The sequence below is a fragment of the Sturnus vulgaris genome, chromosome 6 (assembly GCF_052056855.1).
Source record: "Sturnus vulgaris isolate bStuVul1 chromosome 6, bStuVul1.hap1, whole genome shotgun sequence".
NCBI classification, from domain to species: Eukaryota; Metazoa; Chordata; class Aves; order Passeriformes; family Sturnidae; genus Sturnus; species Sturnus vulgaris.
Window position 1 is genome coordinate 17,627,960 of NC_142248.1, and position 144,179 is coordinate 17,772,138.

Sequence of the window (144,179 nt, forward strand, 5' to 3'; positions counted from 1 at the left end):
CCAGAAACAATAACCAGTGCTGATTTTTTTTATTTTCTTTTTATTTTTAGGTGTTTAATGAAATGACAGAATTGCTTTCATCTTACAGAAATTATGATAGCTACCGACGTGCCTATAATGAGTGCAGTAACTTTAAGATCCCAATCCTTGGGGTCCACCTGAAAGACTTGATATCCCTTTATGAGGGCATGCCAGACTACTTGGAGGACAAAAAAATTAATGTATACAAACTGTATTCTCTGTATAACCACATAGATGAGCTGATACGACTCCAGGAAATGCCACTTCCCCTGGAGGCTAATATGGACCTTGTTCACTTGCTTACAGTAAGTGTGTTAGATAAGATAAATACTATCCAATTAAAAATTTCATATACCTATCAAACAACTAAATAGAGAATTCTATTAATTAATTAATTATGAATGCATAAGATTGTAAGGGTTTTTTTTCCTCAAAAGGGGAAATGTACAGAAATAAAAGAGAAAAAAAATGGTGATGATTTATCTGGCAGCAAAGGTAGAGGTGCCAGTTCAGCAGTATGCTTCCAATTATTTCTATAAGGGAAGGAAATGTTTGTTTCTGGTTCACTATGGTAGTATGCACTCTCTGTACTTCCAGTAAGGAAGATTCCTTGTGTTGAAAACAAAATCACACAAAAGTTCAGTCCTTCAGGATACTGCATTTCTAGCCAAGTTTCTTCTGGTGCTTAAGAAACTGTCTGACATAAACATTAGTCAAATATAGTTGATGCATTTCACTCCCAGTCCTATGTAATCAGTGCCATGCTACTGAAAAATTAATGCTACCTAAGACGTTGTTAAAACAATAGTTTTGGCTTCTCCTAGTAAGTTCAAATACTACCTTCTATTAAAACAGAAAATCTTAATTTCTTGTTTCTCAGCTTTGTTTGGCATTAACAAGTATCTCATCTTGGAAAAACCAGATAGTCCACGTCCACATTCTGGTTACAAGCCCTGTTTCAGGAAAAAGCTAATAGATAAAAGTGCTTATGAGCCTTATTTGCTCTCTCAGAGAGCTCTCTTGTGTGAAATGAAGCACACCTGTCCAGGGCCTGAAATACAGCTGTGTGAAGTGGTGAACTTCTTATTCTTCCTGCTATTGTTTTAAATGTTTTGTTTGAAATTATTCCAAGTATATTTTTTTCTTCTAAATAATGTTTTTTAAAAATGGGTATTACAAATATGTAGAACTTTGGCCAAAATTTCATGCAGCTATATATGACAGGACATAAACGAGAAGAAATACTTCCTTTCAGTGCAGGTGCTTTCTGAAATCCCAATAGTCCGTGTTACAGATTTCCAGATAATAGCAATAACAGTCGGGAATGTAGAATTGGACACATATCAAATCACTGTGAACACCTGTGCAGCTCAAGATCATTTCTTTCTAGTTGTAATCAAAATTTAAAAATAATGCATAAAAATATGAATGCAGTCTAGCAACAAGTTTGTGAAGTAGTAGTGACTCTTCTGGGATTAAACTAATGTGTTTGTTTTCAGCTGTCCCTTGATCTTTACTACACCGAAGATGAAATCTATGAACTTTCATATGCACGAGAGCCACGAAGTCACCGAGCTGCTGTAAGGGCCTTTACAGATTCTTAAAAAAAAAGGAGGGCTTTTATGAATGATTTTCATTTAAAACCAGGATTTTTTTTAAAGAAAATGTTATCTCTTGCATTCAGTTTATTATATGATAAGCTGAAAACATTTTAGCCTTGTAGATTGAGTGAAATCTATAAAGTACAAATTCTTTGGTTGATGATGAAGCCTAAGAGAGACTTTATGACAGAGTTGACACTATATCAGGTTTCATAATATGAACACAAAGATAAATGAAGTTGCTATGTGGAGACATGGCATCAGTCTTAATCTTGGCCGTTGATACTATTTTTTTCAAATGGAAAATTCTTACATGATTCAAATGATGAAACTCACAAGTGTTATGTGGTAGTTTTGTTCCTGTTTTATAAATATGGAAAAGATGCTGATTTTACAGAACTGTCAGTGAGCTGTGACAATTTAAGGAATAATTTCTGTTTTGAACAAGGAAGAGCTTAAGCACCATGTAATTATCAAAAGAACATGCCAGGTCCAACAGGTCATTTCTGCAGTCCTGTGTCACACACTCCACTGTCACAAATGGAGGAACTGTAATACTGAAAATCTTTCCATGTGGTACTAATGAAGTTCCTTTCAATTTATTTCAGCCTATGACACCTTCCAAACCACCAGTAGTTGCAGACTGGGCCTCAGGAGTGGCCCCAAAACCTGATCCAAAAACCATCAGCAAACACGTTCAGAGGATGGTAGATGTAAGTAAGGTTGGCCAGTGTACTTCATATTATTGTCATCTTTGTAGTCCTAATCTCAAGGTGTGAGAAAATACAGGGATGGGACTTCTGTCCTCGCAAACAGATACTTTTGCCTACCTGTAAACAGCACCAGCAGCTGTGAGGCACAGATGGGAATTCCTTCAGTGGGTGAAGAGCCAGCAGGAGGTGTGAATTCTGGTACTAAAGAGCCACTCTCTCAGGGAGCCTGGGAGCTGTGTCTACCAGGGCTTCCAACATCATGTTACTGATGCAGTCTGACAGGAGGCCTCTCAGTGGCTTTGTTACAAGCAGTCATTGCTTTTTCTCTTTCTTTGGGTCCCCTGCTTTATGGGAAATTACTAAGTAAGGCAATTGATTCCAAAAGTGGTGGAGGTAGAGATGTAAAGGGTTTGTCTTTGCTCGCCTGCTTCACCTCTTTTCTTTCTAAGCACTTCTAATATTGTGAGGCATCCTTTGATACATGCTGTTTTGGAATATATTTCTAAATTTGGTCTAGGTGTACTCCTTGCCTTGTGGCCAGTAAGAAACAGTAATATATTCCACAAGTGGAAACAATTCTGTCATATAACTGATTATCTCATACCATGGACCTGATAAAATAAGCTAGGCAGCTACACTGATTTGGCTACAGAAACCACCATTGAGAGCACTAACTGAGAGCATTAGAACAAGTTGTATATGTGGGCCTGGACAGAATGGTTTTAAAGCAGAAGTAAAATACAGCTGTCATCATGTTGTGAAGCTTTTAGTCCAGCCTGTGTTGACTTACCTATGTTTTGCTGCAAATCAAGAAATCATAATGCTTTTCTAGTCTCAAGCAAAAAAAGCAATTAGACTCTTGCACTGTTCAATAGACACTGGGAGAAGATGGGAGAGGAAATCCATAAATAGTGTGGAGGCTTTCTAAAGTGGTAATTCAGACCATCCTCATTATAAACTATTATGCTATTACCTCATGCAGTCTGTCTTCAAAAATTATGACCATGATCAGGACGGATACATTTCCCAGGAAGAGTTTGAAAAGATTGCTGCCAGTTTCCCATTCTCATTTTGTGTAATGGCTAAGGACTGGTGAGTACCAGCTTATCAACTTTGTAATATTTGGGAGGGGTTTAGGGGGTTTTGTGTTTAAATCATATTTTATCATTAGGGTGGTAAAGCAACCTCTTCAGGCAAGTGAAAACATAACTGACAAAAACATCTTCTAAATGTTTTGTGAATGACATTTTCATTGGGCTTGCAGCAGTGGTATCCAAGCTGATTTAGAAGGAAAAACAATAGAAATAGACAATGGAAAAATAAACATTTTCCAAATTATATTCAGTATATACTACTAAAGAATTTTTCTGTAATAAAGCTGTCCCTTAAAAATAGAGAATTGGCAAATGTATATTTTGATAAAATCAGGGACATTTTTCTTAACATATTAGAGCATGGAATAATACAGTAGTGATTATTCAGAGATTTACTATGAAGTACTTTTGAGGTTGCATCACATATGCAGATACTCCATTTATCCTGTCAGGCTGCAGTTTAAATGTGTAGATAAGCTTCTGTGTATTTTGGAAGCAATTGGCAAGATTACTGAGATCACTCTAGTTTGTTGCACATTAAACTACTGCTATTATAAAATGTGAAGAAAAAGATGTTTAATTCTCCTTATGCATTTAACACAATATACGTCTCACAAACAACTTTTCTTCTTTATTTCCAGGGAAGGTCTGATTAGCAGGGATGAAATAACAGCTTACTTTATGAGGGCTAGCTCAATCTATTCCAAATTAGGACTTGGCTTTGCTCACAACTTCCAAGAGACCACTTACTTAAGGCCCACTTTCTGCGACAACTGTGCTGGATTTGTAAGTTTACTTTTAAGTAAATTATGTTAACATTCTTTGGAATGATGCCTTTTTTATCTCGTAATTGTCTTGTGTTATATACAGAAATGGATCTATATAAAAATCAGTGAAGTTGTATAGAACATCAGACTTTGCCTCTGTAGATATTTAAGGTATCCTTTACTCCCCTCTTGGCAATTCCAGTGTGTTTAAACATGGCTCATACTTGTGGGGTTTGGCTGTGTCACCAAGAACAGTCTCAGGCAAGACTTCCAAATGCAGAGCCTTCCATTCCATGGGGCTGCTAGAACTTATGTCCTGATACAGACATGACATGCCTCTGCCTGTGGCACAGAAGGTTTAATAAAACTGACTGTCCTACCAATCTGCCGTTCAGCTGAGATCAGACAAGGGTGCTGAGACAGAAGAATTCTCCATCTACTCCAGCTCCAGAGCTTCTCGAGGAACTGCAGATCTGCTGATGTATTCAGTACACTAGCTCAAGATATTTTGTTTGTTGTTGACACACACAAAATATTCTATTTACCTTATGCTAAAGGAGTAAATAGTTCTATTTTGACCTTATGATTAGAAGTGTAGAAAAAAAAGATATTCTGCAAGTGCTCAGATCTTAGAAAAGAATGGAACTTTTTGTGTATTTTTTATCTGGAGGTATCAAATATGCAGAGAAATATATTAATATGTAGGCTTTCTGTTTGTTTGAATTTCAGCTATGGGGAGTCATTAAACAAGGATACAGATGCAAAGGTAAAGTACTTTATACTTTGTTAATTTTAATCCATAATTGATCGTGAATGACAAAAACCAGTGATCATCCTGAGATCCATGACAATATCTATGGACCCATTTAATCTGATCTCTCAGGGAGGACAAGACTGAGTCAAAAATAGTATGACAGACAGAAGAAATGCAGAGATGATTGAACTTGTAACTGACAGCTCTAATGCTTTCCAAGACATGACTGAATTCAGAGGGTTTGGGAACAGACCCTTGGATGCAAACATCACCACTCTGTGAATATTGTGCAGCACATTCCCAACATCTGTTTTGCAGTTTTCTTCCCCACACAGGTATCAGCTTTCTCTGCAGCTCCTAGAGTCAGGGCACTTTTTGTGACTGAATGGTGCCATTTTGTACTTTGTACTTAATGAACAGGAATTTTAGACATATATGGCAAAGGGATGGTGTTTTACAGATGTATGTCAGTAGAGGTAATGCCTGTAGAGAACCAAAGAAGGTTCTTGTTTCCCAGGAAGGCAGTAGTGAGAGAGCTACCTTAGATGCTACAGCAGAGTCACTGAATCATGTAAACGTTGTTTTGTTTACAGACTGTGGAATGAACTGTCACAAGCAATGCAAAGACCTGGTTGTGATAGAGTGCAAGAGAAGACCCAAACCTTCTGTTGCAGACAGCAGCCCAACATCTGCTCTTGCTTCAAGCCTCTGCCCAGTAGGAGTCAAAGAACAATTCCATGGTGAGAAAAGATCACATTAAAAAGATCAAAATATGTAGATAATCTTTCCTCTGCTCCTTTTTCTTTTAAATCAGAGTTATTCAGAATCCTTTTAGGTTCTGTCAGTTAACTGCAGTGTTTTATCTATATAGACACTAGAACCAGGTATATATTGGCTTGTATCAAGTAACACCATTCCTGCTGTAGACTGAGTAAGGATGGACTCATTTTCCAGGAGATCTCTTGTCACGCGACACAATGTATGGTGCACAAATGCCACCAAAAATGAGAAAATCTTCTGCCAGACTCTCGTGAGAACTGGATGCCATGTGAAATGAAGAGCTGACAGGTTTCCTTAACTCTCTCACCTTATGACAAACAAGTCTTGCTTTTAACAACTCGTAACATTGACTACTGCACTGTTACAATTCTGACTCAAATTTTAATGTGGAGTTGATAAAGTCAGTTTTCCTACATATCTGTATGCTAGGAAAACCAACAGCTAATTGTCTTTTTTTTTTCCACTTCATTAGCTGAATCTATAACTCCTGTCCATCTGTTCATCTTCCACAGAATCAGGAATGAAAAATCTACACCTCTGTTCTTTTATCCTTATATCAAGCAAGCTGTATAAAATTTTCTTACTGTATACTTCTGTGCAGGCTGTCAAAAGAAGGAATGTTGTCCTTGAAAACCACCAGGCTAATTCTGTTTTTATTTTGATGTTCCAACTCTCTGCATATTCACTTTCTTTGAATTTCTTTCCCGCTCTTTGCTTGTATTTAAAGTTCTTAAAATCTGCTTCCTGCCACTTTCATTATCAATCTTTTGTGTTGTATTTAAGACTCATACTGCTGGATTCTACCTTTGGCTTCCCATTAGCACATAAGTAGCATATAAGTCCCCCTCTTCTCTTGATAGTGACTATGTGCATCTTTGTGATTGTGTCTGAAATGGCTGCAGCACTGCATAATAATCACCTCTTACCCATATCCAAGTTTTTCTCAAACTGACCTTGATGCCACATGTTTTCTCCTACTGATCCATATTTGTGTTACTGAGACAGGGGAAAGAGTTGTTTCAGGAGACACAACATTAAGAAACTTCTAATGACAGCTATTTTGGAGAGCAATGAATATAAAAGTCAGTAAGGAATAAATGGTTTATTTATTAAAATTATGTTTAATTACCAAGCTTCCTGTTTCTCCTTTTCTGAGAGAAGATCTTGCCCCAATTTACCATATGTATTTTAAAGGACAAGAAGAAGCATCATTCACCTTTCCTAATGGAGAAGTAGTGGAGCACAGTGAAGACAGCAAGGATCGAACCATTATGCTCATGGGTTCCTCAGCTCAGAAAATCTCAGTGAGACTGAAACCAGCTGTGATTCATAAAAGTACACAGACTGATCCTGTACTTATGGCTGGTGATGTATCTCGTAAGCGGAGAGAGAAGAAAGAACACAGGATGCCAGAAAATCCTTATCTCCAGGCAGCTCCAGCATCCACATTTCCAAGCCCAATTCTAGGCCGCAGAAAGGCATTTGTTAAATGGGAAAACAAGGACTCCAGCCAGAAAATGAAGGAGGAGCATCACAGCTGTAAACCCTCATACCAGGAACTTGAGCAGGTACATACATGATGGAACAAATTCTGTTTTACACAACAGGTCAAGTGGTTAATGTGTGGGGGAGTGGCTGGGTGGGAAGGTGTCACTTTACCTCAGTGTAATTAATTGCAAATTTAATTGCCATTAAACAATCCATGGCTGGCATCATAAAGCCTTAGCCACTTTAACTTCCAGCAATGTTTCACTTAAATGATAAATTTTAGTGCTAATACAGGGCTTTGAAGCCATAGTTATGATCACATTGATCCCTGCCAGTTCTATGTGAACATAATCCAATCACTCAGGACAGAATGTTACTCCATAAAATGAGGAACATAGTTCTGAATTTCCTCCTGATTTTGGTGGCCTCTGCTTTCTTAAGTGACAGAATATATGGGGCTGGGAAGGCAGGGTTGTTTTTGTTCAACTGACAAGTGTAAGCACCACCAAGAAATTTTGCTATGAACAGACATGATGCTTCTTGCTAAATTTCACCAACATCACCCCAGCTGTGTCTCAGCTTACTCTGAAGTGTTCTGACAAAATAGCTATTCATAAGACTGTGTCACCTCAAACATGGTACAAATTCAGATTTGTAGAAACACCTTTCCAGACAGATTAAAGAGACTAATACAATTCTAACAGTGCAACTAATAGATGGGTCCAGCTATAATTATGAGGAACTAAGACTTATTTTCATACTTTTTACTCAATATTTATCACTATTCTGTGATGAAGCAGCATGGGAACAGTCCAACAAAAGGACCACAGTTTAATCTTTGAATTATGACTACAACATTCAAAATATCCCTCGCTGCTGATAAAGTGAACTCGTGTTTTATCAAAGATGAATGGTTTATTAACCATTAACAGAGATTAAGACAATCTTCCAGTACAAACCACTTCCCTTTCAATCAACAGTATATTCAATACAAGGATGTGAAGCTTGGATGTAACCTCTAAAAATGCATTCTTTAAAATGTCCCATTCATATGAGTCCAATAATTTACACATGCCCTTGCTCCCTTCATCAGATTCCGACCTCGATTACTAAACAGCAGATGATGTTATGAAATAATGGCTTCGCTTCTGGTACATCAATTTCTGCAGCAGTAGAGTGGTAAAGTGTGACCTGTGCTGTCGTTTCCCCAGACTGCTGTTGTTATGAGGAGCAGTGGAGGGTGGATAAGTGCAGGTTGTGGAAATGACTCAGATACCAGCTGCTGGAAAGCTGTTAGAGGATACACAAAGAATAGAGCAGGGACTGCGAAAATATTCATATAAATTACTGGTTCTGATGAGAGCTACACCATTTTATGTTTATGGGAGTCAACCTAAGTATACAACCAGACAGTTCTCAAACAACTGCACTATAAAGTACAATTCTCTTTTTTTTTTTTTTTGTTTGTTTATTTAGGAAAGGAATATTCTAAAGGCAGACAATGAAGGTTTAAAGATCCAACTGGAACAGGCACATAAAACAATTGAATCTCTCACAATCCAGAAAAGAAATCATGTAGTTGACAGTCTACAACACAGAGACTGCTCCTAGCAGATAAGAGGAAAATCTCCTATGGGATGGAAGAATGTAAGACTGAAGGAGGGGCTGAGATAAAGCTGCTTACCAAGTGAACTGGAGAGAGAATGTGAAGGATGTTAAGCAGAAATGTTCTTTTTACTCAGCACATTTCCCTTTTAAACATGCACTCCCAAACTGTATAAAATCATTCCTTTGACCTTGTAAAGTAATTTAGCATTATTTGTGCAATGAAAATAGTATCTTCTGGGTTTTTGCTTTCAAAAGGAGTGAGAGTTTTGCAGAAGTCTCTGTTCATGTTGAAGACCATATTGATTTCCCAGTGACCTGGATGTCAGCAGCACACCTTACTGTAGAAATGTTCTGACAAAGTAGCTATTCATAAGACTGTGTCACCTCAAATTTGGCCCAAACTCAGTTTTATAGAAACAATGTTTGATAAAAGCCGAGTAAGTAAAACTTCCTACTTGGAGCTGAAAGCAATTAAAAACATGAAGTGAATGGTCACATTTTATTCCAGAAATTAACAACAACTTTAAAATAAGTAGCTAAGCTAATGATATTTGATTGATCCTTACACTTTAAGATAAACTGACAATTTTTAAAACATCTTTCAGAGCTTTAGAAGTTTTGCTGCTCAAACACTTGAAGTAACAGAAGTGAGACTATAGAGACTTGACATTAAATACTGCTTCCATTTTTGTGTTCCATGCTATGACCTGGAACACTTAATTCCACTTACTTGGTTTAAGGGATGACTTCTTGTCCCCATACAGTAGGTACAGGACAAGGCTGACTGTATTTCTGTCACATCAAAGTAGATGCCATTGTTGAGCAGAACCTTTAGAGCCATATCATGAGGGAAATTGTACAGCATTCTCTGTGCAATAGCTACTGCATTTCAGAGCTCCTAACAAGATTTCTCCATTTTCTCTCTCCTAGATTTCACATGCACTTTACATAAAGAGTCAAGATGAGTGTGCTCCTATGTCTGTAAATTTTGTATAGTAAAAGGTGTGAGGGAGGTAACTTAAATACAAAGTGTACATATTGTTAAGAGAAAATAAAACAGTCTTTCAAGTTACTGATAAATCTACTTGTCAAAATAGTCAATTTGAAAATTGCATTTGCATTTCAAGATAATCTGTACACTTATTGAGCTGTACAAAACTTTCTTGTATTTATCAGGTGTCATCACACATACAAACATCAGAAACCAAGTCCACTTAATGCTCAACACTTGTAAGATATATAACACTTCTAAGTCCATTATAGATTGAAATTTAGTCAATGACAATAGCATCTGTGCTGTGTTCAAAGTGGCAAGTGTATAAATATACATCTGCAATTTACAGTCATTATCAAGTATACGAACACTTTATAAAGCTAATTTGAAATTACTTGCCAGTTTAGTGATTCAAAATTCTGTTTTGAAATTGGATTGTGCTTGCAAACCTATATATAAGTAAAAATAAATGGAAGGAAAGAGTAGATTTTCTGTAACATTACTGTAAATAACTGAAATGCATTGGAAAAAAACAGCTCTGAAGACTGTGCAGCTTGTTAAACTCAGACACTAAACCTGAATTATTAACAAGTAACATGGAATTGCACTTTGATCAGTGAAGCAATCAGAATGACTGTCAGGTCATGTCTGCAAACTTGGTTCGCCTGTTTTCTGTGAGCTTCTTGATTTTGTCCTCTATTCAGGGAACTACACAAGGTATATTTCTAATAGGCATTTAGCAAATAAAAGTCTGTTTCTACAACTATTAAACAAGAAAAACGTTGAATATATTTTCACTTATTTAAAAAAATACCCAGAGGAGCAGCTAAGACTCATAAATCTCATTGTACAGCCAAGGTAACTGCTCACTGGTGGTCTAAACTCTGGATTTGAATAGAATTTGTGTATATACATATACTTTATCTATTATGGAATACGGCAATCATGAACAAAACCTCGTAGTTAAAAGGAAAATTCCCTAACATCAGTAGCTGGCTGAAAGGCTACTGTACAACTAGGTACTTCATACTCCAAACTGAGTTATGACCACAGATTTGTACAGTCCTAAATGCTAACCCAATGTTTCTCTGTGAAGTTTGCTCGTTCAATCTGAAAGACTTAAAAGGGATCTGTCTGCAGAAATGTCTTAGGGAACAAGTGTGCAGTGTTTCATTTGTGCTGAAAACTTCCTGCTTCAACGAAGACAGTTGATACCTGGATAACTTCAGAGCTAAGTACCATCAGGTTCTCTGTTTGCCCAAAGCAAATAGTTATTTCCTCCTTGCCCGCCCACCCCTTTTTTTTTTTTTTCCCTGAAGTGCTGTTAATCCCTTCTTTTCTTTTGGGACTTTCTTTTTCCTGCATGAAAGACAACAGCAGAACCTGACCACAGGGAAATGTTAGAACTGACAATGCTACCCAGAAAGAATCACTTGCCTCTGTGTTAATCTTCAAGCTGCTTTATGTTAGGAAAAAAAGACACAACTAAAAGTGCTGTTTAGAAGTCATGTTATCAAACAGAGATACTGAAATTTACCTTGTTATGGCTAAGTTAAATGGAAACACTTCTTCCTTCTCTAGGTTCAACTGTACTTACTAGAATGCAGAAAGAACAAGCACCATTCCCCATTTATTTTGTAAGCATGAATTCTGATTGTGTAAAGATAAATTGAGTAATATAATTAACAAGGCAGGGCTACTGTTCATATTCAGGTTAAATACAATTGCTCTTAGATTAGATTATATGTTTTGGAAATCTGTTTTTGTTCTCTCAGCATCTGTTATTTTGTTGTAACTGATCTCTATGGCAACTTGAAAAAGTTTAATGCTGTCTGAGAAGACTGAAAAAGTGTATAGATTGTAAAGATTTTATATAAATTGTATGATTTTGGTTTAATATTTATAATAGAAAAAATATTAAAATTGCATTTCATGCCTCTGATTTTGTATCTCAGAGAAATCTATACAACCTATATTCATCTTCCCTGACTGTCATGTGAGACCCTTTTGCAGCATTAATGTAGTACCAGTCTCTAAACCAGCTTCACCTTCCCTGAGCCTCGGAATGGGGCCTGGGAGAACTTAGGAAGCTAGGTATTTGCAGGTTACTTGTTTGGTATTTTAGTGGTTGACACAGTACAAACACTGTGCTGCTACTCACTATTCCAAGGATTACAAAGCACCCATTTTTATTATCATAGTCTCTCACTTGTGTTAGGAATGCTAATTTTCAAAAGATTTCACAGCACAGTACCCAAGTTTAAGCAAGGCTTCTGTTGTAAATCACTATCAGGAATTCTTTCTTACAAACAAAGGAGGAACATAGGATAGTAGATCCAAATCACAATACACACAGATGATGCAAATAATTTCAAATACAGTACTTTATTCCTCAGTGTTTACAGCTGTTGACAAAAATGTCTCTCTGGATTCCTGAAAAAAAAATCCCCAACCTTTTTTTTCAGTTCTTCAACAAACAAAACAATATTTAGGTATTCACTAAGTGCGAATTAACACAAAAATGTTCACAAACATATATATGAAAATCTTTTACTTACAACAGAATTTTTGAAAATACTTTTTTTCAAAACAAAACTTGAGATTTAAATCAATTACTTTCATGGTGTTATTGCATCATTAAAGAAATTAAAAGCATACCTTCTGACAAGAGGACAACAAAGGATACCTCCATGAAGTCTGGTGGTGCTTACTTTAGTTTTCAACTACTGGCTTCATATTTTGAAGTTACTTAAGAAAAACTGAAATGGCCAGATTAAAAAAGAATCTCCAGGCTATTTGTGTTTTCGTATTTTACAAGGTCTACATACAAATAACTGAAATATGATACTGAAATAATTTAACTATTAGAATTGAAGTGGGCATGTACCTGCTTCACTTGATGATTTACTTAATTCAGAACTGTCCTGCCTACTACAAACAGGATGGACTGCTGAATGTAAACACACCAAGGCACATCCACATCTGCAGTTACAACAATCCAACTAAACCACTGCAACCTTGCATCCTAAGACTAATGAAACCTTTAAGCATAGGTAACTTGTTCGTTTTTCTGAGTGTATTTCCTTGATGAAGCCACATGCTTGACTGCTGATGACTTGTAGCAAACAATTTAATCTTAAGGCTTTGGTGGTTATAAAACTGCTTTCTATTCCTTTGCTGACCAACACTTCGCTCCAAGGCCAGCAGTCTCATTTGGTATGTCATCAGTTTGGGAGCTTTTCCAGAGCATTAGGCAGAAACCAAACTCAGAATCAAGACAACCAGTACTGTTCTCCCATGTGACCCATAAGGGGTCTCTCCATAAAGACTATAGAGGCTGCAAAGGGCTTAGGCCAGTAAGAAGCATAGAAAAAATTCGGCAAAGGAACTACAGTCCTAGCAGTTGGGTACCATTAAGCCATTATTGCAAAAGTTCACATCTCAGCTAACATGTTCTAGCAAGCAAAATTTCTGCTTCTTTTTGTCAGGTACCTGCTGCAACCCTAAAGCCTGGGTAAAGCCGTATCTATCACATTAGAAGCAGCATTCTCAAGCAAACTGATGAGAGAGGAAATAACAGGAGAAAAACTTTTCAAAGACAGTAATTTCATTTGGAACAGAACTTTACATTCATGCATGAAGTTGCCAATGAAACGACGTGATACCTATGTTTATGAAGGTAAATAAACATCTTTAAAGCATACCAAGGGACACCGATAGGAAATTTGTGCAGAAAGAACTTGTAACTGAGGAATATAAATCCAAAACCAAATCCTGAAGTTCAACCTGCAGTTATGCCTACAATTACAAGTGCTTCAAGTCTGCTGTGCTATTTAATCATCAGACACACCAGGTTAATCAGATGCTTTCCTGAATCTCTCTGTAGTGACCTGATCCTGAAAAATGTTAGCATGAGAACACACTCAGGCATCATCCCCTTTCCACCTCTTTTCTCAGGAGTGGCCTCACAACATGGGAGATCTAAAAGACATTGGGCAGCAATAACTGATTTCTTTAAGTGACAGTTCTAAATTTAATTCCTGTCTGCATATATTTACAGCCATGATGGTATGACAGCTAACTCCTTTTAGACTAGCAGAGTATGTGAGGGAGAAGGCATCCATACCATGTCATGACAGGGCTTCTTTTAGGTTGGCAGAGATAGAAAAGGCACCTGCTGCATGAAATGTCTTGTTAACCTATTAACCAGGCAGCTGGTGACTCCCAAACAAAGAGGAGGCAGGGGAGAAGAAGATAATTTAAAAAAACAAGGGGAAAGAAAAAAAGGCGAGAAGAAACGTCACATTCTTTCTTAAAAAGCTCAGCTTATTCAAAGTTTTGTCTCAAAGCTGAAACATAAGGATATACACATTAATTCAATACCAGACATGATACCTGTAGGCTTTCTGCCCAATAGGATTTTAAAATTATTTTATGAAACACCAACAGTGGAAAACAGGTAAAATGAAAATAAGACACTATCAAAGCTCACTATTATGAGTGAGCTCATAATTATTATGCTCTGACCATTAAAGAGTGTCTGATGCATTATGAACACAAAAAACAACCTGATTAATTTGTGTAGAGTATTAATCCACAGTATTACTAAAATGTGAAGTTCTGCAAGAATAATCGAATATAATTGAATAATTTTCACCAAAGCCTTAAGGATTTTAACATTTGAAATTAAAATGTCATTTACATGTCCCACATGAAAACTGAATGAAGAACAATGAGATGAAGAGAACAAGCGTGAAAGCAGCATTCTTGAGTTTTTAAAAGTGGTTTCATACAGTTCTTAGGCCTACTTGGTTTTTTCTACATAACGTTTTGGAGCAGGAGTGTAAACATGCAACATGCAATAAATTAGAGAAGTCTGACCATTAATATATTTTTGTTTGTTTAGAAAGGGTTTTATTCAGTTTTCTGAGACTTATTTTAAATAAATTGACATCATAAAAAACACCATATAAGCAGTACGAAAAACAGGGACTTTAGTCATCAGATTTTAGTATAAAACTTCTGTTCAGTTAACTAAAAGAACTCAGGGAGAACATCAGTTGGTCTAATGAAATGACTCATATGGTCATACTTAATTCTAATCTAAACCCAAGTCAACAAACCTAAATTCCTAGTACCAGTAAACACCACCACTATATTCTGCCAGTTACTCTGTTAAGATTTATGGTAATTTAGTATCTTCGGTATCCTCCCCCTCCTCTTCCACCATACGGATCACCATAGCCTCCCCTGCCACCATAACCTCCTCTGCCACCCTGGAAGCCACCCCCACCCTGGAAGCCACCTCCACCCTGGAAGCCACCTCCACCCTGGAAGCCACCCCCACCTCTTCCACCACCTCTGAAACCTCCACCTCCTCCTCCTCTACCTCCTCCACCTCCCCAGTTACCCCGTCCACCACCACCACCACCCCCCCAGCCACCTCTTCCACCACCTTCTTGTCTTTTTTGCCATGGAGGCATTTCAGGAGGAGGTGGTTCAATCTCTGTTGGTCTGCCTCCACGATCAGGGACTCTGCCCATCAGAACCTGTACAGAAAAATGGGTCATTTTCAGAGTTAAAAAACAGTACTAATAACTTGATGAGACAGGTTTTTCTCCTGTGGATAGAGAAATGCTGCCTGCTGTTTTCAGGAAATTTGGCCCCTCAGTGCAGTGCTTGACTTAATCACTATCTCTTGTTCTCAGAACACCACAACAGAACTCTAGAAGTGTTCTCATTTTTCACATCTAAAGTGGAAATAACTGCAGATAGCTGGCTCATATTACTTTTGTGAAAATTTTATGAAGAACACTGCACACCTGAAGTATTAGTATTGCAATAAGCAATAGACATACTTCATATATAATATATACAAATACACATATATATTCATATAGAAAAGACTTCTTATGATGCGGCTCTTCTACTTAAAGTTCAAGTTCAAACCTAATCAGCCAACAAAAAAACCACTGGCAAATTGATGTGCAATTCTCAAAGGAACACCAGTTTGCCCAACACTAGAAACTACTGACACTCAGTAAAGAGCCAGAATGAACAAAATATGCAATAGGCTACAGTAACACTTCCAAGAAAAGGAAAAAAAAGGCATCTTGACTATGGCAGGTATTACTCGGCGTATGAAAAGAGAAACTGCACTGGACAAAGTTAAACAAAACAAACATCTTTGAAGAACAAGGATGTATCCAAGTAGGCCTTTTTGTTGTCGTTTTCATACTTCCTAAACTCTATGTGAGCTAAGTTAACATTCCCTGATCAGTCCCAAGCACTCCAACTAAAGTCCTCTCAATAAAAAAAAACCTATTGTAGGATGTCTGAGATTCTACAATAATTAAGAAATTTCAGAGCAGTAGGGACCAAAACATATTAAAGGGTATCTAAATGAGGCAAAAAACATTAGAAAAAATCTGTAAATAGAGGATCAATAAAAGTAGGCTTAATCACCATTTGAATGGCAAAACTCAAGTCACTACTCGCAAGCTTCAGCTTTTATCACACACAAGAAAGCAGCAATGTTGATTCATTACTGCAGCCAAACTAGATAATTTTACTTTGCAGCAAAATGACATTTCTACAGAAACTTTCATGATTTATAACACACTAATGAACTAGAGATGTGAGTTTACAAATCAAACAATAATATCCTGGCAAGGTAGCCCAGGAACTGATACCACAAACACTTATACGTATCACTGAGCTGTGCAGTTCCACTGAACTCAAGAGGTTGTTTACACACATGTACAGCACCCCACATTGCTCCCTCTCATCTACACTACTCTGTTTCATCCTGCTGCATGACTGACTGTCTAGGAAGATAAAAAAAGGACTTTCTGCAATGTTTACTGGAATACTGCACACCTTCCTTTCTTAAATGGAAAAAATAAAGTACCAAGCAAAACCAGTGTAATACTAGAACTCCTTTCCATAGGTCTGTAAATCCCCATGTCCATTTATCACATGCCAGAGAAGCATACCTTGTTGATAGCACAGGCAGTCTTCTCCCGTGTTGATCCACTACTTGTTCTTATGATCTTGGACAAATCCTCACGAGCAGCAAGAAGGTGAGCTAATGTAATGGTGGACTTTGGAGACAAGGCATAGCGCTTGGGCTGATAGATCCGTGCTATTTCATCTGTTTTTACCTAAAGGATAACATCAAACACAACTTACTTGCCAGGTATCAAACATGCCAACAGACTTCTATAAACTATGTGCTGGTCTCCGTAAGTTTCACTTTGAACACAAGGTCTAGCTTCTGAAAATACAAACTGTATTACAAAACATAGTGCCAGTTATCACCAGCTCTCTTCCTGTTGATGGAGCTATTACAGAGAAAGTGCTGCTGATTATGTTTAATTGATGCTGAAACTTAGCACCAGTACAAAAGAAACTCCTCTATCCACTGGCATCAAACAGATGCTTTAATGTCTTCCAACATGTCTACAGATTAAAACTTAAAGAGTCCATACAGCTCTCTCAAGAGCTTTACATAACCATACTCAACAGATCGCTTCTAAACATGACAAAAACAGAGCAGCTTCAAAGTAAGGTAAATTCGTGGAAAAAACCTGAAAATGTATCAATGCAGCAAAACATTCATGCAAGCCATGAAAAGGAGACAACATTAGATTTTTTTCCAAGCATGCTTTGATGTTTCATTTATTTAGCAGGAAAGAAAAAGAAATATGCTTTCTGGGAAAATCTAGAATGACTTTTGGAGTGAAATAAAACATTTGATATTGGCTAGACCAGACAATACATGCTGAACCTGTACAATACTGTTTTACTAGGTAATTACTCCATCATTTGTGAACCCATTTCAGTCTGCAAACTTACCCCTCTTGGATACCGAACAAGTTACAAAAATTAAAAAAAAAATCCCCAAAATGCCACGCCATCAAAAGCAGAGAAACGTATCATAACTTCAATGGTGGGGAAAAAAAGGCAAGCTAACAGATTTTAAAAAGACAACAATTTGTGTCTTGGCTTAAAAAAAAAAATCTCTAAATTACATCAATGCCAGAACATTTTCAAACCCCAAAACTTTTTCAAAGAAGTTATGGACATCCTTCAAGAGAAATAGGGGGGAAAAAAAGATTGAAAACAGTATGTAATTTTGAAGTAGTATATAACCTGGTTATTTCTGTATCTGCATATATTTCACATCAACAGTCTTTATAAGACAGGAAAATGAATCATCTGACTACTTTATCATCAAAAATCTCTTTAAACTTTTGTTCTATTTCAAAAGGGCATTCATTGTTTTTCACATTGAATGGAACAATAGCAAGTGACAAAGTTTTAGTCTGCTTAAGTTAGTCATCAGTCACATCAACTATAGTTTAGAAGTATACTTTAAATTTGAAGATACGTAGTTGTATTGGTACAGCTCTAAGGAACTTATACAAGTAGGGACATCTCCCGGCTCCTCTGAGCTAAATGGCCCCCTTTTCCTTTCTTCCAGCATAAAAGCATTCACAACCACTTCAGAACTTAAACAGAGCTATTCCAATACAGCACAGCAGCACCTAGAGTCATGTCTTCCAGTGATACTTAGTGAACTTCATAAACTTGATTCTGCATGTGTCAATGACAAATTGTGACGTCACAAAGACTTGTAACCATACTTTCAGTAAGCTTTCCAAGTTTTAAGATTTATCCATCTTAAGCTTTCTAAAGAAAACTTTGGAAGAACAGTGATCTTGCCACTCTTGAACAAAAACATCTGCCTCCAGCTTCTCACATGTCTTCATCAAATTACAAACTTTGTGTGTCTCATCTCCCTACTCTTTTGGATACAAACAAGATCTATTTCCAGCTCGGAAACATCATGACTATTTTTTAATATTCAGAGTTCTAGGAAATAGTACAAATGAAATTATCACAATTAAAGAATACCAGCAGAACAAATACAGTGGACTGCTTTGGAATTTTTAGTGACCTGAAGGATTACAAGCAATTATATGATTTTCTCACACAAGCTACTATTCAAATAACCTGTTCAACTGAACAGCTGTTCATCTAGTAGCACTGAATCCAAGATAGAGGGCAGTCCCTGTAACGTCTCAGACTTTATGAGTCACTTTTTATACCCAATCTATGTTAAGGCCCAGTGTTTGTCTTACTTCTGCACCTGAATGAGAAGTGCTGAGATTCCCACCTAGTTTACTTCATTGGAGGGTGTTAGATACAGAAAAGAAAACAGGGAGATGGAAACTTTAATTAAAATGAGAAATCCCAACAAAGGATGCTATAATTTCTAATTGTGAAGCTATAAACAGTCACCAAGGATGGACTGTGCCATGGACTGGTTAAATCCATCCTCTTCCTCAATACTTAAGATTTGGATATTACAGCTTGAGATGAGAAATAGGCTGGAAAAAAGGTAACAGTGATGGAAGTGTATTTGTGTATTTACATGATATGCATATTCTGTAGGAAGACTTGGGGAACAGTAGCAGACTCCCACCTACAGGAAGCAAGAAGTACATCAAGCTTACCTTTGCTCTGTCAGACCAGCCAAAAGACTGCACAGTCACATCGAGCCTCTTCATCAACATCCGCCGTCGACACTCGTACTCACTGCAAAGAGCATCATTGATTTTTTCCAATCTTTCCTGCAGTGTTACAATAAGAAATTCAAACTGTCAAATATATAGACAAGTCAATTCAAAGTTAACCCCATCCATCAATTAATATGTCTATCCTGAGGTGAATCACTTTCAACTACACAGCATTTATGTAATGCTACAGTAGTCTGTATATACAAAATGATTTGAAAGTGAACAATGGATAAATCAACACAAGGTCTGTTTTATAATGCCAATTCTGGAAGTATATGATTATCACCATTAGTATTTAGCAACCGAATTTCAGTATTAATATTCAGCAATAGAACAGTGACTATAAAAAGGCAAAGTTAAATGAAACCATATGCATTCATTTTGACCATCCTGTTAAATACTGTAAAGAAATGGAGAAACTTTTCTTTACCACTTGGTCAGAGTTCAGAGGTTTTGTTAGCAGTGACTTCCCCACATGGTTATTTTTAACTTTTGAGAGGATGTCCTTTATCTGAAAAAAAACACATACATCTCAGAACACAAATGATATTTGGATTTATTTCAGCAAAATTTGTTACAATCTCATTTTGCTACTCAGAAGATCAAACACAGCGTGCTTGTTTCAGCAGACTCGTCAAAACAGATACAAATCTGGTTATGACCCACTATAAAAAGATTTCCTTAATACTTTCATGAGATGACCAGCCTCCATACAAAAATATTTTATGGCACATCACTTCCCCATTAAGACAACAATAGTTATATAGCAAATTTATCAAGTGCATACAGAAAGTAAGACTAGCTAAATTACTCGTTTTAGATACTACTAAGTGTTGTAACTATAACAATTAGAAATTCGGAGTTCTGTTGCCAAATGTTACACTGGGCTACAAAACAATCTGGTGATGGGTGCTATTAAGAAAGGCAGGAGATATGATAGGTAAACACTCATTCTTTCTCATCAATTTTATTCTACTCCTATAACTGGTTTCAGCTAACATTATGTTTAACTTTTGCATTCACTCCAAATCAAATTTGCTTATACTTCTTCCACTAGTTCTTGCCCTCAAGAATCGGCCCTCTCTTACCTTCCAAACACCACTGCATTCTCTTCTCTCATTACAAGAAACCTCTACCTCCTCTTCTGGAGTGAACTTCCTTCGGCAAAGCTCTTCTAAAAATCATTACCATGAATGCCCACAAGACTTGTACATAACTTGAACATTTTCCAGCTGATTTTTCAGCTGGAGTTGACTGCATGCATATTATTGTTCCTGCAAGTTTTCTAACAGTCTGATGGAGAGAAGTACATCTTCATGGCTATTTACTAAAGCAAATGGGGAACCAAGCAAAATGAGTAAAACTAGAGTTAATTTTCTTTTATATGTCAAAGGAAGCATTAAGGTAGTGCATGACCTACAATAAAACCTGTAACTGGGGATAGCCATGAGATACACTTGCAAAGATTATAAGACTTCATATGGGCACACAGGCATTTACCCTACATTTGTCATAAAGGCATGGTTCAAAGTTCAGTTCTGACCTTCACATGTTACAGAAATATCATCTCTATTGACTGCTTTGAAAAAAAATTCCAGAAGTCAAAAATCGAATTCTAGAGCACCTAGTTAGTTGTTAAAAGAAATACTTAGAAAATCAACTCTCATATGTCATGATTTTTGTAATTACCTTTTTTTTTTGCATAGATGAAGAAAAAATCTGATCTCAAATTTTGTGTGAAAACCAAGGTGTATGTATTTTGTTCTTTCTTTTTACATTACTGCTGGGCAACACTCTGGCAGGTTAAAAACACAATATCCTAGAAAAAGTCTGAGGTAAATATACTGTGCAGTGATCAAATTAAGGGAAAACACTGTTTTGACTCTATCAGAAAAGACAGCCTAGTAGTATCTGAAAAGTGGCAATCTAATTATTCAATACTCCCTGTTATTATATCCATTCATATCAAAAGAGGTTACAATAAGGGGTGATGTTTTGTTCCATGTACTATACTGATCCCAACACTCCTCTTTCTCTTATAATTCTTGCTTCTCTATAATCTTTTTCTTCACAAAAAGCACTCCAAGTTTGTCTGTCTTCTGAATGTAGCCAGTTTTTTTTTTACTGAAGCAGGTACATGGTGCCATATTCCATTCCAAAATGCAAATGTACCTAGGCACAAACTATGTTATAATTTAAATAAATGTCTGAAGAATCAAAATCTAAAGTTAATAACCAGGAGTAGAAAAAGACCAGTATGACAGCAGGAGATGAATAGATCAGTAATTAAGAATAAGAAGAAGGAATGAACAGCAGACGAATTAAAAATTCTATAGAGCAAGAGGTGTCTGTTTATATAGCACTGAGGTCACAAATATTACCTCAAAGGTGGAAAGGACTAGTCTATCAAAATGAGACTACCTGATGAAACAAAAACCAATACAACAAAATGAAAAATCTTCAGTGTAATTTACAGTTAGAGCGTGAAAGAAGACCTGAAAATCAGTGATGCTGAATACTACCTAGAGATTAGAATTGTTTTAAGTTTGCTGCTGTAAACTTAGGACAACTAAGAGGTAAATGCAACGCTGGGCTCCACATACAAAAGCCACACGTTCTGCCATCACAAGTCAATCATCACTGATTTCCATGAAATGAAAAGTGAAAGGAAATTTAGAGAACAATTAAGGAAGATAACCAATGAAAATCAGAACTAGAAGGAACAAGAGCAGCTAAATGAAACAATCCTTTACTGACTTCCCCCAACTTTCTACGTTTTCTTTCCAAGTTAAAGAGAATACCTACGTAATTTTTGTCCAGCACAGGTTTACTAATCAGTAACAGTTAAGGAGGCATCTCTCTACTGATGAACTGGTCTATGTTTTTGATACACTGTAAAGACACACTCAGATTAGTGAATCTCCACTTAGTCCTCACGCCCACCAGCAGGGCGCAAGGGGAAATCCTACAGCTACAATGGTGAAATAAACTGAGCTGCCTTACAGCTGCAGAATACATTGTCCAGCCATGAATGATGACAGAGGTATGAGCACAGGAACTCTGACATACAGCAGTCTGCCAGAGGACAAGAATACAATGGATGTAAGAATCTATGCTATAGCTCATATTCCCCCACATGACAGTTGTCCTGGGTTTGAGAAGGATATGCAGGAGTTTAAAAAATCCCACCACAACCCAGAAAGAAGTCTGCACATGTAAGTGGGAACAAAATCAAATGCAGTGCCCAGATAAAAGAGCAGTGAAAACATACTCAAAGAAACATAAAACAAATTGTAATAGGCAAATCATCCTAATGTTTTTACACATTCAGGTGTAAAAAGCTGACCAAATAAGTAAAACTAGATGTAGACAACTATATTTGACTATTTGACATACTGTGTAATCAATGATCCTGGTGACACTAGAAATTTATGGGATTGGTTTGGGAGTTCACACACTCTCTAAATATAAAATGCAAACAAATCAGCTGTTGGATCTCCTTGAGACAAAAATACCAAATTCAAATCTGCTGCATAAAAATAAACAGTTATTCTACTGTTACCAAATAAAGTGTATCTTTATTGAACATGACATTTCTCATTTGTAATTTTGTATTACTGAAAAAAAAATTAGCTCACATTTCATTACCATATTCAATGTTTTTATTAAATACCCTCATCTTCTGTCAAAACAGAGCAGTTATTTTTATATTTAACACATTTTACACATCATATATGTATGCACCTCCAGGGTTTTTTGAGATTTTGAAAAAACCTGACCTGCAGAAAGGTGTTATGTTATTAATTTAAAATAGCAACACTTTGATGAAAGAAGGTTCCCTTAATTAGTCATAAGGGTACTGTACAGTTGCAGAGAGATCACCTAAAATCCAAAGCATAAAACATTTTTAAGCCTCTCTTTCATATACCTGCAGATAAATTCACTGTTTATCTAACTCTAAATACATTTTTGTTTGATCCTGATGTCTGATGAACAGGACAACTCTTCGGTCTTGTTCCCTGCAGTTACATCAATATTTACTGTCCAGGCACCATTACATCTGCAAAATTACTACAGATCAACAGTTAAACAAAACACATTAATTTAAATATTAATAAATTCTAGAATCTATACCCAAATATTTTAAAAGATATTCTTCTCACATTTCACTTAAATGTTATGTTAGCCTCATTTTGACTTAGTTTGCTCAGTAGCCCTTTGTAGTTTCTTTCCATTCTACTGATATGTGAAAAGTAGCAGAGTACTTTTAAAAATGTGGGCAGAAACAGTTCAGAAGTCTTTTGAATAATATCATATTACAAGTTTTTTCAAATAAACAGTATTAGAATATCACTTTGTAATTAGGTGTGAAATTCACACTATCTTGATTGGAAAACAGCCAGATGTAAGCACTAGTTACAAAGCTCAACACTGGCATGAACTTTTCTGAACCTTTCATCAATGTTCATTTAGAACTTATGGAGGTTTTGGCACTAAATTTCAGACTGACTCCTAGATTCCCCCTTTGTAAATATACTTTACAAGGGAACAGCATCTTAAACAATTGAAAAATTACTATCAGTTTTTCAGTTCTATATAATAAGATATACTTAGTTGTAGAAGGCTGTAATACTATTCATCTCTCCTTTTCTTAGGTGTATTGATAATCAGTACCCTAGGTAATTACAGGAGATGCAAAAGATACTTGCTATGATTGTACATTCAAAGTTTGAGCTACTATAAAACTCTTTTTGAATGAAGAAAGCAATTCTGATTTTATACTAGTCTCTTAAATAAACTGGAAAATCACTTAAAACAATAAATGTTCTAATATTCCATACCAAAATACAGTGTGTGATCTGGCCTTTGGTAGGTTGCTGCTGCACAGCCAAACTATTCTCAGAACTACTCCCACAGCTACTGACAATGCTGAAGATGCTAGACAGAGACAAAGAGTAGACATGTTGAAATGCCACAGACACATTTGCAGATACACTAAATAAAAACACTAGATCACTAATTACGTCTGTACTATGAATGATATAATCCTAAACATCAACAGTGCAATTTTATGCAGAATCTAATTAAATCAAAAGCCAAAAAATATTTGGAAAAATAAATGGATAATTTCAAGTTAATTTCTGTGAGCATATTAAAAAAAAGTAGCAAAATAGTGCTCTTAGAAAAAATGTTTACAAAGCCAATGAACTTTAATTAGTAGCAACACCTTTCTAAAGCAGCTATACCTGTAAGTGTAGGTCTCTAACTCTGTCACCTATCAAAATACCTCCAAGTTTGTCCTATACTAAAGTGATGGATGAAGGACAAGTAAACACACAGCAGGAATTCTACAAAATCTCCTGCGAGGTAAGAAAAAGTCCTTTGTTTATAAGGGATAAAACACACAGAGAACAAATTACACTATTAATTTGGAGTCACAGAAGATGAACTAACTAGTTTTGCCACCTTTCTACACTCTGAAGTGAGCACAAGTGGTATAACCGCTGTGGAACTGACAGACCTGAAAACTACTGGAAAATAGTCCAGGCACTATTTAAAAAAAAAAACCCAACTAAAACCAAAGATAAACGCTTTTAAGATTCTGCTCATTTTAGTATTTCTGAAAGTGTAACAGTTTATACAAACTGAGATGGCAACACTATGCACAATTCAAGCCTGTAATGCCGACAGGAAATGTTGGACTTTGCAAAAGGTGGCAAATACCAGGTGCCTAATAATTCAAAGCAAACATTCTAGTATCACTATGTGTGTATGAAGGAAGTGGTGCTCCAGGTCTGGTCTTGCTGTCCCACAGCTGCAGAACTGGAGCCCTCTCCCTATAATGGGATGAAACTAAAACTGTACCTGAGAAGTGAAGCAAGGAATTGAGCAAGGAAGGCCACTGGCCATGGCTGCAGCCTATAAACACACCACAGCTAACACCCTCAGAGGGAGACCAGCAGAATCAGGCCATTAGTTAGCAACTCTAACTCTGACATTTTCATTCCCAGAACAGTGCTAGAATTGTTTCTTCATCCCTTCAAAAATATTTACCGAATGCGAAGATTTCCTTGTAACTAAATAGATCAAGCATAGTTATAGTGTAGGAATAGGCAGTTCCATTTGCACCTGGGTGATGCCTTTTATAAATTAACCTATTAAAGGTTTTGTCTTGTCACACTGAAGATGTAAGAAAATCATGCAAGTAACAGGCCCTCTCCCCAAAATCTCTGAATGTTCAACTGTCCACTGGTTGATGAGGAAGGAAAAAAACAAGCACAATCATGTAAAATTATTAAATTCAAAGACTCAGAAGCAGAGAGAGTTTCTATTCTACCCTTAAGGGGGGGATCAGTCATTCTCTCCCCAAACACTAGAGACAGATGAAGAGCAAAACTTTTAGTTGTCTGACACAGAAGATAAATTCCACCTCAAGAGCCTACTTACATTTTGCAGTAAGGAAATCAGATCAAGGATGACATCAGTGAAATGAGTTAGAACTTGGAGGGACACAATGGGAAGAACTAACTTGCTGACTAAGGTTTAAGTTGGCTTATTCACTGAATACTGGGAATTCAGGCATTTTCATCGTCTTCTGCAGCTAAGGCAATACCACCAACAAATCCATACTTACAATCAAGAAATAATGAAACTAAAAAGAACTAATTTAAGTTTTGGATATTAAATTTAAATACATCCCAGAAATGACTACAGGTATATAAATGCACAGTCAGTTATTACCCGAAGTTTTCTGCTTGCACATTTGAAAGGGTGAGAGGAAAACTTTATACCTTAACCTTGCATGGTAAAGTATGTCTGATGAGGTACATTGCAACCTCAGGGAAATGCTGAAATACTTCACCTCGTAACTAAAACAGTTTAACTTAAAATACTATGCTGGCTTTCAGAATTAAAATTCTGTGGCACTTGTCAGATAGGGCTTTTACGGGTGAGATTGCTGGGCTCTTAACTCCACGATGAATGCTTACAAAGATAGTGCTTACAGTTTACAGGAAAGATGTAAAAGTCCATACCTTTTGTTCCACACTGGCTAACAAGGGAGGAATACCAGAAGATGAGGAGTTTGGCAGACCCAGTGCATCGCAAATAGCTTGCGCTTCCTGAATAATTTCATTGTGCTTTTCCGAACGAGAGCCTTTCATTTTCTTGCTCTGCAGTATCTTTAAAGCCTGAAGTTCTGTACTTAGAAATACTAGAGAGAAAAGCATCATAATGGCAAATTTAGAGACCCTTAAGTATTTCTGCATCCACATTCTCAGTACAGCTAAAATATATACATTTTTAAGAATAATCATTATAAAAGGGAGACTTTTTCAGCTCTCTCCAGAACAAGTCAGTATGAGTATTCTTTACCTCAATTGCCTCTCACCTGACTTCCTACCTTCAGTCTACACATTGCATTTAACTGTTAAACTCTCTTCTGCCACCAGACCCCAAACTCCTTGGCTAGTTTTATATTACCACACTGGTTCCTGCTGCCACTCCTTTGTCCAAGTCCAACTTAAACTTAGATGTTGTTTCTCTCAATTCTGCTTTCAGCACCTTCAAACTGTGCATTTCTGTTCAAGCTGCCCTGAAATCTCTCACAAACACAAGGAAGCAAGGTCTCAGTTTAGGTGAGCTGAAACAACTGGATCAAGAGAGGGATCAGAACGCCTCAGCAAGTTGCACTGTACTTTCAAAATAAATTTTAGTTACTGCTAAAACAGCTTTCTAATGCTGCTCTATTTTTCACTTTGCAAAGTGAGTTAATACATGCTGAGCCCGTATACAATGACTGTACACATCAACTAAAAACACATAAAGAACGCTTCAGCGTAAATTGTACAGTTGTGATAAAGTAGGCATGCACATAAAATACTATATCAAAAATGGGAAAAATTATTCTTACTCACACAGGAGTTTAAGACAATCTTCTTTCTCTCTTAATCTGTCTTTGATGTCTCCAGACACCAGTGAGGAATACGGACAAGACATTTCTCTCAGAAAGCCACTAATTTCAAGCTGGAAGCTCTCTATATCTTTCACACCTATGGAAATCAATGCACAATTAATGGCTTTTTACAGAAACACTGAACTGCAATCTCATTTTTTTAACGTACACTTACACTGCAGATTTCAACAGCCCAAAGATTAACCACCTACCACCCCAGTAACATTTTTCTTTAAAAAGTCCTACATACAAGCAGACACGCCTTCTAATAGTATCTCGTACTCATGCTTTGAATGAGGTAATGCTACAGCAGTCTATGAAGACATGAACATGAACACCAGAAGGAAGTGAAAAGTTTACGTCACTGAATAGCATGTCAATGTAATTAATTTTCTGATGAAGGAGTAACAAAAGTCATGAACCCATTATTTTCAGTGATTGGTTTTAGTTCCATTACTTCTTTGGTGAAAACATAAGTAATATAAAATCTCATCCAAAACTTCAGAACTAGGCAGGAATAATCAGGCAGTGCTACTGAGCACCTCACATATCCACAGACTGTGCTGACTGGAACATGGGACCAACTAGACCAACAGCCAGAAAACATCCAGCACTGCAATTTACACTATCAAAACATGATTACAGGCATGAATATACCTTTTACATTTATGTATATCTTAAACCACCCTAAATCACCTGCCTTCTCCATTTTCAAACAGTCTTCACAACACAAGACCTTAATCTAAGAGCACACAAATATCAGCCTGAATTTGGCTACCTTTCAGCTTTCTTGTAAACTTCAACACTGTAATTTTACTATTAGCTGAACAATAAGGGTCTAAACCCACTGAACAAATACTAAATTAACATTCATATACCATCTGTTGCAGTGATGCTTTCTTCCATATTACAAAGTGACTTTATCTGGGAACCTAACCAAATGCAAAGCTCAAAAAATTCTGGTGAAGACAATCCATTTTCTGCTGCTTTCTTCAGGGCATCCTCCTCCAACAGGGCACCCGTGTACCTGCACAGACAGATAAACATTAGGAATAAGAAGTAAGTGTAACATAAAATATACATATTTTCAAATTATCTTTCTCTAAGCTGGTTAGTAACTATACTTAAAGGAATTAATCTTTCTACATTACTTTTGTCAGTGAATAATTCAGATGTTTTTCTTCAACCACACCAAAAAATTTGGTCATTTATAAGCAAAACAGTTTGTCAGAAAATATGAGGCAAGTATTTTCACATGTGTACGTGAAAACAGACTTTGATCTCAGAACACGCCTGACAGAGAAGAACTCAAGTATTGTTTCGTGAAATTTCTTCCTAACAGTAACAACTGACTGACCTGGAGTACTGAGAATAACATAACTGAAAATTAAATTTCGCACAGATTTTGTCCCGTACCATGGGAAGCACATCGCGGGAGGTGGGCAGGCACCGAAGAACGCGGTGCTGCCCCGCCGGCGTACAGCGGCCGCCCCAGCGCCAACCACGGCTGCTGCACCCTCGGAGCGCCCGGCCTCCTCTGTCCGCCCCGCACTACAGCCGGGGAGCCCACTGCCCACGCCGTGACCCCGCTCCCGGCCCAGGCCCGGCCCCGCCGAGCCCCCGGCACCCGCCACAACGCGGGGCCCGCTCCTCTGCCGGTCCCGCGCTCCCCCTGGCTCCCGCCTCCGGCCCGGCCTCTCGCCCGCGGCCCCTCGCCCCTCGCAGGGGGAGCCGCCGCTGCTCTCCGGTTACCCCAAGGCCTCCAGCGCGTCCAAAATGTCGCTCTCCATCGCCGGGCCCGGCGGCAGCTCCCTCATGCCGGCGCCGCGCCGCGCGGTGCCCGCCTCAAACCGGCCCTCCGCAACGCGCGCCCGCCGCCGCGTTCCGCTGCCGCCGCAGCGCAGCCCCGGCCGGGGGCGGCCCCGGGCGGCCTCCGCCCCTCCCTCGGCGCCGTCTTCGCTCCGAGGGGCCGCGGAGCCGCGAGGGGCCAGCCCCCGGCTGTGGCCAGGGGTGATCCTTCCATGCGGGCCGGCTCTGCCTTTCTCCCGTGCTGGGGAGAGCCCGGGCTCCCTCACCCTTCCCCAGCGGGGCTCGTCTCCTGGCCCTACGGCTGCGCTCCCGACCTGGCCCCAAACCCCTGCCCCTACAGTCGCCTACTCCGCTCCGCTGGGTACCAGCCGCCCGGAGAAATACAGAACATATATATATATATCTGTGAGAGCAAAACGTGAATCAGTCACTATTTAAATTCCACAGGGTGTTCTTGAAAAATCGTAGCTTTTCTGTATACTAGAGATGTCCTGGACAGGGAGAACAAGTTTGAATTTCCCAAACTGTGTCTTGACACCCACAACTGAAAGATGATGTTATGTGTGTGATTATATACTTATGCTCCTCTCATAGTGTTACCCTTCATGCAGTCCACAGCTTTCCCCGTGTCCGTTCCGGAGTTTCCCATCTGTGGGGAAGGGAAAAAGAATCATGAAAACGCTGGCTAAAACACGATTTGTAAACATCTATGCTCATGAGCGTGAACTCTGCCTTTGCCCCACGCCCTTTGCAATTTACAAACACAAACACAAAACCACAAGCGCACAAGTGAAAGCACCGAAACAAGCGATCTCGGCACTCCACAGCCATTACTTTCCTACAGAAAGCCTATGTGACTTTAGCTGGACACCAGTGCCCTAGAGCTTTGCAGTTTTGGTCACAATTTCGTTTTCACTGGACTGCCAGTTTGGCATCTCCCTCAGCAGTCAGGTAAGTCTTGGTGCTAGCATAAGGAAGAAATGGAGGTGCACAGCTAAGATTAGGAAATGAAGACAGCAGTGGGTCAGCACTGACTTGAATCAACTTGAACTGATACAAAATGGCAGCTGCGTCTGTCTGCACTGCAAGGTGAAGATGGGAATTTTGGGGAAAGGTCTTCTGCCAATTCTGTATGAAATCTCTACAGTTACAAGCTGCATGTAATCTTGCTATTAAAAAAAAACCATAAAATACACGACTCAGTTTTCTATTGAGGTGGGTAAACCTCAAGCATTTACTTGTTTGAATGTGACAATTGTTAGGCTGATCAAAGCCGCTGGAGAAGCGTTCTTGCTGCCAGGCTTGCAGTGGGCATTCTCAGCCCGAATGGCGAGGATGGGCTGGTGCTGACTGCTGCAGCAGAGCCATCACCTCCTGCTCTGCCCTGCCAACAGCCATGGCTTTGGCTTTATGTGCTGGGCACAATCCGCCCGCTCCTAGAGGGGAAAAGAAAGCTGCCCACAGATGCACCAGCTGCACATTTCAAAAGATTCATTGCTTTGTCCTTCTCATATGCAGCATAGGAATAAAAAATGAGGTCTCTTGAATTCAAACAGAATGGAGCCAGACACCGTTTTAATGCAGGAGAGGTACAAGTAATTTGTAGTACTAAGAAACATTTAGCAGACAATTAATTGACCACTAGAGGGGATCATAGGAGTGGAGAAGGAGTTGAATGCACTGTATGATAAATGCTTTCTTCTAATCCAAGCTCGCCTACGTGCAATGTTGTACTGTATGTGCACAGTTTAAAAATGATTGAGAGAAAACAGCATTCTGTGCATACTTAAGTTGATATAAGAAGCTTATATTAAGTTTAAAATACATCAATAATGGGTTTACTTGTTACAATGAAATAGCTTTACACAGATATTTTTTCAGCTTAGCTTAGTCCAGAATGTCTGTTCAGCTTCCATGTGTAAAAGGGTGCTAATCATTATTTTAACCTATTTTTAAAAAATAGGTTCTGTTCTTCAGACTTGCTGTCATTCAAACAAGTGTAATGTTCAATTGCTTTTAATCCTTCCATAAGCTTGTTCTTACCTTTAAGGATGATTTAGAAGTAGCCACTCCAGGCACTATGAATCTCATTACATCACTGTGGAATCAGACTGCAAGTTGACATTGATCAATATATTTTAATTACATCAGTCTTGCAAATGAAGTATTTGCAATGTGAATGATGTGATATCAACATCACCGAACCTGAACAAATTCCCACTAGGTACAAGGATCTTGCCCATCCATTCACTGGCTATCTTGCTGAAATTGAAGTTGACATTACATCATAAATACTTGATTTAGAAATCATCCTTCTAGCATCTTCCAGACCAAATCAAGCCACCTGAAGCAGTGACATCAAAGTTTTTGGTCCAGAATGAATTCTCTCAAGAAACTATCTAGAGTAATAAATTCTGCAGAATACAAAGTTCAGTTCCTGGAAAATGGACTGCTCTGAAATTACTTTCTTGTAGCACATCTCTCTGCACAGGAGTGGGAGAGGGCAGAACCAGGCAGCCATTGACACCTTGCACAATGACTGCAATATACCCACTCGTACCCTTTTTCCAGTGCTTGTCTAAGAAGATGGTGGCTTTGCACCGTCCTTGAGGTGAAATAAAACGAATAAGGCAGTCTTGCTCTGTAAGGTTACAGACTTAATTGCACACAGCTGAAGATACTGAGTTTTGTCATTTACCTTTGAGATCGGTGTGGGGCCTAAATATTTCAGTGACATGTGCTTGCATCTTTCAGCATCACTAAATAAATATGAATAATTTGCTTCTCTTTTTTTCCTAGTGGTGCATTGCAAGAGAAGGATTATGACTATTAAAGAACCTAGATTTCTTTTTGCTTAAGTGGAGTCTCACATGGAATATATTAATACACAACAATACAGAAAGAAAGACATTGAACATAAGCAGCTTTACAAAAAGGAAAGCTGAGTGACATGTGGAATTGCCAGCAACTTTCACCTCTGTCAGGGGACTCAGATTAATTGTCTTCTTGCTACTGAGATAGTAATTATACTGTAAGGACTAATTACATCTGAAATTTCTGTTGTTAGTTTTTTGGGTTTTTTTAAAAAGGGAAGGTGATAAGATGATTTAGCCTTTAGGTGCCCAGTGAACATTTGTTTGCAGAAGAGGCTGTAGAGTGTTGGTAATAATTTTGTAGACATTATTCCATTATGAATGAGATTGAAGCCACAAACTAGTGCAACATATCAAGTGAGCAAAAAAAGACAGACCTGCAGTAAGCCTGGCCCCTGCTACAGCAAATGTTCAGCCTGGCAGGACAAAGCAATGAATATTCCAAGTTCATATTTCTAATTCTTTTAAAAATAAACTGTGCCCATTTTGCTCTTCAGACCATATGGCATGAATCATTTCAGTGAAGCATTCATCACATCATGATTTACACTGACATTATTTCTTGGAAGTTAAGTAGTGGGGCTTCACTGGGAGCAGCTTCATGTATTACAGCCATTCTTGTCTCTTTCACTTGTTTCACTGAAAGGTAACTTCATTAATCTCAGCTCAAAACTGGAGTTATGGGAGTGAAACCCAAGCACAAAGTGCCCTTTTAGGTTTTCTGGTTGAAAGTTAATTTGCTCATAAATGTACACAAGCTTTTTATTTTAAGCTTTTGTATTCATGTATGATGCAGTCATAGGTGCCTGAGTGCTACTTACTCTCTTTTCATTTTAAGAAAGTACAACAGAGGAAAGCCTTATGATAGTTATAGCTTATACAAATTTAATTAGAGAATGCTGAATATTTAAATGGCAAAGAAGGTATGTGATCAGGAGTGTGAGTTACCTGAGAGGGATTCCCTTAGGTCAGAAGCCTGCTACCTGTTACCTGTGTCAGTAATACCTTAAGGCTGCAGGGCTGGCCAGGAAAGCCTGTGAGCAAGGGCACCAGACACTGTGCTGCATCCATTGGGAAACTGAGTATGTAGATTTGCAGCAGCTCCCTCTTTCAGCTCTTAACTCTTTTTTCCCATATATTTCCCACAATTAAGTGAATTTTCTGTGGGTTTTTTCCCCTATTAACCCCCTGCTGAGACACCACAGAAAGGAACTCCTGCATATAGTATGACAACATTATTTCTCTGCTAGTCATGTACACAGTGTGACCTTGGGAAATGTCTTAAAACTCTCTACTTCAGGTATAAAAGAACAGTGTTATCTGGGTAGTAAAGATGGTAGACCAGAATTTAATAAATAGAAGAAATAATAATAATCATCATACTGTCCTTGACTGATAAAATGTAAAGTACCAGACTATCCTAAAATAAAATACATTATTTTATTAATATTATTAAATGATGGGAGTAGTTTACTTCTAAAAAAAAAATCCCTGAATCAAAACATAAAGTAGCAAATGTTGGGTCTTAAATATAAAGCTGAGACTTTCAAAGTATGAGGCATCCATTCCACTGGGGCTTGACTCACAAGTCATACTTCACAATTTATAGCAAAACTGGCTTCTTAACATATTGAATAAAGATTTTTTAACAAGCTTCCATCTGTTAAACCAGCGAATTGGCTTGGTCTGATCATGCTTGCTGTTTTAATAAATAGCCAGCATAATTTTTCAAACCACAGGTTTCAAATTATTTTGGAGCATTTCAACTCGCACTAGCTGTGGCCAGTGCTGAAAGATTGACATTGCTTGTACGTCTGGGGGAGCCTACACCACACAGAAAGCCCAGCCTCCCATCCTGGTGGCTTGGAAGAAAGGCATACCAGTGCCATTTAGGAAGGGTGGGCTGAGAAGTGACCTCAGGATAGCCACTTCCTTGACTAATGGTATTGCAAATGAGACATAATTGCTCTCAAACAGGAAGGGAGTGAACCACTAAAGTCCGAAAGCAACTCCCTGTCTGGAAGGTGTGTTTGCCACAGCAAAAAAAAGCTACTCTGTAAGCATGGGAAAATGAACTGAGGGCATGTTTGTCTTTTTGCTGGGTTTTTCTTTTTCAACAGCACAAACGAAAATGTCAACAAAGAAGTGTGCATGGAATTAAATTCTTGGTTTTCCCACTCTACAACAAGACATTTAAGGTGTATTTATATTTTTCAATCATTTTATATATTAGTATTAAAGGTTAAAGCAAAGCATGAGTAAAGTTAAAATGAGTGTTTATGGTCCAGAGTAAAGCAGTCAAAAAGCCATCAAAAAGAAGTCCTAATGATTAAAAAAAGGGAGGATTAAAAACTTGGCTATTAACAGCTAAAAAGACACACTAGCATGAAAGGCTGAACGTGCTTGTGTTATACAACATACTTCTCAAGTCCTGAGTGATAAGAGTATCCAAAACAGGAAGTGATGAAGATTTGGATGCTGACCACCAATCTGTACCATCAGTTTTTCTTATGAGACAACAGAAATAAATGAATTGTGCAGTTTGTTGTTTTATTTCCGTCTTCTCTGTTTCTACATCCATGCTCTTCAGTTTCTCATCCATGCTTTTGTGGGATGTATCCAAACTTTTTCTCCTCTCCATCTCAATCTTGTCCTTGTCCCAGTTCCCCTCATATACTTCAAAAGACTGCAAATCACAGGAAGTGGCAAAGGTTCAGAGAAATGGTTGCTTAAATAATCTAATCTATGTGAAGCAGTTGAGGTGACATAGCTGAAATAATTAAAAAATTAGTATATTAAAGGAGTGTGAAGCATCTGAGCCCAAAATATTGAAATCTGCCAGGATTAGAAGCAAGTTTTAAAAGTATGATGTGGCCTTTAATGAATGGAGTCTTCCTCTCATAGAAAATTCAATACAAACTCACATATGTGCCCACATCCATACATATACATATGTATGTATAAAAGCAACTCCTTAACTTATATTTCAGGTTGGGGGAGGTTTTGGTTCTTATTCTCTCTTTTTCAAATGATTCACCTAGGTACTGCTTTTGTGAAAAGTTCTTAGCATAATTCTATTGGATTCTCCTAGGAAAAGAAATAAGGTATTTCTGGAAAGCTTTTTTTCCTTACCCTGAACTATAGGCCTTTTTTCTTTTTAATAGTAACTCAGCCTTTTGGTTTTCTTTCAGCCCTTTCACCCTCTCTGTTGCTATTCCTTGAGAATTGTGGGTGGCCGATGAAGCAGTGAACATCACATGATGTCACTTAGCAACCTGATGTTCATAAATAGCAACAATCATTTTTCTAATGGCTATTTTTCTCCATAAGAAAAAAAAAATGTTTCGACCCATTCCATTCTGACAGTGCTGAATTCTTCATCTGGCTTCCAGTACATTTATTGCTTATGCTTTCCTTTCTGGGCATCCAATTTCACATGATTATATCATGGCTGATGCTATTAGGATGCTTCTAACTTTTTTCTGAGCTTACTGGTAACATGTAATGACAGTAATTGTTAGCATCATTGAGGCTGTTCAAGAATAGTCTCCTCTCTCTTTTTCTAAATGCCTGCATTGCATAAGTCTCAGATGCTCTCAACATACTGGTGGCTAGTGAGATGAAATCAGATGGGTCATCCACAAATGATTTTTTAATTTTTAAATGCCTTTGGGGAATGCTCAGGAAGCTCAGAGATTTATCAATTATTTCAAAAAGAATCTGGTAGATCTGTGTGTATCCTCTTAATATGAGTATAGTCATTTAAAATATTAGCTTTGCTGTGAATGACTGTCTCTGTTAAATGACAAACTTTTGCAAACAGCTTACCTTCACATGAGTATTAAGACAGAAACCAGAAGATAAGATTATAAGCTATGGAAAGTAGAATTGTGCAAGCCTTTGAAAAGGATCTTGCAAAAAATTGCTTAGGAAATACAGTGAAATTGTACAACCAACTAAGCCCAGCTTGTCCTCAAGGAGTTCTCTGAGAGCACAGAAGAAAAACCAGCCCCAAATCCTGTCTGAGCAGCATCAGTTCCCCACTCCCTAACCATATGGCTGCTCCTCAGAAATCTGGGGGCTCTGTAACAGAGAAGAGGGAGTAATGTGGGTGAAACCAAGACACTGTCATCGTGTGTGCGTGACCGCTTCCACAAATCCTCCAGCTACTCTGTAAATACTCCTCTCCCTCTCACTATTTGCATTGGTAATTCATACACCACATAAGTAATGGCTCAATGACACAGATAGGGAAAAATATGTGGTTTTCTTGCTCCCTTTATTTTTCTTCATTTGATATTAAAAAAAGTAAAAATTATACTACAAAACAGATAAATAAGGAAGGCTGTACTTCCTTTCTATTTCCAAGACATCTTTGTCATTCATACCATCTTTCTGTGGATCTGCATTTCAGTTCTATGAAATTGAGGGGAAAAACACTCAGCAAACTATTGTTACCCGAGCCTCTTTAGGCACAGCAACTCAGGAGGTTGACAGCAATGAAATCGCAACAAGCAGTCTTGAAATTTCAACTTCACTGTGTCTGGTGGAAGCCAGAAGAATAAAAACTGCAAAATAAACTGCTTCCTCTTGTTGAGGGAAGTGAGGACAGAGGTATCTAATCAACAGCTCTCAATCTGCTAAAACCTTTAAACTCAGTTTAACAGGAGAGGCAGCTAAGGTGATACATATGGTATATTACTTTCTGTGCTTTCTTCCTGTGAGCAAGCAAAATTAAGACTACTGTAATGAAAGATGAATTAATCCAAACTGGGATTTGATGTAAATCATGCAGCATGAGAAAATGAATGAAAGATTATGGCCTCTGCAAATATATTTTTTATTCTTTGCCAATACAAGGTTTATTTTTTTTTAATTCATATTTTTATTTCAATATACAGGATGGGATTATTCACAGAAATCATCATATTCAGGGTGTACTGGCTGGAGACATAGGAAGAGAAAGTCCTTAGCCTGATTACCTCCCAACATATTTTTATTTGCCTGATAATTCTTTTGCATTTTATAGTGTGAATGAAAGTTGGAAGACATATCTAAATCAAAGACAGGTTGTGAGGTGTAGTAAAACTAAAATTTCAAAAGAGTTATGAGCTGCAATGAAGATAATTTAGGAAGGAAGAGTATTTCATGCTCTTTGTATGTCAGTAGATGGTGCTCTCTATATATCTACACACACAATGTATATGCATAGAATGATTTTATAGATGGTAGCCTTCCCTTGGTGCAATGGAAAGAACTTCTGGGGAAAAAAACCTATATATTAAATTCAAGCTATTTGCAATTCTAGTTGCATTTACTTGAAAATATAGATTTTGCCCCTTATTTTCTAAATAATCTTTGAGTTCAGGTGTGTTCATAGAGGGGTTTTGCTTCAGTAGATCTGGATTCTGCAGCAAAATATCATGTAGCGAGTAAAAACAAATTAGTAGATAAGTTTGCTTCACAGTTTAACTGAATTTAATTGTAAGCCCCTTACACAGAGTTACAGGCTGCATTTAGATCCATTTAGGTACTTACCTAAGAATGATATTCCTTAAGTCTTTTAAAACCCCCATTTTAAAAATAAACTTTCAATACATTTTATGTTGTTCTTGATGCTGACCTTCCCAAATTATAATTCTCCTTACTTGTTCTGAACATTAGGGGACACCACTAATACATTGGTATTATGTAGGATTTCTTTTGTAGGAGCTTTTGCTCATCCTTTTTTTTTTTACAATATAGGCACCTATTCAGACATCAACCTGCCTAGAAGATTTCCAGTAATAAATAGGAATAAAAACTGACTAGTGCTGAGACCTGACCAAACTTTGAGGCATGCTGTTTCCTATTTCTCTTATAAATGAAGAGTTCAGCATCTTGCAAGACAGGAAGCTCTCTGTTTCAAATCACAGTACATACAAAGCATGTAAGTGGTCAGTGGCCCAGTTGTGGCAATGGAAAAGCTCCTTTAAGACAATTTGAGTACACCTTGTAGGCACCCAGGGATCTTTTCACCACTCCTTTCTAATACAGGGCTGGCGCTCCTTGCTCTCTATTAAAACATAAAGATAGTGGAAAAGTATTTTTAGATGGAAGAAGTTGGTTTAGTTGGTGATTCCACTGAGACACTGCTGTGTTTCAAGAAGAAGAATATGGTGGACAGAAGGGAGGAGTCAGGATAACATGCTGGAGCAGTGTCTAGGCCAATTTTAAGCTCTATCAGTTTTCTTGAAGACAAGTTAATGGAGGGGCCCAAGTCTTCTCCTAGGTTTTGCAAGCTGCAATGCTGTGATGTGAAAGCCCAACCTATCTTTCATAAAGCATGAAAAGTCTTAGATGTGGGAGGGTAAAGCTCATAAAACTGATTGATCTGAGTAACAGATAGCTTAGTTATCCACTGGGAAATACCAAGGGACAGGCAAGGGTCCAAGTGTTGCTGTTGTTCTAAGTTAACAGTCAAATTGTGTTTATCAATTACTAAGAAATGAGGGATGGAAGTTGTATATTTTAACTCACTATTTCTGCACTTTCTGTATTGTGGGAGATCCAAATGTGAACCTCTACTGTGCAGCCTTTGGTCACACCCGCCCAACACCCCCAGACCCGTCTGCCAACTCCCATCAGCCCATCATGTGTTGTCCTCCCCCTGCCTGCTGTCCCCGCTTCGTGTCCCCAGACACGGCCCCCATCACGTCCCTGTCCCCATCCCACCAGGCTGCAGGCTGAGGCTTTCTCAGGCAAGCCTTCTTCTTGAAGATTGTCAGTTATGAATAAATTATTTTCGCTGAGAAATTTCTAGAATTAAGTCCGCCCCTACCTAGCTGCATGCCTTGGAAATGTGCCTTTTTGACACAGCAAGTATATGTTCTATAGAAGGCACACTACACGGGTGGATGGAACAATCATCACCACTTAGGAGCACTGACCCAGCACTGATGGGGTCCAAGCCTGGCACTCTTAGCCCAAGGGGTTACTCAGACAGGCTGAACTATTGAGACTAATTCACATGCCCTCCTTACTGGAGAATTTTAGTTAGTAAATCATGAATCATAGATAAACTATGAGGAACCTTTGTTTTGTGAATCCTGGCAGATCCCTGGAGCTGCCCAGAAACTTGCTGTTTGATATGATTGCAGCATGATGCACCTGTATGTCCAGCCAATATATAATATAAATGCACACGTGAAATACTAGGCACTGAGTGATTTCAGGTGCTTTTTAGTGTGGAGTAGATAAAGCAACTGAATGTGTCTGGAAGTGCCTACAGAAACACCTGGGGTAAAAGATCCTTGCTTTGAATTGAGCTCACAATCCCTGTGAGAGGCAGTTGGCTGTCCATGAAAAGGGAACACCTCCTGGAAGTATTATAAAGGAAACCACTTGGTAAGTGTAGAGGCAGTACAGCTGTACACAGGAAGGGGGGCAGGTTAAGGTACTTGATAGAATAAGACACTCTCTTGAGATATAGATTTCAGCTGGAGAAAATACATTTTCAAACCAAAATGTTAGGTAAATTTCTTCCTAGATTCTACAACTGTTGTAAACATTTATGAAGAAATGACCAATTTGAGAATCAAAAGGATGATTAACAGCTTTAGTTTTATATGCTAGCAGCCAAATTCATTTCTCACTTTGTGGAATTCATCCAGGCTTCTACTCTCTAACTTTAGTGAGTTATTCCAGATTTAAACCAGTGTAAGCAAGGGCAAGTTAAAAATACTTGTGCCACAATTGGCCTTGAAAATACATTTCTCCATGATAGACATTAAACTGACTGCTGAGGCAGACAGCATGTCTTGCCCATAATAATTTTGTATTTACTTCTTTTCCTCAGTCCTTAAAATGAGTTCATGACTTCATGACTCTAAGAGTAAATGCATTATATAATGAATACACTTTTTATTCAATATTTGGGGGAAATTAAAGCAAATGTTGTACGTACTAATACTGCATGGAAAAAGCAGTGATAATAATCTAATGAGGGAGTCAATAAGAAGGCATTTAGTTAATCCTGTGGTCTGAGGTAAATGGCAGACAATCATGTAAACCTAATTAACATCATAAAACAAATACAAAAAACATTAGCCTGTCAATTCTTGACTAATCTCTTATTTTCTTCAGAATACCATTGCATGAAAAGGTTAGGGCTTATATACTCAATTAAATCTAATTCCAAAAATAATTTGTCATGCTGTAGCCAAAATTGACTCAATCTACACTGGTGCAAGCAGATCTTACACAGATGGACCTTTGGAAACAAGCTCTGCCTAATGGCATTTCCTCCCTATTATTCTGGTACCTGAGCATTGCACAGAGAGAGGGGGATTGGTGAGAAAAGAGAAAAACCACACAGCCGTTGCAATACTTATGATATCAAATTTCAGTGCAGACTGTTAAGTGAAAGGAACTTTGCTGAAGCATCAGCACCTGGGAAAAACTCCTGGGAATGAGTACATTTTCTTTGGATTATATTTTTGGTTTGTGAGAAGAATTTGTTACATTTTCTTTGGAGTTTCATAAAGCAAATATCCAGAATGTATCAGCAAATTTAATTCCTGATCATTCTGTTGTTTCCTTCTGCTCTTCATTAATCCTAGAGGATTCTTTTTAGGTAGTCTTTCCATAAATATGGCACTGTGGCTAAACATTATATGATGCACTTTGGATGTCTAAAAAGCCATTTCTTCATGCCTTTATGCATAAACTGGAATGGAATATCAGAGGATGGACAATATGAGACTTTAAAAACAACCACTTCTTTTTCACAACTTAACTTAGAATTGAGTAAATGGAAATCTCAGAAGTATTTTTGAAAAGTATTTCTTTATCTATCTGAGCTATCTGAGATAAACTAAATTTCAGCTCTCAGATGAGGACAATTACCACCTGTGTGATGAACTAGCATGTTTTACATAGGGAAAAGGGTAATACAGTATTTTTTATTGTTTTATTTTTCTGTTTATGTAGTACATATATGTTGCTTAAGAATAAACAGTTCAGTTATTTCATTATGTCAACTACTAAAGAGTAAAATGCTAAAATTGGGTGCAAGCCCTGAATCCTTGTTCCTATTCAGTCCTGACCTGGCAGTTGGCCATCCCCAGGAAGAGTCAGTGGGGATTTTCCCGGGTGTATTACCAGTGACAGGGAAGACACATAGAAGAGCAATTGTCCATCTGCTGCAAATCTCTATTGAGTTGTTCTGCTCAATTTTACTTGTGTATCTTCGTCTCCAAAAAGAAGAGGAGGAAAAAAGATTAGAGAACAGCTTTTCTACTTTAAACTCAGAATTTGTGCAAAATATTGGGTGCTTTGTCCAAGATTAATGAAATTCGATGAGCATTAGCTGTAAACAATATAATTTTTTGTTTTGCAAAGATGTCACTGATAGACTTTGAAGAACCTTTCTCTGCATTTTGTATTGTCACTTTTCTAACTGTATTGCCCTTTTCCTGTTGCCCTTCTTGTTGTATTTTTTCTCCTAATGACAAAGCAGAGTCTAATTAGGTTTGTGAAAAAAATTTACCCAACTATTAGTCTTTATTGAGAACTAATAGAGTAAAGAACTCACTGTTAAGAAATAAAACAGATTAAGAGGGATACGTGCATGTAGTAAAGAGGTGTCATGGAATGACAGGAAAAGGGCAGCACCTTTAAATTAAGAAAGGAAAATGATGTAATAATGATTAAACCACAAAACAGAACTCCAACACAGTGAATGAGCAATGAAAATAAGGTAATAAAAAGGAGTACTGAACTAGCTCATGAGACATGTTATTACAGTGAACATTATGCTAGGACTGTTTATTTTGCTTAGCATTATGGCCACCTTCAAGGTTGCTATGACAAATGTGTGAGCGTTTAACGGAAAATGAACACTTTTTTTTAAACTAAAAAGGCATCCACCAGCTCTCTGCCTACTCAATTTCCTAAATTACGTGCCACATAAATTTAACTTCATTGGCACTAAACAAATGTTAATGTTAACCGCTTATGGGTTAAAGTAATTCTTGAAATATTCAGTGACATTCTCTGTTGACATTCCTCATTCCATAAATTGTAATCTATGCAGTTTTGCTTTACTCAAAATATAAGGCACAATAACAGCACCCAAATAAGAAGTTCTACTAGCTAAAGGGCTGATCTAGTTTAAAAATTATTATATACAGCTTCTACTAGATTTAAGGGATATTAAAGTTATTTTTCATAACTGGCCTTTCAGTGACTTTTTTTTCCACGGCACTGAAAGAGTCTTATTCATGCATGACTAAGTGACACTAAAATTTATGCAAGGTTCTTACAGCAGAGGGAGTAAGGGAGGAAAAGCACAACAGTGTTTCTCCATGCAACTTACAAAAACATTATCAATGTGGTTCATTCATCGAGCAGTGACAAACTCAGAGGTCTGTTACCAGCTGGAATAGATGTACTGGACCAAACAAAGAAGGAAAGTGGAACTGGGACAACCACAGTCCAAAAGTGAGCTGAAAACAGAGCACAACAAGGTCACTGGAAGCCAATGCACAGGAGGGTTGCACATTTACAGGGCCGTTCTCCAGGCTGTAATCCAACTTCTAAAGATTAAGGTTAATTTCTAAAGATTAGGTGTTTGGGATATTTGGTGGCATAGAAAGCAGGTAAGGGGCTCCCATCTGGCCTCTCAGGATGTGTAAGGGGAGTGGTAGAAAATTAGATTAGCCTTGCAGAATTTGAAGCTGGGCAGGTAGTGTTTATTAACGTAATTAAATAATGAAAATACTAAATGGGGAGTGGGGTCACAATGGAAGCTCTGAGATAAGAAGAAAAGGTGGTGTAAAAAGAAGAATATAAGATCAGGAAGCCGAACGAGTCACATTTCAGCATTTCAAAAGGAATAGATAAATTTCCTCTGCTGGGACCTCAAACTGAAGGTATATTGTCCTCTAACCTGACAACTAAAGATATTGTGTGTGATATTATTGATGGAAACTTTCTTATATGCTTTTTCTTTCCTGAAACATTGTTTAGGAGTAGCATTTTTTGGCAATTTTTTTTTTCTGTTTGTTCCTAGGGGATTACTGGAAGAAAAGTGTCATGGTTTGTACATCGTAGCACAAGATTTGCAATTTCATTGTTGAGGTGAATGGTGATGAGATGAGACATAACTCTGTCACTTCCAGATTAACAAAAAGCATCAGGAGGCTTCAAGTCACAGCACAGGAACCTGTAACACTACAAGTGATACCGATCATGTTCTTGCCTGATGTTTGCTGTTGAAGATTCAGGCTCATAACAGATCTCCTAAAAGTGCTGTCCATAACACTGTCAAAAGAACTCTAGAGCAGCGTGCATAGAGATGAGGCACTTCTACAGATGTTCCCAAAGCTGATGCTCTTCTAATGGCAGGTATCATAAAAACCTAAACTTGCTGCTTAGGGAACAATATGTGTAAGCAAACAAGTGACTGAGAACAAGAGCAAAAAAACCACAGAACAACCCAAAACACTTTTCTAGGATATACTTGGTGGTGGGAGAGAAGCAGAATCTTCTGGCTGTCAAGATTTTCCTTGAGACACCACAATTTATTTACCTAGCTATGGAGATTTTGCTTAAGATACCACAACTTGCTTTAACATCGGGCTGGGTATATTTGCTATTCCTCAGGACATGCTGTGGTTCACTAAGCTCTTCTCAGTTGAAAAGAAACTTTTCATGCCATGCCTCTGCAGAGTGCTGCATGCAATATTTATGTTGGGAGAAGAGCTGAAATGACTGAGTTAAATAGAGGAGCAGAACTAATGCAGAGGTTGTGCAAGGCTGAATAGCAAGCTGCTAAGGTAAATCCCAGCTCAGCTTTCTCATTCTGGGCAGTTAATGGCTTGAAAACATTGAAACAAACTTATACAGATTATGTGTAGCATCAGCCCTTAATAACTCATCTGGAGCTATTTCACCTGAAGAAGACTCAATAAACCACTGAAAGACACAGTTTACATGTTATCTAGCTGACTGATTAACTGCTGCTTGCTCACTGAAATACATACTGGACACAAAAGTCTTCAGCAAGCATTGGATGAAACCAAGTCAGTGCACTCAGCAATCCTTGGCATTCACCACATTGTATGTGAGTCCAGTTAATATTTTAAGCAATTTTACATTTTGAATGCCTGAGATCTATGATCACTTTAAGTTCCTATATTCAAATACATAATTGACTTGGAGGATACTATGAAAAAAAACCATACTTGGGAAAGATCTTTGCTTCAGTCCTGATTTGACATCACAAATTACTGTTAGCTGTGATTTAACAGTATTAAAAGAAGTCAAAGGTAAGACACTAAGTTTTCAGGTATTGTGCTGATCTACATGATGACATGGTAGGCTTTTGAATAACTGTGCATAACATAGCTATATCTATCTATAGCTATATATAGATATATGAATAACATAGCTAGACTGTGCCTACTGACACTAAGCAGCACTTGATGATACCTACCTCTTTACTAGCTTTCTCCACTTTTGTAAGGTATTGAGGTAAGAGTGAACTGACAATCTTTTGAGATCTTCTTTAAAACTGTTGCTGTAGATGTGTTATGTATGTACATATATGTTATATGTAAGAAGTTACTTACTGTCCGAAAAAGGAAGAAAAGAACTCACTGAAAATTCTATTAGCATGCTGCTACCAGCCACATTTCAGAAGCTGTTTAAAGTCTAGTTAGTGACTATCCAAGCATGCCAGCAGCTGCTGAGATTACTGCAAGTAGAGTTGATCTTCAAAGTCAGAGATATAGTTAAGCATTAACTGCATCATGTAGTGGAAATAGGGAAGAAAAGATCATTGCAAGACAACTGCAGCTGATGAGGTGCCATCCAATCGTCCATGTAAATATGCAATCTGAAATTCCTTTTGGGCTGCATCACAGATGTCAAAGTTCCACCAAGTCCTGGCAATGTGTTCACCCAATGCTCTGACAGCCAAGACTTTCATCTCAAGTGATGTTGTGATAATATGTCAGTTGCTGTATTTTTGCAGGCATGAATCATTAATGATGTCAGCCTTTTCTAAATGACCTTTGCAACACGTGGGAGCAGTTCCATTTAAATGTTCTTACGTCCAGTTACCACACACACAGTTTTAAACTGGGCATGCTTGAAGATTTTTCTACAGTACAATCATTGATTACACAAGGTGAGATTTTTCACATACACAAAATTTTTAGAAGGCAAACTATCCCAGAAGAGGTCCACACATAGGACTTAGTTTGTCCATTTACAAATCTGTATCACTTTGATATCTTGCAAAGGACAGTCCTTTAGCCATCAACCTGACAAGGAAGCCTACATTTTTTAAAGACCATTTGTGGATAAATGACAGTAACACAACCCATCACTGATTTAATATATGCTACTTATGAATCAAAGAGCAAGCCCAGGTGGTGTTCTATCTACAAAAAGATTCCACTTATATATATATATAAGGCTCCACATATAACCTTATGAGTGCCTGTTTCATGGAGGGGAAGGCTTCTATATCTTCCTCAGAAGATTAAAAGTAGCTGCTCAAGTGCAAGCCCTTAGGAAAATAGTGAAAAAATCAAGGGAACAAGGACTTGAAATAAGCTGTTTCCCAGTGCAGGCTTCTTGGCACTCAAGATGTAACTAAAGCCTATCCTCAGGGGCATGGTTACAGGTAACTTCTATCTCATTCTTCAGCAGATATGTAGCCAAGTGGAAATACCTGCACTGGGCAAAGCACATTGTAAAGGTTAGTTTGGAAGAAACTATTCTATATCATCTAGAAATGTAAAAGTCAACTGGTTGAGCATTTTCAAAATTATTCCAAGTAATAGCAACTGTCCTAACAAACTTACAATACAAATCTGCTGATGTTCTTACCCTACTTTTCCCTCTAAATGTAAATGTTTATGTTAGGGAAATTCAGAGGGAATGGACATAACTGCTGCAGTGAAGGAGTTTCAGTAGATACATCTGGGCCATGCATTCAGGGTGTGAAGTCAAAGTGAATCTTACAGCTCCAGTGCCTTACAATCCTAACTCCGGTGCCAAAGGTATATTACTGCAAGATTGAGGAGTGATAGCATGGAAAAGTACAACCAATGTAACCACTCCCACCCTCCCTTAGCTTACTTTCCACCTTATGGGAGGAGTAGGGGGTTTTTTGGTTGATCTTGAGGCAAAATCCTTCTACTTTCCTTCCACTACTGTAAAGCTTCACAGCAGCACTTACCAAGAAATTATATCTACGGTTAATAAACGTTGGAGGAAATTACTATCAGTAGAGAGAACTGCCACCACACTCATGAATGTGAGCCAGTTCAGAGGTATCAGGCTGAACAAATGAGGACTGAGAGGAAAGCAAAGATGTGACTGGTCTAAAGAGAAAAGAAACTTTAGGGAATAATTCAACATTTTTTGGAGACACTGGTGGATTAATGAAGAGAAAGGCTAGGGAGAGCACGAAGTCATCAAGGATAGTGCAGGAAGGACCTGAGTCACAATCAGCATGTTATTGACTAAGCTGATGAGCCAGACTTACCACCTCACTGCTGGCTGGAGGTAAACTAGCAGAAATCCATTGGCAGCAAGACACCCAACAAGCAAATGATGCAGTTCAGGTACTTTTGAATTTTCCAGAAACACAAAAAGGGCCAAAATTTTTAGAATATTTCATTTTTCTAAACTTCATAAAGGAGAAAGAGGACTAAAAAATGTGGACTGGCAATTACTTAGTTAAAAATCTATTCTAGTAACCACTTGAGAAAAATGTCTGTCTAAAAATGGTATGAATATTTGTGTGCAGTAAATTACTTTGATTTTTTAATAGTGGCATGAAGGGGAATGACTCAGCCTTCTCAAGTCCCCACCCATTCTCCGGCTCTGGTTACTAAGAACAGTTCAAATTTTGTAGTAGGTACAGGGTCCCAGATTCACTGACCAGCTGCCAGCTCTGCCTGTACTCACCCACGTCCACTCTCACCCTGCTGCTGATGCTTCAGCCTGAGCAGATGTGTGTGCCTTCCAAATATAGTGTGCACAGGTATTTTTACCTTGCTTGGCTCAGGCCCCAGATTCCAGCCAGGTTTTAGAGGTGTTTTTAAGATAGATTGGTAATCTGGAAAAGGTTTAGAGGTCCTGATTTTTTTTTTTTACTAAACTATCTTGAAGTTAGCAACTCTGTGAAAACATTTTTGTGCCAAAAGAGCATGTGAAGCAGCTGTTCAGTACTTATGCAAACACCTGTGAATATTTTTAAGCTTACTAACACTTAGCTTTCCCCCTCAACTCAATACCATGCTAATACCTATTACTTATATTGAAAAACCTTTGTTCATGAAATATATTCATATTTTAATAATTCTGACAGTGAAAAACATTGAGTTATAATGATGACACGACTAAAATGACAATCCTTTGATCGTAACGTGAAATATTCAAGCATTAACAGTACGATTTGCCTCAAAATTAGAGATCAGATTTAGCAGGCACAAAATCACATCACTTATTCTGAAACTATCTTGCTTCTTCAAAACTCATAATTTTCTTGAAAAACCACTGAATTACTGCTGCAGTAAGTGAATTCTGGAGATCACGTATGCCCAAATGCCCAAAACAGAGTCAGCTTGAGCAGATTACTCAGGGACCTGCCTTGGTGAGTTCTGAATGTCTCTGAGGATGAAGACTCATCACTTCTCTGCTCAACAGGCTCCAAATGCATTAAAGCCTTCAGAACTAAGGCTTTAGAAATATAAGTTTACTAATGTAGCTAACACAAAACAATCTGTGCAAGTCTTCCACAAACTAGAATTAATCAGAAGTCTGGATAGCACCACTATTTTAGAACAGCATTGTTTATTAAAATGTCTGGACAGCAGTTAAACTTCAATACCAATCAATTCATCTATGCAAATCCCAGACATGCACCATGTACAAAGAGGAGTGTTCTGTACTATGACTTGGCAGATTTCTGAGACACTGCCTGTTATGGAAGAGCCAGGACCTTGACTGTATCAGGCTTTACTTATTAATTCAGGTACACAAAAAGATGCTGGGGAAATTAGAAACTGCATAGCTGTATTCAGAATGTTTGAAATTTCTTGTTAATGCTGCATCACTTGTCAACACATTCTGAAGAGATTAATTTTGTGAGCAGGGTCCAGATGATGCTCCTCTTCCTCATCTTTCCTTCTCTATTCCCATGATTCCACAGAGATAATTTAACCTCTGTCCGACAGTATACCTCTTCACCTTGCAGGGATCACCATTCTCACTTCTCACCGATTTCCAGGCTTCCAAGAATTAACAGAAGACCATTAAACCCAAGGAAGCAGGAAGAGTCATTCAACATTCTCATGACAGAAGCAGCCCTGAAAGAAAAAGTTCTCTCCTTCATAGGCAGCATAACTTAGCTGTACAGAAAACAAGAACAGTGGATCCTGCACAGCTGGTAACTCAAGTGTCTCTAGTACTGTTGAAGGCCAACAGTGACAACTTTCTCAAACAAATTTGTTCCACCTTGTTGGTGTCAACATAGTTCCAACAATTGTTAAAATTATTTAACTCTATTACCAATGTGATTTAGGGCAAGAGAGGAAGCCAAGGGTTGTTAAGAGCCTTCAGTGTTTTAGTTTTCCTGCTCCCCTTGAAAAGAGTCAATGTTTTGCAGAATCCAGCCCATTATCTGTCTTCTAAACAGTTAAATGCAAATAGGCAAGAGACAAAAGAAAACTTAGGTAAAACCATATAAGACTTGGAAAACAGTTCTTTGGATTGGTCAGTCTGTGGCTGAATGGGCACCTAATGGAGACAACTTCTCAGCATTACCATATTCAAGAGTGATGCAATATTTCAAACTCTTTTGAGGCTTGAAATACAACTTTTAAATACTATTTATAATGGGCAGTAAGCAGCAGCTATCATCTTTAGACGCACACAAACTGTAAAAACTCTATATGCTGGCAGAGAAAGCTGAAGACGACTTCAGTACACAGAAAGAAAAAAGGAACAAGTTATGGAGAAAAAACAGGAAAGATCACTGTAACACTTCTCTCACAGGCAATATAAGCAACAGAAAAGCACATAAGCACATTGTCAGGTACAAAGACAGCCAGCTCCAGTGAAGGGCAGTGATAATTGCTGACACCAGCAATATGTTTGCATAACCCCCTTCAACTTCAGAGACAACATTCTCATATTTTCAGTTTGAAAGAAGCAGTTCACTACACCACTTGTTTACATGGGGTACAAAATGCAGTACTAGAAGGAGAGAGGTCATATAGGAGTGGTTTGGCAGGTTGCAATATTGGAGTGAGGAAGATTAGCCTGTAACTCAAAGTCAGTTTTACATACAACCATAAGTTTAATCATCTTAACAGGCTTTCTTATAGCTACTTTTGTCACTGACCACAGAAACAGATTTGACTGATCAGTACTGAGTTTACATTTAGAAGGGTGTCTCCCTTTCCTTGTAATGGTTATTATTTGGTCAGCTTCTTTACCCTGATTCATATTGCTCAAAATCAGAATGCAGAAGAGGTTTTTGTTGGTGGTTTAAAAAATAAAAAAGCAGCAAATGCCAAACATGAAATAATTGTTCCCGTGCATTACCTTGAACTGACATAGATAATTGCATATTGCTAAAAACATCGGATATAATTTGGTGGATACTGAGATGCGCCTGGAGTCTGCCAAACCACCACTTAGCTGAAATCACAATTAATCTGAGAAGCTTATTCTGTCAAAGACATTATTTTCTCAAATATTCCCAAGCCCCTGAAGTCAGGGCATGGATATCTAGAGATACAAGTTTCTTGAAGAACTGACTTACCTCTTTTTTTCCTTTTCCTTCTAGGTAAAACCGAGTATTGTTAGTGATTCACAGTATGCATTACTCAAAGCACAATTCAGTCAGATCCCATTGTGTGTGTATACACACTGTCCAATCTCAAATTAAAGGTATAAAATGTGGATTATTTTTTATTGTCATTCATTTACTTGTTATGTCTGTTTCCAAACTGTTAAATTACAGCTCGTGTTCTCAAATTATGGAAGTGACAATAGAATCCTACAAATTGAAGTATTTCTGTTCTGGAATAGGATCTCATAGTGATCCATGATAGTAAGCCGAAAGGTTCAGGAAACAGTGATACAAAGGGCTGAGTATTAATTGCTCAATGACTGGGGTATTTTTGTGAATTCTCTTTAGAAACTGGCCACCAGTTCTGTGAACTCCAGCAACTGAGTTTGACTCAGCTGTAAAGAAAAAAAAAAAAAGAGAAGAAACAAAAACCCCCACAAAACCCACCACCACAAAACCCACGAAATAAAAAAAAAAAACAAAAAAACCACAAACCAGGAAAGAAAAAAGAACAAGAAAAAGAAATCAACAAGAAAAAGAAAATAACAAGGACCCATTATCTATCTTTTTTTCTTGTTCAAACCCAGATGATTGTGCATTAACCATGACATTAAGGTAGATTTGTCCGAGATGTAAGACTAGGTTTCTAAATTGTATTAAATCATGTTTAATGCTGAACTACTTTCTCATACATGTTTTTCACATAGTTCTATAGTTTTGTCTACTAACGCCTCCCCTTATTTGCCATTCAATTAATTTGTCTGTTTCATTTCTCTGGTAGAGGTGCATTTTCACATCATCAATTAAATGCTCAAGTATCTACACTTAATAGACCATGTAACATTTACACCTGGCAATAAAAATTCTTCAAGTTAGCAACTGATCAAATGAACAGGAAGAATTACTTTATTGGCTGTAACCAATAAGAAAGCATTTGTAAAACCTAGAGGCAAATACAATTCAATTTAAAATAATCTATCCTAAACCCTGACCACTGAACTTTCAAATTAAGATCTCACAGATTTCTACTTGTTCATTTTTCTTCATGGACTGATTAGTCTCCCTTCCTTTCTGGCGTATATCTTATTCTGTACTTACATAAGGCTTAGAATTATATTTAGAGATACGCATTTTTGTGATGGGGTCAAGTGGGAACTCAGTTATATATGTTTTATGTAAAGGAATCTTGACCTCCTCAGCATGATGTCAACGACAAGTACTGCTGTGCATACAAAGCAAATTGGTATAAGCACACTTTTCTTTAAAACATTACAGCAACTCTTAAAAATGGTTCCTGCAATGAATGATGCTGGAGTTTGAAGGTAATACCTGTAATTACTTGTTTTTATTCTGTTCTTGAGCTGCAACATTTCATTTCATGTGCACAGTTCTGAGCAATCCCAACACAGAATGGAAAAACATTATTTTTTCATTTCAAGATAGTTTTAATCAGGTAATTACAAGAAAAACATTGAAACAGCTTTTATGGTGTTATCTACTATGTCAACTTACAAGGATATGATGTAACAAACCAGTTACAAACTTAAAGATATATTTACATTATATACTCAAAGTAACAAGCTATATTCATATTCTTTAAGCAAACACCTATGGGATGAATTAATTAAATTATACATCATTTAGTAGACACAAATAGCAGTTGAGGTTTAATGGAAACAATATACACATGAGGCACTTGGAGGTCATTAGGGTGAAAAGCAAATGGCACCAAGCAAAAGAAGGAAAGCACGTACAGCTTATACTGCAGCTTTAAATATGAAGGCTGGTTTTTCACCATATGCTTTGATTTCTTTAACGAACCACAACTTTTACAATTCACAGAAACTTTCAGAGGAAAAAATAAACCAAACCCAAAATAAAAACCCAACAGCCCCTTCAACCTGTCTTTATATTTGTAAATGCACCCAAGTAAATAAGTTTTATCCACCCAGCTGCTAGACTAATAGTACCATAAGGCATTTTTTTAAAGCTCTTGCTTTTTTTGCCAGCCAGCGATCCTGATCTTCGTTTTACTAACATGAATGTATAGCTGTACTGGCTGCACACTGAGCTGTAAGCTTGAAAAAGATTTAAAGTCTAATTTAAACCTGGGCATTATTTACACAAGTGTTCAACATTATCCTCCAGGTACACACAAACAGATCACTCTGAAGAGAACTCATCCAAAATGGGAATGTTATATTCCAACACACATAATTAAGGCATTCTTCAAAATACCTTTGCTTCTCTAGAGGAAACTGCATTGGTTAAGACTGTTTCAAACATTGCTTCTATAAGCTCTTGAAGTTTTATAACATCATGCTGTTTACTAAACAGTTACCATAATAATTGTCGATTATTATTAGATACTGCTTTAACCATGCACACAGCTGTAGGTATATCCTTCACGGCTACTGAATTTCACGTGCGAGAGCACACACCCACCTGGGCATACTCACAGCTGGATTTGTATCACAAACCAAAAGGCCAAACTCCCTCTGCATGAGCATCAATACTCCATCACTTTGCTGTGGGAAGAACTTGGAGAGGGGAAATTAATAAAATAATCATAATAATAAAAAAATAATAAAGCCCATTTCTTATAACCCCTTTCTGATAATCAAAAGAATTTTCATTTCATTCCTGGTTCTTATGCTCCTGTAGTAACAGGCCATCACAACAATTTTAAACCTAACAAAATATATGGCTAAAGGATTTTACTTTAGTATTAATAATGAAACTTAAGAGGCATGACGAGCTAAAGCATCCGAGTCAGATTGCAAATGACTGTTCTGGAAATTCATGGCTAAAGCATGAATGGTGCACCTTAAGCCGTGCACGGACAGCCCGCCGGTAACCGCGGTGTCCCAGGAGCTGTGCCCGGAGGCCGCGCAGCTTTCCCCCAGTAGATGGAGCCCGAGCGCCGCTCTCCCTTCACTGCCCCCACTTCCAAGGGGAAACGATTTTCACCGTAACCGAGGCTTTCAGCGAGCCAGGGACTTAATATTCAGTGGCGGTTTCCAAAGGCTCGGAAACTAGCAACACAAAGCTCTGCTACGACATGCCTGACAAACTAGAGCTCGGATGTTAAGGGCAAGGATTACGGATCGGGGAAGAAATTTCTCTATTTCCAAACGCTCAAGAAAGTATTTCAGAAGACACAGAATGAATGTTACGTGCCGCCAAAGCCAGAAGATGTATGGATGCAACAAGCTGTTCTGGAATGGGTTTGCTGTATGTCTACCTTCCACTGCTCATCTCCTAAATGTAGCAGTGGGTAAGATCCCTAGCACCAGAGAAAAAGTACACGTGCATGCAACTAAAACCAATCCTTATGCAACCTCAGATCTTTGCATTCCTTTGGTCTCTCAAACCAGGCAAGCTGGCTGCCACTTGCAGCACAACAGGAACAAGCAAGCGTGGGCCCATTCAGTGACCATTTTTAGATGACAGAAGTCTTCAAAGAGAAAAGCAAAAGGTGAAGACATTTTAGCAGCAAAATAGTTAAATCCAAAGTGAAAATATTAATGCACACATTTAATAAAAATATTAAAGTATATGTGTCATATAAAATACAGTACAGGACCAGGAGTTTCACTATGTTGTATAGTGCTCAGAGGAAATTGCTAAAACTAATGTATTTCTGAAGTATATATACAATATGATTATATAGCATTTTCTTATACAGCCAGCAAGTTCTTTTCTTAGGTTGTTCATACCTCTCTATCTTGAATTAGGAACCTAGCACTTAAAAATATGAAATTCCTCTCATTCACTAGAAAAACATCACCATTTTTAAATGAAAGTTTTTAAAGTTAACAGTCTATTTTAGGAAACCAAGTTTAGCTGAACATGTGTGAAGCATGAAAACCAACCAGAGTAGCAGCTTTCAAATACGTAAACAGTAAAACCCAAGACTGCTGCTACCATGTAATATTCTTGGACTTCAGCCATCCAATCAACTCTTAATACAAAACTAGAAGCTCTTCCATAACTTCTATAGTTATCAAGCTATTTGTCATATTTTTCAATGTGAAATAATACTTTGAGATGATCTATGTACACAGGTGGTCAATTCAAGCTGTAATATAAATATAAATGTTTTCTTTTAAAAAGTATTTTACAGACAGTTATATACATTTGCTCATTTTACTTCTGGGCTACAGAGGAAAATTAAGGGGTTTGATACATACAGAAAAAAATTACACAAAAGATACTGAAGAAATTCATGTAAGTGAGAAAAGTAATGCACTTTAAAGATAAAATTATTTGATTCTGTGTTTAATAACAAGGATATACTAAAGACTATGTGTCCCACTCCAGCCAAGATGTCAAACAGGCAGCTTTGCTAATGAATTATGATTGTTTTTAGTGTTTCACAGGTTTTTAACAAGAAGTAAATGATTCTTATTCCATAACACAGCACAACATGTAATCCTTTTAAAAATTCTCTGTGGGCTAACTGATTCTTACCTGAAAGTTAGGCTAAATACAAAACCATAAGAAATACCACACAATATGTACCAGCACTCATACAGATACATGCACTCACTCTCGCTCTCCAGCCTCCCTCCCCAACCCCACCCTCAAATTTCCCCAATTAAGAAGGTCACTCAGTTTTGCCTGGGCTGTAATTTATTTCTCAAGCTAAGTCTTTTGTTGTTCTTTTTGAACAAAACACACAGTACTTTTGTTCTTGCCCGTTCAAATGAGAAAAAGTTGTGGTTCAAAATAATGAAAACAATTTCACTTTTGTTATTAATCTTTTGTTTTAATCATAGTACTTGATAAACAGCTGAACAGGATCCTAGTTTAACAGAAGGATAAACAAGAACACTGATGACAATTTGTTACAACTGCCTTAATGTACCTTTCGCTTAATGAACATTTGAATATGCAAGAAAGTATTTTTGGAGGATACCCCAAAAGAAAACAACTTGCTGGTTGAACAACAGAAACAACATCCTTTTTTGCTATTATGTTGAAATCAAAGTCATTTATATATAAAAATAAATGTTATGTTCTAACAAGAACATTTTAGACAATTACATCTGTGCTTAACAAAAAAAATATTGGTCACTCAAGACTAGAATAATTAATATTTTAAAGGTTTTTAGATTATCAGAATGCATGGATACAACTCAACACAAACTGTAGCTGAAGGGAACCAGGACTGAAAATATCAATTTGTCCATCTGGAATAAAAATGCAACTAAATTAACTATTTAAAATATTACCATGGAATGTGACAGTAGATATGGTCCATACCTACTATATTGGAGGGAAGGAAAGTTTAACATGTAATAATTCGTACCTTACACATTTAGTTAAATATAAACATTTGTTATTTATACATAAAGTTGCTTCCAAAAAACTATTAATAAGTGATTTAGTTGCACTTAAAATCAGTTTCATTTCTCATTTGCTGAGTATTAACTTTTCTTAATCTTAAATCAACTGTCACTAGTGCACTTTTAGTTAAAATTTCCCCTCAGATAAGTTTTAATCCTTTTAAAAGAGCCCCCTCACCTAAACCATGAATGTACAAAGTGGCAAAAGTTAATCCCTTTTAGTATAATCATAGTTTATATACTCATTTTATAGCCAATAATAAGAACAGGCTTTCCTTTGCAAAATCTCCTTCACAACTCGCAACAAATGCCACGCACTCAAAGGAAATAGTTAGGCGTGGCTAGCACTTGTAAAATGCCAAGGTCTGACAAGTCTTGTTGCTTCCTCCACATCAAGCATCTCTTACATGAAAGAAGATTCCCTTCAGCTTGCCAAAAAGCTTCCACAAATCCAAGTTAGATGCTTCCTGGAAACAAAGATTTTTCAGCTCTGTTTGGCACAAGACTGATTCATCCCGCAGCTTTATGCTTTCCTCCACAGCACCCACACACCTCACCACAGTGATGGCATGCTCTCAAGGGGAGGTAGCAGCACATACATGGAGCAATGAACGAGAGTGCCACCAGTGCTAACCAGCGTAAGCAGAACTTGTCATCACTAGTGTCACACGAGCAAGGATCAGAGAAATCTCCTTCAGAGTCTGACATGCAGTGATACAGCATGCTCTCTGCACAAAGCATGCAACTAACTTGGTAGATACATCTTTTAATAGGATCTGGAGCATCTTGACATTTTCCTCTGCCATTATCTTCATGATTAAACCTTTCCTGGCAGTATATACAGCGGGAACGCTCACCATCCTCTTTTCTTCTTTTTGAGGTTTTAAATTTTGATGAGGAAGGCTGAGTTTTAAATACCACAGAACTCTTTGAGTCTTTTAGGGAATTCAACTTAGTTCCATCCCCACATGGGTATAAATAGTCAGATTTTTTACTGTCCGATTTAGAAAACGGTATATTTGAGTCTGCATCATCCCTCTCCAGGTCATTCTTCCACATGTCAGGATGCCTGTAGTCTGCATAACGACGTATCAAAATGTCGCGAGGGTTTATTCTGACAATTTCGTCTTCATCCTGAAAACTAACATGCCTGATTGACTTAAATGGGACCTGAAATGGCAAAGTAAGAGAAGTTTACTTTGGTGAAGTCCCAGATTTATGTCCACCTACAATGCAAAACTTACATTAGAAAACGAAAAGAACCAAACCTTTTTCTCTTGCTGCCTGAGGACAAAAAAATTCAGATTATTTTCTCACTATTACAATTTACAAACATCCCCACAATAACGAGTCTTCTGCAGGGTATTTCGTCTATGAACTTTATACTCTTTCCCGATTTTTTAGTGTCTAATAAGAGCTTTGGATATTTTGTTATCTGCATTAAACTTGATGCTGCTCTGTGAATTATGCTCAAAATTAGAGTGTTAACATCTTAAAGTGAAAACTAATTCCACAGATTAATTATGCTTTATGTGCTGATTTCATGTGACGATTTGCTGCTTTAGGACTAACTCCCCAACATATTCACTATTGTGTTATCCAGGAGAAGCTTTCCTTAATTCCTGCTCTAAGTTTTCAAACTCTCCCCAATTTATAACAAGAGTATTGAATACTGGTAACGTATCATCAAAGCTGTGTTTCAGACAAGGATTTTGCAGTATGAAGAATAACACTGAGCATGACGATCAATCAATAACAGCATCTTCTGAATGCGTCCTCCCTTAGCTAATATACAGTACTTAAATTGATTCGTTTAGGACACCAGCAGGCAAAGACCCAAAGTACTTCTTAAATTCTCAGTTTGCAATGAACTGACCATAATTTAGGACCTTTTACTTCAAAAGGCAAGTAATAAGGAATGTGCTAAACACATACAAAACCAGTAGAGAAATAAGATAAGAGTTCTTGTTTATTCTGCCTTACAATGAAAGGGCGTGGGGGCATGAAAAAGTTGTCAAAGATGACAAAATTCAGAGAATCATCCAAACTGAAATACTGCAAGCCTTAGATATCTAAGTGTAACATAGTCGATTACCACTAAATGTTACTGGAATCACATTACAAGTGACTTGCAAGAAAAGGTGCAAATAATGACAAGATAAAAATTTAACACATGTGTATAAAAGTAGCTCCTGAAAATAGCAGACAGTGCAGCAAAAAAGCAAGGGTCTCAGTATGCCCCAGTATTTCTACCTTACATGCAGCAATTGTTTTCCTACACTGTAGGGCTATTATAATCAGAGCCAGATTATGAGTGGGTTTCAAGTCAAATTCTGCCTTTTACTCTGTCAAGTGCACAGCCTGTAAACCATCTCTCAGAAAAGGCAAAAAACCCTTCCACTCCCTAACCTATTAGTCTTACAAATTCTTCCAGAATCATGAATTATGTGGGAATAATCTTTGGCATCAGTATTGTTGCTCTCACAGGGTTTACCTTATTAGTACTCGAATGACTGAGCATTAATGTGTCACCATTCCATAGTCAAGTACAACAATTGAACATCATGTTCCTAATCTGTTGCAGAGTGTGAAACTACTGAAGATGAGGTTTTAGGTTAAAACACTTCTATGTCACTTTGCATGTGTCTATGCTCCTGTGTGCTGAAGTCTTCATGTCCTGGTTTTGGGGTAGGAGACAGAGAAGGGAAAAGGGAAGGCAGCTGGAAAAGAGGAAGGAAGAGCTTCTTAAAATATACTATCTTCTGATTATGTAAGAATATCTGTAGCCTTCTCTAACCATCACTTCCCTGCTCAACAATCCTTGTGTGATGAGTACAGAACTGTAATTAGAGATGCTTTGCCCTGGGACTTTCAACTGGAGTATGCTAACAAGAACAATTTTTTTTTTTCTTGGCTCCAAGCCACATAGTTGAACTTCCACAAAATTTCAAGGATACAGGGAGAGGAAAGGTTATATCCTACTCAGCTAACACTGCTTCTCTTCCATACTTCCCCAGGCTCCTATGCAAGCAGTTAGGCTTCCCCTTTGCTTATAAAAGCAGACTGCTTCTCAGCCCTATTCTGTTTTCAAACAAGAGTAAGAATCTATTGTTTAGCAAAAATAATTAACTATGGCTAATTCGCTTATTTGAACATTTTACCACATAAATTTATTTAAGAAAAAAGTCACAAAAGTTATTAGAATTCCATATATTACAGCATAAAGGATCCTTACCCCACTGTCCACATAGAATATTATGCATGCACTTAAGACAGTAAATAAAACTCATTGTTTAAAAGAAAAACCCCTAAAACCTCAATACAAAAAACCCACCCTTGACCTCCCATTGCCCAGACAGCTAATAGCCATTAAAAATCACTACAAACACTAACAACTGTAGAATCTGGCCTCTCCTTAGCCTTTGAAGGCTTTTTATTTGTTTGAGCAGAACACATTATATACATAGAACACATTTATTTTTTTCAAGTTTTGAGCTCAACAACTAAAAAGGCTTAACTGGCTTGTTGCAAATAAGGCACCACTACATGCTTTATGGCACTGCTATTAAGAAATACATTTTGAGCAGAACACGCTGAAAAATAAGCAAACTGGAAAAATGCTAGAAAGAGCTTGCTCACTGGGTATTAAATGTGAATGCATGAAGTACATGAAAACTTAGGAACAATTCACAACCCAAATTCAGATAGGTACAAACAGGAGCAAAATTTAATGAGAATAATGCACTCAGTCCTCTAAACAGTCAAAATTAAAAGTCAGTACAAATGTCATCTATGTGAAGCTGAAGCAGGAAGGGAGGAAGAATGTTACAGCAAACTGAAATTCCACAGAAAATCCGATTCTGAACATGATTAGACAGCTGGAAATTAGGCAGAAAATTTTTGTTGACACAACTGAACCCACAAGTATGGCACCTTACTTGAAGCGGTGCACCTTTAAACAAGGCACAGTCACTTCCTTGGTACTGTAGCCTTTGCTGTTTCTCCTCAAAGAGACACCTGATTTTGGTCACCTTGCAACTTCTCAAAATGGAGACACCAGCAGCTTACTACATCATGGCAAAGTGCTACGTTTAACACACATCCGTGTATCAGAAGCTGGAAAGCTGAAGTATTTTTTTACTAACAGTCAAAATATTACAGGTAAAATCTGAATTATCATTAACCACTTCTTCAATTGGAGCATGCACTTCTTGAGCTATTCAACTTATGAGCACACTCTTAAGTAAGAGTGTTCAAACTTATTTACACAAAATTGAAACAAACCCAGAAATTGGCTCAAGATCTGCGTGTCACCTGGTCACATATGTGGAGTTTAGCAGAGCCAGTGCAGTTTGTGCACATACAGAACGTGAGATTTTGGTGACCTGTCTATGTCTAAATGCATGCAATACCATACAAAAACCAGAGTGTCTGTTGCTTGCAGGTGGTGCTACAATATGAGAACAGTATTTTAGAGAATATCTACTTAAATTTTTATGGAATCCCCCATATCTTCACTTTTCAAAAACTGAATTCTAACATTGTCATTTGAAAGAAATTTCTACTTAATTTCTATCAGACACTGACTAATCAGTTTAACACAACCTAAATTATCACCTTCTCAGTAGGTGATTTTATACATGCTTTTAAAACGTATTTTAAACAGGTATTTTAAGCTACTGCACTTTTCTTTACAATGCAGGCAAGACTAACAGGACATAAATCACTAGTTACTGTAGCCATTTAAATATTAGCTGCAATAACCTAATCAGCCATTCATTCTATTCTAAAAAATATTTACAATTCTCTTTGCAAGTAAATGGGAAGATGGAAAAATATGTACCTTAACAGAAACAAAAATGAGGTGACTTATGCGAAGAGATAATTGGAGTAGATCAATGATTAAAGATGAAAAATGAATCATTTCAAGCTTTTTAGTTCTCCAGATGACACTGCTTGCTTTTTTTCCCCAATAAAGCAGCTTAAGAGTAGCTGATATAAGACTTAAGTACAATTCTATTTTTCTCTGCAAAAATAACTGAGGGTACTAAAAAGCTTTATTTCAAGCAGCAGAGAGATTTTTTGATGTCTTCAGAACTACTTGAACTTGCATTCTACTTTGACTTATGTTATTCAGCATACTCTAAAAGCTTCCCATGTGACTGGTTCTAGACATAAGATCACCAAATTAATTATAATCCAACTTTAGTCATAGTAGTACCAGTAGTAAGACTACTTCTCCTGTCTACAAAACGTGTCAGTTCTTTCAGTGCTAAAGGAAAAGCTGTACCACAATGGCTGAACACTTTTCATACATAACTGATATATATATATATTTTCCTTTTTGCACCAAAACAGAGTACTTTAGTTTGAATAGGCATTTAGAAAGTATAAGCAATAAAAATATTTAGCAACAGTGCCCTACTGTACAGTGCATCCAATATATCAATTTTAAAGATACTTTTCAATATTTCTAAGCAAAACAGTATTAGTATACATGTAACCAAGACTGAGCTAATGCCCAATTAACATTTTCTGAAAAAAAATAAATAGCTTTTTAAGACTGCAGATATTGAAATCTGCAATACAAAAACAGACTTCAAAGAAATTAAAGATTTATTCATGTAGTCTGGTGCACTACGAAGATAGGTAAATACCTTCACAAAGTTTTACCTCTGCCATAATAATGCTATAATATTTCAGCTGCAAAGTTTATATCGAACATTTCAAGAAGTTGAGAGCATATGGACTTGGAACACAGTGATTTCTTGTCAGAAACTACATACTGTGCCATTAATACAGCAAGCAAAGTAAGGACTGCTTCTTTTATTGGTATTCTTACCTGGTTAGGTTGGCTTGGTAAACAGGCTCTCCTGGTGTTGAAATCCTCAAATGTTGAAGGCCTTAAATTTGCACTGTTGTAAGTTTCACTGGTTACTACAGTTTCATGTTGAAAAAGGTGATCTTTCATTAGTGAACCTGATGTATTTTCTTGAGCAGCCTAGAACAGATAAGAACTCCCTTGAAATCATTTTTGCATTTATATAAAAACAACACCAAACCAACAGGTTCATATATGAACGTGTTAATATTCTATATAATGTGTTAGACGTATTAATAAACACAAGTATTCTTAAATGCACAATTTTGAAAACACTGAGAAGTAGGCAAGTATTTTCTTTATGTTGAGTCAGCCTTGGTAAATACAGAATTTCTCTGCAGACACTATACAACTTGGGTTCTAGAGATACATGCTTTTGAAATACAGTTGCCAAATCAGACTTCTTTAAGGAAGTGGAGATTAACCCGTCTCTGTGATGAAGTTTTCTCTAACTACCCACGACGTTGCCAGTATTTACAAAAACACAATTGGAGAAAAAAAATAAAATCTGAGACTAATAAGGCAAAAGCTAATCAGATCTTTTAATAAATTAAAAGCAAAATCAGCGGGAAAGGAAAAGAAAGTAAATTTTAACCTAAAATGGCCAATTAAAATATAATTGCAGCAAGTGTGCATTAAAAATGTAATAACTGTCTTTTTGCAATTAAAGTTATATCACGCAATTTGATACAAAAATGAGACCATGAAGCAATATATGATGAGAGAGCTGCAGGACTTGTGCCATTCAGAAGAAGGAAGGGGAAGTGTGTTTGGGCAGAATACTGGCTTGTAAGATGATTCGATTTCTGAAATGAATTGAAAAACAAACAGTTCTCATTCTTTAAGCTTGACTGACTGGGACATAGTTAAGATACAGCAGAGCATTTTGATACAAATTCCACTGGGCCGCCAAAAATATACTGTATGCTTTGTTTGCTGTAAAGTTAGCTGGCTGTCATCATGGATAACACAAAAAATTCTGGCATCATCCAGCTTCCAGCAATGAGAATGTTTCAGCTTTATTATAAGGATTTGTATGTATCAAGAAAACATTTAGAGGAAAATAATAAAAATACTACAGAAAAACAGAGGCAAACCTGAAGTTTTGGCAGGTTAAGTATTAACTGAAAAATCATTAGTTTTCACTTATCAAAATACTTGAGGAACTTATTCCAGGATTAAATTAGTACCTCACATACATAAAAGCCTAATGTATCAAGTTCTAAAGCATCTAGGCAATATGAACTAGCTGGTCTGTAGCTGATTTTGGAGAAGAAAGAAAATCATCACATCACTAAGAATTCATATATTGTTTCAGAAGCAACTTGTGAGACAACGTAAAATTTAGGAATTAATTCATAATCAGCAAAATTAATACTAGAGAGCATACACCCCAAGAAAGACAAAAGCTCACTCAACCAGGTTAAAGTTCCCCTGAAAAATTATGAAGACAGGCAAAACACCATAAAGATTTGCAGATCTTTGAGCATGACAAACACCACAAAGTAATTGCGCCTGTTATTGTCAAAATTAAATTTTCTGGTCAAAAGTTGTTGGGAAAGGAGTATAAAAGAAATTTTGGAATGACTGACAGCAATTAGACTTCATACATGTACACTTATTTTAAGAGCAAAAAGTATAAAATATTAGTTCAATAGCGAACATCTTCATAGCAGGAGGTACTCCTGCAGATACATTGCTCAATGACATAAAAAGCTTCCAAAACAGTGGCTCAAACCACAGAAGAGCTGTATTCAAAATGAGGAAGAAATGCCTACGACCATTTTTGGTCTGAGCAATGTTTAAAATAACTACAAGAATTAAAGCTAACAGCTAGAAGCCATTTTACAGTGATAAGCATCCCCTTTCCCCTTCCCCTGGCTATTATAAATTTTAGTGGTCTAGGGAGAAGGGAGCAAGGTGCAAAAACTTCTACTCTTTCCTTCCCAGAGAAAAAACATATACTACCCACAAGCCAGTCTATCCCTGGGTGAGATTTGCAGCAGCCTGCATTATTTTCTGTCCCTGCAGGTGATTCATACCTTTCTTCTTTAAAAATAAACTATTTACACTACAGAGCAAAAAGGACACATGCACATGCTCACACAGGCAGACACAAGTACTCCCCCTTGGCAGTCAAGGGGGGCTCCATCTAATGAAGGACACAGGCACAGATCTCTTACTGTGCTAACTAGCAGTGCCAGATGATGTACGAAACCCAAACCTTAATCTTAAAGCAAACCTTTGTGCCCTATACATAGCAATTATCAAAGAATGCTTTCAAAAAATTCCAACACAGATACCACAATTCAAACTAATTGACTTCAAGGACAAATTTCAGGGTGGCAGCAGACAGAGAAAAGCATGGGACCTTTTGTAAGACAAGAACTCGCTAGACAGCATTTCTGAAAGCACAATGCTCAACTTACCTACCTATACACTACAAGTAAGTGGACACAGACTGACTTCTGGTATTAAAATGAAAAGCAATCATGTCAGTTCTTTAGCCAATAAATATTCACTATGCTGAATTATAGAAATGACAGATGAACATGCTGAACTCTCTGCTTTTAATTAAACTGTAGTTTTGATATAGCCAACCCCCATTTATTAGTATCCAAAACCCTTTTCTTGGATAACACTTCCTGCTCCAATGTGATGTTTTATTACAAGGTCATAAACACCTGAAAATTCACATTTATAATGGAAACACTGACAATCTGAAGTAGAAAGACCCAGAAACAAAAATGGTATTGTGCTGAAAATACATTTAAGCAAGAAGCAAACATACAAAGTTTTCCACAAGAACATATACAGAATATCACACACTAACACAGATGCACACATTCTTTTCTACTGTCCAAAGCACTTACACCGCCCACATTCAATATTCTTTAACCACAGCCTGCAAAGTACAGTACTGGCATAGGTTATTCAGTATCATCTGTAAAGTAACCTACGCCAGTTTTTAATGCACAACGGAAATCTGGTTTGCTCCCAGCTGCTGGTATAATAATTACTGTCCTATGGTTGCTAAGAGATACTCTGAATTTTTTTTCCAAGACTACTAAAACATTTCTGTGCGCACAAGCAAAAGGATGCTGGGTAAAGCAATAAAATGACTCCAGCTGTAGCTCTCCAGCAGAATTCAAAGCCAGATGACAGCTGTAGAGAAAATGAAAACCAGACTGAGCTTCTCTTGTTCTTCAAATTTTCTCTCCTTACTTCTCCCAGTTTGCTGGAGTTAAGTCTGGGAGAGAATTCAACATTGTTCTGCAAACTTTGTTAAAAATGTTCTCCTCTAAGTAAGTTTAATGATTACACAGAAGGATGGATGAGAGACCACATTTCCGCTGCATCCCAGTTCTTGCATTTACTTCCCACGAGACCCAAAAATCTGCTGTTTGATGCTAACAACACAAGAAATGTTTAAATGCTTTTTCCTTAATTTTTCAATTCTGAATAAATGATACAGGTTTAAAAAATATCTGAATGACTTCCTTCTGCTTTGGCCATTTCTGAGACTGATGGAGCAATATATTTGGCAAAGAAACTATTATTTTCAGATAAGTGTTTCTGACATAGGCTGAAATATTACCTAGATTACTCTGAATATTTTGCACAGTTTAAACTAAAACAGAAGACATTTGACATGCCTCTTTCTGCAAAGGCTTTTCCACCTGAATATATTGAAAACACTACATGTAAGGAGGTTGCTAGAAATACTGGTGAGGAAAAAATATCTAATTCCTTCTGTTTTTTATATAAAACTCCAACAAAAAAAAAGCTAAATGAACCAAAATTATTTAGCACAATATATGAATATATTTATTTGAAATTGATAATATGAATCAGAACTTTTAGTTCTAAGAACTGTACCTAAGCAATTTATTGACTGCTCAAAATATTTCTAATCTTTAGTGCTTTACCATGTAGTATTGTCTTATCCATAAAAAATTAGGGTGTGTCAAGGGTAAATTATTTCACATTTCCTACAAGTCATAAGGTTAATTTTGTAAAATAAAACTTCTGCAAACATTCTGTTAGAGACAAAATAAATTAAGTGGTCATTGAAGGTCCTTATGAAGAGGTCACTGAATAGTGAATTTACAGAGCAGCACATGAACAATTAATGACTTCCCTGCCTAAACCAAAACCATTTAAGTTGCGTGTAAGTTGCAGGCCTTTCCACCTTCCTATTAACAGAAAGTCCAATGTACTTACTTCTGAAAGAACAAGCCAAACTTTCTTTTTATTTTCTGCTTACAATTTATCAGTCTACAGTTTTCTTCTGCCAGTAGTAAGAAACTCAAAACCATAAGTGATCCAATTCTTATTACTTCAAAACTGTTAAAATGTGTTGGTAGCCTATAAATAACACCAATATGGCTGAATTAAGAAAAAATGAAAAAAATTAAAGATCAACTACTCTATTTTTCAGTTCACAAAAGCAAGACTTAGGCATTACAGGATCCAAAACCTCCACAAAAATAATTTTAATTGTATGAGCTCTAGATTTAATTTAGATTTACTTCTAAAAATTCTTTTTTGTTTTTTTTTTTCAGTTAAGCTAGGTGAGTTTTAGAGCAAGAAGTTTATATTTGGTAGAGGAAAAGAACCTCAGTCCTTTAACAAACAACAAACTGACTTACTCAAGCTGATAATTTAATACATTCAAGATGCAAGGTTTTATACCAAAAAGATGTAAACTTCCTAACAAAGCAAATTCCTAACGCATATTTCCATGTAAGTACATGTACTTTTCCATTTACCAACATTATAGGAAGTCAGATAGCTCTGCCTTAACTCAATTGTGTATTTCTATTTGAAATGAATCTGGTAAGACTAGGGCTTACTTGATGATACAAACAATTTGCATCTAATAAATTAATTAAAAAATTAAAAATAATTGCAATAATTTAAGCAACCATGAATACCCCTAAGTGATAATATTATTTTAATACTAGGATTATAACATTATTTGTAAACAACAGAGAGCCTAAAGAAACTATAATGAAGCTATGTCTTCTTAAAATGATAAATTTGATCTTCAGCAAAAAGAATGCTTTCTCTGGGAGATTTTATTTACAAAACGCAAATTAAGAATTCAAAAATTTAGTGAGCCATGGTATAATATAGCAAGCCAATTACTAGCCTAGAAGGCACAAGACAAGAGCTCAGTTTTTGGATTTACATTTAAGATATGCCCATATAACTTTTGGACAATCATTATTTCTGCTAACTACTTCTATAAAATGTGATAATACTTATTACGAGGAAGTATTGAGATTTCACGCTGAGATGATAATTTTTTATCTTCTGTGGATCATTTTACTTGCTCTCTGTAGCACCAAACATAGCCAGCTAGTAAAACAACTTTTGAAGCATGTTTAGCTTTCTTCATCATCTAGTCACCTTCATTAAAAAACCAAACAACAGAAACAAGCCACGGTTAATGAAATTTACATATAAACTAAATACTATATTTATACTTCACATATAGGATTCTACTACTAAATATAGGATTCCTGCTGTGTAAGATGACTAGAACAGTATAGAAAAAAACTACTCTAATATTCTATCCACACTCCAAAATGCCCTTGCATAGATATACTCCAAAACATACTCAAAAATACTAATAGAGACTTTGGAAAACAGCTCATAAAATAAACAGGGAAACAAAAAAATCATTAAACTATGCAGAGGAGGCAAGAAGTCGGGGACAAGTCAACATTACTTTTCAAATACTCAATGTTACCTTTAAAGAATTATGGTCTTATGCAGCAAGTTAAAAAGACCCTGGTGTATCCAGTATCACTTATCAGAGTATCAGTCTTGGAAAGGGGGGAATTGAAAATTTGAAAGGGAATGTACACTATCTGGTATTTCAAAGGTATTCTTGGAGACCAGACCTGATGCCTGTAACTAAAATGGTGTAAAGCTTTTCTACACTCATGTTCATAACCCTGCAATTACAGCTTTGTTATTGATAAATAAACCTGATTTAGATGGAGCATAGCTAAACCAGGGTGGATTCAGTCTTCTTTGCATTTCTTTTTTTTTTCCTCCCTTCTGGTATTGATAGGCAATGCTAGTATCACTTATTTCACTTTGGTGTGCAGATATGGTAAGAGATATTGGCTAGGTTTTTTTCTAGAAAGCATGACATCTATTCACAGATCCACAGTTAAGCAATATCTATTGTGATGAAGTCATTAAGTATGTTTTCTTGTAGAGAATGTAAAAGATAGTCCTGCCAGCAGTTTGTACCACACAAGATTGTTTATACCTGTAATACATATACATTGTGCATGAGTATTTATATATATAATATCTAGTTTACAGACATTTAAGAATATATACATTTATTTTTTAAAATAGAATATAAATTAAATCTATATTTATATATGTAAATAGGTGGTGTACTGATATTCACATATATCTAGAATATATGTTGTAAATACACTTTTCTTCACTTTCTTAGTAACAATTTCGTAACTATAATGAATCTCAGATATTTTCCTCAATTTTGACATCCTTATATAGAAAATAATAACTAGGCAGCAAAATCAAGAGTTAATTGGTTTGTTCTTATCTCATTAGGCCTGTAGAAACTGTTCAATTATTAATCCTTGCAACAAAGCATATTTAAGCAAGTCTTTTAAGAGCTGATTAAGGACTGCATTAACTTTGGCACATATTTCCTTCGCCCTGTCAAAATCTCATTTCTTTTTAAAATCTGAAATATCTAATATTTATAGCAATTTTCCTTTCAAGTGCCTTAAAAAAAGCACTGTAAATAAAGAAAAATAGGTGGTTACACAGACAACACTTACACAAAGAAATACATTTCTTCTACTACAAAATGAAAAGATATCAGGAGACTTCTGTATTGCCACTGCATTGCAGTATCCTTTCTAAATACTTGACTCTCAGTCTCCTATCATAATATCTTCAAAGTCAGCTGCTAATTTTCTTGATTTTGTGTTCTAGAGGTTCTACACCAGATCTATTTACACTGACACAGGATTTAACATTGCATAAGTGAAAAGACTGTTTCCCAGCAGAAATCACTTAGCAACACTATCAGTTTTCTGAATAGCCACTAAGACCCCCGAGTTAACTTGTTTATTTACCATCTTCATATTAATTTGAATTTCTGCACTCTGAAAACATGTGGGAATGAAGACCTGGGTTTCCCTAAAACCATAAATAAGGAGGAAAAAATAACAAGCATACATAGACACAAGTAGGATTTACTCAGTTATATTATAGTTATTTCCCCTGTGTGTGTCTCCATAATATTTTTTTATACTGGCTTTTTAATTACCTAGATTCTTGGATATTACCAGGCAGTGCTCTGCATCAGTGTTACAGTATTTATGGTATATGGGATGACTATGACCTACAGAAATTGAATAGTGCAAAAAAAGAATCAATAAAAACTTGAATCTCAACAAGCAACTACTTTATCTTCAGTGTGTTTTTAAGAATTGTCTGAACTTCTGTCGTTGTTTGGACTAGATTCTTTCAACCATTGTCTCAGAATCTTTTCAGCTCTAACTATTTGATGTTAGACGTGTTTTAGCTCTGCAAAGTGAAATCTAGGAAAACAAACAAGATGTACAAGTAAAAAGATTCTTTATCCCTCTATTTTCTGTTTCCCAGAAGAATATTTCATACTTCAATAAGATCAAAGAGGATATATAACTTGAACAGACATTTTAAACTTAAAAATTAAACTCAGGATACTTAATGATCCTATGGATTAAATAACAACTACTTCGTTTAGGACAGACAATCTTGTAAGTCTTCGCGATAATTCTTCTGGAACTTATCTTCGGAATTTTGCTATTCCTCTTATTTTACTTATTCTCACTAATGAGAGCAAAATCTGTTGAGTACATTTGTAAAAGAAAAAAATGTACAATTAATTTAAAAATTTACTCACTTGAAAGCAGTCTTCTGCCACTTCAACATCATTTTGGGAGGGTGGATAACCTTCATATAAAGGAAAAAAGTAGACAAGGTTATTTTCTTCATATTTACCACTTACTGCTTCCAGTAATCCACATCACTTCTCAATATCCAGTGACGATGATATAAATATTCTTGTTTACTTTTTAAACGTATAGATCACTGCATTTCAAGTTGATTTAGTAAGCATAATTCATTTCTACACCCTGCCTTTTCTATACTGAGTATTCCTGGCCACACTCCTCTCTCTTGTTCCCACCTTCCCTATAAAAGCATTCTCAAAGTGTCATCACCAGTGAGAAGCAAGGGAGTATATTCCTTTTAATGTAGCATTTTGAAAATTAAAGACAGACATTTCGTTGGCATGAATACACACTGTGTGGTATTTTGCTATAAATCAGCAGAAATTGAAACTGTGAGACCCTAAGAGAAAAAAAAAAGACTCTCATGTTCTCTAATTATTTGTCTTGAAGGGATATGGATCATACCAACACAATTCCAAAGCAGTCGTTAGAGCATGTCAAAAAGCAGTTCCCTTCAGAAACATGCTCCTTGCTTCATTAGTAGGATAAAACACATAAAATCCCTAAAGTTACTTTTTACAAGCCTGAAAGAGATGTTCTTTCAATTCAGTAGACACCTGTTCTCTTTCCTCCCAGGAATACATTTATTTTATTTTCAGCTCAGAATCTAGGCTTGATGAATGGTTTGCTCACTGGTTTCCATTAATTCAGTGAAGCTCTGGAACCAGCTGGCCACATTGCTGTCTGAGTACATTCTTCTTCTGTTCCTAAAAAAGCCTGTCCTCAGAACTATACTGAACACAGAACTACTACTAACTCAGCTGTTAGTAAAAAATAAAACTATTAACTGAGAGTACGTGCAGATAAGGAGAGAACTCAACAGATCACAAATCATTCAACTTCCCAGCTTATCCTACAAGAACACAGGACTTGCAAAAAGCTTCTAAGATCCAAGTGACAGAATATAACACTCCAACTTCCTCCATTTCTTCATGTCTAAAAGAAAGAGGCAATGCTTTATTACGTAGGGATGTTTCAGGAAACTACTTTATTAGTGTTTGTGAAACAATTTAAGACACTTGAATGAATGGCACTTTAGAAATGCCAGAAGTACTATTTCGAAAACTATTAAAATCCTAATATACTATAGTTTAATCCACATCCTTAAATACTGTCAACGTAAATGTTACACAAAGTGCTTTGACATCTTTTTTAGTAAACACTCAATATTCCTCCATCCCACCAAGTCTTTCACCTGAAATATGTACCTTGAGAAATATCCTCTACTGCTCTCCGAATACCTCTATCAAATGCTCTTGCATCAGCAGGACTCTGAAATGTGAGGCCAAACTTTTTGTCATCAATCTTCCAGTGGTAAAAAGTAGGAGTAACTTTGTTGTAAACAAGGTCTTTCTTTAATGTGCATTCCAAGACCACCTTTCAGAAAGAAAACAGAAGGAAAAGATATCAATGACCAATATATTAAATTTGAGTACAAAAGGGAGTATTTGTGAACTACCTAAAAACATACTTCACAGGGGTCTCTTTTCAAATTTCTTCCTGCTACAAGGATATAATTTTAACTTCATTTCCATTACAGCCAAATTATTCACTAGTGGTTGCTGATAAATGGCATGGGTTGAAGACACTATTGGTTTACTGAGTCAATCTTCCTATTCAAAAATCTCATAGCTACGAAAGTATCTCATATCTGCAGCCACCAGTACAGACTCGGTAGATGTTCAGCAAATTAAATAGGTCACATCCCCCCAAAATGCACTGTGTGCTGATAGGAGGTTTTACTGGATTTTTTTGTAGATCACTGAGATCTACAAAATCTTTTAGGACTAGACTAACTTCATGCTGCTTTCAGGCAGATTTTCAGATTTCTCCCAGAAAGGCTACTAGACAAGAGAAAGTAATACAAGAGAATTGTTTAAAAAAATGAAATTAATAAAACTTAAAAGGTTTATGAATATACTACCGCCTGCACCTAAACAAAAATTCATTTGTGGCTCATGTTCAACTATAAAAAACCAGTAACTGTGAATAATTAACAGAATTATTTGGCTACAAAAATCATTACAGGTATACGTGCACAATCAGTTATAAAGCGAAGTCACAGTCTTCACATAGAATCATAAAATGGTTTGGATTGAAAGAAACCTCAAAGGTTCCAACCCCCCTGCCATGGGCAGGGAGACCTTCCACTACACCAGGCTGCTCCACAGCTCCATCCAAAATGGCCTTGAATATTTCCAGGAATGGAGCAATCACCACTTTTCTGGGCCACCTATTCCAGTGCCTTACCACCCTCACAATAAAGAATTCTTTCCTAGTATCTAATCTAAATCCACCCTCTTTAAATTTGAAGCCATTCCGCCTCTTCCTGTCACTATATGTGCTGTCAAATAATCCCTCTCCAGCTGTTTTTGCAGGCTCCCTTCAGGTACTGGAAAGTCTTATCATGTCCCCTTCAAAGTGTCTGGTTTTAAAACTGTATTTGAATATTTTGTTTACTGGCAAAAATTATTTTAAGCAACATTGTTATACTGAGTGTTTATTGATTAAAAAAAAATCCAATGTGAACAAGAAAGTATGGAGGGAGATGCATTGATCTGTTCCCATAGCAATATAATAAAGCTCCCAGCAAGACAACGTGTCTCTCTGTATTTGATGATGAAGGCCTACACAGACTGAGAGATGAATGAGGAATTTCAATATTCTATCATTTCAATGATATTATATAATTTCATTGATGCACTTTTCGAATTTTAATTGATTGTTTTGTTATATATGTGGCTTTTTAAAAGAAAAAAATATATAATAGGATATGGTAAAATTAGTTTAAGTATAAACAACTACATTGAGAAAACTCCTCAAACTTAAAAAAGATATATACATATATACTGGTACTTGGGTTATTCTTATATAGTCTTTGTGTTCCTTTTCTCCTTTCATTGTCTAATTATTACATAGGCAAATAGGTTTTTATCTCTTGCTCTTCATTATTTATTCCCCCTACAACCCATCAGTAATCATCTCCTCTCAACTGTTATTGCCTTTTAACTCTGCCTTTAGAAGGATAATATTCTTTCTGCACATATAAACTCCTTCAGCATTAAATTTTTTTTTTGTTTCTCCACTCGGATCTCCCTAAATGGTCAATATGTAGGTAAAACTGCCTAGAAGAAAACATAAAAGGGAATCTGTTTACTGTAGGTCTGCAGGAAAAGTTGTTGCACAAATTAAAAAAGGATTATTCTGCAGTTCTAAGATGCATCAAATAATCGTCCTTTTTTCCTCTAGATGATTTTAAACTTGCTTCCTCTTTGAAAGAGCAGTTAAAAACGAAAGCTTCTCACACCACTGCCTTTTCTAGGTGTGAGTGCTCTTTAGGGGATCTCTAATACATTAACACCAACTATTTTAACAGTCTATTTTGTGTGCAGTGTCATTCAAAACATCAACAAAGTACTGCAAGCCTGATTTTATAGCATCACAATGAATTTCTGGTCCCAAAGGGATTAATCCACTGAAAATTCATACCCAGTAACAATTTTACCACTAGAGATAAAAACTGGATTAAAACTTCACTGAGTAGAAGCTATGGTTTTCAAAGACACACAAACCAAACTATAAATCCCAAAACCAACTCCCTCCAGCCCAAAAAGCAACACTCACCCATAACTTCCAACCCTCACATTTTATGTAGCAAGCTATGATTAACAAAACAAGCAAACATCCCATCCAACACTGTAACTGTTTTCAACTTGATTCAAGGAAACAACACATTTGAGGGGGTGACACTGATTTTTCCCATCTAAACCAGTATGCAAACAGATTGCTTAACACAGAAGATATAAGTGAAAGGGCATTGAAAAGGGAAAAATATGTTGCATCAAAATTGTATGTGTTATCAGATATCTATATAAGCAAGACTTGATGCCTGCCCTACCTGAGAGAAAATTGAAAAGCTATAGGTTTCAATTAGCAGTGGGACACAAATTTATAAACATCCAGGCCTTCAATAGTATTTGTTACATCCAGAAATATAAAAAACAAATAAAAAACATACCAACCATCCCCAGAAGCATTTTTCTCTCCCTGAAAGAGTCCTGTGCTTTGCATGAATAGTGAATTTTTAAATTGTAAAACTTAATTTTGCCAAAGCTTCTTGATGCTCAAGCATGTGAACTACCATAGGGGCTGGGGAGGAAGTATCCTCATATGTGTATTCTCCAAGGCCTGGAAATGGAAACCAAGCTTTTTCAATGCAGATGTATTTCAAAACTCCAGTAGTTTTTAGTGCACTTTGCTATGGTTCAGAACTCTCCACATCATTGGTGAAGATCATATACTCCCCCACAAGGTTATCCAAAATATGCACTCCCAAAGCTTTTTAGGTAGACCTTCCCCAAGATCTACACGGATAAGCACAGCAAAGACCTGAAAAACTGTAAATAAAGTGCCTACAGCTTAAGTAAGTTTCATTTAAAAAAACACCCCATGGGTTACTGTTCTGAAGGATTTCTTCATTTGGAGATTTAAAGTAAGACTTCCATGCCAATATGAAACATCTACTTTGGCACATAATGGAAAATGTTGCAGAATCAGACTCAAGACAGAAGAAAACGAGATCCACATGACCAAAATTTAAATTCTCAGGGCATAAATAGAGCTGTATGTCTCTTGTTTAATGAAAAAATCTTTTAATATCTAGATGTCATCGGGTGTAACATTAATTCATTGCTACTCAAAAATACATGTTTGCTTAATGTTTCTTTTCTCACCTCTAAAAACAAATTCTTAAAAGACAATAAAATCTATTTGTCTTATATAGACAAGATCAATCTCCAGAGTCAGAAATTTTCTACTTCAGCACTTAAAACCCAAATATTTTTAAACACAAATAAAATGAGTACTTAAAATATGATACCATTATTTCGAGCTTATTTCAGGAAAAAAAAAAAAAAAAGAAAAAAACTTTTGCATTTGATTTCTAGCTGTACTTTCAAAGCTTGCAAGAGCACATGTAAGACAGACAGCTTCTCTATTTCTCATTCCCAACCCAAATCTACAAACATAAGCACATAGTTTTTAAATGCCTTTTCTGCTTTACTCTTGGGAACAAGCAGCATGACCTGAGTATATTCATGCCACAGAGTATATGAACCCAGTGTCACAGTAACCATATTCTACACATACTTCTTTTGATTCAATTCAAAAAAGATGATGTAAAGGCTGTACTACAGCCCATCAGAATCAACCTTCCCTCAAACTTTAAAGACAATTTAAAAAGTAAAAATTAAGTTTGCAAATAGCAGGTTTTTAGAAGAGAACAGTATTTATATTTGGTTTCAGCTTTGTGTCTCTCCCTTTACACAATTTGTTTTTATTCAAAGGAAAGACTTAAAACTTTGTCACTCCTGATTCATGATCTAAAAGATACTAGTAATATATTTTTTTCTTCTTTGATAAAAACTTGCATGGCAAAAGTCTGGAGAAGAAAATAAAAATAAAGAGAAATGTACTAGATTTTTCATTCAAGAAGGTAAAATTCACAAAAGCTCAAAACTCAGTCAGTCTGAGCCTAATATGTTTTAGCACTAGTGCTATTAAGATAGAAGAGAGCTGCTGTAAACACAGAAAGAGAGAACAGCAGACCTGACCAGGTTACGAGGGAGTGCAATTGTTCCAAGCAGACTGGCTGGAGCCTGGTCTAGGAAGGTGATTATAATAAAGGGGGAAATATCTAATTATGTGAAAAGTCTTCATGAAACACTCTTACATTTCAACACAAATCTGAAAAACCTGAGCAAACTAGCAGGGAGCATTCTCTCTCAAATTAATTCGATGGTGCCACCACTTTTGATTTTCTTCTCAGATAACTAGGATGCTTTTTGTGAATGCCACGAGATGTTTTAAATAGCACTGTACTGCACAAAAATTTTCGAAGTTCTATATGTAATCTGAAGCTGGCTCATAGAAGGGCTGACAGCAACCTGCCTCTCAGGTCTAAAAAGAAACAACACAAGCCCTCTTCAACAAGGATCTTCAATATTTTCATGTTAATTCCAGAGTATTTAATTTATACAGCTGACTTAGAGACTGAGATCTGTAGTTGTAATTAAATGCCTGCATAGCCTATAAAATACATGGAAAGATGTAGCACACTGGAATGGAACTGCAATGTAGTGTCAGAAGCAGCAACTAAAGTTAATTAATTCTTCTTCAGTATAATCATTTAAGAGGCATCTGGAAGCTATGTCCATCAAATACCTCACCTATGGATTTCAAGCTGCTTTGGGAGAGAATTCCACCTTTCTACTGACACATTGGTTAAACAGTTATGCTGGCATTATGATTCCCATTTATCTTAGGTAAAAGCCACAGATCTGAACTCCATTTACTTTCTAATCTAAGATATTTCAAAACCTATGCTTCCTCATGTCACAGAAAAGAGTTCCAAGTTCCACACTCTAGGTTTACAGGATAAGGGAATTTCTGTACATTTTCTGGAAGCTAGGCCAGTTCACAAAATAAGAGACTTATTAGCCAGAGGAAATCAAGATATAATCTTGATTAGAAAGGTATTTTAGCAATGTGTAATGTGTCTTTAGAGTATGTGGGGAAGTTAATTTATAAAGATGACTTTCTCTTTTAATCCATAGAAGTATTTCCAGAAACAGCTGTGTGTACCTTGCAAAAAAGTTAGTGAACTGGAAACTATGGTCCAAGTAACTTGTAGATGTTACAGTAGATTATTAATTAAACATTCCTGAAGAAACACGTACCCAAAAGTCTGAATAACTGAAATGTTAGAAACTGGTGAGGTAGTTTAAAAAAGTTATACGCTGTTTTCAAATACAATGACAGAGCAACCAACTAAACAGCATACTACTAACTTCAAAGATTATTCAGGCAATGAGATTTACTAAGGGCATTCTAAAACAAGACTAGAGGGAAGTTGGTGCACAGAAACAGTAGATTCAGCATAACACTTCTGCAAAATCTGAAGATGACCAAAATATTTGGGCTCTACTCAATAGCAAATACACTGGGTTCCACTTTTGCTTTACTTTTAAATTAAAAAAACAAAATATACAATTATTATGAAATATAATAGTCACATGTCACTTCTGTTTGGACTAAAACCCCAAATGTTTGGCTTCATTAAAGGAAAGGTTAAAATTTATGCTTGAACAGTGAATCCACAGGAATATCCTGAGAATGAATGTAAAACCACTAACCATATTGAAAGCATAATGATCAGAACAGTTTCAGAAACAGCGACATGTCCAACAGAATTTATCTTTCAGTACCTCCTATCTTCTGCCCTTCTAAATAAGTGTCATGATCTAATTTTGTCATCACATATCTTCGTGTAGGATCTTGGTTCTTCTGGGCCAAGTGGGGTCTTGCTGCATACCATACCACTTGGTTCTTAATTCATTACACATTAGTTTATAATTGCATTATCTGAAGACTGTAGAAATACATGAATACACAGTGACCTTTCATTTAACTATCAAAGAATTACTGGCTCTCCAGTGTTCTTCTCCACACGTTCAATCTATATTTGTTAGTTCCCTGAGCTTTATTCAATATACACAGGAGAGATGTTCATCCTAGCTGCACTTTCACCTTTTATCCTGTGTTTTCAAGGGGCTGGCTTCCAACAGAAACTTCCCAGACCTACAGCAAGATTACAATCCGCCCTGATAGACCAGTTAGGTCACATGTGGTGGGCAAGTACAAGGAAGACAGATGGACACAGGATGGGACACACACAAAAAACCGAATACAAAATGAACTGTTCAAGACAATAAAGGTTTGGAAAACATATTAATGCTAACATGAGCTTGATTTTAGACAGGAAGAGGGGGAGAAACATTTAAAACCTTCTACCAGAAGTGGAAACAAAACAAGTCTTGCCTAGGGGAAATAGGAGAGAGGACACTGCAAACAGATCAGGACAGTGATGGCCAGACATATTTATATGCATGTAGGCAAAACATTAAGCCAGTCTCTAGTTTGGAGCATTTTATTATTCTTAAGGCAAGCTGTGAATATTCCAAGTATTAAGAATTAAGAAAAAGTTATCAAGTATCTCTAAATGCAATTAAGCTTCTCAGAGCCACAACAAGGCTAAAAAAAGTTCTAAAGGGAACTACTGCAGAGTGAGGAAGGAACTGCAGGTGCACGTAGCTATGCGGGAACACAGGGTACTCTGCTAATAGCGCTACGCCCCACTGAAACAACTGAGTCAGCAGAATTTCTATTTATATGCTCTCTTCCTACAATAGTCACAGTCAAGGCAGAAAACTCAGCAGTCCTGCCTCAGGGGAATAACTGGTGTGCTTGAGGAAGGGTCAGCAGTACAGTATAAGAAGTAATTTTATCTTTTAAGCTTGCAGAGGAGTCAAAGTTCATTTGCAGAAAAGAATAAATTCTTGATAAAAGTCATGAAGATGGAGCTTTTGTGCCTTCTCCATTTCTCTTTGTTCCCACAGTAAGAGACAGCCTCATTGAGAAATCTGTTTGCCACACAAGTGACCAAACAATCCCTAGTAAGTCCATTTTTTCTCCCTTATGTGTGCATGTAGAAATGGCTGAGATCCTGCACCAGTTTTCCTCTTGTGAAGCTGATTTTCATGAAGCTTCTTAAGAGATGTTTATTACTGGTATTTTATGTAAGGTAGCTGATGAACGAATATTGTCTATGTGTGCATCAAACCTGACAGCTGACATGCTGTCTTTCAATACAAAGTTGTTGTCACGTAAAATGGCTTCTTTTTGTCATAGCCATATTCTACAGCTAACCAAATCACTACTAAGGAATTCCACCTGATTTCATGTTCTTAATAAAATTCTCATTTCCAACACTCCTTCTAAATGCAGTATAACTGCTATAGAAACAATATTTAACTCTAATCTTTCATTGGAAGAAAAATTAACAGCAAAATTTTTCCCAAAATGGATGGAGAGTTTCTAAAAAAATCAATGTGCTTGATTCTAAAAAAGCAGGGTATTACATTTAAAACAAGTAACTGGTTCCTTTGGTACACAGTCATTGATATAGAGAAGTTCAGCAACAGCATTAGACAGACAATAAATTTATTTTGTAGGCTACAGGTAATAATAAGCAAGCATCTATACTTATGTCCCATACAGTTTTAATATGATTAAATAGATGCAAATTGTTACCGTTTTATCCCTGAGTCGTTCTCCATGGATAAGAAAATCAGCACAGCTATTCTCTTCCTGGGGAATGACTTTGAAGACTGTGACACAGCTTAGTCCACCCCCTCCAAGTGGTAACCATCCACCACTTGAGTCATCCCGGGTCATCACCACAGCTCGCACTCGTGCATAACTATTACTGAAAGAGAAGCAAAAGAAGAAATTAGTTTTCCATAAACATAAACAATCTAAGTTTAGTAAAAAACAAAACAAAACCAACAAACCCACAACCAAGATCACAATAATTAACACTGTCTTTCCACAAACACCACCTAGAAGACTACAATTTAAGACCACCCTCTAAAAAATGCTCCTCTGTATTTTTATGCCTTCATTAGGACTTCTCATAGCTTGTGATCTTTTGTAAAAAGGCTTAACCAGAGAATACAGTTGTCAAATCAAAACTCATATTCTTCTCAAAACTTTGCACTCAATGATCTAGCTAGAGGGCCGGAAAGAGAATAAGAATCAACTCCTGATTTATTTTAGACTAATCATGAAGCCAGTCAGCCACCATGAAATTGCACAGAAAAGAGAACAAGAAAACAGAAAGAGGTCAGGCCTTCTGTCACTAAAATCTAAACAAGAACAGGCTTCTAGCCAGAAACCCTGCTTCCCTTCATCTATCCCTCCTCCCCGTGCATATAACCCGTCCTTTGCAAGGGTAGGTCAGGACACACACTGTAGGGGTTGAAAACAGAACTAGCTTCAACTACTTAAAATCCATATTTGCAGTGTCTACTTGCTGCTTCTTTCCTGTATTTGCATCATGTGTAAAATTACTTGCATTTTACAATCTAATATCTTTTTCCATCATTTGGTATTTTCATAAAATAAACAAATTATTATCATGTCATTACTTCAGAGCACTGGAAAAAGAGATTCTGGTCATCTCTCTCTCTGCTCTCAGTTTTTCTTTTAAATTAAATGAAAACTTTTAGTTTTGGTTATGAATTTGCCACCACATCACTTGGAAAACCTCATGGTTTGCCAAGGATGTTATAAGATGCTCCATTTGAAGTACAGTTTACTGGATGAACGTAGCAGTTGATGATTGAACATTTCAACACCTTAAAATAAGGTGTTATCTTTTTGTCACATATTCCTGATTGAGGGTTTAAGTACTTATGCCACAGCACCAGTGATGTCAAATTTAAGGGCTGAAGAGGAAATATTAGAAGAGATCAAACTTGTTCCTTCTGTATTTGAGATAAAACTATTCACCAAGCTGTTGCACTTTTAGAAGATCACTGCTTTATTTCCAACACCCCCCCCCAAATCCCCAAAATAACAAAGGTAGGCTTTTTTGCGTAATTAATATATTACATTCTCACATACATGCATGAATCACAAATGATTCACTTGTGTGTATATATATATACACATAAGAGCAAGCATCTAAAGCTTAAATACATAATGGTTTGCAAAATGGAAAATTGCACAAGACTATAAATTTTTAGCTTATAGGCAGCTGAATTTTGTTAGCTGCCTCTGAGCAAAGCCCACTTCTCTCTCTAAATCTGATAGTTAAAATGACGGTCCAGTCAATGTTGCTAAACATTTCTTTACCAACATCTTTTAGTTAAGTACTCAAACACAGCAGACAAATATAATAAAGAAAAATCCAATCCTTCATTGTACGCATTTATCACAATTCCAGTATTTGGAAATAAAACTGGCTGCATCTCAATGCTTAATAAAATTCCTGAAAGCGGAATCATTCTTTCAATGGTCTCTACCACCGTGTTTCACTGTAGTTGTACACTTCCTACACAGGTAGTCTTTCATCTCATTTCTCTCAGAAGAGCCTTTTCTGACATTAACTGAGGACACCAGGACTCTCCTCTAAACCAATAAGAAATAGGATGCAATGATTGGTTAAGCCTAAAAACTGTCTTTACTATTCTCAATTTAAGTGAACCACAAATTTAGCTTTTAAGTTATTCACTCTATAAATTTGGTCATAAATCTGAATATTAGAACTTTTATTTGTATATCAATCGACTGCAGCAAGAGTTCACTTAAAGAGAACTTCCCTTAGGCTACATGAGAAAACCTACTACAACATCAATTTTTTCTTAAAATGGAAGTTCACATTCCACATCCATTTTCCTTCCAAGACCTGCCAAGGAGAAGCAAAGACAGAGGCTTAAGCTACATCCATTCAATAGAGTTCTCTGTCAGTGTTGGGGTTTTTTCCCCTATCCTATACTGAGATGCCTAGTCTGGTGTAGCTAACAATTTTGTGATTTGCTTTCCATATCTTCCAAATGAATGTTTTAAACATTTATCCTTTCAAATATTTTAGAAGCTACTATCAAACCCACTGCATTAGTGCAAAATAAAATTCCCCTAAAGGTAATATTTAATGAACTATCTCTTAAATTGAAACAAGCCAGTTTTTCCATATAACCACCCTGCATATTAACTAGACAAATTCTGTACTTGTAACAATGCCTAAGTCTGCAAAGAGATTTTTAGTTTTATGTTTTTGTTGGTGGTTGTTGTTTAATATTATTTTTTATATTTGAATGGAACTCACAATTGGTAACAATAGCTATTTTTAGCAACAACACAAGCTGGTTTGCAATTAACCAGAATGCAGTGGTAGGACCTATGAATGATTCCCATTTCCAAAATACTCTGCAAACAAAACAGAATTTCCCTGTCACACTAGTGGGGCTATGAAAGCACTCCGAAGTCTTGTATCTGTAAGCATTATAGCCCCATCTACTCTTTGGAACTTTAGAACAAACAACTGCTGCTGTACCTTAGCAGTGGGAAAAAGGGCAGACAAGGCTCTTGTGTTTTCCTAACACAGTCTAAGGTTTTTACCTACTCTTGCACGTTTAGCAGTTCTATCAGGAATACCTAAACAAAAGAAAAATCAAACAGGGCAATCAGTTGAGCACTGCTCTTACAAAGCCTTTTACCAGAGCTACCATGGGCATGTGAAATGGAGCATGAAGAGCAGCATTGCAACAGCAGGTCCAAAGCTACCGTACTGAAGCCAGCCTTTCCTGAGACTCCTGAGGTTTGGTTGTGGCCACTGGAAATTCTTGAGGCAGAGGAAGATTTAAAGGAAATGGTATTTTGGCCAAACGAGCATGTTGTTTTCTTAAAGTCAGTACTGAGGATCAGTTAAGACTGGAGACAACGACACTGGAATCCAAGATCAGTTTTTAACAACTAAGGAAACAGATCTCTCTAACATCTGAGTGCCTCAGGTAGGAGATAAGAGTATGGTATTCTTATGTGATTAAAGGGAATTATAAATTGGAATAAAGGAGAAAAAAAAAGGTTATCTACACTTTTGTCCCCTCTAGCAGTGAAGACTTACTGAAGACTACAGCATGTAGTCTATGAGTGCTATACCTAGTAAACCTGAAACAAAGCTATTTTAAGATTTTAAGATGTTGTGTGAAGTTTCATTGTAAAAATATAATCAAATTAAGGTTATTCTTATACCAAAAATCAAAATCTGAAGTGGGGTGAATTAAGCAGCCTTAAGAAAGCATTAGGGGCAAAATCAAAGGGTTACAAACCATAAGTGGACAGGAAAGGTAAGACCTACAGTCCTTGCCTGCCAGCAGCAGGCATTTTAAGAGCATCTAGCATTAAAATCTGACAAGCGGTTTTGAAGGCTCTCTCCTCCCTCCAAAAGCTGTGTGTTTATACCACTGCAATGCTCTTGGGCCCAAAATGACTTATGAGCTGCAAGCTCAGGAAGCACATCACTGGCCAAGAGAGGCTGGGACCTTCAGCTCAACAACTAAGGAACAAGTCTGCTTTTGGTGGCTGGGGAAGGAACGCAATTGTAATTTCATCACCATGATTATGATTTTTTTTGTTTGTTTTTTGGTGAAAAATAAATTACTTTGATCATTTGGGTTACTTCCTACATTTAATATCAAGACAATAAAGATAACAAATGTTATTACATTTGTCCTTTATTCCAAAAACTAAGCAAAAGAGAATGAATATTTAGAATTTTTTGCTGAAATAATTTTTCCAGAGAAAAAGGGGAAGAGATGTTTGGGATAGTGGGGAAGCAGCCATCTTGTTGCTTTACATATATTTTAACCTAGTTTCAAGAGTATGCAAATGTTCCCTCTCCTAATTCATATTAAACATTGCTATTCTTTTACTTGTACTGCATTTTGCACATTTCAATATATGACTGAAAAACAAAAATGATTTCAGAAATGTTGCTTAAAGCAATTGTACTGCAATTGCAAATTGGTCTTTTTAGTACTATACAGCTACTACCATTACCATCAAGAAACCTGAATCTGCAAGTGGAATTATAAACTGAACTGTAAGAGAAACTGACTCTTTCAGCTTTGGTAAAAATATTTAGAATTACAATTTTTTTTAAATCTGGAAAGCAGATTTGAAGAAAAGGACCTGGAGTTTCATATGGACCAAGCTGAACACAAGGCAAAAGCATGCCCTTGGGACAAAGGAGGCCAAAAATGTCACCAGCAGGTCACTGAAGCTGATCCTCTGTCTCTACTCAGCCCTACCGAGGCCACATCTGGAGAGCTTTGTCCAGTGTTGGGTTTTCCAGTGTACAAGAGACATGGAGCTCCTGGAGTGAGTCCAGTAGAGTGCAACAAAAATAATTAAAAGACTGAAGCATCCATCATATGAAGGAAGGCTGAGAGAGCTGGGACTGCTGGAAGAAGAAAACACTCCTGGGTATTTTCCTAGTGCATAAAAATAGCTCAAGGGAGGCTGCAAAGAGGACAGACAGAGTGGTGCCCAGTGAGAGCACAAGAGACAATGGACACAAACTGAAACACAGGAAGTTCCATTTGAACATCAGCAACCACATTTTCACTGTACCTGAGTACTGACACAGGTTATCCAGAGAAGCTGTGGAGTCTCCATCCTTGGAGAGTTTTAAAAGCCATTTGGACACAGTCGTGGGTAAGCTAATTTAGGGAACCCTTCCTTGAGCAGCAGGGAAGATGACATCCAGAGATGCCTTCCAATCTCAATCATTCTCTCTTTTCTTTAATTTCATATTTCAAAGCACAGCAATTTCAGTAAAATACAACTTCATAAATATAAATATATGGGCTAATTTATAAGAATTCATGATACTTTGAGGCAAGAGTTGTCACTGTGCAAACTACTATTTAAACACTTCTGACAAGGCTAAGGGAAAAAAAAAACCCACATTCTGAAAAATCGTGACACACTCTGCTATGAAATTACACTATCTTTGCTGGCACCCAAGTAACAGTTCCAAGCTGGTCTCCAAATGTGAAATGGTCACAGATCACGGCTCTTTACCTTCAACTGGCACTTTACACACATACTTTAGTCCCTCCAGCTTCTGCTTAAATATACTTTTGTGTTTGTAGCCTTACCAGAAGAACATATATGAACCACACTTGGCTTTTAATGGTTCCCAGCTAGAGAAGTGATCATGAGTACATGCATGTCCATAAGTACATACCAAAAGGTACTGTCAGACCACTAAGCTAAAGTCTGTTTTACTTGAAGATAGCAATTTTTTAGTATTGACTCAATATAGAAAGAAAAAGAATGTCGCATGACCTTCTTGGTACACTGCTGATGTTATAAACCTTTGTTACTAAAGGTTTAGAGAATGAGTGCCACTGGCACAAAATATTAATGACTTACCTAAAACAGAATGAGATGCAAATGTAGCACAAGTGCTAAAGAAGACATAATTTATATCATGTAAAAGTATGACAGCATATCTTATTATTTTATAATGAAGAAGATATTGCCATAATAACAGCTACTAAATGAGGCTCTGCTTAATATCACTGTAACCTTTCTCCTCTCAAAATTATAACAACGAATCAGAATATACACCAAACTCTTATGCTGGTAGAATGCAAGACTTGTCAAATTTCCTCCTTTAAAAAGAGGCTAGAGGTATTCCTCACAATAAACAGCAAATGTGCACGGCTACTATGGCTAGGAAGTTTCTTTCTGTGAGGAGTTTTGCAAGGAAAGACATGGATTTCCAGGAGGAACTACACATAAATGCTGTTACATTTAGGATATTGGTAACCACACTGGTTTACTGAAAAGCTTTGGATTTTGTCAAAAATCCTGAATGGAACATTTCTGTTCAAATAACAAACCCCCAAAAAACAACAAGAAGAAAATCTATTTACAGAAACCTGAGCTACCAAACAAAATGGCTTGAACCCAAAATGGCAAAAGGAAAAAGCTATATGGGAAACAGTAGTATGCAAATAAGAACAGATAACTGGTATCCTAAAAGAGTCAAAAATACATGATTACAATTATTATTTAGTAGAAGAGGCTCATTAAAAAAACTGTTTAACAGCACACCTACAATTCAAAAGGGAAAATGAGACACAAATGAACAAGTGTCAAGACACCATATTGCTCTCATGAGGTGTTCTCTTGGACACAATATAAGAATAATTTTAAAAAAATTTAAAAGTAGGAATGGGGTTCTAGTGTTCCTATCTGAATACAGACAATTTAAGTTTTAAGTTCATATAAAGTAATCAATGCTCCAAGGAAGAATGGCTGCTCCTGTAAGTTCTTTTGCAAAGCACAAGAACATACAAGAAGAATGAAGAAACTGTTAAGATTTGAAACTTATCAAAATTACATAGGAAGTATGTATATGACACGTGAATTAAAAACATTTTAGCCCTGTTCCCCAGCATCTTCTCTTGTTTGATAATTGTAGCTAGATTCTATTACATCTGCATGTCATCCATGAGGGCTGGTTAAATAAAGTAGTATTTTATCATGCTAAAGGAGATCACAACACATACTTGTATTCTATTCCTTTTAAAGAAACTGCCTTCTGCAGGCCTAAGTTTTCATAATAGAAAGAGTTCCATAACACCATCTGGCCAAGGTATATTACTTAGAAAATGGCATCAAATATAAAATACACAATCAAATAAAAAACCCAAACAAACTTATTTTCCTTCTACCCTTCCTCACAAATATAAAAAAAAAAAAATCAAAATAAGATTCTAAGATGGCTCTACAGGTTTTGGACGCATGTAGTAGAACTAAATAAATAGCATATAGTATGTAATTCCCCTTTGTAGTAGTTTATGAGATAAGCTGGACAGGGAAGATGCTTTTTGACCACTTCCACAGCTGCCTGTTCACAACAGAGGACTGCTGGTACCAAGGACTTCTGGATTATATTCCATCCAGTTTTAGGCAGATGGGTAGCATAATTAGAGTGGTCAGATCTTGGTACTCATGTACCTTCCAAATTTAATGGGCTTCTTCCAGAAAACCCTAAATTTGCCTCATTTTTCAAAGCTGACAGACATAACTCCAGAAATATCCACTCTCCATTCTAGCCTGTCTTCCCTTCTCTGTATATATTCTCTTAGTTTTTGCTTCTTCCTTACCTCAGAATTTCTCAAGATCCACAGGAATCTCTTCATTCCATTTATAGCACAGAACTGTCTGCACCTTCTTTTCATTCTGTGAAATCATTACTTGTTTCTTACCAAGCTATTGGCTACTGATGCCATGTATTAATTCTGATTTGCTTACCACTGAAACCTGAAGAGAAAGATGGAAGAGCCCACAAATAAAACAAGATAATGAGATTTAGTTTGGGGTTTTTTAGTGAGAAAAGTCACCATTTCTTTCCAACTTTGCAAAAACAACGAAACATCTAAAGAAATGATGGAACACAAGCTTTTCATTTTCTTGAGCTCTTCAGCAAACTTAGGACAAGCACAAGTCTGTAGCCTAAGGCAGATTCCACTGAAACTAAGACAACTTGGCACTTCAGTAAATTTTGTCAGACAACACCATCCAGTCTAGATTTCCTTTTTTTTTTTAATGAAGCTTACAGATTCAGTTGCACATTTCATTTTCCTGGGAATAACAATGATTACTACAGTTTAGGACAACAATTTATGGAAAGATTTTAGATAATATTTGTATCTGAAGAGGTCAGAATTCTCTTTTCTCTCATAGCCATTTTCCTCCAGTCTTGTATGCTCAAAAAGTCCAAGTATGAAGTATGCAAGTGCAATTAGATCACTCTCATTGTCAAAGATGGTCATCTAGCCACTGAGGTTATGGATGGCAGGACTGGAAACTCTGTTAGCAGATATGAATACATTAATCAACAAGACATTTTATAATAAAGTTCTTGACCACTAAAATAAGATGAAGGTAATTAACACATTCCTTATCAACTATTTTAGCTAGCTTAAGGTACCACAGACTGTACTAAATACGTTATCTTCAAACAAGCACCTGTGTACTTTTTATTCCACCGCTTGTTGTATTTAGGAATAGTACTCCACAAATGCTCAGATAGCTATTATTTTCCTCCACCAAAAAACTTATATAGCAAAAATAAAGGACAAAGCTATTATACTTTCTTAAACAGGTCAGAAAACATCATAACAGACTTTTTGTATTTACTCTGTCAGGTCGTCCTGGACTACAGACCCTTTGGGCCAGGGAGCATCTGTAAAGAGCATAATTCAATGAAGCTCAGAGGTCCCTGTTGGTGTACAGAGCTTAGGGGGTGAGCTGCTACATACTCTTGAACTTTTGACAATGCATTATGGAAGAAAAAAAAGCATCAGACCCACTAAGCTTACTCACCTAAAATAATATTCTTATTAGGTAAGCAAGAACAAAATTTTATTCTTATCACATTAAAAGACATTTCTAAAAGGTACAGGTCATTTCTGGCATGCATCTCCCACTCAGCCTGCACAGAATAGGAACACAACCTGGAACCAAATAAAGCATATGCACACTTATAAAAATACTCTAACAGCCCTGCTGAGCTGTGAGATTGCTAATAAATGTTGTACACAAATAGCATTCATGTGTTTAAACCCATGTGAATTGAAATTGTAGCATCATTCATTGATATTGTTAAATCTAAAGCTTGTCTCAACATTTACATTGATGGGGCTTTTCAAGTACTTTAACCACACAATATGAAAGTGATCTTGCAAAGTAAATTATATTCTAAGTAAATCCCTAATGCTAAATTCTCCTTTTAACATAATAAGAAAACAATAAAAATCCAAAGGGATGTTTCAAACACACACAAATGGACAAATCATAAAATGTCTGCACTAACAAAACAGAAAGACTACAAACCAAGTAAAAATGAAAGTCTGAATGAGCCTTGAGAAAGAAGCTTGTGAACTTACAGAGCTTTTTTTAAAGGTGCACTTTCACTGACCAAAAAAAGTTATCATTCCCCTGCTACACAGCACCACATTTCGTGGCTTGAACCAGTCTTTTCTGTCGTTTTAACAAACTAAGAATATATCAGAGAGGAAATAAACGGAAATAAACTGAAATAAACAGATTAAACACAAATGCAAATATTTCTATTACAATAATCCATCAAACCAGGAAAAACAAAATATTAATAAGATTATACAAAATGTTTCAACGGTATGCTCCTTATATTTGCCATACGTCAGCATGAATAACGTAACTTACATAGCCCTTAAATAATTGTATGACTGTGTTTGAGCTCATTAATAATTAGCAGCCTAACCAGCAGTCTAAGTAGAGAAATAGGTAACCCACAAGCCTTAAGGTCAGAACATAGGAATTCTAACAGTATCACCCGTAAAAAAATGTAACTAAGCCTTGGTTTACTATATTCCCCATTCCAACTACTGCTCAAGTATTATTCTTCACAAGTTTCTACAAAAAGCTGCATGTAATGAATACACAGGTCGTGTACATTCAAAACACAGAGACAAGCAATAATAAGGCAGTGCAAGGCCTCTGAGTTAAAAATGAAGATTATTTAATTTCCATTGTTTGCTGCTTTTCCAGAAAAAAAGTTTAGAAACTTGTAAGCAACTGCCCAGAAAAAGAAAAAAGAGTACACATGCATTACCCTCCTCACCAAATATATAATAAACCAAACTAAGAAAAAATTCACACTTTATAAATGATACTCATGAGAACTCCTACAATAATCACTGAATCTCTGTCTATTCAGCAGCTTAAAAAGGATAATGCATAATTGAAGAAATACAACCAGAAAATTATCTATCTCTGCTTAGAGAGACTGAAGACATTACATATTCAGTAAACATAAGGAGAAATTAAACTAGTAGAACAGACAAATAGGTGTAGATGGAGAAGATCAAATTCAAGGATTTCAATCTGGCTCTTTAGACAGTACCCATGTGCTTTGTTACACACCTTTGCTCTTACTGCAGCAACAGAAGAACTTTCTATATTTATACTCCAAGGACAGGGTCTACTATCATAACAGTGAGGATTACAAATAATTTTCCCTTATTATAAATAACAATGAATTGTGAGTACTTTTATCTGCAAGAATACTGCTCAAGTAATTCAAATAAACCAGGAGAAGTCATTAACTGTTTTATTAGCTGAAGAAAAGCAATCAGCATTTTATTATGTATGCTGAAAAGCAAAGTCAAAAGACCAAATAGCATATTACAAGTGACTGCTTTAGTGGTGCTAACAATCTCTAAATTTTGAGGTAAAATGTTCACTGTTTACGAATTTAAGCCTCAATATCGGCTGCATCACACAGGTTCATCTGACAGAGTTCTGTACATTTTGCTCAAAACCCAACATTAGAAATGCTTTTATGACATATGAGCTTTACATACAAGATGTAAAATAGTGTTTTTAAGGGCTCTGCTTCTTAAATTTGGTTGCTCAAATATCAAGAAATTAAATTGAGTTGAAAGAGAGGAAAGAGTCTTCTCTAGTCATGCAGCAATTCCTAGACAGATTCATTTGCCTGTAAGTTCAATAATACTGGGAGGAATGGATAAAAGACTTTTTTTAGTCAGTAAGTTGTTAAAAATAATAATACTGAGAGAGAGAAGAAATTATTTGAGTAAAAGAATTTTAGAACTGCCACTGCAATTTTAGATACCATTAGGTAGCTAAATCCTTCTAGCTCATCCTTGTTTTCTTCACCCCGTGTAGACTGGGAAGTGTTGTGTGCCCAGTATGAGACATTTTCACAGAAGACTGAGTAAAAACCTAATATTGCCAATTCTACATAACAAGATGATAAAAAAAACACCAAACAAAAAACCAGCTGACACAGTTATTTCTTTAGGAAACAAACAAAAAAGATTGCCTAAGTGTTATTTAAGGGGAAGAAGAGGGAGCTAAAAATGCCAGAATTCAAGTAACCAAAGTAAAGTAATAGACATTTCAAAAGTCAGTGGCATGAACAGATTGAGGGGGAAAAAAGGTTTGTATAAATTGTCTGCTGCCAAGTAAATAACAGAAGTGGAAAAAAAAGGAGGAAAAAAAAGGAGGACAAACAGGAGGAAAAAAAAGGGATGCAGAAGAAGTAGGAAAGAGAAGGGAAACAGTATGTCCTTTTCCCAAACAAGAAGCAGACAGATGAAGAAAAATTAGGTGCCCTTCATCAATGACAAGCATAATCACAATGTATATCACTGTTTGACATGCTATTGTTATGCTATGGCTTTCTATAATACACTGATTTTTCTTTTCCTAGATTAAAAAGGCAGTATAAAATCTTGCAGCCAAATTTAAGTTAGGAAAAAATTGGTTAGGTTGGTTCCAATTAAAAAACCCAGAGTAAGATAGAAATTTTTAATTTTTAACTGTATATTGATTAAGTAATTTCCAGCAAATACAAGTTAGTGTGTCAAAATCTATACCATATTAACAGTTTTAACAGGTGGAAAACTAGTAAGTATCATGAAGAAGTGGAATGGTTTTAAGAAGCGTTTCCAATGAGTAAGCAGAGACTGCTGGAAATGAAGATCAATCAGATTTCTTTTAATCTTTCCTGAAACTCCTCTCTGCAGTATGATCTCAGGAGGTCCTTAAACAGAAACTTGTGAGAGAACACAAAACTACTGACAGTTCTACACTATCTTCTGCTAATAAATCCAAAGCAACTTGCATACCTACACTAGTTATTGTTATAAGCACTTTAAAGTAATATGATCTGGCACTGTTGTCAGAAGCACTCTCCATCCTTCTCTTGCCCTGATCGTTTATTTCTACCATGCACTTTCTCCACTGCTTCTGCAGCTGTGCAGTTAGCAACATTGGGAAAGCTGATGTGAACCAAGACCAATCCAGAAGAAAGAGCAACTTCCAGTACAATCCAGTACAATTATCCAACCTTGATCAGTAAATTACTGATCATTTGGAGTTTGCCTGCTTATCTACATTACATATGTATTTTGAGATTAGGCCACAACTAACAATACAAACACCTAGGATTTAAGTCACAGAGTTTGGCACATTTGACCTTTTTCTGCAATATAAACATAAAGAGAAAATCTAATGATCAAGGTTTTTTTTGTTTCATATGTGAGGAATTATGAGGACCAAACATGTAAAAAAGTAATGGAAAAAAATGTTCTTCCTCCCAAGGAATATATATTTTCCTCTTTCTCTGAATTCTTACTGTGAGAGGTTTTGGCCCTCCTTGTATTAGTTAAGCCCAGTTTACATGCTAACAAAACAAACAATTTCCTTTATGTAATGACTGAATACACAAAAAGAAAGCACTCTTGATTGCAGAAGGTGCAAAGGGATTAACTCTGGTAGCACAGAAAATAGGTACTCTGAACACTAAAAAGTTCATCCCTTAATGTAGTAAGAGAAATCACAATTTTCAAGAAATACAATTGAAAATACAACACAAGAAGAGAATCAATTTCAAGCACATATAACCTGTATGTAGCTTTAAATCTGTGTATCTTCGCAAAACCTAATATTTTCAGTGCAGATATAGAAGAAATGAGTACTGCTGTTCTGCACTTTAAAACATGGATACAGGATATATGGCTCAATTTTTATACTAATAAACCAATAATTTTACAATAAATTAGCACTAAAGATAGTAGTCCTACTGTATGAATTTAGAAGTCTGAATGCAAACTACCATAGGTCTCAGGAAGAGTTAGGAATATTCTGTCTGGATTTTTTCACTGGAAAGGAATTACAGCAGCCTCTGTTTGGAAGAAGTTTAATATATACCAAATAAATGTGATTTGACTGAAGTGATTCATCTCCTCATCTTCATTGATGCACAGTCACCAATACTCAAGGAAATATCACCCAAAAAAGGTTCTAAAATCGAAAACTAGCCTTTAAAAACAATCTAGAAAAACTCACTTGGTAACTGAACACTTTCTGCAACAAAACATTTTTTCACAATAAAGAAAAACAAAAACTGATGAAGTGGCTGTACTGTTAACTAACTACTTGTAAAGGAGATGCTTTAAATTGAGATTAGTAAATTTATTGGTAAAATACATTTTCCAAACTACAGTACTACTGACATCATAAACCACTGTTGCTTGTAACCACTTCCTCCCCCACCACCCTGTTCGTGTTTCTGCATTATTATGCCAAGCACATAAGGGAGAGGAAATACAAATCTCCTCTCTACAAAAGAGGAAGAAGGAAAAAAAAAGCCTCAAACATGAAAACCTTACAAGTTTTGCAACTCTTCATCCTTTAATAAGGATCATTATTTACAAAAAGTTACTCAGCATTTGTTGAGAATGCAAGGAAATAATACAAATACAAAATCCATGGATTCCAAACTTTAAACACTGGGTTCCAGTAAACTGGCACTCAAAAGAAAAAAGATTGCACTCAATGTAAGCATTTTGACACAGACGACGCATCTCTAGGAGACAAATTAAAGGGTGATGCTCCATTGAACGTGATAGGAGTACACTGTACTATGCATAGCACATAAATGCTACGTAGATCTCTCATTTTTTAAATTCCTTATTAATTTCAAGATGTTATTCATAGGAGATATCTGAGCAACCATAAATGTAGAGCTCTATCAGTGATTCAGCATCTGTAGGTCTGCAGCAAAAATTATTTGCTTTTATGGAATAATGGGAAAGCAGCTAAAACTCTGCGCCTAAATCCCGCCTGAACTCCTCCCCCTTCCTTCTCCAGTCCGGGCATACAATTCTCCTCCCTCCTTTGTGTTAACTTAAATCGGTATACAACTGTAAAGAGAACTGGTTGTGCAACTAAAGCAGAAAACCCATCCTCCCAAAAAGATTGTTCTGAAAGATCAGTGCCTCAACTTACCTTCAGTCATGTGCCCCTTACGTCTAGGGCCAAGGCTGTGTAGGTGAATGCAAACTATGCCTTTCATTGGCAGCTCAAAACTATTAGAAATGCAGGTTTGCATACATTTTTAAAGATTTATCTAAAATATTTCTTTTGGAGGGACACATGTATACATAAAAGAATTTTTTTATCCAGAAGAATGCCATAGAAGTTGCTCTGTAGTCTACACACATTTTAAAATTCTAAATAGACTGCCCTTTCATTGTTTATTACTTTAACTCAGTAAAGCAGTAAAGATTTAAATCAGACTGAAACTGATGACCAATATCCTAGCCATTTGTCTAACATAAAAATCCATTTGTTCCTCTTGTACTCTCAGGGAACAAATAACATTACTGCTTTGCTTTAAGGGACCCAGAAAACAAGAAAAAATATTTCTGTTGCATTTGGCATATTTCAATCCCCGTAGATCTATTTATACACGTACTTCCTAGGTATGAACCCTAAGAAAGTCTCATTCAGTCAGGATACTGCTACAGCAGTATTTTCCAGATAAAACCAGTAGTGCATATATTCAGCCAAATGTAGTGCTTGAAAAAAATGGAAGTCGAAAACAACAACAAAAAATCAAGCCATGATGAACTTCACAAAACTGGAGACTGAGAGCACCACAGCCTTGTTTCAGATATGAAACAAACATTTTTATAATTTTAAATTGAAATTATCCCTTTAAGTATAATTATACATTTACTCTTCATACTCATATTCCAGCTTCCTCAGCAGCATACACACAGTTAAAACCGACGCTTATTAGAATAGACTTCTGGTGGGAAGTGCTAAGAATTCACCCCACTGCCTACCAATCTATCCAGAAATCTGTTCTCACTCCTACTTCCTCCTGTCTGTTCCTTTCTGAAACAGCAGTAGGGGGGTTGGGAGTTTGCCTTTCCTCTACTGGATCACAGTTGTGTACATGAACTATACCAGACCATATGGCAATCTCTCTCAATCTGTAAGAGGCAAAACAAGCTTCCTACCAAGCTAATCTGAAGAGAAGCAGGTAAGAGCAAGAGCCTACAGATACCAGTGTCCACATGTCTGTGTTCACAGAGACCAGTTACTACATCTATGCCTAATAGAACAAGTAACAAGTAGGAAGTACAGAAAATGTTACTTCAAGGATAAGAGCAGCCCTGTCCATACTCACAGAAACATGCTCCAGCTTCTATCTAGGTGCCTACTTGCAACTTCAAGTGGTGCGGATAAAAACCAAAGACTCGGATGAATTGTTTAGCATGCAGGAAGGCTTTGACATAAAGAAAATTAAGGAAGAAAAAACAGTGCCTGTTTGATGAGCAATGCATGCAGAGGATAAGCCCACTGCTGGAGAGTGAGACTAAAGAGAAAGGTTAGAATCTGAAAAGAAACCTCCGTGACTGCCTGGAAGCTGCCAGACAAAACCAAGCCAATCAGAAACACAGTGAAGATGGATTTTCTTTTCATGAAGGGAAAACATTAATGTTTTATTGAACACCAAATTGCAAAAATCCAGTATGAAAACCACTCCAAGACAGCACCTGAGGAGATATTCCACTACTCAGTCTCTGTGAAGAACTGAGAGGATTCCCAAAAAGGTTTAGCCTTTAGATCCATGCAACCTGTGTTTAACTCTGATAAAACCAGAATTGTCTCATCAAATACACTGAAATAGGATCTTGCTCATGTTCTTTTCCAGGAAGTTAAATATTATTTTACAGAGATTTTATTTTCAATCTAATAAATTAATAATTGCATTTTACAACAGCTTTTAGCCCAGCAACCAAGCTCTTGTGTAAAACAAAATTTTGTCAGCATTTTTATACTAGGTTTTAGGGTATACAACATACATAAGCATGCAAGAAGTGACCTGACAGAATATAGTTCCCTCAGATATGTAATTTTTACTTTTTAGTTTAATTCAACTAATCGAGTCATTCTATATCTATATAACAACACAGTCATCTAGTTTTCTTATTTAACTTTTCTGCTCACTGCTATGCTCTTAGATTCTTTACTACCATAGACAACTTACAGAAAATAACAAGTGGCTTTACTAGAGGGACTAGGGAGCAAAACTAAAAAGTGGCAGAAGGTGTTGCCTATTATCTGCCTAAAGAAACATGAAAACCACAAGAGACAAACAACTGTCAAGAAGCTGGAGATACATCCAGGATCTGCGTATATTGAAACATTACTGCAATAAGGACCAAAACTAAACCACACTAAACAGTTTTCCATTGCATCATTTCTTCATCAATATCCTACACAGCATGGAAATAGACATGGGTCACTCAGCATAAGAATTGCATAATAGTCTGCCTTTAATTTATAGGTGTTAATGCACCTGTAATCTGCAACCAATGATCTATGACATTTGATACACTAATACTAGAAGTGTTATTGTGAAGAACCATTCAATCTTCATGTTAAGGTTAAATATCCCTCTCAATTTAAGAGATTGTACATTTCACTCTGTCCATATTACACTAAAAAAGTACATAAATAATTAAAGAAATAAGGGATTTTAACAAAATCCCTAAGCACTAAACTAAGAAGAAGCCTGGCCAACATATGTAATTCCCTTAGAGAGAAAAAGTCATCCTCTACTGAAATACTGCTCTAGATATGACAGAAGAGTCACACTTCCAAAATAACAAAGAAAAATAATTTTCTTTTCATTGATAAGCTTTTTATCTTTTTATCTTCTTGTTCTGCTTTAGGTCATAACTTCATGTTATGATGCCTGAATATCCAAAAACCTTAAGGGTTCAAATATTAGTGTAAGAAAGTCGAAGGGTTATAACTTTTCCTCACTTAAACTTTATAATGAATACTGACTGGCAAGAGAATGTCAAAGATGCCACTAGCCTATCACATTTTCAACCTTTAGAAGACAGTTGTAAAAAATAAAAACCCAAATAACCCAAACAAAAAAAATCACAACCCCCTCCTCCCCGCAGTGCCACCTTTGATAGAAACTTAAAAATCTGTGTTTAACAGCAGCAAGTTTAAATACTAAATTGTAGAAGTCCTATAGGGCAATAGAGATTTGAGAAATCTCAAGGAACCTCTTTAGGAATGAGGTTCTCTAATTCACACGACAATAATTTGAGAAATTTGAGGTTCAGTTAGCATCAAACATCATTATTTCTTAAGGGTTTTTCCCAGACAGATTATATGTCAAATAAAATTAACCCCAGAGATGTAACATGATCTTATAATAGTTTGACTAAATTACAAGTTTTAAAGTAGACAGCCATCAAAGTAAGGAGAACAGGCAATCATGAATTCAGGAAATGTACATTGCCCCATAGTCAGCTAATGGCAACTTTAATAGGATGTGATGGATTTTTCTCCACCAGGAGAAAATACTGCCTGCATTTTTGCTTCAACAACCCACGCCAGCTGACTAATGGAGTTATATTTTTGTCTCGTATGAGGATGGTTACTTGCCCATGCTTTAGCAGTTGCAGAATGAAACATTAACAACAGCTGTGGGGTGAACAGAAAAGCTGCTCTATTTGGTAGCCAAGATCCAAAGTACAGGCCTTTCCTCTCAAACAGTGGAGCTCATTTTCTGTCAAAGGGTGACGAAAAGACACAGCATAGAACAAAGCCACTTTTAGGGCCTGAAGTAGCTAACTGAAGGTACTTTTAAGGAGTAATACATCTTCATGGGAAAAAAAAAGTAAAGGATTCACAGAAATCAAAAATAGGGATTATTAAAAATTGGATAGGTAAGAGTCCTTGGGAGCTTAGAAGTTGTTGCTGAAAAGCAATACAGATCCAGACAGGTTTCTTTAAACAACTCTTATCAAATACTGTTAAATATATAACTCTTTAGTTCGGCATACTAACAATCCTAATTGTAACAGGCCAATCCCAAAGAAACACTCCTGCCACGCTACTGAATAATCAGCATATGCCTGCAACTAGAAACATCTTTTTATGCAAACACTTGGGCTTCAGTCCTGCAAAAATTTAAATATATCACTCTGAGTAGACCTACGGATCTCTGTGGAAGTCTGTAGAGTTTATCACACACATAAAAGCTAACACATATTTATAAGTCTTGCAGGATAATTGCTTTTGGCAGAATATAAATAACATTGCTCTAATGTGTTTCAGCATCATGATCTCCTGCTTTAAGAGCCAGACATTCTGGTGAAGCCTGTCATTCTTCATATACAGAGTGGCAGCTGTATAGCCCACAGAGACATTTAAACTTCTCTTTGCATTTTCTTTAAAGTTTCAGAATAGTGTTTGGGCATTCTTTTAAAGTAGCAAGAAAGCTAACAAGTGAAGCTGATAAAAATTGCCTAAAAATGCTTTCTTACTAGTGCCATGGATACCACCGGTAGGACTGGAAGCAATTCTTAGACAAACTATCTATAGCTTCCAACACTGTCAAACAGAACATCAATTAGGCCGTGGAGTTTACTAGGTATTTTTCCAGAACTCAATGCACTGGGCAACAGGGCAATAATTCAATATAAGAAGCAGTCTTAATAAAGGACTCTAATGTTCACTGTACTATACACTTCAATGAAAACCCTTAAAAATCTGCTACAAGAGCTTTCAAATTGCAAGACAGGCATCTGAAATAATTTTAGAAATTTAATGCCAGCAGTTTGCCTAATTGATTTTTAAATGCATACCTGAAACTAGGCCCCAGATTTCTCTCCTTGTCAGTCTCTTTTATTTTTTTTCTTTCAGCATTGTCTTACTGTCTCTATTGCCTTTCATTTCAACTTCTAACAAGGATAGACAGGAGCAAAGAAAAGTAGCTTCAGGTTCCATCAATGCCATTGAGAATTAAAAGAATGGTATGTATCACCTAGTGCAAGCCCCAGCTGGAACAGCAGACCTATCTTGGCGGAAGGTCCAGCTCTAATTAGGGGAAGGGAATGACTATATTTTGTAGACATAAGTAACCCTTAGAGCAGATTTACTTTTTCCCCTCCACGGTCCTGCCCTTATTTTCATTTGATACCTTCATGTCTCTAACACTTCCTTGAAAAAAAGATTTTACAGCTGAAGAAGTGCAGCATGCAAAAAAAAGAGCCCTGGTATAATTCAACTCTAGTCCAACAACACAAAAAATATAATTTAAAACAAACACTCAGCAGCTCTCTCAAATCCATATGAATTCACATTTGCAGTCAGTATTACCTTGGCCCAAATAACCAGTTAGAATTTCCTTGAGTTCAATTGATTTCCATTAGGCAAATTTTTTTTGTGTACAAAAATGACAGACCTACAGTTAAGTGGAACACACAGGTAAATTTTGAAGCATCTAACTTTTAATCAATAAATCTTTAGTTTGTGCCTCAATTGTATCTAGTGTGAAGCAACATCTTAAAAAAACCCCTCAAACCACACAAAAAGCCCAACAACAAAAACACAAGAAAACAAACAAGAAACCCACCCAGTTTCCAAGTATTAATGAATGAGCCTTGACTGAATAGAGACTGAAGGAAAGTGACACAGGCAATCTCCCCTCTGCTTCATGAGGTCGTTGTTCAAGGCCAAAACCCAAGAGCACCAGCACCTCCCAATCCCTTTCTCTATCTGCTAAAACACCACCTTAACATCAGAAAGAAAGGAGTTTGCTCTGACATGAACATAAATTCAATGCATTTCCTAACAAAACTGAATTGCTAAGTTCTTCCCTAGAACATCAGGCTTGCCATTTTCCCTCACCTTATTCACATGGTTGTGAGACAAATGGTTTCAAGAAAAGAAATACCCATGCACTACACAGATACTGAAATACTTCATTTAGATAGGACTCATTTCAAGTTCTACCATCAAGCATGAACAGCAAGTTACATCAAATGATTAAAACTGCATAAACTGGCATAGCAATTTCAGTTGCCTCAAACTTCTAAATACCTGAAAATACAACACTTCAATTAAGAATAGATAACCTCCCAAACCTAACTGTCTGCTAAGGTCAAACGAAACCCTGCCAAACAAGCACATGGTGAAGTTCCTCACCAAAGAAAGAAATAATATATTTCAGCTCAAACCTCCTGATGAAGAAACAGATGCATATGGAATTTAACCAAGTTCCATAGTAAATGGAAAAGTCAGAGAAAGGATGTCAACAAAATTTTTTGCCAGATCCTTTATGGCAACTCTTATGTTTTATGTAAATCATTATAATCTTCAAGTAACAGCAGCATTAAGAAGCTAAAATATAGTACAAAATCATTACTCATTTGTGATGCTCTGTCCAGGTATTAATGGCATCTCTGCACATCTTCAATGTCTACTGAGTTTCTCAGACATTTTCAAAGGGACATTCCCAATCTCTTAGAAAGGAGAAACTGTAGCTGACCCCTCTGTAGTCTTTTAACAGTTCTGAATCATCATCTGCCTTGTCACAACTTCCCCAAACCATTTCAAACCACAGATCTGTTTTACCATTAAAAAGCAAACAACTGAGCATTTAAGTTCAGTAGATTTTAAATAAATCTACTCCCACTCTCTCATTAACTGATTTAAACTCTAAATTTGCTTTAGTTGCTTTAAGATGGGACTATTAACTACATAGAGACAAAGTTGTGTGTCAAAATGACAGCACCAGTACTTTTATATTTAGTGAAACTGGATTTGTCAGTATTGATTAAACACAGTGCATTACTGGAATTCTTTTTTATTTCTATTTAAATGGCTTGTGTACTTATACAACTGTAGTTTATTCTGAAATACTTCACAGGTTAACAGACAGGGTCTGAAAAAAACCCAAACCAAACCCTCAAATCTATCCTGAAGAGTTAAGTATTTCATAGTAAGCTATCAGAAACCTTTACAACAAACTCATTGATAGCACATATCAGGCATATCATTACAAATCTTCATAACTGCTTGAGGGAGGAGGCATTTACTTACATCTCTTAAAAAACACCCATAGAATTATGAAGATCTGCTTGTGAGTGTACCCTTCTGTGTACTTTTACAAAGGAGCAACAACTTCAGAGACTCTTCAGAGCCACAGATAAATAATTTTGTACAATCCCAAGGAATATGATTAATACTGAATTCAACTGCACTCCTCTGGATCTCAGAACCTCACTTGGTAGCAACCAAGACTGAGCAACTGCAGTGCAAGGCTAGTATTGGAATGAATGAAGCACACACACAACATTTTCCTTTGTGAAGAAAATGGTACATAATGGAGCTTGAGAGACTGAAGGAAGATTAATGAACTGAACTTCATCATTAGGAAAAATCAAACCTTAAAAATTAGATAGACAGAAGAAATACATAAACCTCCTTACTTGCACTGCCAGATGCTAGAGCAATTTCTGATCATACAGTCGTGGAAGTTAAAGGCATACAAATAGTACCTGGCTATTTAAACTGTGAGAACTATTGATCTGAGCTTCTTGTGATCTACTGGCATATTGCATGAAGAAAGGGTTAGATCAAAAGTTTTTCGTATTTTTTGTCCAGCATTGTTATTGACAAAAGACAAATCCCAAAGACAAACAGGAATACATCCTGACAAAATTATTTGCTGAGTTATAGTAAGAACTCAATGCAGAGGAAAGCAAAATCACTCCTTTGGAGAACACCATTTCCAGTGTAAATAAAGCTAACCAAAGTTACATCCTACTGAAAACATGATACAAAGTCTTTTTTTTTTTTTTTTTTTTGTGGGTTAATGATAAAAGATTGAATATCATCTTTCATTTCAACTGTTAAAACTGAATTCCACAGAAACCAAATATAGTGCTTTATTCTTTAGACAAAATAGGGAAGCCAAGTAGTAACAACACTGAAAAAATCACCTCACCAAATACACCCTAGATCATGGACATTAATGCTTTAACTGGCAAATGACAGTTATGTTTTCTCCACTGTAAAATATATAAAGCGAAGAAACAAAAAATGCAGAAAGCAAATAATTTCTACTATAGGATACTACAATTTCTGTACCACCTGATTGTAATTGCCTTCAAAACCAACTGTGAAGCAATCTCAGAAAAGCTGACCAAAACCACTCTTGCCCTTGAGACGTGTCACTTGATCTTTCCTCCTTTGCCATGTGAAATAAAGTTAGGATCTCTAGCAACTTCTCTAGAGAAATGATCTTTTAATGAAGCACATGGCAGAGATTTGGATCATCATGCCTTATTTGGGATGCTAAGTTGATCCAAGCTCATACTGAAAGAAGCACAAGGATCTTAAAACCAACCAAAAGCTCTTACTTCATCCATTGAGCTTCACTTGTGGGGCTAAAGCTCAAGCAGCACAGATTTGCCAAATGGTAGAAAAGCCAATCCTATATCTGCCAAAAGCCACTCAGGCCTAAAAAACCAGCAGAAATAACAGACTTGGTAAACTTATTTCCAGCTATTCCTCAAGCCTAATCTTCAATTTCATTCTGAAAAGAAGCTATACATGTAACTGCAGTTCTACTTCAGAAAGATTTGTTTGCAAATATCAAAAAAGTTGAATTTTCTGTAGGAGAGAAGTGACTTAGCACTGATTTTCAACATTTCCGTAATGTCTTCTTTTACTGATGAAAAGAGGATGAACTTGTAGCCTGTGGGAAGCATTCTCTCCTTTTACAGCAAAGGAAACACATGTTTTTATTTGGGTTATGTTTTTATTGTTTCAGAGTAGAAAAAGACAAGCTTCTTGCTAGCATTGCTCAAGGGTAAAACCCTGGTATTAAGACCTGTAAGGATGCTCAATAGGCCAGTGAAACATCTCCAGTACACACAAACCAGTGGCTTACTTTCCAGAGAAGCTTTTCAGTATAACCTGTATGAGAACACTAACAGAGAAATACTCAGAAAAAATGCTTCCTAAAAATACTAAAAACAAACCTAAACCTATGAGAATGGCTAGAAACCCACACACTGCAAAATCAACACATTCAAAACATGGAAAAGATGTCACTTTCAGCAGTAACAAAACAGTCAAATGAAAAACAAACAAAAAACACAAAGAAAAAACCAAAATAATTAATGCAAAAACCTGCAGTTTTTAAAATGTAAAGCAGAGAAGGAAAGAAGGGAGAACCTGAAAAAGCTCCTCTAATTAGCCAACTAAGCTTATCAGTTTTCCTCTAGTTAACCAAAACTTACTCCAGAACAGGGAAAATAAAAGGCCTCCACAGGAAATTACACTATACTAAAGTACAGCACTCTAAATTCATGTGTTATACTGGAATAGCTTCCTTGAATAGACCTGTTCTTCATCCAAAATTCAACTAATAGATGAAGAAGAGCTCATGTTTTCTACCTTGCTTCAGGGGAATGAATGTGGACATATTCTCCTTGTGCAGGATTTGCAGGCAGCCATAACTGAGAAATGAAAGCTCGTGAATTCATGCATCATCAGCCCAGGTAGTTCAAAGAAAAGCAAAATGAGGTTTGTGTCAGTGAGAAACACGTTTGCCCAAGCATCTCCTTTACACTATGCAGAACACTCTAAGTATATGGTGGAAGATATTTAAAAGTATAAAAGGCAAGACTACTTCACCTTCTGAAACCATTACCAAAAAGTAATCATCTTCTCCCCTCAGAGAACCTGAAAACAGGGAAGCATGAAATCCCATAAGAAGATTCCCTCAGCCTGCCTGTAGCCAAGAGGCTGGGCTGCAGATATGGTCACAGACTCAGTTTTCTTGCCCCAGGCAGATGCTTAACTGATTTCTGCAAATACTCCATTACCTAACATGGGTTGTTAACATGCACGATTCATCTGCATCACCATAGTAACAAAGCAGTACATTTTAAGGTGCATATGGGGGCTCTTCTAGAGGATGTGTCAAGTTGAATACACCTAAGACAATGTAAGATATTTTAAGCTAGCCCAGTTCAGTACAAATACAGAAAGCATGAAAGTACTGTGCTAGAGATCATCACAAGACTGCTCAAGCAATTCTTACACATCCATTAAAAAGTTTTCTGGAGGCTGAAAGAAGTACAAGGTGAAGAAGGATTCTGTCAAGACGCTTATGAGTCTTAATGCATTAAAACAACTGTGTAATTAATAATGGCCTGATTTACACACACTAACTTCTTTGGGAACCACAGAGCACAACACAGTAAAAGATTTTATAAAAGCAGTTTACTTACAAGTTTCCTCACCCACCCCATTCCCCAGAAAAAGGAAAAAAAGATCCAGATAGCAAACATATTTATTCATTAATAAATGACAAGCAACTGGCATTTTCATATTGATGAGAGCAGCAAATACCTTGCATTTACAGGCCTGAACTATGACACCATTCCTATGGGATACCTGAGGGACACCACAGAAAACCCAGTCTTAATGGCAACTCTTGCATTAGGTGTCTCCACACCAAATAAGCCTATACATTGTTAACAGTCTCACTGGCACTCTGTGACTTGCCACATTGTGATGCATGTGCCTAGCATGCATGACTTCTCGTAACAGATGCCATTACTGCCTTATAAGAACCTAACATAAATAAAGTTCAATATAGCAAATGTATTATTCCTTCAAACTGCTCAAAAAAATAGAGAGCAGTTCCAATCTGCTGGGGAAAAAGCCCCAATACCAAAACCCCAACTTTCAGATAATAATTAAGAAAAATCACACTAGCAGAAAGAATATGACAAACAGTATGCCACAAGTCTGGATGCAATTACAGCAATATTACCAACATTTGAAATACTCCCAATAGTTGAAATCTGAAGATTAAAGACTAAAATCAGACTAAACTCAAAAAACAAATCAAACAAAAATCCCTTAAATCTGTCAGAATACTGCTTTACTTTTCAATATTAGTATTTACAGAATTTTAACGCTTACTACGATGCAGTCTTCAATTACACGGAACTACCTGTGCATGACTGGAAGACACAATCCTCCTCTCTGGCACAGGAGGAGAAGTAAATGAGGCAAGGGGTTGAAAAAAAAAGAAAATTGGCCATTTCCTAATATTGAAGGTTTGAGAGCAGAACCCAGGCAATCTGATTACAACCCTGTATCTCTCTTATTACCAAAATCATCAACATTTGTACACCCTGGCCACATGGACTGTATTTGCACAAAAAATCTCAGTTCTCAAAAACCAAAAATTCTCAAGCATTTAGTTTTACAAGTTTGCATTCCCTTGGCATGCATTATGTATATTGCATCAGCAATCAATTTCTTCTTTAAAATCTTCCAAAATTAGAGACAGCAATGCCAAAAGTTTTTTGCATCATCAGTAGCACAGTCATACATCAGTAGCACAGATCAGTATCATTTAAATCACAAGTGGAGCTTGTAATGAGATAGTTAACTACCCCCTGAAGAGGGTACAAACATCCTATCCAAAGTCTATCCCACTATGAAACCTCCAAATTACTGCTGGTCCTGAAGCAAAGACCAGTGACTATCAACAATAACTGGTGATTACAAACATATAGCTTTATTACATAAGCTCCATACAGAGATTGAAAAACCCTCAGGATTTCCCACTTTAAATGTACAAATCTCAGCTCTAAATCCTGAATTAGCTTCTTTACACCTTTTAAAACTGTATTCCTGTTCAAGGTTCAACATGTATCAGCCTCAATCACAGGCCTCATATTAAGACATGCTGTACTGGGATCCAGAATAAGCACACCATGCACAGAAAGGAATGCCTAGGATTCAGAATACTTTATTACATCCGAGAGGCTAAAAAGTTTCTAAGAAGCTACATAAAAATTCCTAAATCAGAGCAGGTGCTGTACTCCCACCTTTCACTACCCCTACTTAATCCTTTCAAAAGGCTAAGGAGAGAGAAATCGCTTTTGCCCTCAAGGTTTATACCACTTCACCAAAACAGTTCTGCATAATTTCTGAAGTAACAAAAACGCAGGAATTCTCACTGACAGCTGTATCTTACCAGTTCTGAGGTTATTTAAGGAAGACAGTCAGTCTCAGTAACAATTTTTAATAAACTTGGCGCTAGATTATAGTAATTACTTGTTTCATTAATGAAATTTTTGATGCTTCTTGTTGGTATGTTTGTTTGTTAACAGAATTTGAATTTACTTAAAACTGAAATAAATCAGTTTCATTTTTACTTTGACAAACTTCAGTTTAGTGTCTCAACTAACCAGTGGGAGTCAAAGAAAAAGGGTGATTGTCAACAGTTGTCAGATCATCTTGGGAAAGGCCTATTCATTTATTACCGTTTTTCTGGAATTAAAAAAACCTCCAAAAAAACTAAATTCTTCCATAGACTTTAATGATACCTGCCATTACATGTCACAAACCATTCCAGTAAAAAACTGGCTCACAAAACTATTCAAGCCAAGCATTTGGGCCACAGAATTCCTTCTGGCATTCTGAATAGGTGAGCATTAAACTTGCTATAACAGAATGAGACTTCCTAACCTAATTAAAACATCATGGACAGCAGCAGTCAAGACACAGGAAGGAATACATATGGGGAGAAAAAGGAGAAACAGATGCTATACCACCTAATTCTTAATATGGTTTAGATGTTTCAATGATACACATTTGGTGAATTCTTGCATAGTGTACACATGAAAAATATAATGGAAGCTTGGTATCAGATAGCAGTGAAGAATGGAATACAGTAACTGATGAAGTTTCTATGGTCTATTTTCCCCATTTGAATTATTTACGGTCACATGACAGTGAGTTCTTACAGAGAAAAATACTTGTGAGTGATTTCCTTTCACAGATAGAGTAATTTACCATCATTATATTGGGACAAAATTAATAATAGTAATAACAATAGTAATAATGATAATAGTATCATCATCATCATCTGTTTTCCCCACCTTAATTGAAGCATTGGGAGTTAGGGCCTGTGTGTAGCAAGTGAATTGTTATTTAATAAGAACCACACTTATAAACAAATTCTAGCACTCAAGAGCACTTAAATGCAAATTTTTTGTCCCTTAGCATATCTAAAGACTTATAGATTGCTTGGGTTTTCTTCTTGTTCTTGTTCATATGTAGGAGAAAATTAAAATAAAGCAATGAATATAGACAAATTAATATCTATTTTTAAACAAATCGATATCACAGATATCAGCATGAACATTACTGTAAAGATAAGCTTGAAAAGATTAGAAAACACGTGCACTTAAAATGTCTGCTTGCTTTAGACAAGTGTAAGTGCTGGTCAATACCACTGCAGTCTTATAGATTGATTCCTATTACAACTTTCAGGTAGGAGAGGTACTGTGCTTACGTTAGCATGACATACCATAAAATATTTTACCATATACAAAATGTTATCACTTTATGAATGAGAAAAACAACAGGGAATAGCGACAGCCAACAGATTTTACTACAGTCTAAACATTAACCAAAAAAAAAAAAAAATCTTCACTTACAGAGTACAAAAAACCAAGCACACAGAAGTATGTATTGCTATTGTCTTAAGTCTAGAAATATATGGCAATACACTGAGCATTCCATCCTCTTCCTTCCACCAAAAAAATAAGCACTGCTGAAGACAGGAGACACAACCACTAAAGTATTAGACAGTATAAAAAAATGTTGCAAATGTGTTTACATCTTACTGATTTTTTATTTAGAAACTTTGTAGCACATTAGTTGGCCATAATTAAATATATACCTAAGAACAGAAAGTGCTTTCAGAAAGAAGTATGAATATTTTCAAGGGAGAAGGGAGGAACAAATTTTATATTTTTAGGGAACATTAAATTTTTGCTTGCAATCAATTCCAGCCATTCAACTGTGAAAACTCTGCTCGTTAAAATTTACTTGCTGAAGTGTTGTTGCACACTAGAACAGAAAGGAAAAAGAGAGATTTCCTTCTAAAAGCAGCCATAAAGGAACTGGGATCCTGAACAATATGGGAACTTCCACACATCTTTCAAATTCCTTAAAGTAACCTGTTCTAACTGAGGAGGACGAGTAGAAGGCAGAAAGCAAACATTTAAACAACAACATTTAAGAAAACATACACCCTATGTCATATCATAGCCACTCTTTTTGAATCAGCAGAGTAAAAAACAAAAAAGTAAAAATTATTTCCTTTGTCTCCTTTTTAAACTCGTATTAATACTCTGAAAGGTATTTTTTATTTCTGATGTTTGTCATAGTCCCATTAAGTCATCATCTATACACACTATTTCTCCAAATATATACAAGAATGGGTAAAATAACAGACAAAAATGCCAGCGTTTACCCCCAAATGCACCAGGATTGCCCTCAGCTTTAATCCAGTGACTTCTGATCCTGTCAGGATATATTCTTTTCAAGAAACATCTGTACTTTTAAAAGTCACGCTGATGTCCTCACAGCCACTTTAACACATCAAGAACATTAGATTTTAAATGAACAAAGAAGGGAAACACTCGGCATTCATGAATTCAAACAGTATTGATGTCTCCAGTTAATGCTGAAACATCCAAAAGCATTTGTCTGCAATATCACAGTAATCAAGGACTGTTGCTAGGGTGAACCTCTTTTTAAAAGAAAAAAGTAAAAATAACTACCCCCCCAACTGACTCTCAGATTATGTAACATGCAAATTCAGTTTCACCTTCAAAATAGTGTCGTACAACATAAAGCCAAACAGAAAGCAAGAATCAGTTCATAAGACTGGAAAAGACTCCCAAGGACTCTATAAACAACCTTCCCTGAAATGAAAGCATATCAGAATTACAATGATTTAATATAATCAATTGGGTTAGGAGATCCTTTCCTTAAAAAAAAAAAAAAAAGAAAATTAGTTCTATTTACAAATTCCTTTCATTAAAGGATGAAGATTTTCAGAGTCTGTATATGCCCTAAACATCAGGAAGAAAATTAGCCTGCTAAAAAGTGTTAAAATTCTCCCAGAACTAATAGGCATTACTTTCTGTGATACAATGTCACATTCATCTTTCAGTATCTGGGCTTGTAAGACAAATTCAATACAATTCTGAAGCCCAAATAGTATTTTCATATATATTGAAGGAAGACATGAATAAATACCTTATTTAAAAATTTCGTTCACCTTTACTTTTTCAAATCAACACTTGAGGATGTTTATAGCATCATAACATGAGTCTGATAAGCATACGGCATTAGAATATACCGTGTTTAATTTATGATCTCTTTAATTAAATTATCTAGGAAAATGAATATATTTATGTGGTAAAACAATCAGCATGTGACAGTCTGAATCTGTAAAAATACAATATGTAAAAGCAACTCTGAATGTGATTCAAGAGCAGTAGCATTCCCTGAAATAAAAAGCGGCCACCTGCAATACAGAGGAAAGTAAACAAGCCAGTAAAGCAGTGCTCCTACTTTTCAACTGCAGCAACTACGACTCCATCTTAAGCCTGTCATCATTCATCCCTACTGAATGAAGACTACCCAGCACAACAACCATTCTGTTTCCCCTAACACTGAAATTCAGTCACATTTCTAGACAGCAATTAATACCTGCCACAAAAGCAGGAATTTGGTATAGTGCTTACTGACATGCCTCCTTAACATTATTATGTTGTTCCATGAGTAACAGACTGACCCATGAGTCCAAAAATTCTACTAATTCCTTCATTTAAAAAACTGGTTCTTTTGGGGAATATATTGTGTTAATGCTGTCCACCCTCACTGCAAAACGTCACTGGGGAAAAAAAGAATAAAATTATCTGGAGATATAGAAATTCTTTCATTTAACTAATACCTGACAAATGCAATAACATCATTACAAGAACAATGTAAAAATCGCCAATGAAGACTCATCTGTAGTAATCAGAATTCTATAAGGCTGCCTTCCATATGTTCATGATCAAGAAGAAACCTAGTAGTCCTTAATGTAGCTTCTAAATTAATCTTTCCCACCACCGAGAATTTATTATTAACTGAGGTCAAACGCTAGACACCACAAATATTTATATCTGACTCTGTAAAATGAAGTTTTATAAACAAAGAATAACACTCAATTATTACCAGAATATTCCTGGTAGCTACAATGACAAAATGCATTGCAAAGTACCCGTATTTACTCTTAGATGCCGAAAGGTCTGTAAATGAACTCAAGGCCATTGATGTCATAAATTCTACTGATAAAACCAGAAACAGTGAACTTTTAATATATGATGAATTTCAATTTGTAGATCTGTCCTATTTTCACAAACAGTATCTGGCATTTCAATCATATTTCCCAGCCATTTAAAGTGACACGCTTGTGTTATGTGCAAAAGCAACCAGAGAGAAATGATGACACTGGCCACGCCAAAAATGCTGTGAAAAAAAGCAAAGCAACAGAAAAACATTTTTCTTATTTTTCTTCTGATATTTAAATAAGTGAAGTAATAAATAAAACCAAAACCCCAATCTATTCTTTAAGAAAAAGCATCGTTTATAGTGCTTTGTAAGGGTATTCATATAAGAACATATTTAGTTCTACAGCACCACTGAATAAACTCAAAGCAAATACTGTATATGAGCTTTCCTTTCTTGTATTAAGTAAAGATTAGTAATATTTCAGATATTCTCTTAGGCTGTATTAACAACAAGCCTCCTCCACTCCATGAATGTATAATTAAGGATCACCTCAGTGTAATTTTTTAACATAATGAAAAAGTGTACTCATGAGCAATGAACATCACCATTTTAACACTGACAACCACAAAACTGTTACATCAAACAAATACATTGTCTGCTCTGGCGATTCTTCATCAGTAAATTTCACCGTGGATTTCTTAAATTTTCAATAATTTAAAATCAAAGATAATACATTTCCACCTAAACAATTTATGCCATGTTAAAAACATTTCTGGTATTCTGATATTTCAGAGGTCTCTTTATCCATGGCATAGGTTAAGGAGAAACTACGATTGCTAATCTGCTGTAAAATTCTCAAAGTAAACAGACAAAAAAATTAATTGCAATGTTGATTTCTATCAATTCAGTTGTCTTCACTGTCACCTGTATTTTATAATAGGCAACATTTTCAGATGCCTCATTAGGTATGACTGACTTCCTTCTGCACCATGTTGATCTCTTGCAGACGTTAAGACTGTATTGTTCAATAAAATCTAAATTACACCAAATGGATTCATACACTGTCTTGAAAATACGTTCATAATAATGAATTTGATTTTCAGCATTCTATTTTTGACTCAGTATTCCTGAAGGGGAAAATATTTCAACATTTTCTGAATAAAACTCTTCCTAGTTTAAATAGAAAACGGTACAGCAAGAAGATACTTCTGAATTAATGCTCCTTTATAGGTAAAGGATAAACATAAACCATAAAAACGAGGCTTTCTCATCCCTCCACATGTCCCTTTACAGTAATTTCCCATGGTCGCAGCCGTAAGCCCTCTTTCTGCTGCCCTCTCCGATAAACCTGCCGGCCTGGCTGCCTCTCCCTTCCCATGCAGGTCTGATCTGCGAGGCTGCTGAATGCAGACACTGTACTGCACTGTGAATGGACAGCCAGGTATTTTATGAATGGAGCGGATCACGTGCTCCCAGCACCTCCCCGAGCTGATATTTCCCACATAACTGTGTCAACAAGCAGCGAACAGCACATATTAATACAGCAGGTCCTGGAGACCTTCCGCCGCCGGCCCCGGGCCGCAGGCCGGCCCTCGGCCCGGGTGCAGCCGCTTCGGGCGCTCCGCAGGGCAGGTTCCGCCGCAGGTCAGCGGCGGTGACAGCAATTCTTTTTCCTAATTTTTTTTTTTTTTTTTTTTTTTTTTATGAATGGAGATTGTGGTATGCAAATGAGAGCGATTCACAAAAAAAGGAAACATGGCGGCGGCAGCTCCGGCTGCCGGCCCCGCGGGCGCAGCGGCGGCTCCCCCCGGCCCGGCTCCCCCGGCCCGTTCAGCGCCGCGGGCGGCAGCGCCCGAGCCCCGCGTCCCGCTGGGCTGCGCTCCCCGCGGGGCCCGGCCCGCGCCGCTCCCCGGGGACCCGAGCGCCGCGTTTGGGGAGCGCACGCGAAGGTGCGCAGGCTTTGCTCGGAAGAAGGCAGTGAAATGGGAAATCAATCTTTCCTGCCGGAGAAGCCCCGTCCGCACCCTGCCTGTCAGCTCGGCTGCTCCCCGGCCGCTCACCGCTACCTACAGATACAATGGGCGCAGCGCTCCCTCCCCACCGCCATGGCCGCGGCCGTCACCGCATCATTCATAAAATCAGCCCGAGCAAACACCGACATCGCAAATCGTAACGCTACGGCTCGGGGACCGCAGCAATCAACTTTAAACTTCCCGATCACAAGAAAAGTTTCAAAATACTTTATATTCCTGTTTCAACGCCATAAAAAACTCGGATGTTTTCTGACAAACATTTATCGCCTCCGACCCAATGTATTTCAAAGACTGATTACATGCAGGGGAATACAGCCGCATACACACACAATCTCCTCTGGATTTCCTCCAAACCAGTCAAAGTAAAAATATTAAGAGATCCTTGAACTATCCTTTTCCTCTCTGGGGGACGGGGAGGGGGAAGGGAAAGGGGGAAAAGTCCCAAATGCTTATTAAAAGAAAAAAAAAATAAAAGAAAGGGGAAAAAAAGGGCTTTAGGGTAGGTTTAAGCTGTATTTACACTGACTGACTCATCCAATTAAAATTCAGGAGCAGTTTCCTGCAGGATGAAGCTCCCACACACTAGTTTCCATGTGAAATATCTACAAGTAATAGGATATTATCAGAGGTAGTACGTGCCGACACCTCTCTGGCCATTTCAGACCCATTCTCCCCCTCCAAGATACCATCGTTACCTGCACCTTTTTCTACCGGGCTTTAACTAAACCAAGCTTTCTGGCCAGCGGCTCGTAGTCTTTCCAAACCAAGCTCCTTCACAAAGGGGGAGCTTCTGGGCTTCCATGTACGCGAGCAGAAATGCGCAGTCCGCGCAGGGGGAGGACAGCACACGTACGTGCGCGGGCAAAGGCCCCGCGGGGCGCGGAGCCGAAGGGACGCGTCGAGCCCCATCCCCATTCCGATCCCGGGGCGGAGGGGAGAGCGAGCACCGCCACTTACTCGTTAGAAGTCGCCGTCTCTTCGCTCATTTTCTCCTCACCACGATCCGACAGGCAGACGGAGCAGCACCGACGCAGCCAGGGCGCAGCCAGAACTCACCAGAAACTTCACCATTGTTACCCCCCCCCGGTCTGCCGCCCCCGGCCAGGGCACGGGCCGTGCAGTGAGTAAGGGAGAGGGGGGAAGGAGTAGGAGAGCAGTCTTGATCCTGGAAATCCGAAATCCTGTTGTCCGGCGGTGCAGCGTATTTCCCCTATCTTTGGAGACGATGATGATGGTGGTGATGATGAAGGTAGCGGTGCAAACAGAAGCAAAAACCACGGTTCTTCTGCTATTGAGCTGCTCCCAGTTAAAGGGGGACAGAGTTGTGGAGATAAGGAAAGACTCCCCGCCGCAAAGAGCTGCACAGCACCGTCCTCCCGCTGCAGCTCATCTCCCGCTGCAGCCGCCTTCGCTGCTGCCCTCCCTCCTCCTCCTCCTTCTCCTCCTCCTGCCGCTGCTGCTCGGCCGCCTCCCTCCCTGCCCGCCCGCCTCCCGCGCACAGCCGGGGCAGGCGGCGGCAGAAATTCCTCCAGACACCGGAGCCGCCACAGGCCGGGGCAGGCGGGGAGGGAAGGGGAAAAGGGGAGCAAAGAGGCTCGGCGAGGATCTCCCACCCCCTCCAAAGCGACGCCGAGCACTGCGGAGGGAGGACGCGCCGGCCCGAAGGAGAAGGCTGGCGACGGGGGGAGGGAGGCGTTTTAAACCAGCCTGGGGGTGGGAAGGGGGGGGACGGCGGAGAGCGAGGATGCGTCACGGCTGTTTGTGTGAGGAGAGGCGCGGGGAGGGAGGGGGAGCGGAGCTGCCAGGGCGAGAGAGAAGCCCTCGGCTGCAGGATGAGGGGGAGAGGAGGGAGAAAGCCCGCGGGGAAGTTCAGCGGCGGCGCTTCCTCCCCGGCAACAACTCCATTAGCGGCCGCCGCTGCCGCCGCCTCGGCTCCTCGCGGCCGCCCCCGCCTCCTCCTCACAGGAAAACTGGGCGGAAGCGTTGACTTCAGGCTCCTTCCGCCGCCACAGCTTGATCCAAAATAACCACGGGGGAAAGGGAGGAGGGAAGAGCGAGGGGAGGAAAGTAATCCCCTTGACCCGCGCCCGCCACCGGACAGGCTCGCGCCGCCGCCCTGCCCGCGGCGCGCGGCGCTGCCCGACGCTCGAGTTTCCTGAAAGTAGTTCCCTCCCCCTGGCGCTGCCTCACGCGCTTCCCGGGGAGCCGCCGCCGCACACGCACGCACGGCGCCGCGGAGGGATACGCGGGCTGTCCGCTGCCGCGCTCCTTCCTGCTCCGAGGGCGCGGGGCCGCCGCTCCGGGCCCCGGCGCGCCGGGCGGTCCCTGCTCCGAGCGGGGCCGCGCAGACCCCCCGGGGCCGCCGCTACGGGCCGCGAAGGGCGTCCCGGGAGTGGTGGGAGGAAGGGGGACGCCGGTGGAGAAGGGCCCGGCTCGGGCGCCTGCAGCGGCTGGGGGCGCGGGGCAGGCGAGGCTGAGCGAAGGAGTCTCCGCCTGCGGGCTGGGCCCCCACTCTTTTGCTACTTTTTTAAGCCGGAGCGAGCGTAGCTGCAGAAATGTGTCTGTGTCTTGGGAGCGCGGGGGCTTGGTGAAGCGGGGCCCCCTGCCCGATAGCCGCCGGGTCCCGCTGGGAGCGGCTGCCCTGGCGAGCCCGGGCTGCGCTGCTCCGAGCGCTGCCGTGTGAGCCCGGACCACCAGTGTGCTCTCCGGAGACACTCTGGAAAAGCGGGGCCCTTTTTGTAATTATTTCCGTAACTCCGTAACTGCGGTTCTAAGGGAGTGACGGCACGGGAGGGGTTGTGTAAGCTCGAGTTGTCCCTTTTTCTACATGCACGCTGAAATGCAAGCATTTGTAGTTGATTTAGGTAACGCGGCGAAGTCAAGAAGCAGCAGCCACCAAATCCCTTTTCAGGAACTTGCATGGTAAATGTGCTGCTTGATTTGATGAAAAAGTGGAGCAGAGCTGCAAACCCGGAGGACTCAAAAATCATGAGTCAGACCATCAAGTAAATTAGGTTATAATAAAAGATTATATTGTGGTTTGTCTGTCGGTTGGATTTTTATTTCTTCCTTCTTAATCTTCGTATGTATGCTTGCCAACTGATATTATTTCATTGTCCAAACTGCATGGAGAACCCAAAACATAGTGATGTTGCTGCTATAAGACATCACTTTCCCAATGCACATTCTATTATCCTAGGCTTCCTGTGTTCTTCCTCATTTTTTTCACAGCTGCTCTCTAAGAATCTTCTCTGTCAATTGTAATCCCATTTCGTTTTTTCTTGTAACTGTGAGATTTTTTTTTTTCCCCAGCTCTAGTGGTAGTATAGGAGTGGTAATGACCTGTTCTCTCTTACTGTTTGAAAAAGATGGGGCAATAATAATGTGTCTGATTCCTACACTACCGTTGAGTGACTTTTTCCCAAGGAAGGGGGACACAGAAACATGGGAAATCAGGAAAAGGAGTTTCACCATTTCAAGGGAATCTAGAGTGTCTCACATCATTGAAGGCTAGACTATAAACTTGCACGGTTTGTTTGAATGCCCAGAAGCAGGGTGGTATTGCGTTTGTGAAACGTATTTGTTAAGGAAATTGTTCCTTTTCACTTAGCATATAGAGTTTTAGTCAGTTTTTTATTTTGGGGAGTGGTTACTTAGAGCATTTTAAACAAAATATATTTTTATCTTACCTCGAAAGCAGGGAAAGGCATTTCTAGATAGTTTATGTTGCAGTATTCCTTTGGATCAAAATTTCATGTTTCTATAAAAGGGTTCTACCATATACTTCATGGTACAATTACTGTAAACAGCTATTGTGCTTTTTCTGGTAAAGACACTAACATGTTTCAAGCAACACGTATCTCAAACCTGCAGTATTAAAGTTTGCTTCTTTATCTAGGAGGCTTTGGGGGGAAATTTTCCAATTGTTTTGTAAGTTGTTTTTTTTTCCAGAAGAGTATGTTCAAAAATGGAACAGTTATTCATGGCACAACCTCATCCAGATACTAAAAATACATTACAAACCAAATTTTATATAATTTTACAATTCACATGAAAAGTGTTTAAAGCTCAGCTGTGGGTACAACATAATATTCTACTTAGCAGTAAGAATCCTTTCAGAGAACTTCCTGTCTTGTGACTGGAAAGATAATGTGACTTCCTGCTAATTTATTTCCAATTTTCTTTTGGCTTTAAAGTTGAAATATTTAACATTCTGTAAGTTGTTGTTTTGATTATGATAAGTCAATTAACATGATTCTGTACAACAATGCTTAAGAATAGTTTGGTTTGTCAGACAGTGGTATAGCTCTAGTCACTGCATTTGAGGAATGAGACAAAAATGCTGACAAGATCATTAATCTAGATGTGTGTTTTTTATTCTAATTCCTTAAATATATCTAATGTAAAAATTATTTTCATAGTGGCAATTCAATAAAATTAACTGTTTTTTAATATACCACAAATAATTTCACATTATTTCACTCTCCATTTTCATTAACATCTTTGTTAAGAATAAAATGTGTATTCAGTTGTCAACTGAAAAATATGAGACTCATCCTGGGCTTCTGTTTTATAGTGTGGAGGTAGTAAGGGGAGAAGGACGCTCTGCTTCTTCACTTGTGGAAGGGCCTTTGGCTTCTGCAGGCAGTCTCGTGCAGCAGTATGAAGTAAAGCATAGGTCTTGCAAGCAATTTCTCTCCCTTTACCTGAATATTCTAAAGAGGACAGAAAATCTGCTCTGATTTGTGTCTCGATTCTGAAATCCTGTTTGTTCGTGTTCCTGTGTCCAGGTTAGAAAGGTTGAAGACCACAGTCCTGGAGTACTGGAATTATTTTGCTGAGCAGCAGTTGGTTTCAGGGTTTTCTAGGTTTGATTCTTTAGAGCAGAATTAAGTGAACAGATGTTTTCAATGCAAATGGTTTATTTTGGTAGTACCTGTAAGTCCTGCCTGTGCAAACAAGAAGCAAGTTAGGCATGTGTGTCACCATTCAGAAACTTACTATTTTGTATCCCAATCACCGTGTTTTGTAGCCTTGTCTTTGTAAATTCTGTGCCTCTTTGCTTTCTGTTGTTAGAATCTGGACAATTTAAGTGTTCTGAGTTGAAATCTGGCCACCTTCTCTATGGCTTGGAAAAGTTACCTCTATATAGGAAAACTTCTGTTACTCTCTTCACTAGAACTGCTGAAATGTTCTCACTTTTTGGTCTGGGTACAGATGTGACACCTTATCTAGAGACAAGATATCGTCAGTGTATAAGAGGGCAGGTGAGGTTAAAAATAATTATTTTTTTACCTTACATTTGATGTTTTGCTATATCAAATGCCTCCTAAGTTGCACTTTATGAAAACTAATTTATATGTCAATGCTGTTGCTCTGCTGTAATATTTTGACAGCTGTGGAACTTTTGGAATGAGAACTGGGGAGGCAGCCATTAGTGCTAAAGCACAATGAAGGTAATGTATGTTATTAGGAAGCCATATAACATACAGGAAGAAATCTGTGGAAATGTAGTGGGCTGACCCTGGCTGGACACTGGGCACCCACCAGAGTGTCCCTGTCAATCCCCTCTGCAAGTGGACTGGGGAGAGAAAACATAACAAAAGGTTTGTGGATTGAGATAAGGTCCGGCAGACACATCACTCACTAAATACCATCATGGGCATCATGTACAGACGTGTACAAAACATACACATTTGGCCTTCTTATTCACCATTCCTTGAACCAGTTCCACCTGGTGACACCTCTGATGAATGAGATGGTCAGGAGTGGCCGTGGAGTGTAGCAGGACTCTGAATCTGTGGCAGAAGAATTATATATAGATGTATTATGGAGTTTAGGTTGCATAATTCTGATCTGCATGGCATTCACATCTTAAAATCCGTAATAGGATCAGTGGAAGTTAAGTAATGCAATCCAGATTAGTCAGTCATTACAGAACTTAAGTGACCAATTCTTAGCTCTAAGTCCTAAATATGAAAGTTTTGAACTCTGCCTCTACGAAACAGAGTGATGTTTATGTTTGTATCCAGATACTAACGATGCATTTACAAAAATTGAAGGTCAGATGGATGTTCAGCCATTTTGAGGAAAATTATTAGAGGTCATTTGGGAATTTCTTCTGCAGTAGCTTTCATTTGTAATCATAGTGTAAGTTAAAACACTGGGTGGTCATTACACACATCTTAATAAGGATTTAGCTAAACCGAGCTGATTAAATCTATATTAGTATATCAGCAAAGTCAGATTTTGTTAAGTTCTAAGCAGGAATCCTGTTAAGTTCTGTGCAGGAATCTTGCATATAGGATAAAAAAATATTTTGTTCTACTTGATGCTACTGGCTCAAAAATTTTTTTCCAGCAAGATACAAAACAATGTTAGAGTCAAAGCTTTATCAATTCTAATGTATTTCAGGTGGATCCAACTTATCAGAATATCAAAGTTTCATAAATTATTCCAGTTAATGATTTGCAATAACCTAGAACTATCTGGATAGAATTTACTGCTATGTGTTGGAAAGATGGAGACCCAGGTGAGAGGATGGGGAACACAACTTGTGATGTTGATGTGGCAGATGTGGTCGATGTGCACAGCAGTTGCAGTGGTGATCTGTGGTATCAGTTGTTCAGGGAGTTTATTCTGTCCTTTTGGAGCATGCTCACAGTGTGCTTTGGGATTAATGTATGTTTGATTTTGGTGATATTTTAAATGCTTTAAAGTAAGGCCAGTTAGGACAGCATTGCTACTGAAACAATTAACCTCACCTTCCACCTACTCTGTTCCCTTCCCTATCTGGCACCTTAGGTGGCCCAAATATTTGTATGTTGGGCAATGTACTTCACTAGGATGTTCACTTAGATTAAAACTAGCGTGGGAAAAACATCCTGATTAGTCTTTCAGTGTTTCCAGCTAACCATGTGACTAGGTAAACATTCACACTCGCCCAAGAATGGATAACATGGAGTGGGGAGCAAGAAGAGGGTGACAGTGCAAAACTGCTTTTTATAGAGGCAGTGGTGAATTGTGCCAGCCTAAAGTGTGGCTTAGTACCAAATTTGAGTAAATCCAAGGAAGAAAACAGACTATTTAATTGCACTGAAAAAGGTTGCAATCTCATTTATTCACAAATGGTTGTACTAAGAAGTAATTATTCTGTGACGAATATGCAAAAATCTTATTTAGAATACTGTCCTTAATGTAATATAAGCTTTCATATGTTTCTTTTTTTTCTTTTACTTTTTGACTTGTTATGATCAATAGTCACCTAGAAGATCAGCTATCAGGATTCTCCAAAGGGAAAGCCCCAAATATATTCAGAAATTATAGTGGAACCTGCTGGCCAGCAACTGGGGACAGATTCATTGCAGTCATTGTAGCTCATATGAAATAGGAACAGGAGATACATTTCTGTACCATATGCAGAAATGCGCTGTCTAGAGGAAACTCTGGCCTAATGCACTGAACACAGAATGACCCATCAGCAGTCCTGGTTCTCCTCTCAGCCCTGCAACCCTGTTTTTTTCAGTCTTTGGCAATTCATTTAAAATATTTCCAGGGTATGGTGTGATGGAACAAGAGCTTGCAATGTAGTTAAAGAGATGTCAGCTGAGATGCTGTGGTCAGTTTTATGCAGATTTTTAATTCATTTCAGGGCACAGACGGGTAAGTTTCAACTTACCATTGCAGGGAGTTCAAGCAGACCTGTTTCTTTTTCAGTAAAATGAACAAGGAGCATTTACACAAGCGTTTAATATGTTCAGTCATGAGGAAGTAAGTTCCTACATCACTTGACTTCCATGGGAGGATAATTCTTATTCCACCCTGATTTCTCTCACTTCTAGAAATGAGAATGGAAATATCCACTCTATTTTTAAGGGTGCCTCAGATATGCAAACAGATGCATAATTCTCTCAAGTTTTCCTGGTCCACTATAAGCAGAAAGAAATCAGGAATGGATAAGCAAGGTCTGAATGGAGTGTTAACTCAAGTGCAAGTGAATGTTGCACATAGTCTTTGCTTTAGAAAATAGACTGCACAGTAACAGGATAGCAAAGAGGAAACTTGCCTTGTACCACTTCAAGTGCCCAGTTGCTCCAATGTCTTTTTCCACCATGCTTATTTTGCCATTTCATCAAAATAATTTAGTTTAAAAGAATGTTAAACCTAGAGACTTTCTGCACTGTACTTGTTTGTTTTCCTACAAATGGTCTTGTATTGCAAACCAATGTAATGGCTACTCTGTATGTGCCATTATTTCTAGAAGCTATACAGAATTGTGCTAAATTAACTAATGACATGATTGTACCATCAAACAAATTCAATTTAATCATTATACATGCATGCTGCCTCTTGGAGAAAAGCTTTACTTGGAGAAGTATAACAAAAACCTAAAACACCAATATAAACTTATTTAAAAATCAAGCATCCAGTATAGATGAGTTTTTTGGTATTTATACTACATATTTCCATTCCTACTATTACTGCAAGTTTCCATTCTTACTTCTTTACTATGGAACAAATTCATCCTTTTATTTTAGTTAAAACCCCTGTATTTCATCTATAGTAAAAGAGATTATGAATATTATTTTAGAATTGTAGTCTGCTTCAGATCTGGGCTATTTTTAATTCAATTTTCCTAAGGGATTTTTTTTTCCCAAGAAGGACTTAAAGGAAAAAGTCCTGTTGCCTACTTCCCCAATTCAAGTTCATTATGTGTAACCACAAAAATTACTGCTTCTAGTTATCAACACTGGAATGTATTTCTGGTTTAATGACTTGCTTAGACCAGACACTCACCTTTTAGATGGCCAAACAAACCCCACTTAAGAATACTTTCTATATTGTAAAAGATGATCAATCTGGCAAATTTGTATAATACTCTAGGGTCTCCCAGATCCTTAATTGCTCTGATGTCTCTCAGCTGAGAAATAAAACAAGGTCTTGATTAGAGTGTTTATTAAAAGCCCAGTGGCACTTTTTGCCCAAGCTGACTATAGATGGGTAATCACATCGACGGTTACATAATGAAGATAAACATTTCACGGCATTATAAACTCTCCTGCTGTGAAGCACAAGCCACCCACTAACTGCCTGATTTTAGGAAGAGCCCTCTCTATTACATAAGTGTTCAGTATGGGGGTTTCTTGCACCTGCCTCTGAAGCATCTGGTACTTGTCACCTTCAAAAACAGGATTCAAGACTCGATGGACAACTAATCTGAGCCAATCTGGCAATTTTTATGTAACCAAAGGCCCTTTGTGACAAGGGGACATGTCAGAGTTCTCACTGATGTATCTGCTGAGTTCCCAGGGCTATTTAAAATGTGTATTGTATGATCTTCCTTAAAAGTTCATTTTTAGGCTGTTTGATACAAGGTAATATTATAAGAATTGCTGTACAAATGTGCGAGTGGGACTGTATTCATATGTGTGATTGTGGGTGACTTTTAAGTACATTTCTGTTCATGAAGAAGCAATGAATTGCTAGCAGAGAAAGTGGGAGTACTATTACATAAGTTGGAGCTATTCAGGATATCTTTAACTCATTCTCATATGCTTGTGCATTTTTCCTCTCCTTGCAGAAAGTGCAGAACAGGTGTAACTATTTAACATTGTCTGTATCTCACCCTAGATTCAACTCCTCCCTACAGTGTTAGTGTGGATTCCTGATTGCTCTCACAAGCAGATCACAGAAATGCTACCAAAATGCTTGTGAAAGAATTTACACAATAAATTTGTACAAAGGGACTTTATTATTTACAAGAAGAAAAAATTTAGATACCATCTACTGAAGTAGCATTTTTTATTTCAAAGGAATCTGCAAATTGCAAATAGGAAATGTGTTATTTTTCAAGAATTTGTATTGGGCTCTGGGGTGGTGCATGGTCATAATCAACTAATTTTCTGTCTAGGCCATATTTAAATCTCCCTGATGTTTCTAAGAGTTAAACTCATGCATACAGCAAATGACATTCTTGACCTCTTTGTGGCTTTAGAATAGTGTAACTTGCTGCCTATATTAAAACATGTCTAAGCATTTCCTAAACAATTGTCTTGTAGTGTGCAGCAACAGTGGCACATTTTATTGTGGGACATTAGCAAAACTGTATCTAATTGAAACATAGTACTCTTTAAATAAAAAAAATAAATGCCGACATTAGATGCTGTATACATGTTCCTTGATAATGATATTTAATATTTTAAACATCAGTTTAATCTGAAACTCTTCAACCAATAGACTTCTTGAAAAGCTCTCCAAACATTTTCATCCTTTGCTGTGGATTCCAAATATATTGGCTCTTTGTCTTTTTCCTGGTTGCACTGATTGCAACTGTCACTGAGTCACACAGCTTGCTTTGGGCCTGCAGCCAAGTTGATTACAACAACAAGTTGTGAACCATAAAAAGGTAGTCTCGGATCTCAGAGAGAGCTGAATTATAAAGGAAAAGGACACACTTAATCCTTCTGAAAAAAGACTGCACTCAATAAATACTTTTGCATTGTTCTCTCTACTTTCTCAAGAATAATTTAATTATCAATGGTGAAATTAATTCTTTTGAGACATCACAGTCAGCTACGAATGGAAAAGATGTTGAAGCTGTCTGTAGTCTGTCATGTTAAGGCAGTACCTGTTAGTGGACAGATCACAGGCACACAAGTTTTGGGACAAATGTGCCAAGAAATTTATTAGTTCTTTTCAGTGTATTTCAGTGTTACATGGGTATGTCAGTAAAATGCCTGTTACCAGCTCTCTAGGAATATTTGATATTTCCAGGGTTTAAAAAATAAAACTAAAAATTTTCTTTTTATAGAAATATTTTATACAATGGATAGTAAACATACCAAGTAGGTAGGAATTAAACTGTTGGCTTTTGAGAAGCCCTGGAAAACACTGTATTTAAAATAAAATCACAACCTTTTCGGATGGCTGAGTCCCCATCTTACACAGCAGAGAATAGAACACATAAATCATTTGGGCAAAAATAGTTGACTTACAGTATTTTAACCCATATGTATTTATTTGATTAGTTCAGTGGGGCTGGATATATAGATAAAGGATTAAAGGGTTGTTACTTTACTGAAACATCAATTCAAAAATGAAGTTCTGCATAGATAGCTAAAAGAATTCTATAAAGTAAAAAAGACAAAAAACCATAAAGTTAACTTGTGTGGCTCTGCTCACATGAGCACCTATGTTAGATAATTTCTCTGTTTCACTGACCTGTTAGTGTTAGAACAAACTATTGTGTTAGAACAACCTAATGTGTTTCTCTTCCATACTTAGTGGGAAGCTGGTCTCTCTTCGTTCCCTAATTAAGAGAAAATATCTTAATATCCAGCCTAAATCTGTTCATTCATTCTATTCAGATTATACCCATATGTTCATATGACAACACTGTCTACTACCTTTAATAGTTATTTCCTCACTTGATGTATTTAGTCCGTCATGACATCCGTCTCCATACTCTAGATGTACCAGACCACAGTTTTCCATTTTCTTCTCATATACCTGGCTCTCCATTTCCAAGACCAGTTGAATAGGTCATTTCTGCAACTACTTCAGCTTGAATTCATTTTTCTCGAACATGACTTGTGCAGAACAGTTCATATGAGTTATTGCCAGGGTTCTGATCTAATGGCATTAATCCTTCCTTATCCCTGATACAGCCTATGATGTAGTTCTCTTTTTATAAGTTATAGCTCAAAGCTTTGTATTCCATTGATGTTTACATGTCCTCCTCCTGGGTCTCCCCTATCTGAAAATCTTGGATCTTACTGTAAAACTTTTGTTCTTAGTTTTAAAATGCTTGATTTTAGTATTTGTTGCCATTATTTTGCTTTGTCAGTCCATCTCATAACCACAGCTGTTTTCAGTGACATCTACATCCATCCAGAAGTAAATAGGACTAATCCAAGAGCAGTGGTTTAGGAACTCTACTTGCTGCCTTTTTGCAGCTTGATGACTTCCTTTGAACAACTGATGAGACACATCTCCACTTTGTAGGGTGGCATGGAGACCACTGCTCCTGCTTATATTTTTAAATGAGATTTGAAGACGCATTTCATAAACAGAAGTAGAGATCAGGGTAACTGTTTCTTCCCCAAAGATATTAGAATTATTGTTCAAGGCCTTAAAGCTATTTTTGTCCATCAAATTTTCCCCCTGCTACCTCGGTCTGCTAACATTTGCAGGCAGTTTACTAGTTTATATGAGAGCATGTTAACAACTTCAGAACAATTAAGGGCAAATAACCAGTATCAATATTCAGATTAAGTATAAAGAAATGTGATCTGATTTTGATGCCTCATCTGATTTCGAATTCTGATTAGAAGGCACCAGAAAACCTTCAGCATGTCTCCCCTTTCATCCAAGTTTGATTAAAAAACTGTGCAAGTAAAACTAAAAGCCTTTATGAGAAAGAAGGTTGTCAGGTTCATTCAGATCCAGAAATTCAAATGTGCTGGAACAGTAAGGCAGAAACCATACTTAGTTTCAGTTTAATCTGCAAATCACAAAGCTACATAAGAACTAGCAACAATTTATGCAATTCTTTACAGTTTCATTATACAAGGCCAGACATAAAGAGTAACAACCACTATCTGCTTTCTCTCATTCCTTAGGTTGTAAACTGTTTGAGGTAGGGATTGTTTTAAGATTATTCCGTTTCCATAGTGCTTAGAAAAATGGGCTCTTTCTTAGTTGGCACTATTGTAAGAAACACCATTTCTGAAGAAGTATGGACAAAAACTGCCCTGTTGTCAATGAATCATGGATAATAGTAATGCTTTACATATTTCCTCTTAGCCTCCACATTCTGTAAGGATAAAAAAAATCTCCCACTGTAAATAACAAAGTACATGTATTTGCTGTACAAAGAACAGTGTTCAGTTAATTTAATGACTAAATCCAATTCACAAATATATGAAAAAAATTAGTAAGGTTTTAGAAACTATTTTTAATTCTTTCCATTTTACACACCAGCTGCAACATATATGATATGACATTCCTACATCTCTGATCTTTCCTGAGAAGGGAATTTTAAACCCTATTCTTGATTTTCTGAGATTGATTAAAATGCTTCAGCACAGCTGAATTGTGCAGGTGTAAATTGTCTGTGTGTGGGAGGAAGAGACAGAATTGCTTCTCTTCAGCCTGATCTGACTTACACTACAGCAAACAGCCTTTTCTCCTTTACGAAATGTGTGGTAGTTAAGAAGCATCCTGCTCCTCTTGTGATCTGGTGTTCTGACAGAGTGTTTCCAGTTATTCATTCTAGATGGAAATGCAGACAAGTACAATGAAGAACACATGGCTGGAAATGTGCTCTGGGTTTTTGGTTGAATTCTTCCATTGCTAAATCAATCTTCTAAATGCTTGTGAAGTACCCTTGTTTCTAAAACATCTTTCATACACACACGCACACACACACACTCACACATCATCCACGGACACACATACACAAGTGTGTGAACAGATTTACATACATATGTATGAACATATATCTCATGCATGAATCACAATGGGTCAGGTTGGAAGGGACCACAGAGGGTCATCCTGTCCAACCTTCACATCATCCTAGAGCAAATGGCACACGATTGTGTCCAGACAGTTATTGAATATCTCCAGTGAGAGAGACTCCTGTTCCAGTGCTCAGTCACTCACACAGTAAAGTCTTCCTCATATTCAAATGGAACTTCCTGTGCACCAGTTTTGTCCATTGCCTCTTTTCCTATTGCTTGGCACTACTGATAAGGGTCTGGTTCCATCCTCTTGACCACCTCCCTTCAGACAAGGTCCCTTCTTAGTTGTCTCTTCTCAAGGCTGAAGAGGTCCAGCTCCCTCAGCCTATCCTCAGAAAAGGATGCTCCAGCTGTTTCTGAAAATTTGTATCTCAGTTGTTCTTGAAAAATTAGGCATTTCAAAATTAATAAACATTTTCAGCTATTTTTCTTCCATGACATTATACCTGCTTGGTAGGCTCTGATGCTGCTGGTGTCAGAGTGTCTACGATTCTCAAAATCTGGGCTTCATTGCACTGGCCTTTGAATGAGCATGCAGAGAATAATCCAATAAGGAGTGGAAGTCCAATCCTGTTTGCAGATAGAAATGAGAGACACCTACAACTATTATCTATCCATTTGCCTGGAACTGGCTAGGGAGACTAGATTGTGAATGAGGCACCTAGATCGTCAGAGACCCGAGGATATGTGTTGCATCATTTTTTTCTGCTATGACTAGCCCAAGGTTGTACTGAGTCCCTGTGGAAAAAGCATGAACTGATTCTAGATCTCTTGATTTCACTCTAATATGGTTAACCACACATTATTTTCTTACTCTTACTAGAAAATGTGTACTTGAAAATGCTGCATATCTGAGATTGCTGGGAACAGTTATTTAGCTTGACTGTCTAGGCATCAATTTAGATCAGTAAGAGTGGACATGCTAAAAGTGGACTGGTAAAGCATTTTGGGAAATTAAAAAATTAAACCTTAAGAGAGCACCAAAAAGTGAAACTTTTTTGGAAGAAAGCAGCTGACTGACATATATTTTATACAGAAATCCACCTAGTGTGCAAAAGCAAATGTTAATGTCGAAGCAAATAACTTTTTTTCAGTCATTTGACTAGAAACATGCTATGCTCAGAACAGACTCCTGTCGAGCTGCAAAAGGCCATCCAGTGAAAAATACACTTTGAGTATATGCTTTGCACTCTTGTCTTTTAGATTACCATCAATGAAGTTTTGAGATACCATCTTTTTCTAATATGCCCTCCTGAATCATAGCAATCACCTCTTTTAAAATAAAAATACCATCTGAGAAGCACTCCTATGACCACTGTTCAAAACAGATAAAGAAAGTTTATCTGCAGGAATGAGGAGTCAAGCAAAACAGTAATTTAGCACATTTGTCTATTTTTTGTCCCTGATCTCCTGAAACCATCAGAAAAATTTTGCTTCACAGTATTAATGATTTGATAGGATAAATGATTTTTGTTAAATTTTTTTAAAGTGCAGGAACAGACAAAAGACTTAATAATCAAGGAGGCCATTTTTGTTGATCTGGTGCTAAATTTCTTAGTACTTATAAACTTTCAAAGGCAGCTGCTGAATTTTGAGGTGGAGAACTTGATTTCAATATGTAGCAATAAGCTTTTGCTGGCTTTTATTACTTTAGCATTTATGTAGATGACATTGACTGTAGCAGTTAACTTGGACATTCAGGCAATCTTTGTTTATGCCCTATTGTTCCTGTATATATTTTCAAGTTCTATGCCATATGAGTCTTATTGTTAGGAATTTTCTGTGCTTCACTGTATTACTGATCTAACAATATCACAAACTTCCAAATATGCATATGTTTACATATACATTTTCAGTTTTGCTTTTAGAAATGCTGCTGTGCTTTTTATGGCTTATAGGTTTGGGATCAAATTTCTGCCTGGTGTGAGAATGCAAAATTATATTATTGAGAAACATAAGCTTATTGAAGCCATAAACATATATGAAATGTAAAGAAATCATATTCTTCTAGATAATACGAAAGAGTCTCTTTGATAGCTGCCAACCCAGCAGTGCAAGGGATGTCTCCAAAGGAAAGACACTATTACTGGGAATATATAGTTTTTCAATAATTTGCTAAGAAACACTTTCTAGATCTCATGATTTAGGTACAAGGCATCCCTGAAGCAGTCTGACCTTGGGACCAAGAACTTTAAGACTTTGAGAATGTGAAAGGAGCTGCCTCTTGCCACTACTAAATCTTCTGAACATTTCAACTGCATTCTGCTAGGTTCAGTTAGATCAGGGCGTCTGTCCCACATCACATTTTCCTTTCTTCAACAGTGTCAATGCTTTTATTTGATTTTCCATTAGAAATAGAGTTGTAATCAATGGCTTTCGAGATTGGTGAGTGTCTGACATTTGCTTTGGGATTACCTCAAACTGTGAGACCATTGCTATCTCCTATGTTGGCTGTGAGTATATTTCACTCATAAATGCTAGCTACTGTACAGTGATTGCTTCTATTAAATTAAACACATGGAAGAAATTTTGCCAGCATCTTGATGACTCTTCTGAGAATGATTCTCTTGTGGTTCAGCTGCCTTGCTGAAACTCCCAGATCTTTCATTTTCAAATCTACCACTTACATTTCCATAGGCTTTCATCATTAGCTCACAGATAAGGTAAAGAAATATGAGGCCCAAGATTTGGAGTATGCTCTTGCTTTCCAAATAACACAAAGATTCTTCAAACACTGTAGACCACAGAAAATTTATTATGCAAGTCAAGCTATTTTAAGTGAAAAAAATTCAGATGCAAAAAAAAAAAGAAAGCCGTTGTACAATTATATATATTTATGTTTCAAATGTTCTCATGGGATTCAGAAACACAGAATAGATGCTGCTCTCAAATTACTCACAGGATTGCTATAGAAGTCATCCTGCTATTCTTAGAAACAGTTCTGAGAACATTTCTTTTGCTGCACCATCACGAATAAATTCTACTTTATCTCAAAACCCACAGAGACTCAGAAGCCCTTTCTGTGCCACCTTCAGATGGATCAGGATACCCCATTCCATCATTTTGGATGAATCACTGGATCTTTGCAAGCAAGATTGTTACTAAGACATAACTACCACCCAGGTAAAAGAAATGGCGCTCTCTCCTCTTACTGCTGAGCGAAAAAGCTGGAAAAAGCAGTAACAGTTATCAGGCAATACACAAAAGTCTAGAAAGTCGCTATTAATCAGCCAATGTGATGAAGAACTGAGCTGGAATATTTTTCTCTAGCTTCAAATTATTCTCTTTATCTTTAATATTACATAGGAGTCTCTTTACATAAATCATGGTTCTCAGGCTGCATCTCACAAAATGTGATCAGCATTTAAAATATAATCCCTTTTAGTCTGACTGCAAATAATATTTTAAGGAGAGATCCCTTATAGAGGATCAGACTAATTCTAGTCCTATTTGTATCTATTTGAAAGCTTTATTTTTAGATTTTAAAACTGTCTCCGATTTGGCTTCACACTTTTATGATTTTGTGTTCTCTTTTGCCATCCATTTCCCAGTTTTAGATATTTCCCTCCCTTCTTTTTCTGCCCTTTTCTTGTGAGTCATTCTTCTATGTATACTACACATCCTTTTTCCCAAATGCATGTCTCTGGTAACTCTTACATGGAAACTAGAATTGGTGAAAATTGCAGTAATGCACCTGAAAAAGCAACAATTTATTAAGATTTTTGTAATGGTATAACTGAAAATTTTGTTTTCTACTTTCAATGTATTGGTGATCTAGTATATTTAGCATGATATATGAATCTCTCGATTTTGTAATGCAAAAATAAATGAGTAAACAAGTCTTCAGGATTAGGAATAGGAATTATATCTTCACTAAGACTGACAGGTTCACTAATGATCCATTGGACTAGCTGCATGAGAAAGCCTTCCCTAGTAAAACACTGCAATCATACAGCACAGAATATTCCTATGAGGCATCTGCCTGAGGTTTATTTTATGACTTCCATGTTGTGCTATTTTGGCATGACCATCATTAGGCTTTTGAGGTCTGAAACAAACCTACAATAAAATGCTATTTTTTCAGTGTAGTTATAAAACACTCACAGCATGAAATCCATCACTGCCTCCTCATATACCACAAGTTAGGAAATGGTGTGGGTTCACATTTGCCTGTTGCTATTTTCTTAATGTAGTTTGATTTTTTTTCAGCTTTTTAATTTTTTTTTTTATTATTTTTTAATCTATTTATTTTTTTTTTGTTTACAATCCTTGTATTTTCAATAGAGGAGGGCGAGCTACCAGAAACTAACACACAAAGAACTCTTCCAGGTATATGAAGATAAGGCAAAAAAGAGAGAAATCTGAGGAGAAAAGTGTTATATTCTTTGAGAAGACAGTAGGGAAACCCACTGATAAAATGTAGATTGTGCCCATTCTTCTTACTCTCATCTGAAAGACATGCAGTATTAGATGCTATCTGACATTAGAAAGCACACAAACGCAAATCTACATATGCAACTAATTTAATCAAAGGGATGGGATGGGTGACTAGAACAGATCAAATGCCAAAACCAGACTTTGCCACAAGAAAAAGTGGAACTGGGAATGGAGTGGGTGAAAAATTTAGTCCATATGGTTTCATTTTTGATGTTCAATGTCTTTGTCATCTGCTAAACACAGGGAGATGCAACTTGAAGTATGTTGTCCTGGTTGAAATGTTTGATGGCTTCTTTACCCATATTTTTCTTAAAAGAGCAATATGTCACCAAGGGCTACTGCATAATATTTCCTTATTATTCAAGTAGAGGAGGCTGTACTTCCTGTCACCTCCAAATGTAGCTTGATATAGAGTCCTTGGAGAGAAGGACAAGAAAGCATGGGGTGTTTCTTACCATGCAGTAAGAATGGCTGGTGGCCTGTGGCACCCAGGGGAAGGCTCTAAGCAATGTAATTTTTCATTTGATCCTGAAAAAGATTCAGTAGTAAAACCACATTGTTGGTGCAAGTGTCCTTGGATCAGGATAAGCTTCCTGCTCATGGGACAGATGCACGAGACTGTGCTGAGCTTGCCCAGGGAGAGTAGTAGGAGTTGCCACATTCAGGGAACTGGGCCAGGCAAATTCTAGGAAATGGACCTTGCAGTTATGCAGACGAGACACTTTCCCCCTGACCAGAAGTATTTTCTGTATCCCAGATTCTCTTGGATTATAAAATAAGGATATTGGAAGACAGGGACAGACCCTTTGTTGCAGTTCCTCTGGGATCAGGAAGGAAAAATGAGCAGGAAGTACAAAACAACATAGAATTAATGTTTTAGCATTCAAATAATGCTTAAATTGTTAATACCATTGCCATCAGTTCTCATGAGCTGGAACTTCAGCTTGGGAGTCATGCTGTACAGCAGCATTACCAGCAGTCTTTTCCTTGGGATTCAATTTGGCACAGGATTGAGTAGGGATAGGATGGAGGGGCCATGGGACCTGGCTGGCAGGTACTACAGCACAGGTGTACAGTGAACAGCACAGAGCTCGTCCTCCAGGTTGTCACATTGTTATTCTAGTGCTTTATCACACTGAGATGTGTTTTTCCCCACTATGAGAAATAAATTTAAGTCACAGTACTCTTATTACTCAAGTGGGATGAGGCATACATATTTAATATCAGTGCTGGCATTTTTGGAAAGCATTGTAGATTGTGTTTCCTGCTGTGTTCAGAATTCTCATCCGTTCAATAAAACAGTTTCTACCCCTGTCCACTCCCCCAGGCAATTACAATTGCCAATTTACTAATCAAAATACTCTAGATCTTTTGAGCATCTTCCTCTTAGAAAAGGCATATCAGATTTAGTGCCAAGCTTTTGCTTGATCCAGTAACACATTTTGAGCAAACTTTCAGAATTGAGTAAAGCATTAAGTACACTTCTTCCAGTATTCATTTTTTAGTGAATTATTCAGTAAGTCTAAAGCAGTAATTGGCTGCTGTGTCTTGTGAAAGAGAGCCTCTCCTTTTGCTGAACCACAAGTATGAATATTGAAGGAGCCATCTAATTCAGTCTCAGGCAGATATGATTGTTATAGTTTTGTTTTTTTCAGGTAGACCAGTAGCTAACATCACTTATGGGCAAGAACATTTTAATCTGCAAAATGATTAAACCTCCAATTGATGTTTGCATGAATTTTACTGGCAAATTTAACAACATCAAGATTAGGTCTCAAATAAACCATTTAAAATCTAAGCAAATGCATTTTTACTACCCGGATTTTTATCACATCTGTGTTATTGGTTGCAAATAAGTTCAAGTCAATGAAAGAGCAAGTATCTGTCATTTAACTCTCTCAGGAAGGTGCTTGTATATAAGCTGCAATTTGCACTGCCTTGCATCAGTAAAATCTATATGAGTAGCTCTCATCAGTGTGGAGCTATACTGTGCTCTATAGCAGTCTAATCAATTGCCAATTTTAATTTCCAAATCAAAACTGTTTATTAGACATTCAAGAGCAAATCTATAGGCACACAAAAGCCTGATTTTTAAAGGAACTCAAATAACTTAGAAATAACCCTGGTTATTGGGGAGGAAAATAAACAAGCCCCCCAAACTTGAAGTAAAAAGTATGTTCCCAGTCTGAAATTATTCTAGGTTAGGAGAGAAATTTAAGTATTGCCTATAATTTCATGCAAAGTGGTTAAAGTATTACCATTATAGTTCCAAATGTTTGTCCTATGTCTGCATGAGTGTAATGACAGTCAGGTCTCAACTGATCAGAGTAATTAAATCGTATGGTGATAATACAGAACATAAATATTGCAAGCAAAATCATATAATTTCTTTCATTAACTCTGCACAGCATATTCTCTGGCAGAGTATAAGAATGTGAACAAAACACATAACAGAACACCTTATCATGCAAATATTACACATGTAAATGAACTGAAACATGATCATTTAATTAACACTTATCTTGCTGTATAAAAGACTTTGAGTATCTTGCAATATACAGTAAACATTTCCTAAATTTTAAATCGACATTTCATTCAGCAGGCAGAGAACAACCCTGTGGGTCATATTATTATCCTGGAACTTTCGCTTCCTAGCAAAGATCAGGAGGATTGGTTGTACTGATAAAATGGAAGTGTTAGGAATTAGAAAGCCCTTTTTGGATTGGATATTTATGTGTACTTTCCAGTTTTCATCTTAATGTATGTGTATCTTTCTGTACACACATAAGCACATATAGAATAGAAGATGGAGAAGAATGTTGTAAAATTACTTGTAAATTAATAACTTGATAGGACACCTGCATGCAAAGAGAATGTTACATACCTTAAATGCAAGGCTGTCCCTATATGTACCTATAGGTGGATCTACAGCTTTGCCATAATGGAGCAGGCTGTGGTTTTTACAGTGAGAATAGCAATGTTCAAATAAGCCCCCTTAAGGCAGATTTGGGCAAGCTTATTAGAGGAGTTTGTGTGCTGTAACACAGTTACTAAGGGTTTCAGGAAGTGCTTAGTTTTGGTTAAAGGATGGAAAATAGATTAACTAGTTTTATTAATGAACGAAAACCATTTTGGGCTGTTAATATATCCAAAAACTCCAAAATCCTTTTCAGAGTTTCATAGTACAAACAGTCATATTTTATAACTTAACACAAATGTATTAGGAGCTAATGCCTGACCAGTTTTGTATTTCTAAAATGGAGCTTTACAATCACATTGCATCTCAAGAAAAGACATGCAGAGAGAAAAGTTTTTCTTACTCTGATGTCAGTCTCCACCTTGGTCACTCTTCTTTCCTAAAGAGCAGCGTCGAGTAGCTTATGTGTTAGCACTTCTCTTAACATTATTTTATAAGTGTTCAAGAAGTAAATCCTACAGAAGCTGCTACTGATAACAGGCTTAGTTCTAAATGAAGCTGAAACAGTAATTTTCTTCAACAAAAATCAGAGAACCAAGCTGAGTTTTGGTAGTGCTTTAATCACAGTAACCTACGGACATCCATGCTGCTGTAACTCAGTACAGGTTAGTTTTTGTCTGGCAACCCAACTTTTGTCAGGTCTGAGATCACAGACATTTGAGTATCCTTGGTGCTCAGAAACTGGTGTTTTGCACATGAAGGAAATAATAATACATACCACTATTGCTGTCAATACTACTGAAACAGACAAATATAAAACATACATTTATGACAAAAGATTTCCAGGACTGAAAATTGTTCCAGAGATGAATGGAGTTACAAGTCTGAAAAAACCGGAAGTTTGAATCCAGCCAGTCCGGTCTCAGCACCTTCCTTGGTGTTTTTCTTGCTGACTTGCAGATGCAAGGTACTTTTCAAATTATTTTCTTCTCAGTGTTAGCTGTTGTGATGATGATAATGACGAGCAGTGAACCTAATAACGTATAGTGCTCTTTCTGTACCCTGAGCCCCCGTTATTATCAGTATTTTATGCTAGGGTTGTAAGATTTAGCTTAGAATATTTGTACATTCCCTTGGGGGTTTTATGCAAAAGGCATAGTGGAGATGGAATTTACTTTCAATAATGAAACTTTTATGAAGATCCTTTGATAGTGCAAAACATGATTTAATTCTTTGTATTTTATAAGTCAATTAAAAACAAGGAACGAAGTTCTGACTTATGTAATGACTATCACATTTATAAACTCAGATATTATGCTACTGACACAAAATTAATGGAGTGAACATGTTCAATTTTTTTTCAAAACAAGCTCTTTCTAAAGCAAAGTTAGCACTAGTAACTGGTTTGAGAGAAGTTCCTTTTCTTTTTTTTTTTATAAACATAAGATTACTTCTAAACCCTAACAGTAGAATCTTTGACTAAAGCAACATGATAAAAACCTAAGCTGCAAAATAAATTACAACATAACCCCTTTTTTGTGTATGTGTGAGTTTGTATGTTTTATTCCATAGAGCATGTCATATAACCAGAATCAGTGCCCTGGATTTTCTTCTTCAAGTTCTATTTGCCACTGCTCTTTATGGTGAGTAATATTTGTACAGGAACTAACTGAGTTCAAAGAGTATAAAGTAACGTCTCCACATTGAGGAGCATTTTATACCCAGTTTAGGCTGCATTTGTGCAATTGCTATGCAAGAAGAATGAGTGAAACCCTTCAACTGTAAAAATGGATGATTCAGCAAACTATTGCTTATATGAGTCACACTTTGCTGAGCAGATTTCTGATCTTAGCAACTGTCTACACCATCCTGAGAAGGCATTCTGAAGAAAAGCTGTAAGTGAACTAACTGACCCATTACACCTCTGCTTTATAGGCAAAAACTACATATTATCTATAGTCAGCTTGTCTGGATCTAGCTGGCAGTTTATAAACCGTACATGTTCAAATTCAGATTTGTTTGGCTACAACAAGAAACATACTTTCAGATTTGTTGTCCACATACATAAGGCCAGCACTGGCAAATAAATCTGCAGCACAGAATGATTTTATTTAGTAAATCACTAATTTATCATAGGGACAACCAACCAATTTCAGCAGTAAGGCTGGTGACCTAACTTTTACATAGAAATCCCAGGTGAAGGACTTGTTTTGCATCTCATGCATGAAAGCATGAAAGGACAGGAAGGCCAAAAGAAAACGATCAGAAATTGCTTTAAATGCTTTTTAAGGGTCAGATTTAACTCTTTAGTTGCAGAAAAGCATTCTATGGTTGTTATATTTATAAAATGCTTTTCGGAATGATCACTATATAAATTAAATTCCCAGATCAATTGTTGTCTCCCTATGAGTGGAACTCATCAGCTCAAATTATGGTCTTTTTTTTTTTTTCTCCTCAAATAGCAATTTTCTATGCAGGTCATAAAAAGTTCAGTCCCAAATGAGAAACTTTTCAAAGGTTGTGTCCAATTACAAACCAGTAATTTAGGTCAGCATGAGTACGTGGCCAATTTGTAAGGAAAGATGATGCAAGGACTGGGTAACTGAATTTACTGCAAAAGTGGTATTTTTTTTTAAGTAAACCTCTTTCCAAGGTTGATTACTTCTATATTTGTTGAATTATTTATCCTAGTAAAGAGCACTGTCCAATCTAAGATTCTCTAGTTTCTTATCTACTCTATTTGCATAATTGGCAATGACCTGCATGTGCAAAGCAGTAAAAGATTCATTGCTGTCCTCTATTGAGAAGCATCTGCCAGAAATGCATGCTGTCTTTTAAAAGTGGAGGTACTTTTTGGTTAAATAATGCTTTCCTTAACAAATTCCAGTCTTAATATTACCAACATGCATACCAAATGTGGAAACTTTTAAATTCTCTGACTTTCCATTTATATGCCAGATCACAGACTAAAGGTGAACAAAGGTATCCATTTTATTGGAAGTCCTCAGGTAGATACTCCATGCTATACATCACCTAGTAACTATATCTGTCACTCACAAATGGATTATTACTTGGAGTGCAACAACTACAGTCCAGTCACTTTTGATATCCAGAAAAATGTTTTGGTTTTGTACCTGTGATGAATGGCACAGAAATCTGTTGCTTATATTCAGTACAATCTTCACTATAACAGAACTCCAGGACTACAGAAACATTGCCCCAGTTTATCTTATAATACTTTACAAAGAAGTACAGTTTAACACCATTTTATAGCTGGAGAAATTGAGTGTGAGAAAGATAAAGTGACAAGACTGAGGCCATGAAAACAGCTAAGCAGAGACAGAAAACAATTGAAGCTGCCTATGATGAAGTACTTTAGCCACATTCATGGAGGTTTCATATAGTTTTGGATAGAAGCGATTCAAACATTGGGCTCCGCTCTGAGTTTTGGAATTTTGAGTTGTGATCTCAGCTGGGATCAGTCTCCAACAGATTTATGGTTATTTAGTACTAGGCTATTCTTGGAAGAATGAAAATATACATACTGTGCCTTATATATTGGCTAATACTGAAGCATGCTTGAAATCACTAAGAAGAGAGGCTATCTTAAGAGGGATGTGAACATAGCAAAAATAATTCTTTGTATTTAGTGAATTTGGGGGCTAAAATAACATGGAGTCCCACAAGAAGTTGACAGATCATGTTCTCCTGTAAGTGAATTGATTCTGAAAAAGAAGAAAGAGTGAACAAAGAAAAAACTTTTCATTCAGAGAAGTTAAAGGACCACTTCTTAAATTCCACATTTCAGGCAGAGATGAATCTGACAGGAACACACCCGCTTTCTCCCAGATAGCTGTTCATGCTAAGTCTTTGGAAAAAGGAAAGCCAAACATTCTGTAGCTACTGAAGCTACAGAAGGAAAGTGAAAAGTATTATTTTTTCTATAAAGGCTATCAGCAGTTAAAACTGTTTTGTCTCACTGGGGTAGTGCAGAGCTGCTAAGCTGGCCTGTAGGTCAGTGTCTTCAAACTACAGATGAGAAATTCAGAGACTACTCAAACTATAACATCAAGTAAAGAAACTTGATTAGTGGCCTTCATAAATCCAGTCTTCTGTTTAAACAAGAAAAAGGGCTTTTGGATTGATTAACTATGCCAAGAAGGGATTTGGAAATACCAGCGTAGAAACCTCTAGCATTGCTCTAGTTCAAAAAGATAATTGTAAAGTAAACAGAACTTTCAAAGCAAGAGCTTTGCTCTGCATAGCAAATAAGCACTTAATCAGGCATGTAAATGGAAGAGAGGCATCTCAGGTATTTTCTGAAGGTAATTTAGGGGCACTTAGGACTGCTGTTATGCGCTTGAGTTGGTACCCTGACTAGATTTATAGAAGTGGTCAACAGAGATTTTGAGAAACTAGATAGAGGTTCTCCACAGCTACACAGAAGACTGAAGGTCAACGTGGAAATGCAAGAGTTGCTAGGAAGCACTTCAGATCTGTTTTTCTTGTTATTGTTTTCTAGTCCCACATTTGAGAAATATGGAAAGAATCATGCTAAAACTGACAAAGGATAGGAAAAAATCATAGAAGAAGCTGTGTAATACAGAATTGAATTATGCATGCATATATTTGAAGTTCTGTATTGAGAAAAAAAAGACGCAATGAGGAACATGAGGAAGTACTGGGAAGAGGATGCAAACGTTCTGAGGGGAATTACTGCTGTTCATTTCCTCAGCTGGTTGGTCTGCCTTCGGGTGAGTTACTGAGAAGATGGATCACAAGTTGTGTCTCTGTGGCCGCGAGGGTTGTGATTAAAGTGGGCTTGACGCATGTAATTTGCTCAGGTCTGCTGCCAGAGCAGGGCTGGTTGGGAGGGAGGGGTGGCTGCCTGTGCAGGAAGCGTGGCAGCAGGGGGACAGCAGCGCTGGGAGCGGAGCTCGGCTCGCCGGGCGCTCTCCTCCCTGCCGGGGGCTGCTCGGAGCCCGCGGGTTCGGAGCGCCCCTGGCCCTGGCTGCCCCGGTACCGCCGTGCCGGAGCGAGCAGCGTGCTGCTCTCCGTGCAATGGACTAAGTGCTCTTGTTGTCCACCAGCTCTCCAGTCAAAGCATAAATTCCTTTGTGCGGCTGAGGTGTGACTTCTGGAAGCTGCTGCATCGTGCTCCGTCCCCCGCCGCGTGTTTCCTCTTTGTGAGAGGTCGCCACCAGTTTCCAGGAATACTCAACAGGACACAGATATTTTTTCCTCTGTATACATCGAATATATTTAGAATAAACACATACGTGATTTCCCTCAACTTTTTTTTTCTCTTTTTTTAGTGTTGTAGAGGAATGTAACATCTTCTGCAAAATGGGACAAAATTTGCCAAACATGATTTTTTTCAATTTTGACTTACGCATCCATAAGAAGAAATTAATTGCAAGACTAATAGAATTTTCCTGTTAACTGTTCACATTTTCAAATGGAAATAAATTTCTCTTAGAGTCTCTCCCCCAAATAAGTAAAGCTAAATTTAGTAGATAGATTGAATTATATATTTAACATTGCTTCAAACAAAATATCTTTTGTGAAAAAAATGAACAATGAATATTAAAAAAAAGATAGACAAACATTTAGAGCCAGGCTGTGACTTCAGCTCATACAATAAAGTCATGTACCACTAATGTAGGATAATTCTGTGGTTCTTAAGATTACACTCTATTAAATTGTGCCAATCATTTGCTAAATCTGCCATCAAAACCACATACCTCAGTAAAAGAGTTTGGTTGGTTTTTTTTTTTTTACAGGCAGCAAACCTGTTATTTTCCTGACTTAAAGCCATATGGTCTCTCTCAGACTTTCCTCTGCAGCACAAATTTGCTTGTAATATTGAGATTAATTCTCTATTCAGTAAATGCTTGTGAATCACACCTTTATCCATCTGTCATCCTGTGTCAAAAACATGGCACTCCTGTATCTACAAACATTTCATTCACCTTGGGTTTTTGAGTGATGCTCTCAGACTACATTTTCCACAGATTTTATTTTTATTGATCCTTCAATTTCATGTCTGTCTGTCTTGTGTTCAGTTCTTCTGATGAATGCACTGAAATGTAATGTAATGGGTGAAGTCATCAGACTGCTGACCTGATTCAAGGTAGATTTTCTTAAAATAGGCCAAATGATCCCATTTTAATGGACAATAGATCAGAAACTGTCCTGCACAGAGGCTCTTTGCATTGCCGTTATGTGGTTGTGCTTTTGAATATGTAAATATTGCTCTGGATTTTGTAATTAACTTTATTCTGACAAAAACTGATTTTCTGTCCATGTGATAATAATGCCCTTTGGTTGTTTGTAAAATAGTTTATAAAAGACAGTTCTATGTTGATTTTTAAAATAAATTTGTAAAGTGTATTTTGCCAGTGGTGAGTATGTTACCATTTCCAATCTCACACTGAGAGAAATAAGTAGGATTGCTATTTAAGGAGACAACATCCCTTTTCTCTACATGTGTACACAGGGCTTTCCATAGCCTTTGGTGTTGCCAGTCCTTTGCTGGAGCTTGCAAAGCCAACTGTACAATGAGAGTAATATGACATTGGGAGGAGATTAAGGAACATAAATCAAGAGTGTTTTATGTTCCTGCTGACTTCTACTTTTTAATAGATACAGGTTGGAACTAATTTGGCATCACACTTAAAATATTCCAAGACCTGTTCTTGTTCCTGTTTTCAGAGGTCTTGCCAGTGTTATGATAGAAATACAAATCATTCATTGGCTTTACTTCCCATCATTTTTTTTCCATATAAAAGCTGCTGACATTTCAAATGACAAATCTAGTTTCCTCCAGTTCTCAAAAGAGGAAGCCTGACTTCAGTGAACATGTGAATCAGAAACTACTGCCAAGTGGAAATGGTGTCTTTTAGGGTTAAAGCTTCAAAGAAGAGATCCTGTATTATCAGCACTCAGCTTACTACATAAGTAGTAAAACAAAACCAGACAATGGCCTTCAAATTTGAATATTCAGAAGGTACCTTTACTAGCAGGTCTCCCAACTTCCACAAGAAAAGAGGATTTGGCAGCCAAACTAAGGAAGATCTGCTGTCACTCCCATGTCCATCAGGCGAGGAAAAGCTCAGAGAGGTTAAAAAAGGGCAATGTAGGGGGGTGGCAAAGTAGGGTGAATATTATTTTTACCCATCCTTGCAAGTTCTGAGAGGAATAACTGGATAGATAAATTAAGTAGCAAGCCACAAGGATCATTTTGTAACTCTTTTTACTTTGCTAAACCTAAAGTGGCAGGGCATCAGGACTTCAGCATGTTTGTGAATTTTTAGAGATAAAGTCACCCATTAGGTTCACAGATAAAGCCTCTTAGTATCTGAAGAGGGAAAAAAAATTTTTGTTCTAGTGAAACAGCCTGCCCTGTTTCTCCCTATTTTGCTCTACAAGGTTCTGTTTTTTGCAAGCTTTGCTATGACTAGTATGCAAATTAAAACACAGGGTGGGGAAACATAACTTATGACCTATGACAGAGCAATTTTAAAAAGAGTGAAATCTAAATACAGGTGTAAATAATAAAAAAAAAGTGCAATATGAATAAAAGTTGGGGTCACATCTGCTCAGCACAGTCACGTTTTTTTACTGTGGGAGTGACAAGGGACTCGAACAGAAGCACAGATTTCAACTGTGCTCATTGCTGCTCGAAGACAGCATATAACAGGTATCTGCTTCTAAGAACAGCCTAATTTTATTCAGTGTCTTTACTGAAGAACATGTTCTAAAAGAACGTCATGTGTCTTTGAAAGAAGGGAAGACACCATAGAATATACATACTGTCACAAAAGGAGTTGTGTCAGAAATGCTTTCACTGATTCCAGTGCAAAGTAAAAAGTTTGTATTTATATCTTTATACCTTTCTCACACAGATCTCTCTAGAGATCATATTATTTTCAGTTCTCACTGTCTTTTTTAACCCCCTTTTGAGAAAAATGTGTGTAATTAAAGAACAGTATTGAGTGGCATTAATGCAAAAGTGTCTAGTGTGTTCTGAAAAGCACCCTATAATATTTAGGACATTATATCACTATATGAATCACCTTTACTATCAGAGAAGGAAGCATTCAATTAGAAACAGAACACAGTAGACCACAGAGAGTGGTAACATGAGAAATAGCATAATGACACCCTTGTGCTGGGCTGGTATAATGTTGAGTACCAGGGCAACTGGGAGTCAGAAAAATGTTACTTGCCAAATAGTTTTTTACTTTAGTGGATACAGTTACAAGTAAGTTTGAATGTCAGTCTTGGCATATAAATGGTTAGCAGATACTCACTCCAGAATTTAGGCAGTTGTCTGGTGCAATCCGATATATTTTGTAAGTAGTTTTCCATATAAAATGTCTCACAGAAGGCTTTACAGCTATTCATCCTTTGTATAGGCTCACACAAGAGGATACCAGTTGCAATATAATCCATATTTGGCACATAGAGACATTGTATAGGCAGAGGCAAAGGAATAAAGATCTACAGTAGAAGCAGACACTCATAAACAGCAGCTAATTAAGAGTTTATCAGCATGTCACTATGCATGAGAAACCCTAGTATCTCACTAAAACATGGTGCTGTGTGCAGGCTCAGCTGTCATGTCTTGTCAGATTGGAGGCTCATGCAAGGTAAGGCCGTGACACTGCACACAGCACTGTGCTGTGTGTGGGAGTAGCAGGATACAGCATGACAGGATGGCTCTTCTGTAAATTCACATCATCGCTTGCATTTTTCAGAATTAAAACCTCATAAAAATGCCTACTCTATACAACCTTCTACCTTTAGTAAGGTAAGATATCTGGGGACTTTGTCCTAAAAACAGCAATCAAAAACAAAGTGTAAGGTAGTAATAAGAAAAGGCACCCTGCATTGTCAGAAGACAGATTACTTTCACAACACCAAAGAGGCAGCTGAACAAAGGAACAGTGTCTTTAACTGCTGCTGGACATTCCACAATGTGCCTGTGATGTGATTGTACAAACTATGTGAACTCATCACTCTTTCAGTAGCACAAATATGACAGAACTAGAGTACTTACTATGCCAGTATGAAAAATATTCTTGTTTCCTTCCATCTTCTGTTAGTCTTTTAGAATTTCTCTATTTTCTCAGCACTAAGATGCAAAGATTGCACAGCAATGATATGAAACAGATACTTTCTATTTAAGCTTCAACTTGTGATCCCTCCAATGTGATCACTAATTGTGCAGCTTAGGGATCACTCTGAGTCTCACAACTTTGCAATATTGCTTAGAGGCCATCTGAGACAGAGTAGAAGTATCCTGAAGGATCAGCCTTCAGTTTGGCAGCTGCGAGTCTCTAATTGTCTGATATCTGTATTACTACAAAAAGTCTGGTTTCCAGGTTTCCTTATCTGTTTTCTCAGGATCAGAAGAGGATTCTTTACTCATGCTTGAAATCTTTCAAGTGCCTTCTGCCTGGATTCTGGATTGCCAGGGGCTTTAGACAGAAAGTGCCTCTGAAATCCAGAAACTCTGAGAGAATTGGAAAAGCCTTTGATCTAGTACACTTTCCGAAAAAAAGGAAAAATACTTTCCTTTTTGTCAATGCAGAGAGTAAGTATGATGAAGACATTTGCTTTTTGAAAATGGGAAATGTTATTCTGAGCTACATCAGAATCCCCTTGACTGTAATTTTAGTCCTTCTAACATTTATTAACATGGACCAACTTCTTGCAGTCTCTATCAACTGCAAGTAGTGACCATCAAATTAAGCTCTGGCAGTAAAATTCAAAGCAGAAGGGGTAGGAGGGTTGTGAAACTTGTTACCAAAGGACATCGTGGATTTTGGCAATTTACAGCACTTCAGGGAAAAGTTATCTAACTGGGAGAGAGACTTGTTGGTGGATTACTGCACAAAGGGTAACAGGATCAGGAAATCTTCAAATCTGAAAGAATCAATAGACTGGGAAAGTGCATTATAATCCACTTTTACTGGATTTTATGCATCTAGTTATGGATATTTTAGGTGATAGAATAAGGAGTTAGACAAACCCAAGGCTCTTATATAAAGAATTTTCTCAATTCCAATCTGCTGGTCATGAGGATCTTGACAATAATAGTCTTCCTCTTCTTATACTTTTCTGCAGGTCCCTGCTCTTGACTGATGCTGGAGACAGGATGTGGGGCTACAGGGTCCTTCAGATCCATTGTTCCTATGCTCAAGAGCAGCAATTCAGAGTAAAATTCAGGATACTACTCTTCAGTCACCCTTTTGGTCGAGACTTTTCAGAGGCATCTTCTGGCATATGCTATTACTTTTCATCTGTCCAGTAGTCTCCGTGGGTCATTCCAGAAAAAGGAAGTAAAAACAAAGTGCTTAAGAGAATGACTGTGATCGTGACTTGGTTCCACAGCTACAAAAAAGCTTTGAAACCTCCCACTCTTCACAGTCTCACAGAATATAAGACCATTAGACCATTCTCAACATTTTTGAGAACAGTTGTTTATGTAAACAACTCTTTTATCTTCAAAAAATTTCTTTGTGGTCTGAATACTGCACCTACAATCACAAATTTCTTATTAAGTGGCTTAAAATAAATAAACAATTGACAATAGAAAAATTGCAGTAGGCCTTTTTGCTTAATTTCCTGAAAATACAGAAGTGGCTTCTTGGTGGGACTTTCCAGACATATGTACTTAAGTCAGTTTTCTCTGAAACCACAAAAATGTCTCAGAGTTTATGCCTGTTTGTAATTGCACATTTTAGAACATTTCTGATTCTCTGTTAGTCAGAACCTGATGAAATATTACAGGAATGTGTGCTTCAATTTTTTTTTTATGCTAAAGCTAACAAAGGATGATCAAAAAATCTCCAAGTCAGTCATCTAAGCTCTTTTTCAATAGTGACTTTTCCATTCAGAAGCCCAAGTTACAATGAAAATTAAAGTCATGTATTCATGAAATGTTTAATCAAGAGAACAAATGTTTTAAGTAATTAACTAGGTCTGTTTTTGCACTTTATGTAATGTAAAGTGTCATCCAAGGTCACCAACTAAACTTGTTGGGAAGTCCTTTTTTCTGCCCATATTAGTACCACATGCAAAATATATGGGAAAAGGTCTAAAGAAATTACTAGAATGGGAATTTAAAACATAATTTTAATAATGTCAGAACAGAGAGACTTGTTTTTTTCATCATCTTCTACATTATGAAATTTATTAACATCTATGGTTAAAAACACAATGAACGGGAGAAAAGGTTTCTGAAGGTCCATGGTGACATTTAATATCTACAGAGCAGTAAAGTACCAAATGTCCAATTTCAGCACTCTCTGCATATCATGCTTTCATTTTTAACTGAGTCATGGTGGAATGTGGCAGTTCCCTTATCCCCTGAGGTCTATGCATTTTTCATGTTGTCCCCAAATATGTTTCAAGTAAGTTGTGGTCACATTTTTCTGGTGTCATGTCAGACACTGGAAATCTGAAATGTGAGTGACAGACTTTGTCCTCAACACATAAAAACCTGTTCCATATCCTCAAAACTGCGAGTATCCTGCAATGTAGCCACTTCCATTAGTCACATGCATGTATTATTTCACTGAAGGAATGTAAAGGTTTTGCAAGGAGGCACAATCATAAAACCATACAATGGTTTGGGTTGGAAGGAACTTTAAAGAGTACCCAGTTCCAACCCCCCTGCCATGACCAGGAACACCTTTCACTAGACCAGGTTGCTCAAAGAGCCATCCAAACTGGCCTTGAACACTTTCCAGGGTGGGTCATGTAATTTGACCAGAGAGACTCCTAAATTAGGTGGCAGGGATTTATTACACTAAATGTATCATACTCACTAACTTGCCCCTGTACTGGTTTGAGTACATACTTTCTAGAAATTCTTTTCATATTGACCCACTGAAAGGAGTTCCTGGTTTCCTTTAACTAAAAGGTATTAGACTATGAAAAAAACCTAGATTTGAATGGGAAAATGGAAGAGTGTAGGTAAAACTTCAGAACCATGTGGCTGTACTGTGGAAGAGCATAACAAGTGGAAGTCCAGGGAATATTAATATCTATTAATCTAAGTAAGTCTGCATCTGATTTGATACATAAATTATGGAATGACCAAGTGTCTAGTTTTCAAGAGGATCACACAGAATACAATTTCTCAGTAAAGGCAGAAAGAAAGGAAGGAACTAAGAGCCAGGAAGGAGAGTCATTAATGTTTTCTTTTTCATTTTTGTTTGTTTGTTTTGTTGTTTGGGTTTTCTTTGTTTCTCTAAATAGCACAAGGGAAATAGCAGCTGAGAGAAGGAATTAAATGTAAGAAGCTTTCAGGAATTGGCATGGAAATTGATCAGTTGTGAATGAACTTACTTCTCGATTTTGGGTACAATTTAATGGAGGAAAAGTACACTGGAACAGGCTCCCCAGGGACGTGCTCACAGCATCAGCCTGACAGAGTTCCAGAAGTGTCTGTACAACGCTCTCAGGCACAGGGTGTGACTCTTGGGGTGTCCAGTGCCAGGAGTTGGACTCGATGATCCCTGTGTGTCTCTTCCAATTCAGGATATTCTATGATTTTATTATCTTAGCTGTTGCTAGTAACCTCTAATTTTTGATAAAATTCCAGGCAAAACCTGAACAGAAAGTCAGGTCTCTGGCCAGAAAACTCAAACCATATTTATAGATTATGGTTTCAGTCATGTTTCTAAGCATTTCAGATGCCACAAATGGCTCTGATTTTTGTCTATTTTACAATTATCTTGGGAGTGTCTTTACAGAAGCCGTTTAATTCATCTGTTATATGAAAGACAAAAT

At 37.2% G+C, this 144,179-nt stretch overlaps 3 protein-coding genes across 8 annotated transcripts in view; 1 reads left to right on the forward strand and 2 right to left on the reverse strand.

Annotated features, from left to right (window-relative positions):
• The window catches only part of RASGRP1 (RAS guanyl releasing protein 1), a 37,508-nt gene extending 25,746 nt beyond the window's left edge, over nt 1-11,762 (forward strand). For 3 of the 5 annotated variants that reach the window (XM_088167199.1, XM_088167198.1, XM_088167202.1), the window contains exons 9-17: nt 51-326; nt 1,521-1,601; nt 2,231-2,335; nt 3,318-3,427; nt 4,071-4,215; nt 4,902-4,962; nt 5,544-5,690; nt 6,925-7,298; nt 8,695-11,762. In XM_088167199.1, the coding sequence (XP_088023325.1) occupies nt 51-326; nt 1,521-1,601; nt 2,231-2,335; nt 3,318-3,427; nt 4,071-4,215; nt 4,902-4,962; nt 5,544-5,690; nt 6,925-7,298; nt 8,695-8,829 (1,434 nt within the window). In that variant the 3' untranslated portion in view covers nt 8,830-11,762. The remainder of the gene's footprint in view (nt 1-50; nt 327-1,520; nt 1,602-2,230; nt 2,336-3,317; nt 3,428-4,070; nt 4,216-4,901; nt 4,963-5,543; nt 5,691-6,924; nt 7,299-8,694) is intronic. The other 2 variants (XM_014891237.2, XM_088167200.1) reach the window with 1 other exon arrangement.
• Nucleotides 11,763-12,186: 424 nt separating this feature from the next.
• On the reverse strand, nt 12,187-29,200 carry TSLIG3B (tRNA splicing ligase complex subunit 3B). The gene is made up of 8 exons (XM_014891240.2): nt 29,111-29,200; nt 28,237-28,385; nt 27,321-27,455; nt 26,439-26,617; nt 19,835-19,915; nt 19,342-19,458; nt 16,816-16,983; nt 12,187-15,369 (listed from the first exon to the last, which is right to left on the reverse strand). The coding sequence occupies exons 1-8, from the start codon at nt 29,173-29,175 to the stop codon at nt 15,013-15,015; spliced, it is 1,251 nt and encodes a 416-aa protein (XP_014746726.1). The 5' UTR covers nt 29,176-29,200; the 3' UTR covers nt 12,187-15,012.
• A 25,450-nt stretch (nt 29,201-54,650) lies between these two features.
• Nucleotides 54,651-112,616, reverse strand: SPRED1 (sprouty related EVH1 domain containing 1). 2 transcript variants are annotated; one of them, XM_014891234.2, is made up of 6 exons: nt 111,456-112,616; nt 78,343-78,517; nt 70,401-70,569; nt 69,084-69,133; nt 61,094-61,252; nt 54,651-56,421 (listed from the first exon to the last, which is right to left on the reverse strand). In XM_014891234.2, exons 1-6 carry the CDS (start codon nt 111,482-111,484, stop codon nt 55,762-55,764), a joined length of 1,242 nt encoding a protein of 413 aa, XP_014746720.1. In that variant the 5' UTR covers nt 111,485-112,616; the 3' UTR covers nt 54,651-55,761. The 2 variants fall into 2 exon arrangements, with proteins under 2 accessions (XP_014746720.1, XP_088023333.1); XM_088167207.1 differs by lacking the exon at nt 111,456-112,616 and adding an exon at nt 111,194-111,316.
• Between the last annotated feature and the right edge of the window lie 31,563 nt (nt 112,617-144,179).

What these genes read in the sequence shown, in the direction of transcription:
- TSLIG3B (XM_014891240.2), bottom strand. Translation starts at nt 29,175, where the DNA reads ATGAGGGAGCTGCCGCCGGGCCCGGCGATGGAGAGCGACATTTTGGAC. An exon ending in AGATTGTCTTAAACTCCTGT is followed by an intron (nt 26,618 to 27,320) that starts GTGAGTAAGAAT and finishes TTTTCTCTCTAG; the next exon opens with TATTTCTAAGTACAGAACTT. An exon ending in CTGCCTGTGCTATCAACAAG is followed by an intron (nt 15,370 to 16,815) that starts GTATGCTTCTCT and finishes TTTTCTGTACAG; the next exon opens with GTTCTGATGGGCAGAGTCCC.
- SPRED1 (XM_014891234.2), bottom strand. Translation starts at nt 111,484, where the DNA reads ATGAGCGAAGAGACGGCGACTTCTAACGA. An exon ending in GAGACGGCGACTTCTAACGA is followed by an intron (nt 78,518 to 111,455) that starts GTAAGTGGCGGT and finishes CTTCTCTTTCAG; the next exon opens with TAATAGTTATGCACGAGTGC. An exon ending in TGGCAGAAGACTGCTTTCAA is followed by an intron (nt 61,253 to 69,083) that starts GTGAGTAAATTT and finishes TATCTGTTCTAG; the next exon opens with GCTGCTCAAGAAAATACATC.